The following is a 121,896-nucleotide window of genomic DNA, read 5'->3' as shown; positions in this document are numbered from 1 at the left end:
AATTTGTAACTTTTTAACATATATTTTATGAGGGGTGAAAATGACTCTTTTCCGCTGTTCTAGGGGTAGCACTAGGGAATGGGTAATGCCCAACTAACATTGCATGCTAATGTAGCAACATCATTCACTTGAGAAGTATTGATCCGTAGATGATAATTATTTCAACCTGCATAATGTGGTCCTGAGGATGTGGGTGAATTTTTAAAATTTTTACTGCTATTGCCTTTCCTTTTCATAGTCAGCACCCAACTTTTTTAAAAAAACATATGATGAACAATCAGTGTGTATAAACATGGCATATTTTATTAAAACCTAATTGATATATAAGAAAATCTATAATTCACATATAGATATAAAAATAAATATAATCTATAATCTTACTATTTTTCTATAGTATTGTAATGATACAATTATTTTAAAGTACAAAATATTGTGTTCCATGAAACAGTCTGTATTTAAAAAAAACATGAGATCATTAGTGAAGTCATGAATGTCATCAAATTATATTCCCTTAAGTTCAAATGCAATTCTAATAATAGTATTCACATTTTAAAAGTAAAATAAATCATACATTTACACATAAATATGTACTTACCTCCAAGTTGTTAACTTGAAACAAATAACCTGACAATACCCTATACAGTTATTGCCAGTAATTGCACACATACACCACACCACTGTACACCTAATATGCTAACTATCACCTAACACTTCGAGTCTTTGGTTTAAACCTTTCTTGTGCTTCCATTAAGTGCTTTATAACTTTTGGCATCTGCGACAGATGCTGCCGTATAACGGTAGGAAGGAGACCATCCTTCTTGTACGTTACAGCATCACCCATTGGGTCAACAAATCTTGCTTCCATCAATGTCGATTTCACTGTAAGACATGAGCCATCTTCATATTTCACTTGGACGTCTCCATTGGACAGCTGGAAAAGAGATTACAGTGAGCAAGGTGACTGCAGTGCAAAAGAAATTGCATATTTAGAATCTAGACATTTACTTTTTTAGAAAGTAGGGCATGGAGATTATCTATAAAAATTACAAAAAATGGCAGAATTTTGCACTAAATTATCAGATATTTTTCGATATATCGCATTGGTAAAATAATCGGTAATTTTACCAATACACCGATATGCCTATATCAGCCAATACCAATACAGTACCGATTAATCGGTCCAATCCCTAGAAAAAAGTCATGTCCTCACTCATTTTGGCAAAATAAATTCCCTCAGTTTTCCATGCAAATTTAGAATACATTTCTAGACCATTCTGTTGTGCTTCAAAATGCTAATTACTAGGGTCCAGATAGTTATGTATTTTGCATATGCAAATGAATCATGTATATAAATTTTTTGCATATTTTAGAGCCAAAAATCATTACTAAAATTGTATGTTACGCCTATGCGTTGGGCATAATGTCTTCTTAATAAAAGAAGTTCACATTTCCTTCCCTCACTGCTGTTTATTATCCCCTTTCTGTTACAAAACAAGGAAATAAGATTTCTTTCATTGTCCTCCTGGGAAAACTCAACAACTCTTCTCTGTGAGAGAGAAATGACAACAATGGACAGTCTATAAATGAGGGATTCAGAGCACAAGTGAAGTAACTCCACTTTTCATGGAAATGGAGTTATATGTATAACTTAGAACTGTGAACTATCAACATTTCTAAGATAGAAGCAAGCATATTTTCTAAGTTATTTCTAAGCTAGAAGCAAGCATATTTTCTAAGTTTCAAATTCTTGCTCACAGGCACCAGTATGTTTGTGCTCCCAACACCTAAACATAGTACTAAATGGGCTTTTTCTAAAAACTGTTTTAAATGTAGTTACACCATTTGTGCTCTGAACTCCCCAAATAATCTTGAACTTGATGTGTCAGATACCTTCAGTTGCCTTAAAATGTTGTTCCATTGTATTTTGTGAAGTACAGCTAGTTTTTTCACAGTACAAAAATATTCTTGCCGAAAACAAGAGTTTCAAATTTGAAATTTTGAGATATAATGTTGTAATCAAGTGCAATCCTAATCTGTAAGGAGTATAATTTTTCTTTCATTTATAAAACAGCAGTGTAAAGTAAACAAGAGCATGTGGAAGTAAAAATATTTTTATATGGAATATCTCCCATCTAGAAGTTACTGAATTATTGCAATGCTTCACAATAAATACACACATTGATATTGATTCAAGAGAAATATGCAATTTATGTTCCCTCCCAAAACCTGACAAAAAAGGAAAACAAAGAACACATTTGATTTTCCAGGATTTCCCCCCCCCCCTTTTCCTTTCCCCAAATACACAATATATTGAAGGAAGAACCTGTATTTATAAAATAATAGTTACAAAAAGAAACCTAACACTTCATACCTGCATTGCTATTCCGATTCCAGGAACTGACGCTATTCTCACTTGGCTATTCTCCCTTTTTGCTCTGTCGGCAGAAGAGGAGCGCACTGATCTACCAAAGTCAGAAGGGTGCTTGGCATTGTGGGTCTTCAAGGCAGTCCTTATGCTTCTGACGGACCCATCATATGCTTCCAACTGTTGAAAAAAGGTCAAATAATTAAACAATTTTTATTGCATCTGGGTAATGACAACGTACGCAAGGTTGAAGGGTGAGCATCAACAAAAGTTGCATGCATTTGAGAGCACTGAAACAAGATTCACTCGGCCACTCTTTTTATTAAAATTTTGAAGGAGGCACTGTATCAAAAATTCCTGCTCAAGTATGGACTAAAATGTAATACTGTTCAGCAAACAAAATCTCAGTCGCAAGTGCAAACTAGGTCTGCAACCAGGTGTTGGACCTGGGCTCATAATGATAATGCCTTTGTGACCAACAAACCAAGGCAACGTTTTGGGAAAATGTCCCAGTCCAACTGACACGTAAGCAAAAAGCAACACATGCAGTTTTCATGTTGCTTTGGTACAAAAGGCTGCATTTATTTTCTCAAGGTTTGTTTCCAAATGATGCTTGTCATTTCAACCTGAAAGTTGGCTTCATCATAAATGATGGAACAGATTTTGTTGTCTTTGAAATGTTGTGATACTGAGAGGTTCCATCAGGACTCCAATCTCTTGGCTCTGGCAAGACACACTGAGCATCTCCTGTGTATGTTAAATGCAACATACATAAATTAATCTACTTGACATACAGTGGTTCCAGCTTAGGAACGGACTTGGAAATTCTATTTTTGTCTTTTCTGCCAAAAGCCATGGAGAGTCACATGAACCGTTGAACCAATCGGCTTTGTTCAGTTGCCATGGTGAGGGGGAATTCTTGTGATATTCTGCATTGCCAATTTTTTTATTTTGGGTTGTTTTCGAAACAGGTGGCACCCTCATCAAAGCCAAGCACGGCGAAGCGTAATGGTTGCCACCGTGTAGCAAACGAATGGGTCTTCGATTTCCTGCCTCTCCCTGAAATGCAAGCGAAGGGGGGGGGGGGGGTGTTGACAGAAAGAGGTGTGTACGACTGGAAAAAATCAGGCGTGTAGTAACCGGTAGCAACACTGCTTTTCCCCCCTTGAACTGGAGGCAGAAAGTCTGGGTTTCCTCAAGTCCATTCTTTGGCCGAGCGGACTTTAGTTAAAATAAATAAATTAAAAATTAAAAACCAAACTTGCAGGGATAGTGCATAATATGTATTTCAAAGCATCTCATGAAACATTTGCTAATTGCTAACAATATTGGTATACAAGTTTTAACAATGCATATGTAAATCCATAATTGTTAAGAGACAGTTAAAATATTTGTATGCAAAAAGAAAGAAGTATAAATGCAACAGATGTTAATATATATTAAATCATTATGATAATTACACTGGCACAAAGCATAAGTTTGTTTGTTCACTTCCTGCACAAATAGGCTAATTGAGACTCAACCTATAGGTCAAAAGGTTTAACCTAGCACGGCTTCCACCAAAACCTTCTGTGTCGTCTGCGGGGCATTGTCGTCACGGATTTTGGTGCAAGTGAGCAAATGTGGCAACAGGCTGTGCTGCGAGCAGTCATTTGGGAGTGTAATAGAGGACTCAGATTCCCCACACGAAGGAAATGGCGATCCCTGGTAACCTTCTAGCCTACATAGCAAGACTCGAATTTCTTGAAATATGTACTGGGTATATAACCCTGGAGCCAGGGAAAGTGACAGGGGGAGAAAGCCATTCCCCTCAGCAAACAAGAAAAACTAGATAAATACTGGACTATTTACGCATGTATAACATGCACTTTTTTCAAATATTTGCTCCCAAAAACTATAGTGTATGTTATACACGGACAGCCATCATGAAACCATGCATCATTTCACTATGTCACCGTGTATAACACTTACATATCAACAGGCTCAAATTCTAATTAGCCGATTGAGATCCTTTATCAATAATTTTTAAAAATCAATACAAAAGTGAAATGACTGTTTTACATGATTTTTCACTTTGTATCGGAACATTTTGTGACACAGAGAAAAGCAGCGCCAATCTGGCAGAATTCAAGCGTGCACCTCCTGCAGAAAAGAATGGAAAATAATTTCCTCAAAAATATTTTTAAAAACTGTCACAAACCAATGCTACCGACGCTTGGTCACTCCATATAACACCTACATATCTACACGCATAAATACAAATTATGCCCAATGTTTGCAGGAAATCATCATAAACAATAAAATTTCGTTCAAAATTGCGGCAGCCCTGTTGCTGTTTTCCTGTACATACCTCAGAACTTACACATTGAAAACAGCAGTGTAACTCTCTCCGTTTCCCACACTGATTTCACATTGTTTTACTACAAAATAAACAAGGAAGTGAAAGCGTTGGGATACTAAAATAGTCTAAGGTGATGTTTTTGTTGATTTTCTTTTTCAGAAACCAGAGTGCATGTTAAACACATGAAAACACAATATTGTTCTTAAAGGCTCACATAACCACTTTTTATAGATGCAAAATGATCTAATACAGTTATTTTTAGTGGTTCTCATTCTATCTACGACGTTTCCAGAGCCACCTTAAATTTTCTTCACAAAAATGGAAGATTTCAACTTGCCAGACCAGTTAAAGGAGAAAGGAAAGGTCATTGCCACCAGAAGGAGGAGAAACAGCCAGCTATGACATCTGCAAAGTGGAAATACCAGTTTGCCTAGGAGAAAATAAGGACACAAGTTATTCATTCCTTAAAAGTGTGGAGTGACTAGCCATGTGAGATTGTGTGCTGTGTATATATCTTGGTGTAAGCTTGGAAAAAGTTCTAGGAAACCAGGACGAAACGTCACCAAAAATAACTGTGTTAGATTATTTTGCATATGTAAATACGATAAATGCTTTTATAGCCCAAACATTTAGATGTATAACCACAGACACTTTTTGGTTGTAGCAATCCCCTTGGAAGTCAATGGGGGTAATTACAACCCAAAAGTGTCCGACTGAGCACTAAATGTGAATCCCCAGTCACCCTCCATCTTCCAGTCATTTTTTTACTGGCAGCATTACTACTGAGCGTCGTTCTTACTAAACAATAGTGTTATGCTAATATGAAGGTCCCTACGTATCCTTTAAAGGGGTTGGCAACACCAGTGAGTCATGTACAGGGTGTATTAGAAGTCCCTTACCACCCCTTATAAAATCCGAAGTGATGTATTTTCATGGAATTTGATATGGGCGATACATAATAGACCTAGGGGGACACCTTTTGCAGTGCGTCACGTGGATGGCCGACATCTTGGTTCCGCCATATTGAATTCAACATTTTTATTAAAAATGATAGGTGGGTCATGTGAACATGACCATAGGCTAGAATTTTGCCAGGATGTCAAATCTGTAATCAGATTTCATTTGATTTGATTTAGTTTATTTTACTTCGCGTTTTGTGCCTCTTGGCTAATTTGCGAAGATGGGGATGAGTGATGAAATGATGAAATTGATGAATGGACATTCACAAACAACCAAGCCCGACCGGGATTCGAACCCGGGACCCTTGGCATCGCAGCGCGATGTGCTAACGACTCGGCCACAGGGTTGGGCTAATCAGATTTCATGTAACTTCATTTGGTGAAAAGTTATTGGCAACTGAAAGTGATGTTTACCTGTTTGTTGCAGGTGCTGGAACCATGCTGTTAACAACTGAGGAATGCATCCAGATCGTCAAACTGTGGGGTGGGAAAAGTGCCCGTGCAGTGGTTGCCGATTTCAACCTGCGTCATCCAGAACGTCACCCTGTGTCACATGTTGCAGTGGCACTGTTATTAACCGAATTCGAGGAGACGGGCACGGTCTTGGACAGACGGCTTAGTGGACGACCGTGGACAGTCACGGATGAAGCACAAGCTACGGCAGTGTTGGCCTCCGTCTCGACGTCACTGCAGGGAAGCACATATATAGTGTACCGAGTGGTACAGAGGTACAAGTAGCATCCGTATAAGGTCCAAATGCAGTAACACCTCTCCGAGGACGATCCAGATCGCCACATGCAGTTTTGCGAGTGGGCTATCGGCTAAATCCAAACGTCGCTATGCAGATACTCCATTCCAATGAAGTGAACGGCTACGTAAATGGGGAGGTGAATAGGCAAAACATGTGCTATTGGTCGCCTGACAACCCCGCATGGACAGATCCCTCCAAAATGACTGGTGCAGGGAAGATTATGGTATGGGCAGGCATATGGGGAACATGGATAATCGTTCCTTTTTTCATTCAAGGAAATTTAAATTCGGAATGCTACAGGAACAGATACTGCCAGCTCTGATGTTGGAAGATGGTACATTTCCCAGGTTTTTTCAACATTATGGCATCCAGGTGCGTCAGTACCTGGGTGAACAATTTCCTGGGGCATGGATTGGTCGACGTGGGCCCGTTGAATGGCCTGCCCGATTTCCAGACCTAACGCCAATGGACTTCTACCTTCGGGGACACGTTAAGGCTATGGTGTATGGTGTGAAAATTCGTGATCTTCGTCATCTGGAACAACATATCATGGCTGCCTTTGAGCAAATTTCACCAGATACCTTGCTCGGTGTCCACAGACATTGGGAGAAGCATCTGCACACGTGCATTGCCCAACACGGACAACATGTGAACATGAAGAGCACATTCTGTAACAGGTAAACATCACTTTCAGTTGGCAATAACATTTCACCAAATTACGTTACATAAAATCTGATTTCAGATTTGTCCTGACAAAATTCTAGCCTATGGTCATGTGACCCACCTATCATTTTAAATAAAAATGTTGAATTCAAGATGGCCGTCCGCGTGACATACTCCAAAAGGTGTCCCCTTAGGCCTATTATGTATCGCCCATATCAAATTCCATGAAAATACATCACTGCAGATTTTACAAGGGTAGTAAGGGACTTCTGATACACCCTGTAGATTTCCTCAAGTTTCAACAAGATGATATTCAAGACTGTGTTCAACACCTAGTTGTAAGCACATACATTTGGTGACTTCGTGTGATAAGTTTTATATTATCCCTCGCAGTTTACTGAAAGCTTACCACTGGTGAACTTCCCATGGAAGATTTGTCTGCAGGCAAAATATTCTCCTTGTTCTGGAAGGGAGTCGGGACAATTTTTTCGCCAGAAGATGGTCTTCTTCCTACAATGATTGGAAAGCACGAACCACTTCTCTGCTCTGACATTTTGGACAGAACACTTTCCAACTGCAGGCAATGCTGATAGCACTGAAATTAAACAACAAAATTGCAGGTGTGATGATGGACAACTACAAAACAACAGATAAATACAATTACTGTGGTTTACACTTGTAGGGGTGAAAGTGCAAATTATATTCCAAACCATCATCAATTTCTCCTGGTACAAAATGTACAATCTTACAAATTAATATTAATATTAGCCTAAACTGAACTATGATGGGGCCTTAGTTCTACATTTTTGGATCTTATATTTTTTTTTTTATATTTGCATATTTATAGTTTACATTTTGTGCTTCCAATGAAACAAAATATTCAACAAAAGTTATAAAATTTCTCCTGCATTGTAAGTTATTTGACTAAAGCACACTCACTCCCTCCCTTCCATGCAGAAGATACCCTAATTATTGAAAGGTTACATGAAATTTTGGTTTTAACAGGAACAAACACACAGCTTTGGTATTACATATTAATATTCAAACAAACGTACTAACAAGCCAATCTGGGCTCACCACAATTTCCACAAATATCGCCCAAGTATACTTGCCTGCAGAAATTGGCCACTTTTATATCAATTTACTATAGAATTCTAATCCAAACTGGAATAGATTCTATTGAAAAGGTATGGAAATTGTAACTCAAGCAAGGATTAAATGTGACTGAAATTTTAAAATGTCATTTTTAACTACTCTTCTACAACTCCAGCACTCTACATCACACACATACACATGCAGTCTTTAAACTCACTCAATATCTGCACGAGCTGCAAAATATAGATTGGAATACCTGATGAAAGTGGTCCCACATTATCTGTGCACTGCTGTGTAGAAAATTCACTTTGTCCATAGATTGGAGGACATGAGAATTGCCTCCAGATTCTATTATCTTGATAGCATCTGTTGATTTTGTTATTTTTCCCCCTTAAAGAAAAGAAAAATAAATTACATTGGTCATATGAATTGTTCATATGGATATGCATATTTTGTTCTTGATGGAAATGTGAAGTACATGACCATCATAATGTTCATTTTAGGTAATTTCAAAAGGTGAGCGTGCATTTTTTCACAAAATGATGTGAAATAACTCAAACACAAAATGTGCAATTTATTTGCAGATACAATAGTTTCCTCATTTCATAATTCTGAGAGTTATGCAAAATCACACTGAATTTTTCTGTGGCAATACATGGGCCAAAATATTTACTTTCTTAAAAGCAGTGGGAATAAACTATCACACAGACAATGATCATGAATATGCCTATTAGCAAGAAAATTTTACATGATTTTATTCACCATAAAAGTATTCCGTTTGTTTTTGTAACAATATTTTACTTTTTTATTTATCTCACAAATGTGTGTCTCAACTTATTGAGCATCATGCAAAATGTATGCCAGACACAGTATAGTGTTATTAACCTTTAACGGATGAGTGGTAGCTGTGTTTACTATCTCCACGAGGCAGCAGTTACTGTGTCATTTCTTCAAACTACACATGATATTTCACTTTTGTCTATTTTGTTTATTTGTATACATTTCACAGGCTGGCTGAATGCTGTTTTATCAAATCTCCACTCGAAGATGAGTTGATGACTTTATCCTGTTCCTTACATGTTAATGCATCACGTTCCAGAGCAACATACCCGGATGTCGAGTGGTGTGAATTATCAACAATAATAAAAAGTTTGCCCAAATCTTATAGTAACCAGCTCTTCTGCAAAGTCATGGACATATGACAACTTAGCATTCAGCCAGCGATATGAAGTTATGACATATTTGAATCACAAAAAAATATATTTATCATTACTATTATTAACAAACACAGTTCGAAAATGTTGATTTTCCCCTAACAACATTGTAGGATAATATTTATAAATGGCCTATTACTCTTAAACCAACACTTTTTGTTGATATATTTTAATTTTACATGTAATAATGAAAACAAAAGAACTTGTTCACTCACAGCATGCGACAACTGGGAGTCCAGCAGCCAATGCTAAATTTTCAAAATTTCTAGAAAATTACAGTTCTCTAAAATTTTGCATAATTTTTTTTTCCGAAATTGGGAGATGGACATTACACTGCCAAGTGGCAACAGCTGACCGGTGGGGTCGAGTGATTCACGTCGGACACTTGCTGTACAGACTGTGAGCAGTGCACGATGTTTGTGTGCAATCCGTGTTTCGAAGTGGGTTGGTTGTAGGTACTCGTAAAGCTGCAGTATTTGTGTACTATGTTTGCTTTTTTCATTTTGTGAAATAAATCTGTTGTTCAGCATATGGGCTTTCTGCACAGTGTGGTGATACAGTGTCCATAGGGCTGATGGTGGAAGTGAAATTTTGGATTTTCTTCCTGTAAGTTGGCTTCTATATTGTTCTGTACTCTGGGTATCAACCATTTTCAATGAAACTTTGCATGGTTGTAGAAATGTACCACTGCTATGTACATTTTTTTATTCACTTTTGCCTAGTAATGCATGCCAAATATTTTTTTTTTTAAAAAAAGAATCAATTTTCTTCTTCTTCCATTAACTTCCATTATTGGGAGATACAATGTATAAATTTCAACTCCTCCAAAAGCTATGCCATAAAAAAATTCATCTCTCTACCACAACTAGTTTTCGAGCTATGAATCATTTTGTACTTTGTGCCAAATTTGAAAAGTGCGTGTCTGAAAGTGCTCATTAGGAGAGGTTATCCATGTACGAGATGCTCTCGTCCACCAAATGTTACTCTTACCAAGGGATAACACACAATAAATTAAATAAGTAGTGTAAATTAGTGTAAATATTGTGCATATAGATGTTCACTTTAGATTTTATTTTCTTACTTTCTATGTACAGTATACGTATTATGTTCAACATAATTGGGAAATGTATCCTGTACTGAACCAATAAATAATAATAAAATAATAATGCCAATGCCAATACTCTTACAGATTCCCATGGACATCAATATTTCAACATTGTAACAATTCAAAACAGTTCCAAATATTTATTACTATTAAGATAAAACTTTTTCATTTGAAGTGCAGCATATCAATCTACCAGAGCTTTCCTTTGAAATGTTCATATTTTTGCATGAGGTACTCAGTTAAACCACAAAATCAATGGTTTACAAAATGTGATTGCAAAAATAATGAAGCACTCTGACAGTGTCGTGTGGATTTTTGCAGACTCTGCAAGACACCTGACACTGGCAGTTTAATTTCAACTGATACTTTCCAATACTGATACAGTGAAATTGCAATTACATGTTTTGCGATAGTATGCTTTTCTTGTTAGAACATTTTTTTCTGGCGGTTCCTGCCAATTTCCGTAAGGCTACGTACTATCATATTTCAGTTATATGATTTTCAGATATATGATTTTTCCAGTTATACGTTCAGCTATTTTAGTCCCAACAAGGAGAAGACTTCAGTTATATATTTTTAGCTGTGCTTGCTCGAAAGAATGTTGCTCTTGGAGTTGAAGATTTCCATGATGATAACATATGCCATACAGGTTTTCTTATCAGCTGCAACCATGGGACCAGGCTCTTGACTTGGACTTCTATTTTTGTCGCTTGCATCGGAGGGCAAACGATGGACAATGCACCCCTGAACCAGATTGGCCTATGCTAAACAATCTTGCTTTCATTCTTTGCATAGTGTTGGCCAAGTCCTATCTGTCTGATGCAGATCGGAAATTGAAATCTATCAAGCTATCAGACAAGTCACTGGCGCCAACTTGCCAGCCTGCTGTAAACGTTACAAGCTGAAGAAAGGGAGGGGGAGTCAACAGTGGCTTGCAGGTGGGGAAAAGTTGCTCTTCCTTCGTTATTACCATAATATTTAAAGATAATACGATTGTCGAAGACAGAGAAGTTACAGTACCTTTTCTTTTTTTTATGGAAACAAAATCGCAGATATATGAATTACTGAACATTGACCTTATTTTTAGCATGTGAATGATTCTGAAAAAAGCAGCGATCATACCAAACATTGTGTGCATTTTCTTTCTGCAAGTGCACTGCTCAACCACTGCATCAACCACTGAAATATTTAAATGGAAAATGTAAGAATTAGCAAAAAGCAACATTTTAAGTAACATTCGACAATTTAGGTTTCAGAAGGGAAGCAGGGGCAAAGGTCCAAAGTTCGAAATTTTCCGAAATTACTAAAAATTTCCAAACACCGTAATTTCAGTTCCCCCCCCCCCCCCAAAGTTGCAGCATGAACAATACATATCTTCATAGAGTGATCTTTCGTTGTGCTTCACTCCAAATTTGGACCATCCAGCGCCCATAGAGCCGAGGCTAGAAGCAAAATTACGGATATCACGAAGCTGGCAACACTGCCACTTTATATAATGTTGATATTTTTTCACTCCAGAAGTATCAATCTCATTTCACCAAAACTTTGCATGGTTGTAGGAATGTACCATCACTACATACTATTTTTTTTCCATTCACTTGGTTGTATTGTTCCATCTTCCTTAACACTAATTACACTGGTCAACAATGAAAATGCTTCGGAGATAAAAGTAACCAATTCTTACTAATTTGAGGGTGCTGATAACGAATATGATATTAGTTTTTGAAGATTGGTTCGAGTTTCGAAGAAATACAATTTCGCCGGATGTGCTTCGGCGCGCAAAATAAGGGTTTGTGACAAGAGCGGCTGTCTCCTTATTTCAATAAATATACATTGTTTGACGGTTAGCTTTATCACTATCCTTATCTGTAGCACGTGATCGCTGATCGAGAATCATCAACCACATCACGCTTCAGTTTGTATTGAAGATTTTGCCAGGGGAAACATGTTGTTATGTGTTCCTACGTAGTTACAATTTGAACTCCCAGACATGGTCGTGGCGAAATTTTGTGTATGTTTGTGGTGTATTTTTTTATCATTTTATGACTGTACTGACCAGAAACTTGTCGTGTAAGTGTGTTGTTGTGGTGAGATATTGGATGAGTGTGTGGTGTTATTTCTTTTTATCGTTATATGACTCTACTGACCAGGAACATGTCGCGTAAATGTGTTAACAGTGCAGACAATTTTTGTTATGTTTGCAGTGAAATAACATTTGTCGATCAAAAAATAAATTTCACGCCAATCATAAAGAAAGCCTACCACTTGTACTTTGGTTGTAAAGTGGGAGATATGGACAAGAGGTCCCACATTTGTTGTAATACGTGTTCGACAAACTTGCGTAACTGGCTACATGGAAAAAGACCATGCATCCCGTTTGCAGTTCCAATGATATGGAGAGAACCCACAGATCATACTTCAAACTGGTATTTTTGCATGGTTCCTCCAATTAAAGGGCTATCCAAAAAAAAATGGGGACTATCACTTATCCCAATATTCCTTCAGCTATTTGTCCTGTGCCACATTCGGAAGAACAACTTGTTCCACAACCTCCTGCATCGTACTCCAGTGATTCATCCGACAAAGACCAAGAGGCAGCCAAACTCGATGCAGGAATGCCAAATCCTGTTGCAGATTCCTCGTCATCCATCGATCCTGACTTCACAGAATACATATCATCATCTAATCGCCATCTGATCACTCAACATGAATTAAATGACCTTGTGAGGGACCTGGGGTTGTCAAAAAGTGGCGCAGAACTACTGGCATCCAGACTCAAGCAGTGGGGAGCTCTTGCTGAAGATGTTAAAGTATCCGTGTTTTGGACACGTCAGAAACCCCTGGAAGAGTATTTTTCAGTGGAAGGTGACATAGTATGTTGTAAAAATGTGACTGGTCTTACGAGTAAACTTAACATAGAACATAATCCCGATGAATGGCGGCTGTTCATAGATGCATCAAAACTAAGTCTGAAAGCTGTGTTAGTGAACAATGGAAATGTGTTGCCATCAATCCCAATCGGTTATGCAGCGCACTTGAAGGAGACATATGCCAACATGGAAAAACTGCTGAAAGCCATAAATTGTAATGAATACAATTGGAATATTTGTGGCGACTTCAAAGTTCTAGCCATACTTCTTGGCCTGCAGCTCGGCTTCACAAAATACTGCTGCTTTTTATGTGAGTGGGATAGCCGTGATAAGGCTTCCCACTACTTAAGGAAAGACTGGCCACTCCGTAAATCTTTGGAGCCATAAACAAAGAACGTTCAACATGTTCTTTTGATAGCTCCCAGCAGGGTTTAACTTCCTCCTTTACATATTAAACAAGGTTTAATCAAGATCTTCATTAAAGGTATGAACCAAACCAGTGATGCATTCAAGTATATACTGCGTAAATTTCCACGAATTAGTGAAACTAAAATCAGCCACGGAATATTTATTGGCCCTCAGACTCGAGAACTCCTCAATGATCCTGAATTTCATGCACTATTAGAAGATAAGGAGAAGATTGCATGGGACTCTTTCCGAAACGTGGTGACAATTTTTTTGGGAACTCAGAATTATAAGGAACTAGTGGAGCACCTAATATCTTCTACCAAGCAATGGGGTGTCATATGTCACTAAAAATACATATGTTACACTCCCACATAAACTTCTTCCCATTTCCTGGGAAGGGTAGCGATGAACATGGAGAACATTTCCACCAAGTTATATCGTCAATGGAGAAACAATATCAGGGCCACTGGAGCAAGTCTATGCTTGCTGATTATTGTTGGACAATCGCCAGAGATATTCCAGAACCACAATACAAGCGACAGGCAAAGAGGCACTATTTGCAATATCCATGTAAATAATGTTTTTATAACTTCCACTTTGTACACGTGTTAATTTCCTATTAACACCACATAACACATATTTATTTCGATTACACTTAAACTCGAACCAATTCATCATTTTTATTATTATTTTCGTATTCAGCACCCTCAATTCCATAAGGAAATGTAATTTTCATTTCCGAAGCATGAAAAAAGTTAAAATTTGTTGTCCAGTGTTATTAGGAGGCACCATGTATAAATTTTACCTCTGCTAAAAGCCCTGTCTTTACGAAAGAAAACAAAACCAATTTAATCAGTCTATGACAATGGATGATATTCAAATTGACGTGACAATGGATGATATTCAATGTGACGTCAGCGCTGCATAGCATGATGGGAAATCTGGCCAAATCCACACGTGGTTCGGCATCAGTCCGGCAAACTATAGCAAGCGTGAAGCATATGCTGCGTGAATGAAAATGACCCGGTATTTAACATTTTTAATTGTATTATTGTAGATTTTTGGTGTTGTGTGTATGCCATTGTTTATGCATTAATTGTGGAAGAACATCATACCTTCCGATAGTTTCGTCGGTGGTTAAGATAGCGTGACTTTTCCAATCCGGGGTGAACGTATTTTAAAGGCAAGTACTGTGTTTATGGCTAGCGTTATATTAATTTTATGATACTCTTTACATGCTTTGCAATGCATGTGGTTGCTGTACGATCTCTAATCAATGCTTATCAATCAGCGGATGCGTTAGCAGTATGCATATATTTGTATATACTTTTCAGCATATCTTCTTGGCTGTTTCAATATACGAGGGGGTGCTGAAAAGTTCGTAGCCCAACCCAGAAGGAGTGCACGTGGAATGATGAAACTTTACAGTTTTAAAGAACATATCTTGTTATGTACACATGCAAATTTTCATATTAATAACGAAATTGTTATTGTGCTTTTCAGGCCCCTGAAGTGATCGTGTGTGCCCAGCCAGCGAATTTCACAAACATCGAGATCAGAGCTGTCATCAAATTTTTGTTCCACCAAGGAAAGTCGCCGAAGCAAATTCATGAGGAAATCAGTGGAACACTACGGGACTCTCCTCCATCATATGCAGTGGTGAAGAAGTGGGTGGCACAGTTTAAACGTGACGATTTTTCAACAGATGATGCTCCACGTGCAGGAAGATCAAAAACAGTGACTGTCCCCAAAATCGTGGATGAAATTCATGACCTCATTCTTGAAAATCGCAGAATCTCAGCAAAACGTGTGGCAGAGATTATGGGCATTTCTCGGGAACGCGTTGGTACCATAATTCATAATGACTTGAACATGCGCAAGCTCTCGGCAAAATGTGTTCCCAAAAATCTGTCAGCAGATCAAAAGCGTGAAAGAGTGAGGACATCAAGGGAAGTCATTGCTAATTTTGAACGCAATGCCGACCAATTTCTGTCATGAATATTAACCATGGATGAAACATGGTTGTACCACTACGATCCTGAAACGAAACAACAGTCAATGGAGTGGCTGCACTCAGGTTCCCCTCGCCCCAAGAAGTTCAAGAGGCAGAAGTCGGCTGGGAAAGTGTTTGCAACATTCTTCTGGGATAAGGATGGAGTCGTACTCATATTCTACCTGCCCAAGGGTCAGACATTTAATGCAGAGTATTACTTTGCATTACTCACAAAATTGAAAGACAAATTGAAAGTGCAACGCCGCGGAAAAATGAAAAAAGGAATTCTGTTCCTGCAGGACAATGCCCCTGTCCATCGAGCACTGCAAACACAACTGACATTGCATGATCTAGGGTTTCAATGTCTAGATCAATACCCCTTATTCCCCAGATCTAGCTCCGTCAGACTATTTCCTATTCCCCAATCTCAAACAACACTTGAAAGGATGCCATTTTGGATCTGATAAGGAGGTGATTAGTGCTACGGAACAGTGGTGTGTGGAACAGCCTTCAGGATTTTTTTTCACTTGTCTGCAAAAATTGGAGCACTGTGCAAGGAAGTGTATTGAACTTCAGGGGGGAGAATGTAGAATAACTGTAAAATTTCATCATTCCACGTGCACTCCTTCAGGGTTGGGCTATGAACTTTTCAGCAGCCCCTCGTACATAAGAAAAGTGACAATGATACATTACGGTCTTAAAAAATATAGTATACTATTTTGTATTTCAGACCATTTCTATAAATTATCATTTTCACGAGACAAAGTTTGTTAATAATTCAATTTTTTTAAAAATATGTGTTTTTTTTTTGTTTTTGTTTTTTTAATTTCCCTCCACCGGGAATCTAATTTTGGATCCCTCGATTACAAAGGGGAAAGAATTATCCACTGCACTATCGGATAGGTCCGATTGATTCCATGAGAAACATGCTTCATAGTCCTGTATTTCTTTCGTATGTTACGTATCTTCATACAATGTTGTCTTGTGGCAAATTGCATCTTCTTAGATACTCTGGCCATTGTTACGAGTCTTAGCAAGACTAAATTTGACATATAATCGTTATATTTCTACCTTGAATCAATCCTACAAAAGCTGAGATCGCAATACTTATCAAATGGGTTTCCAACATGCCCCAAAACATTTGCCGGAATCATGGCAGCTGTCGTGCTTTCGCACAATGAATTGTGGGGGAAGTTGTTCGCTGAATATCATCCATTAGTTCTAGAGATATGATTTTTTTGTACTTCTCGGCATGTTTGAAAAGTGCACACTTGAAAAGGAGCCAACTTCAACGGGAATACAGGCGCACGAGGCTCCTTCTGCTAAAGGTTTTAAGTTCACTTTATGCATAGAAGGATAATTGGAACTGGACCTACAGTTTAAAGTGAGATCCGAACCACTAAGTGCTTCCACCGGGTATCTAACCCTCGACCTCTTGATTACAAGGCGATGACGTTACTGCTATGCCATTAGGAGGCAAAAAAATTTACACATATGCCCACCCCCCTCGCAAATCTTGGGTACACCACTCTGGCTCTGGTGTTGAAAAGGAAAAGGATTATTCTTGTGTTATCTGCATGATGAGAGTTACGGTTTTGTTTATCAGAAGGCAGGACAAGAAGGAAAAGCTGCATCCTTTATGTTGGAGTTGGACGAGTTATTGCTGTCGGAAGCAATATCACAAAGCACAGCTTTGGAACAGCCAGACATAACACTGGCACCATTAGCAGCCTCCCTCCAGACAGACTGGCACCAACGAACAGGTGACGGAATAGAAGGTCCTGTGCGTTTTAAAGATAAACGCACTTGTTGAGGAAGATAAGCTGGAACACAGCATTCCATTTTTTAATCAGCAGCGTGCTTATTTCCGAACCAAGTTGCAGAAGAAAGGGGGAAGGATTATTATATTGTAACAAATACACGAACAATATTTCATAAGCAGAGAGCTGCATAAAAAAAAAGAATATAAAAGATTGCTTCATGAAATTACTGCATAGCCATGCACAGTAGTTGCAGATTAATGAGTTCTTTTGAAGAGAGATTGCTGATTTTTTTGTCACTGGTTCCTAAACCAATATCGGATAACCGGGGTTGCAAATTCTTCTTACTTTATTCCCGGCAAACAAGAAGAAAGGAAAGTTTTCAAAGCAAGTTTCACACTCCTGCCCCTCTCTCCCCTATGCTAGGAAGAATTATGTAAAAGTGTCAGTAAAGAAGTTTGAATAGTGATTGAGTCATGTTCTCAATTGTGCATGTTTTTTGTGGAGGCAGGGAGAACCAGTGGTCGGAAGTAGCATGCTACTTGTAGTGTCGCTATTGTAGCTAGCTACAAAATTTGTAGTGGTAGCTGTAGCGGCGCTACATTTTGAAAATTGTAGCTGTATTTGTAGTGAAGCTACAAAATTCCTGTACGAGCTATAGGTCTTCTCAGAGTCCTGAGGAAAATTATGAATGTGACCAGAGCGTCAAATAAAAATTCGAAAATAATGCTTACTTTTGCAAGAGGTTCATAAAGACAAAGTCTATTATATGGAAATACGTATAATCTAGATTATAAATATCTTGATATTGCAGATTATAGATATCTACATAATTTATTTCATTATTATAGAATAAATCTAATATCCAGGTAACTAAACTGAATTGGCATATATGAATATATTCTGGCTAACAGCTACGTTTATAGAGCAGCATCGCTATTTTAGGGAGAAACATGCCTCGTTTGCTTCATCCCTGGAAAATAAAGCCTTGTTTGCGAACAAATCCTGTGGATATCCATGGTGTAAGAGACAAATAAATGCCATGAATTACTGTGTAAAACACATCCTGTAGTGAGTGCAAAAACGAGCAATCAATGGATGGATAATGACAAAGCAATAGTGCCAGCATTCAATGGCTCAGTATACGTTAACAACATTGATCATTGTTATACGGCGCACGCTTTTAGAAGGAACATGATTTCGGCCAATACCCAGCCAGTGCTACTGCGCTGTTGCCAAACTAACTGCTAGCGCAAGGGAAGGACAGAAAATCCGCGATGTGTCCATTATTTTGATAATGCATGCACAGTATATATGAGTACGGTGAAATAATACAGTGAATATTTCTACACATGATTATAATATCGTATCACTGTAGCATAGCCTATATGAGAAACCCATACCTGAAAGAAGCTTGAAGGTATTTATTTATTCATCACCGCTCTCGTCGTCTTCCTCGGTCTCCGTGTCACTGATTTCACTCATTTCCGAGTCACTCTCCTGGAGGTTAATGATTAGATTTTGCACCCTTGGAGCCTGTACTACTGGTGCTAGGTTTTGAGAGTGACATTATTTAAAATAAAAAGAACACACGGAACACCACTATTGCTGTATTTAATCATTTCACAAACTGTTCTTTGTGGCGCACGAGTGAACGATAAGTGAATAATGTTACACCGGCCTTGCTATGAAAAAACGATGAACTCAAACTGACACAGACTTTCAATGTTCGAGAACGCCCAGAACAATGAAGGGTCATTGTTTATATCGAGGCAAATTTAACACCCACAGTTTTCCCTAGACACAACAACTCAGCTGCGTCAACACGGTGGCAACGAAAAAAAACAGGCGGAAGGAAATGATAGGTGTAGTTTCCATTGTTTCTTCAAGGAACGATAACTCCGGTTGTAGGCGATGGAAATTCATGGGACTTGGACAGTCAGGTTCAAAATGTATTTCCCCATCTTATGATGAACCTTAACGTGGCGAATTTTATGAAAATTTCTTGTGCGCAAGAAAAAAAAAGAAGATGGCTTTTAACTTCCCCACCGCAGTCTCCTAACTGTACAACGTTGCACTCCTGCCATTGGCTGATCGCCACGCACACCCTCTATGTGGCCCCGCCCGATATCGCTTCTAAAAGCGTGCGTCGTATAGTACATTGGTACTCACTAGCAAGAAATTATTGTTACAAGAATGATACACACACACACATTCTGGAATTACAATTATTTTCATCGTAATATTTGTTCACAAATTTTAAAATTGCAATATGTTTAGAACACTCGAGTTTACACATCAGTTTCCTCAATATATTCTATGATATTGTAAAAAGTATGTACGAGTTATTGACTTTTCTGCAGAAATGATAATTTTCTTTAGTTAATATACAGTTTCCAAATGTATGAATTTCTTCTACTTTTACGTCGCTTTTTTGTAACTTTTGCTAATCATGACAATGTGGATGTGTATTTTGTTAATATGTTATCTAGAGTCGCTTTCTGCCACTTTTGGCAAATTGTGAGAAAAGGAACAATGATGAATAATGATGATGATGAGCATTGTGGAGAATGGAAGAGAAGGGGGTTCCATCTTCCCAACTAGGTATCTTTCCTAGAGTTTGTATTGATTCAACTATATGAACAGATAAGCTAATCGAGACTGGATTTGAATGACTAGTGCCTCTGCCAGATTCGAACCTGGGGCCCTTTGATTACAAGGTGACAAAATTTCCACCATGTCTTCAGGGAAGCATTCCTAACTTACGTAAAGCATCGCTCCATCTGTTGCTCATTTAGATATACCACAGAAGCATGTTAGAGCAAACATTAACGAATTACAGGAATTATGATAATAAATAACGATCTATTTTCCAGTATGTACAACTCTCATACTAGGAGCTTCATTTGAATATCCATGTGGTTGTTTCAAGTTTTTCAATTTTTTTATTTAATACAAAAGTAGCGCGAAAGTAGCGAAGTAGTGAATAGCACACATGAGTAGCATAGCGAGATATTTTTTGGTAGCGAAGCTACTTTTAAAATTTAGCATTCTGATCACTGGGGAGAACAGAGACACCTCAGTCACACTTTTACGTTGGCAATATATCATCCAGATGATGCATCACGATATTGAAAAAATATCAACCAGGCTCCATTGTCACGATATTTTGGCAAATTATTGTCATAATATTTTGGCAATGTATCGTCACTATATTTGGCGATATATATTATGTTGGTGATATATCGTAACAATATTTTGGCAATATATCATCACGATATTCAGCGATATATCATCATGATATTTAGCGATATATATCATGTCAGCGATATATCATCATGATATTTGGCGATATATATCATGTCAGCGATATATCATCACGATATTGGCGATACACATTGTGGAGATGATATATCAATGATATCACAATATGGAAAAAATATCGTATCGTCTGTGACAATATTTTGCGATATCAAATTTCCGATATAGTCCATCCCTAGTTAAAACCCTAGAGGAAGCGGCTTTTAGTTTGACAATAGCGAGCTTGTTCCCCAATCGTAAGGCAAAAGTTCAAGGTCACACAGTGAATGATTGAGACTGCTGCAATAGCAAGGGAAAGGGGTAGGGAGGGGAGAGGTCACCTTGGTCATCCACCTGTCTTGGAAAATGTATAAAGCGGGAAACGAGAGTTACGGTAAACGTAAGATAGAGATCAATGTAGTAATGTTCGACATGGTTTTTGAACGGATTAAGCGGGTAAACTTGCTTGCATGCTCTCTACTCCCTAGCACCTTCATTGTCTATTTTTTGTGATTTTGTGAAATTACAATACCGATTTAGAACAGATAAGTGCAATATAGCAAACTTTGGTGAATATGTTGTAGTGCCACCCTAAATTTATTACCTTTTTTTATTTTTTATTTTATAATTTTGGCTTTTCGTTTTTCTTTTATCAGTTAGTTTACCAGTTTTTTTTCTTAAAGTCGTACCCAGTCCCTTGCTTGGCATGGCGAAAGGGAGAACCGGGCTCTTCAGGCAAGTTACACTGGCTAGGGTGTCCTTTTTTCTTTTCTTAGTTTTTTCTTCCTTTTGGGTATTTGTGTGTTTGTGTGTGTGTGTTAGAGCCACTGTACAAGGCTAAAACCGGCAACATTGGAAGAACACAGGGGAAGTTTGGGCGTCTTTGGGGAAAGACGGGTCACAAGGATATAGAGGTGAGAGGAGTGAGGAGGTGTATTTTGGAAGTGTGGCTAAACTGGGCGTATGTGCATACAGCGATGCAAGGAGACACGTTACCAAAGTCGGTGAAGTGTGATTGTTGAGCAGCTGACAGCACCGTGCAGCTGGAGGAGCAGTGTTTTGTTCCCGTGTAATTTGAACTACTTCCGCGTGTTAATCACAACATGTCGCCGGAGCATCAGCCACCAAAGTAGGTGAAGTGCGATTTGTGACAGCTGACAGTACAGTGCAACAAGGAGAGCTGTGTTTTTAATTTTGTGTAAATGGAACTACTTCCGTGTGGTTACTGAACAATACATGAAACAGATCACACCATGTGACCGGAACGTCAGCCAACCTGACCTGAAGCCGTGAACAATCCTCTTTTACCCCCCTTCAACAACGAACCACAGCCATCCCCTTCAATCTAAAGTAGGAGCAGTGTGTGTGAGGAAGTGCATCGCATAAGTGACAATAAAAGGTAAGGGATCCCAACAAACATTTACTTATGGCCATAAAATACTTCTTCTTCTCTTCCATTCCCTTATGCCGTTAAGCGTCGGGTACCTCGTTCTGTCCATCTCATCCACTCCGTCCGGTCTCGACTCATTCTTCTCATTTCGTTCTTAGTTTTTCCATATTTTAATCCTATCTTTTCTATTCTATCTTCCCATGTATTTCTTGGCCTGCCTCTTCCTACTCTACCCTCAACCCTCATCTCCATCACTGCGTTGGGCCAATCCCCCACGCAAGGGTATTAACGGATTCAGAGAAAAAACAGGAGCCTCGGAATGGACAGATCAACACAGCAACGACCGGACTGGAAAAGGAAAACGAGAATGGGAACATGGAACATTAAAACTATATTAGGAAAAGAAGTTGAATTAGTACAGGAAATGAAGATACGTAAGATAGACGTAATGGGAATTAGTGAAGTAAGAAAGAAAGGAAATGGCATACAAAGGCTTGAGGAGGGATATACCTTGAGATATTCAGGTGTTGGACAGGGAAGAAGAGCAAAAGAAGGGGTAGGAATTGTAACAAGTCAGGAATATGAAACAAAGGTCAGTGGCTGGGAACCAGTTAACTCAAGAATAATTGTAGTTAAATTTGATATAGAATATAAAATATCATATATCCAAGTATATGCACCAACAGAAGATGCCTCTGTGCTTGATAAGGAAGAATTTTATGTACAACTCCAGAGGACAGTAGATAAAGAAGTAATGGAGGGACGGTATGTAATGATAGTGGGAGACTTAAATGCAAGAACAGGTAAAGATAAGAAGGTAGCCCATGGTAGTATGGGAAGCTACGGGGGAGAAAAGACATTGAATGAGAATGGCAAAAGATTACTGGAGTTTTGTGTAGAAAATCAGTTGCTTCTTGGAAACTCCTTCTTCCCACATAAGGAAGTACATAAAATAACCTTCCAGGCTGAAGGAAGAAATGCTAAAAGCATAATAGACTACATAATATATACCAGTAGTATTAGGAGAAACATAATGGATGTTAAAGTTATAAGAGGTGCTGAACTGGGTACAGACCATAGATTATTAATAGTGGACACACGCTTCACGAGACCACCAAAGCTCAGAATGAAAAAATACCAAACAATTAAGATAAATGAGTTACAGAAAAAAGAGAAGAAGGAAGAGTATAAAGAACAGGTAACAGCCAGACTGACAGAAGGACCAGATGTAGAACAACTAGAGATAGAAGAAATATGGAAGAGAATTAAAAAGGCACTCATAAAATCTGCAGAAGAAGTATGCGGAAAGAAAATAGTAGATACAAGAAAAAAGAAAACATCTTGGTGGAATGAAGAAGTGAAACAAAAAGTAAAAAACAAAAAGGAAGCATGGAAAAAATATATTATGTCTCAGACAGAAGAACATAGAAGGAAATACATTGAAAAAAGAAATGAAGTCAAGGAAATAGTGAAGGAAGCTAAAATAACATCCTGGGAAAAATTTGGAAATATGGTTGAAGAAAAAGCTAGAGAAAAGAATACAAGGCATAAAATACATGAAGGTTATTTATTACTTGTGTTTGTATTTGTATGAGCTATGCCGGATTAATCTACATATTTTCTTAAGATCAATAATAATCTTCAGAACAAATTTCATGTTATTTACATATTGCCCCCCACAATGTAGTATACCTTTTCTTTCTTTATAAACTTAATTTTACCATTTTAAATATCTTTCAAACACGTTTTTCTCACTTATGAAATTTAGAAGATTTCGCACTTCCGCATTGCACAATTTAATGGTTCAATCCTATTAATTTCGAGATCCGCTGTCTTCATTCACAAAGGGTTACGGTGTTTGAAGCGGAGATGGTACCGCGTCACTGCATTGTTTGTTCCCGGGCAGCGGTAGTTGTGCAACTAAGGCTAATTGGGACTGGACCTACAGTTTAAAGTGGGATCCGAACCACTTGTGCCTCCACCGGGTATCGAACCTGGGACTCCTCTGTGCAGAACTGTGTGTTATGTGCATCCATCATACTTGTGTGTGTAGGAGAGGGCCAGAGTGAAGCAGGCTTCCTTATGACCCCGAGTTGAACAAATGGAAAAGAAGATGTGTGAAGGCTTCTGGCCGAATCCTTGTGTGCACTCTATAACATAATCCTGACAATGTAATTTACAAAATAACAAAAACAAGTATTAACAGTGATCATGTAATAGAACAAAGTATTATTTATACATCCCTAATTTTTCAGATTAGACACAAAACTCATATAAAAGCAATTAAATCATAAACATGTGCAAGAAAACATTTACAATTACTAATTACAGGTTACTGATTAATCAATTTTGGCAAATTCTGATTCATGCATTACCTTGATAGAAAGATGCTTCAAAATCTGGATCTGGCATATTCTCCATGAGTAAGCACTTGCACTTCTCACTGTAGTATGTTACCTTCGGAGTCTTCGCCTTCACCAGGTCCACAAACCTAAAACAGTGCAAATGTTTCAAATTACTGAACATAATGTTTTGATACCCTATTTGATTCACAGCCATAGAAATCAGAGAACCAAGTATTTTCTTATATACAGGGTGACCTGTAATTAGATGTATTCCCTGAAAGGGGTTAAAGTAGAGGCAATTTGCAATAAATTTTACCATATGATACCCTATCTGAAAATTAGTAGTTTTCGAGATAATCGAACTTCTATTGGTTTTTTTTAAATGACAATTTTCCACATAAAAATACGAATTGAGAAAAAACAGCTCATTGTATGGCACATATTTCAGCATTTTCTGATAACTAACAAATAAGTGGTTTGTTGGAAAAAGTTTGTCCCAAATAACAATCACATGTAAGTAACGAGTGGGTCTAAACTTACAAGTGATGATAAAAAATGCACTCTTAGTTTATTTGGCAACGTATTAATAACAAAAATGATATGACAGGAAGCGTACAAATTACTTTAATTACTTCCTTGTGTCATCTGCTATACAACAAGGTACAAATGTTGCTAAAATTCACAAATGTGTACAAGAAATAATACTTTATTCATCTTCATGTGAATGGAATCAATGAACAATACAATTAAAGAACATTACACACGTCTTGCTCAAAGTGGGCACCTCAGTTATGAATGCAGGCACGCAGGTTTTTACAGACATTTGTTATCTTAACTTGTGATGTGATGGTGTCCTTGATGTGTTGACCAGCTATTAAGATCCTCTCCCTGAGCTCTTCTTGCGAGTTTACCGGTGTCTTGTAAACTAAGTATTTCATGTGACTCCAAATGGAAAAGTTGCAAGGCATCAAATCGATCGGGGGATCGAGCTGGGCAGCCATCATGCTGGTAAATCATGTCACGTCTTATAGCTAGAGGCACATCCTTCAACAACATTGCCATCCTGTTTCTCAAAAAAAGTTCATAAGTGATGCCATTTAAGATTTGGGGCAGGAAAAATGGCTTGATCAAATGATTGTTGATGACGCCCATCCATACTTCTGCCTGGGCATGCGACAGTGGCTGGATGAAAATTACCCAAAGAAATGGATTGACCGAGGTGGCCTAATTCCCTGGCTGGCTCGATCCCCCGATTTGATGCCTTGCAATTTGAACCCAGGTGCTTAGGTGGTAAGACCATGATTGGGCTAAGCTGGCACTTACAGTTCTAAGTTTCAAGCAGATTGTAGTAGGTTGTACTACATTCCTGAGAATCTTAATGAATTTTTGTAGGCAATGAATCTCATGCATTTATAAACCTGGTTGATCTACTATTTCTTCCAATTAAGATAAACAGTGCTACAAATTCACAGAAATCATCTTACCTTGCAGCATACAAATATTTCTTCCAATGCTTGGTGGGGAGACTTTCATAGCTAAATATGGCATCTGCTCCTTCTTTGGGTAGGTCAGGTGGTGAATTTCCAACAGGGCAACCTCGACCATAATTGGGCAGATATAGTATCACCTGAAAGCCATTAATATAAGAGTTACATAACACTGGTGTTAACGAGAAGCAAATAAAATGTGGATACACAGTGACCAATGTTAACTGAGAAAATTAATATCTGAAGTATTCCATGTTCTCATTAACTCATTAAAAATCCACAAATGTACGTAACTTTTTTAACCTCAATATTTTCAGTACTAACTAGTGTTTATCTTGCCTGTACAGAACACTTAATAATAAAACTAAAAATTCTGTCATTTTGCCAGCATTGTCAAGGATAAAAATGGGATTAAAACAGGTAAGACAATACGAAGAGCAGGCTTATTGGTGGCAACTCCCTTCCAGTGTGCCAAATTTCAAATTAATCAAGAAATGTAATGTTGAGGACCTTGTTGATTTTACATGGAATCCCTTGCCTGCAATGAGTTTGGTTGCAGCTGGAATTAAAATGCAAGAGAAAGTGACCCATCTTGCTGATGGCTTTTAATAAAAGGTTGGATAGAGAAAGGATCGGTGTAGTTGACAGGGACAATGGAAGAGCCTCAGAGATGCTGTAATTTGGGGACTATGTCCGCAATGGAGAAGGGCAGCTATCTTCAGGTTGGGGAGATAACATTCTACTAATCACCATATTCCCCATGAATGGCTCAAGAGATTAATTCATGTCAAGATTGATTTTATGTTCATCCTCAGGTTTGTTACGATTAAGGTTAAGGTTTGTTCTCAGGTTAAGAACCACTTTGCCACAAAAGTCAACCCCAGGCATTTTGCTATCGTATATTGACACCAAAATGACATATCACTAGAGACCTTGAATTTTCACAAACGCGATAACACCGAAAAAAGTGTTTCTATACAATGACATGTATTAAACACATGTTCCTTCCTGGATGTTACGTAAGTAATAAAAATCAGGTTGTACAGTAGAACAAAGGCTCTTTTGACAATCTCTTTTCTTAAATATGATTTCTGTATTAAAAGCAGTTGGCATAGTCCATATCAATTCAGGCAGGGGTGTTACCTTCATAGTCTCAAATATTATTGAATTAAACATATGTTAAAATTCAGGACAAAGTATGAAACCCGTATTCTTTACTTACGTGAAATTTAGAAAATTTCGCACTTTCGCCTTGCACAATTTAATGGTTAAATCCTATAAATTTCGAAGATCCACTGTCTTCATTCACAAAAGGGTATGGCATTTGAAGCGGAGATGGTACCGCGTCACTGCATTGTTTGTTCCTGGGCAGCAGTTTTGTTTTGTCCAAAAAATTCCTGGTCTGAGATACAGGTTGCCAAAGATGGTGCCTCGGGCGTCATTTCTCACGTGCAATTTTCGGCAAAATATTAAAATGCTATATCTCTGGAACGGTTCAAGATATTTTGTTGCTGTTTTATTTACTTGAAAGAGAATGATTTTCTGATTAACATGATAACCTCCATTTGGAAGTATGTGTCCAAGTTCTCTTGCTGTAGCCTTCTGATTTTATTCTGAAAAATCAAAAATATTTCCTTTTTTTCAAAAATGTCCATTCCAAAAATTTTGATTCTTTTACTGTTGATCAGTACCATACAGTACTACGTTCCCTGAAAAGAAGAACTTCCACTTTTCAGTTTAACAGGTTTCATAAACAATTGAAAATTTTGCCATACATTAAACCAGTTTCCATTACCACATTCTCACATATTGGTCTCATGAAATCAAAATTTTATGTACTACGTCCTAAGTGGTTGGTTCCACACCCACCTAGAGATGTCTGTTTGTGTGTGTATTGTACAATTTTGAACTTTGCATGGTAACTTTGAAGAACTTACTTCAAGGCTAGACATATGACACCTTGGTTGGACGTGTGAAGTCGTTAGTAGTCTGTGATGCAGAGTGAGAGACCTGCTTGTTTCAGGAATGTGGTGACTGTCCTGGAAAGGGAGGACTTGCCTTACAGACACTTGGTCTGGAAAACATAGCAGATGACTCTTCGGAAGTTACATATGCAACATGGGAGGAAAATAAACTCATTAAGAAAACTGTTGTCATTGATACCTTCATTGACGAACTTGGGAAATGGACAGTGAAAGCAGTAACACACCAACATCTGAAGAAATTTCAACAACAACTCATTGCAGAAGTGAAGGGACGTGTAAAGGTTGAACAACTATGTTTAGTGCTTCACTGTGATTTTGCTGAGAATTGGTCTGTGATTCTGCTACAAGAAGTACAAGAGTATCACTGAAGTAATGACCAAGTTTCAATTTTTACAGGAGTCACATATTTTCAAAAGAAGACCACAAGTGTTGCAGTTATAGGTGATGACAGAGGACATGACTCAGCACATGCATTGTTGGCAATACACAAAATTCAACAACAGCTGCAATCACAGGCAGAAAAGATAATCATTATTTCTGATGGTGTCACTTCAAAATTCATTACCAACTGTTTGAATTGAGTAAGTCGTTTGTGCCAATGGAGTGGGTATACATGTTACTGGTCATGGGAAGGGGCCTTGCGATGGTGTAGGAGGGCTGCTGAAGCACCATGCTACAAAACATAATCTTTCCAGCCCAAGTACAGCTGCAATTCAGAATGCTGAGGATTTTACAAGAGTGGTGAAGTCATACACATCAAGAGCCCTCATCCTGTTGCCCAAAGAGGAAGTTGAAGAATTCCGCCAGCAGAAAATAGAAGAATGGTCCAACCAAACTACCCCTGTGAAAGGAATTCTGAAGACACATGTCTGGACTCACAGTGATGGGCGAACCTACATTGCACGAACTTTAAGGAGCAAGAAAGAAGAAATTTCATTTGTCCAACCAAGATCTCGGAAACAACAGGAGAATATTCAGATTCACAACCTACAAAGAGGGATGTTTGTGGCCTGTGTGTATGACTGTGACTGGTGGATTGCAGAGATTATAGATATCAGTTGTGAATTAAATGAAATTGTCGTGAACTTTATGCTACCACATGGACCGGCTGCTGGATATAGATTTCCAGCTGCAAGACAGCAACACCACCACCAGTGCTCGCATTCCAGTTCGCGATGTTTTAAAGATTGTGGGTGCCCCAGTTCCTATTGGTTCAACAGGAAGGCATCACTCAATATCAAAGGAAGATACTGATGCAGTTGAACAAATTTTTAGTTCATTGAATTGCTAATTTCAGTTCTAAGCAGAGTGCACAGAAGTGGTATGCTTTGAAACCTGTAATATGGAACTTGAACATATATTTTGGAAGCTTTAATATGGTTTGAAAGCTGTCAGTTACTATCTTTATGAAGAATTAAAATGCCATGTGAAATAAGACTAGATTTTGATTTCATTAGACCAATAAGTGAGAATGTGGTAATGGAAACTGTTTTAATGTATGGCAAAATTTTAAATTGTTTATAAAACCTGTTAAACTGAAAAGTGGAAGTTCTCCTTTTTAGGGAATGTAGTACTGTATGGTACTGATCAACAGTAAAAAAACAAAATTTTTGGGATTAGCATTTTTGTAAAAAGAAAATAATAATAATAATAATAATATATTTTTGATTTATTTTCCTGTAGTTTACGGTTATTACAAGCATAAGAAAACAGTTTTTTCTTTGTGACGTTTCAGGAGAACACACGCTCCTTTCATCAGACATTTATTTTCATTTTGACTAAAGATACAGTTATAACAATGTAATAACCGTAAACTACAGGAAAATAATTCTATCATGCAAGCAATGCGTACATACAAGAAAAACTATTATTTTTGATTTTCCAAAAAAAAATTCAGAAGGCTACAGCAAGAGACCTTGGACACACATTTCCAAACTGAGGTTATCATGTTAATCAGAAAATTATTCTCTTTCAAATACAAAAAACAGCAAAAAAATATCTTGAACCGTTCCAGAGATCGAGCATTTTTTTATTTTATCGAAAATCGCACGTGAGAAATGACGCCCGAGGCACCATCTTTGGCAGCCTGTATCTTGGGCCAGGAATATTTTTGGACAAAACAAAAAAATACGGGTTTCTTACTTTGTCCTGAATTTTAGCATACGTTTAATTCAATAACATCTGAGACTATGAAGGTAAGATTCTTTCTTTGCCTGCCTGAATTGATATGGACTATGCCAGTTCATATTCTATTTATTTCGGCTAAGAATAAGCATTAATAACGTTACATTAGTCATTTTAATTCCATGTGCAGCTTGACTGTTGAAAATGTGAATTTTGAAGAAATAACACGAAAAGTTAAAAAAGTAATACAGATATTTGCATCAATTAAATGCAAAAAATCAAGGTCCGCCCATATCACCAAGTGAAAACACATTAAAATATGCACAAATTTCAAATCACACAGCATTATTTCTATCAACTTACCCTCATTCCATCTCCTGATATCCTACATACATCTACCACTTTCTCTTCTTTCCCATGCTTCTTAAGGAATTCAACACACACTTCCCCTGAATCCAGAATGTTTAATACAGCATTCTTAGTCCTGTGTCGGGTAGGCTGCAACCGTGAAGTGTTTAAGGGTGGAGTTTTCTTTGCCGAACTCTTTCGGCCATCTTCGTTTGTCGAAGATGCTCTAGTACCTTTGGACTGTTCTGTATATTCACACGTTGCACTGTTACCCACGAACCTATCGTCTCTTGTTTGTTCCTGTTGTTGAACATGTTGTACAGGATTGTTTGCAGAACAGATTGACGTACCATGTCCAAGACTGAGAAATGACCCATGCTTACTAGAACAGATGGATTTGGAAGGCTCGCAGGTCTCGTCTTTTCTGTGCAAACTCTCTCTTTGCATGTGATGTTCTTGGCAACAACTCCGATTTACATGAGAACAATTAACGCAGTTCCCTAAATGAGCACAAGATCTATGATCAGCGTGATGTAATGTCTGGTGAGAGAGGCACACACTATGTTCTGATTCGCACTGTGAGGGAGAAGTGTGACTGTGTCTATTACAAGACTGATCACCGACATAATGCGGGGACAAATTATGAGGTTGTCTCAATCCAGAACTATCACCGTGCGGAATCCTTCTTCTATTTTCACAGTTGCATGTTCTTGAGCACTTGCTACAATTATTGTCGTCTTCGTTGCATACACTGCCACAACTATTAGAGGAACAATTGTAACTGTTTCTACTGGTTGGAGAATTCGTGATACACTGTTTATCTCCTAAGACACTGAACTCATCCCCGAACACTCTATTATCCAACTCAGGGCTATCATCAATATATTTGCTGCTTGGAATATTTCTGTGAGAAGCCGTTGCAGTAATTCCACCCACGTAACTTCCACAGTTCGTGCTATCGCTGTGACTTGTTGTCAACACATCATTGTGAGGTGAGCGCTTCCTTTCCACGGATGACTCTCTCTCGTGCGACATACCAGAGTGCTTTGGAAAACTTGGTAGTAACACTGCCTCAGAGTCGGGGCAAGCAGTTGCACCATACAAAAACTTCGAGCGAAGAGATCCTTTTCCTGGAAGCTTCCTACTGGCTGTATCCGTTCTGAAATAATGGAATAAAAAGATATAAGATACAGTGGTCAGTTGCATGCCAACATAATTACGAAAGCAGTCACACACACTCTTAGCATATACCTCTTACTATTACCACATTATGTGTCTCGACTGGACCTTTGGCAGCCGAAAGGGCGATTTTTTTCAAATTTTCCTCTGCATTTGAAGAACCGCTGTGATATTCCAAAATATGAAATATTAAATACGCTTAGAATTCCTTTTGGAGCACCGACGTGAATTTTCGTGTAGTTTGATTTCACTGTTATCTAGATATTTTCAATAGTTTCGAAATTACGTAAGTCTATTAAACTATTGATAATATCTGGATAACAGTGAAAGCAAACTACACAAAAATTCACGTCAATGCTCTAGAAGGAATTCTAAGTGTATGCAATTTTTCATATTTTGGAATATCACAGCAGTTTTTCGAATGGAGAGGACAATTTGAAAAAAATTCGGCCTTACAGTTGCCAAAGGTGCAGTCGAGCCTTAAAAGGTTGACAAGATTATTAACAGGTCTGAGCTGATACTAGGCCCATGTATCAGTAATATACCAGTTGTAATGTTCCTTGTTCTGGGTTCCTTCCCCATTTATCCTCTTTCTCAGAGCTTGTTAATTGATGGACGAAGGAGAGTCAAATGAAAACCTCCAATAAAAATTATGCGACAGACTGTATACAGATGAAATTTACATCAGGTATTAACTGTTATTTACAAGGGTTAAACACTGATCATGTGAGCTTCATATCTTTATATACTCGCACCAGTGAAGAGCAGTGGTTTCTTGCTCTCTGGAAGCTGAAAACTTATATAAATTCTCTGGCAAATGAAAATTCAATATCTCTATGCATGATAACGACGCTAGCAAGTTTGCAAATGGAGGAAGAAGTACAACAATGGCCTCAATTCGCTGGCAGATTGGTGGAAACACCATCGAAATGGGCCGTAAGTGACTGCACGTGCATCCCAAAGATTCTTCTTCCTGAGATATACAGGTACTAACTCAAGACTTGAAAATATCTGTACATCAACGATGGATATATACTTATGTGCAGAAATCTACCAGAGAAACAACGAAAACAAAGTAAGGTTTTCAGTTGACTGTATTTTGTACATTTACATCTTTTCCTTAATTTGCAACCCATAAAGAGCTCCAATTGACTCAACCCCTGTTGAGTGACCTCCTTGGTTGATCCTAAACCCATTTCTCCCTCACAGGATTAATTAATGTAGCCCAGTTGAGTCATTTGAACATAAACAAAATCTAAGGGTTGAAATTAAAAGAATATTCACCCCTGTACTATTAATTCTTAAAACCACTTTGTATATCGGGTGTTTCACTCCCTCCTGGCCCCTAATTTTCCCTTATAACTTTCACACTAATGGGTGTAATTAACTGTTGTCAATTACTGTCATTGTTTCCAGCAGTTTTTCAATGCAAATCCAGAAATGCTGGAATACACATGGTTCTTGGATGAATCGTAGTTCCACCTAATTGTATTTGGGCTAGTGAGAATCTTAACACATGCCTTCATGATGAAAAACTGGGGTGTTGTGTGCTGTTGCAGCACTGCATTCTTCCACAGTCAACATGGAAATCTTCCATGAGTTCGTGAATCAGAATCAGAACTTTGTACTGGCTATTTTTACTGTCACCTGACACACCTCCAATATTAGTATGGCTGAAATTGTAGATTGTGTCGTTTCTAAGAGATCTTTGCCATCAAGCAAATGTGTAACACTCTCTCAAGGAACAAAAAACCTGATGCTGTGACTCCCAATATGTTTGTGAATGCTTTCTGTCACATGGACAGGCACATCCAGACATGAGTCATTCCAGGTCAAATCAGCCAATGCTCTGAACCTTGACATCTCAGAAATTGATAATTTTTGGTACAGTGGTAGCACCAGTAAAGTTGACAAAAACTGCCAAATTTTAAATTTTTTTGGGGTCATAGCTTTTGAGTTATTGACTTTCAAAAAAGCAAAAATCACAAAATTTGAAGACATTTTGAAATCTTTAATCAGCTGTAGATCGAAAACTATTTGTCCTAGAGAGCTCGAATTCGTGTCATTCTCTACTGCTTTTAATAAGCTTTAATTTGAAATGCAACATGACTGTGTTACTTGAATTTTGTAATTTTTCATAACCTCGAAATCTAGTCCCAGGGTGTTCGAAAATGTCTTACAAGCAGTGAAAATTACACAGGTATTAAGTCTTTCCAGATTAAACATCCGCCTCACAGCCTAACTCCTATTTTATTTTGCAGTAGCCAGCTCGGTCGATCTCAACATCTAATTTCTAGGTTCGAGTCCCAGTCTCGTAATACTGTTATTTGTTAGCAATCTTTCATCAATTTTATCTAATCACTTGTCCTCATTGTAACAATTACCCAATAGTGAAAGAAAATTGGCACTAAATACAAAAATACAAAAATAGAATAACAATTATTTTCATTCAAATTTAGAAGTTACTTTAAAATACTTTGTTCATACCGTAACTTGATCCTTGCAGATGAGGATGAGTACTTAACGTCTGTCTCGTAAACCCTACAATCAGCCTCTTCTTCCAGAACTTCTGATATCCTCATGATGTCTTTCTCTCGAGATTTAGTGGGAGCGCACCATGGTGAGTACTTTTCCTTGCTTCGATCTGGTTGACTGGCTATATTATGGTCACTGCCTCCGCAAGAGTCCACTGTGGACATTGTGCACATCCCACTGTCTATGGTTCCCCAGCTCTGGAGTAAGGAAACAAAATTAAACAATAATAAAGTTCATGGTCAAACAGTTATAATTGATTTCTTATACAGGGTGGTCCAAAAGTTACTCTAGAAGTTTCTCATACAAATAACTCCTGTTACTTAACTTATATTTATTTATTCATTTTCCATATACTGGTAGACCAGAGTAGACACTGAGTGAAAGTGGTCCTACTAAATTATGAATATCACCATTCCATAGAGTGACTGTTTCAGCTCAGACCCATGGTAATGATTATTTTAATTCATTTGTTTTATTAAAATGTTAAAGTGTATTTTTTATTTTATTTTTTTAATCCTGTTAGGATGTAGTAGTTCATTATGGCTGGTGGTTCAAGTTTCACTTCTATTTGGTTGTCTTTTCTATTTTTGATGATAGTATGGAATGGTCTAGGTGTTTGACGGATCTGTAGCAGACCAAACACATTCACGAGAAGTGTTCCATCATGATGTCCACAGTCGTATCACCACGATTAACTTCTTTACTCTGGTCTAATGAACAAAATAATGAACTTTCAGTAACAAATGCTATTCACATGTAAAATCCTTGGGTGACTACTGAGCCAGCCTGTATAAATCAAGACCAAATATGTATGACTTATGAAGTATATTTTTCTTTCTACCATTTCGTCAACTCACGCTCACCATCTGGTATCAAGGTGGCCTATGAAAGAACCAAACAAGAAGGCAATCTACATAGCCTGGTGTAAGCCATAAGCTAGAATTTCACGTGAGTATTTATGGAAGTATCACTTTTTTAAGTATGCTAAGAACATGTTACTTAATATAACAAGCATTGATTGATTGATTTGGTGTTTTAAGTCCACTTTATGCACAGTAAGGCTAATCGGGACTGGACCCATAGTTTAAAGTGGGATCCGAATCACTACGTGCCTCCACCGGGTATCGAACCCGGAACCCCTTGATTACAAGGCAACAACACTACCACTGTGCTATCGGGGAGGCCCTAATACCGTATTTACTCAAATACCCCACACACTTTTTTTTCTCCTGACAAACGTGGCAGAAAATGGGGGTGCGCAGCTTACTCGAGTATAGGGCTTATCACCAAGCGTAAACAATTTATCCTGAGGAGGTATGCAACCTGTTATACATGCTTACGAGAGAATGAGTGGAGGTCAAGATGTTGTTATCTCTAGCCTGTTTTCTTGGAAAGAAAACAAAACACGTTTGCCATAATTTGTGTATCAAGTGGTAAAAATCATTCTAAATATGGTTTAATGAAATCACACTCTCTCCCTGCACTGCATTATGTGCATTGTTTCTTCACCTCCTCCTCCTCCTTTTAAAAATTGGGTCAACTTAATTCAAGAAAAGCTTGCAGACAGAAGGGAAAAGAATATTCTCCTTCGCCTTTCCCAAGGGAATCATTCTGCAGTCACACTGGCGCCAACAAAGAGATAAAGACAGCAACCAGCTGGATGTCTACGTCTGGCCAATCCAGCTGCATGGGTGTGAGTGGGGGAAATTGTAAGGCTTGTTTTGTGTTGCAGTGATTCATTTGAGTAGCTTCCTTCTTATCTTGTTTCACAAGATGACCACTAAAGGATGAAGATTGTGATTACGTGTCATTCAAGAAGCGGTAATCGTGCTGCTGCTCGTAAATATGATATAAGTGAGAGTTGTGTGAGAGATTGGAGAAAAAAAAAGGAAATACTGCTAAACACATGTGGCAATCGGAGAGCTTTTCGAGGAACAAAGGCTAAATTTCCGGAAATAGAAGGGAAGCTGCATGACTATGTAAAAAACGACAAATTTGGATTTGCAGTTTCTGCAGAAATGTGTCAATTCAAGGCTCTTTCACTGGCAAAAGAACTTGGAGTTCATGGTTTTAAAGCAAGTTGGGTTGGATTGCCAGGTTTTTAAGATGATACAATCTGAGTTTACGAAGAACAACAACTTTAGCCCAACAACTTCCTGATGCATTTGAAGATAAAATCCTACGTCATGTGATAAATTTAAGGAAAAAACATTCATATCTTCTGTTACAAATCGGTAATGCGGATCAAACCCCAGATTATTTTGAAATGCCATCTGACTCTACTGTTAATAAAAAGGGTATAAAAACTGTTCTTGTGCTAACTGGTGGATATGAGAACAACACAGTGATGTTGTGTGTTACAGCAGATGGAAGAAAACATCCCCATATATTGGCATATTTTTTTTTTTTTCATTTCTCTTCTCTGAAATCCAGGTGCGTGGCTTATTCGAGGGCGAGGGGTACTCGAGTAAATACAATATAACAAGCACAAAGCTCATGGACACAATGAAGAAAGGCTGAAGAATAACACTGCTATACACATTTTAATCAACTTTGTGCTTATTCATGTTTGGGGAATAAGAGACGTGGTTGATATAATTAGACATAAGCAAGTTGCTAACTTTTTCCGTGAAACTTACTTGTAGAGCAGTGAAGCAACAAGTTCTCAAGTGGAACCTCTACAAGTAATTCATGGTGGTTGCGGTAAACGCGGTTTAAAATTACTTACGTGAAATTTAGAAGATTTCGTAATTCCGCGTTGCACTATTTAATGGTTCAATCCTATTAATTTCGAAGATCCACTGTCTTCATTCACAAAAGGGTACGGCGTTTGAAGCTTCAAACCGCTTCAAACGCCGTACCCTTTTGTGAATGAAGACAGTGGATCTTCGAAATTAATAGGATTGAACCATTAAATAGTGCAACGCGGAATTACGAAATCTTCTAAATTTCACGTAAGTAACTCTACAAGTAAGTTTTGTGGAAAAAGTAACTAACTTACTCACGTCTAATTATTGTGTGCAAGTTGATTTTTCAGTGGTTTCTTCATAACTCTGGCCTGCTGATTCGAATATAAAAGCGTATTTGTTGTAGTGTCCACAAATCGGATGGTATATGCAATATATATTTTATTAAGATGGTAAATGTAGCCTATTTGAAGCATACAACACATTAATTTCAACCATGGTACATTCTTTCCGTTTAACTCACTCTACTGAATATGCCACAAGGACTGTGTATTTCATAATATAATAAAATTGTAATAAGAAAACTAATTACACGAGTTGCATCGACATACACAAACATAATGTGAAATGATACTATATGGTGACACACAAAAGTGATTTAACTGTCAGTAATTCAGTACTTTCATATGTTGTTTACAAAAAGAAGTAATTTCATTTGCAATACATGTACAAGATAACTAACTAACTAACTAACTCCCTAGCCTTCTTAAACCCGAAGGTTCATGGCTGCAGCAACACAGGCCTTCCATCTTTCCCTATCTTGAGCAAGTTCTATATACTCTTTTCCATCCCTACCGATTTCCCTTAGGTCCATCTCAACATTGTCCCTCCATCTTCATCTTGGCCTTCCTACAGGTCTCTTACCATCAGGTTTCCCAACAAGAATCCTGTAAACTCCTCTTTCCTCTCCCAGTCGTGCCACATGGACTGCCCACCTAAGTCTTCTTGATTTAATTATTCTAATAATATCTGGACATGAATACAAATTATGTAGTTCCAAATTATGTAACCTTCTCCACTCACCTGTCTCCTCATCCCTTTTAGGTCCAAAGATTTTCCTAAGGATCTTATTTTCAAATACTCTAAATTTATGTTCATCTTTCAATGTAAAGGATCAAGTTTCACATCCATATAATACTACAGGCAAAATTACTGTTTTGTATATTTTAACTTTTAGTTTCTTAGATATTAAACGAGAAGACAAAAGTTTATGAAGAGAGAAGTAACATGCATTTCCTGAATTAAGCCTACTTTTTTATTTCCTCTTTAATATAATTTTCATTTGTTAATATTACTCCTAAGTATTTGAATTTGGAAACTGGTTCAAACGAGTTGTTATCAATAATTAGATTTTGATTATTACCTAACACTTGGTTTCGGCCTGTAAGCATATATTTAGTTTTCTCTTTGTTAACTTCCAAACCTATCTCTTTAGCAGTTTTGAAAAATATTTTAGCATTATTCTTAATTGTATTCACATCATACCCCAGTAAGTCTACATCATCTGCATATGCTAACAACTGAGTCACACCATTTAATTTTAGTCCATCTTTAGTTTCTTTTACCTTCCTTACAGCATATTCTAAGGCAAAATTAAAGAGCAATGGAGATAATGCATCTCCTTGTTTTAACCCATCATGAATTGTAAATTTGTCAGACATATTAATACCCACACGAATTTTACTTTCTGTTTCACTGGTGCATATTTTTATCATAACATGTACAAGATATAAAAAATTAAAAGTAGAATGATGAAATATGGAATTAACTGCATAAAAAGTTACCTGTACAATTATTTTTTTTAAAAAATACAATGAAACAAAGTGTTCATGGATAGGAACAATTCACATTTAAAAGTGGTTTGTTTTTCATTTTGGGGGAAAGTCATCACAACACAAAGCTGCTGTAATTTACACTGACATACTACTGTTAAAGCAACACAAGTTGAAAGAAAATGAGCTTATACTCACAAATACACACAATTGATAATACAATTAGCCTACATCATGAGTGAGTAATTACTAGGGATGGACGATATAGGAAATTTCATATTGCGATATATCGTCACAGACAATACGATACGATATTTTTTCCGCATCGTGATTTTGGCGATATATCGTCTCCATGATATATACCGCCAAATATCATGACAATATATCGCTGACGATGATACATATAGCTAACATATCATGATGATATATCGTCAACACGATACATATCACTAAAATATCATCTCGTTGATATCGCCTGGACGATATTTTTTCAATATCGTGATCTATCATCTGGGCGATATATCGCCCAACACTAGTAATTACACACAAGAACTGAACTGCAATTTAGTATATTTCACATTACATACATAGCCATTAATCTGGCTAAACCAGTGTTTTCAGAAGCAAAAGGTTGCCAGATCTTCCAAAATATTGACACAACAAAAACAATGCCCGATTCATGTTCAGCAGGACAAAATCTCTAAGAATTCATCAAAGAAACAATGATAAATAAAAAAATCTTGTTCACAGTGCAATATGGCAGATCAATGAGTGCTGGCTTCCATGGCGGTATAGTGGCAACACTGTCACCTTGGATTCAAGGATTCCTGGGTTTGATACCCTGGTGGAAGCCCATACTGGTTCGGATCCCACTTTAAACTGTAGGACTAGTCTCAGTCAGCCTACCTGTGCACAAAGTGGACTTAAAACAACTACTGGACCAAGAAATGGCAAAATAAAATTCTCATTTGTAAAATGTAAAGTTCACTGCAATAAATACATGGAACACTAAACATATTTGTTTAAATTAATAACAGACTTCAAAGGCTATTTGTAACTGCCACATAAGTTTAGGTATACAAAATGTACAAAAAGCTTGATTTAGTATTCAAGTGCATTTCAAAAGAATTTAAGTAAATGTGTACCTTCTGTAAATCTCAAGTGTCTTCAACTGATGTTTGGTTTTGTGTCTGTTGGTACCTAGAAATTCTGTTCTTTATGGTGTATATGCATTTCAATACAAGTGACATATACATTAAATTTTTTATTCTATAACACATGTGTGAGTTCCACAGACATTCATTTCAATATGAACAATAGCCCTGTTTAAGCAAACCCATACACGTGCTGCTGTTAAGACCAAGTTGTGTGTATGAAGTTCTATACATACAGTGGTTATCATGTTAATATCAGTATTCCTATATTAAATTTACTTGATTCTATCATTACTTGCCTGTGATGAAGATCTGCTGTGCTTCTGGGATTTCTTCATGAAAGGATGATCCAAAATTGCTCTTAATTTTATTCGATCTGTTGGATTCTTCTTTAAAAGGCAATCAATCAAATCCCGAGCTTCGGCAGACAAGTGGGATGGCACCTGAAATATTACAGACAGGTTTACAATTTCTTCAATGCTTACTTGCAACTAACAGAATATCAACTACTCTGCCTGCTAATGATCACCCTCCCTTTCTTCTTTTATTCGGAATACAATTTAATATAACTAATAAGCATGAGATTATGCTCAAACTAGCACCATGAGACCCAAGGGTCCCAGGATCAAATTCCAGCCTGGGCATGGGTATTCTTTGTGAGTGTCCATTCATCAATTTCATAATATCATCAGTCATCCTCATCTCCACAATTAGCCAAATGTGGCAGAAAAGTGAAGAAAAATAAACTGAATCAATCAAACAAGTACCATATCTGATCTCATATCTCAAAAGCAAATGTTATGTTTCCTTGAAAGTAATTTATTTGAGTGAAAGTCAACAGCAATGCACAAAACTAAGGAAAAATGTGTATCTCTGTTTACTGAAGTTTTGTACTTTCAATCGAAACACAGCAAGAAGCGTAATTTTATTCAATGAATAATCTTATTTACTACTAGAAAAAAATATTTTGAATGAAGAAATACAGTGGAATCTCGATTTTACATTTTTCAGGGGACCAAGCTGAAAAAACTTTAAATGCAGTCAAGGAAACTTTTATGACATTTTCCTATGTTGGGATCATCAAGATTGAATGTATAATCTGGGAAAATATAAACTCTGGGAACAAAAATAGGGGTTTCACTCTAGCAGTATATTTTAATTTTTTTACATGCACTAAACATGCTGTTTGAGGAAAGACGTAATTTTCAAAAATTCATTTTCTCACTATAATTCTTAAATATGTAAATTAGGAATGGGACCGATTGATTGGTACTCTATCGGTGTCGACCAATATAGGCATTTCGGTGTATCGGTAAAGATACCGATTATTTTACTGATCCTATATATCGATAAATGTCGGATAATTTAGTGCAAAATTCTCCCATTTTGTTGAAATTTTTATGGCTATCTCCATGCCATAATTTCTAAAAAAGTAAATCTCTAAATATGCAATTTCTTTTTCACTGCAGTCACCTTGAAACACACATTTATTAAGAAGGTCAGTGAACCTTTCAAGTTCTTGAAGGACCATTTCAAATTTTATATCGGATCGGTAGAGTATCGGTTATCAGCATCAGAAATTTTATATCATTTCTTTATCGGTATCGGCCAAAATTTCATATCGGCCCATCCCTAATGTAAATAAAACAACTACAGAAGATTTATCATAATGTGGAAATAATTATTTTGGTAAATAGATAGGAATAAAGAAAGAATATACATGCCTTTTGCTATCAATTTTCCCTCAAATTCAACTCAAAATTACGCAAAACTGCATGTGATTAAAAATCATGTAAATCATTACTCTCGATACAACGACCTTTCACAGTTCCCGGGAAAAGAGTTGTTATTTCAAAGAGGTCGTTATTGGAATTTGCACCAATTTTCAGCTTAAACAGAGCTCAAACAGACACAAAGATTCCTAGGAGACAGTAACACCATTTATCCTGTGAAGTTATACAACCTGTTATATGCATAGGATGCGTGTTGTGAGAAGGACAATAGAACATAAAAACGTTTTTGTCAAAACAAGCATTTTAAATCATGTTATTTTCTTTTTATTGTGCATAGTCGTTTCTCTTTCCCGAAATTCTTACAATTCTAGTTCATGAGAAACCCATTTGCACCGAGACCTACAGAAAGGAAAACAATCTCTCATTTATTGCAAGGGAAACTCGAATAATCTTGACACCAGTCACAGGGTTCCCACGCAAACTCTAAATCCATTTTCCCTGAGATTTCCCTGAGTTTTCCAGAATCCTCATATTTTTTCCAGAGTATTGAATGCACAGTAAAAGACTACTATAATTTTACAATGGCCTCCTCCATTTCCCCTCATAGTCATACCATCCTCACCTTCTTTATTACTGTTGTTTTCTAATGCAAATAACAAAACTAGTTCAATAATAAAATAAAATTACACTTCTTTGCATGTAATTAAGAACAAAGGTGACCAGTTTTCTAGAACTTTAAACAACTCTGAAACAATTTCTGAAACATATCTGATATAGAACATTGAAATATTTTCACACTTTTCATAGTTGTTTATAAATAGATACAATATCAATTAATCTGTAATGCGTACAACAATAGTTAAGACAAACAAATTATTGGAATTTTTAAAACATATAAAAAAGTAAAAAAAGTGCTCCCCTGTGCTTAGCACCACGCCATGAAGGCGTATAGGGGGTGTGGGGGTAACGCCCCACACTTTCTTGATCCGGCCATGAGTGGGGGTGATGTGATCAGCATATAAAAATGAAGTGACAATTATTAGTACCGATGTAAAAAGGAATAGTAAGTTACTGAGACTGAAATATAAAACAAGACATGTACTTAATGTCTGATACAGCAAATTAAGAAACTTTACTTCTCAGAAGCTTCAAGGTTTTTTTAATTGTTCTGCAATAGCCTTTGCTTCTTCTTGCATCTTTTGTTGTTTGGCTTGTTAAGCCCAGATCTCACTTGCTTTACGTTTCATTTCTTTCCTTTTGTCTCCTTTGTGATCACATTTCTTGAACATCTTCTGCAATGCTTCTTCGTATCTAAAACGTGCACCTTTAACACTCTGGATCATATCTTTGCTTACTTCTACATTTGACACTCCTCCTACCACTTTCACTGTATCATAAACTTGCCGAATAGCCGCAACACACTCTTCTTTCAAGTTTTCTATTAAAACCTGCTTATTTACAGAAAACCCACTTTCCACATATGCATTGTCATGTGATAAAATCAAAATCAACTTAACAGTGCTCCATAACTCAGAGAAGTCATCCTTGCCCTTCATGACACCTGTAAAAAAAGAATCTAGTGCATCAGTTTTGATTTAAAAGTTACAAAACTTCTCTTTCAAATCCTTTTCACTACTGACATTGTGCAACAATGTCTTAAACTGGCAAATTACTTTATCACCAGTTACAGCCTTCATTCTCTTTCTCCTGAGAAGTTCCTGTATCAGGTCTTCCATGCGCTGAGCACATCGCACATATTTTACGTCATGTAAAAGATCGAAATCGGTTAATTATATTTTAAAAAGCGCAAAATTTATGAGGGTATACACTTGGTCACCAGCCCTGGAATCACATTTAAAAACAAGAAACAGACAAACAAATAGATATGAGTTCCTTGCTGAAAGAGAAATGCTACAACAGCTTGGATTATCCACAGACAGGAGCATATTATAATCCCTCAGTTTTGTTTCATTGGGAACCATTAATCAATTACAAGATTTTCCCTGAGATTTCCCTGTTTATTGTATTTTTTTCAAATTCCCTGAGATTTCCAGGTTTTTCAGGTGTGTAGAAACCCTGTAGTCACTCTTGCACCAGCAAAAATGGGGAGGTAATCGGGCAGAATGAATGTTGGATTTTATATGACTCTACTAGAGCATTGTCTGTTACAGGATTAACTGGTACGATAAGATCTCTCGGGAGACACAACGCAAGCTTTCTCGGGGGGGAAAAAAAAAAAAGCAGGGCTGTAAATTTTGTTCTGGTTTGGCAGTGTAAAATACATCGTAAAGAAAGTCACGTTTTCTTTGCTTCAGCCAACTTCATATTCATCCCCCTCCCCAGGAAGCAGTCCAAACTCTTCCTCAACATAAATTGTAATCCAGCCTGAAAAAGGAAATATGCAACTTGCGATCTGTTTGCACCGAATGTGTATTCTAGGACACAATCACAATAAACAGTGTCGCACTTAATCATTCAGGTTTGGAATTGGATTTCACTTTAACACTATAACGACGGCTACAATGACGATACGTTATTGTCGGATCGGGGCTATTCGACCTGGGGGAATATTATACTTTTTTTTCAGGCATTCAAATTTTCTAATTTATACGAGGTGCGGCAATTAAATAACGAGACTGCGCACCTCCAGTCGCGTAGAATAGTGGGGGGGAGGTAGCTATTGATGTGTTGTTGATATTGAACCTTCATGCGCACCCACTGTATGTTTCATGATTCTGAAAGCTTTTTTCTTTGCAGGCTTGCTTGAAGAGGACAGTGTTCTGTAGTAGTGCCGGGATAATGGTGGACAATAAAGTTGAGCAGCGCATTAACATCAAATTTCTGGTGAAATTAAAAAAAACACCGACGAAATGTTGTACAATGTTAAAAGAGGTGTATGGTGATAATGCTATGTCACGTGCGCGAGTGTTCGAATGGCACAAACGATTTTCAGAAGGGAGGGAGGAGGTTGAAGATGATGAACGTCCCGGCCACCCTGTGAGTTCAAGAAAGGACGACATGTTCAAAAAATTCATGAACTTGTGCGGAAAGACAGACATCTAAGCATTCGGATGCTCGCAGACATGATGAACATTAACAAAGAGACAGTAAGACAAATTTTGCATGAGAATTTAAACATGACAAAAGTGTGTGCAAAAATTGTTCTGAAAAACCTCTCTCAGGACCAAAAAGACAATCGAAAGACCGTTTGCTGTGACATCATGGAACGACTCAAAGCAGACCCAGAATTGCTAACACGTGTCATCTCATGTGATGAAACATGGATTTTCCAATATGATCCCGAGACCAAGCGTCAATCCATGCACTGGAAGACTCCCACATCGCCAAGAATGAAAAACGCATGAATCATCATGACTGAATGGGTGCCTCAGGGTCAAACGGTGAATCAGACCTACTACAAAGAAGTCCTAAGCAAACTGAGGGAAAGAATAAGGAAGAAGAGACCAGATTTGTGGAAGAACGATGCATGGACCCTCCACCAGGACAATGCACCTGCCCATAATGAATGAGCATAAAATGAACTCAAAACAAGCATTACGAAACTTGCGTATTTTCAGATTAATCGACAATTTATTGTAGGATTCAGGAGTATTCTGGAAGTCAAACACTCGCTCCGCCAAAACTAAAACTTTTCCTCTCGTATTCCTACATTGAGCATTGTTTTTTTTAACAGCAGCACCCTAATGGTTCTGAAGAAAAGCCTATTGTTTTTCTTTCTGGAGATCAAATTTCGTTAAGGTCAAATCAAAACAGCTTTGCGAGATTCAAAACAATGACACTCATTCCTTTCCACTGGATGAGTCATTGCCATTACTCTTATGGGCAAGCGAAAGCTTTCGGTAGACTAAACACTGGCGCCAGCTGCAGCCTAAGCACAATTAGACCGGCTGGAAGTTAGAGCAGCAGGTGGCAGAAGGGAAATCATCCACATTTCAAAGATAATGCAGTTGTCGAGGACCAAACTTTTATCAGCAGTGTGAAAAAGAAAAATGATCCTTGCATTACATTTTACCATGCAACAGACAATAATACGGGCATTACTTCCTATTTCCTATCCAGACGAGCTGCATTCAAACAAGAAAGAGGGACCTGAATTCTGCAATTATCATATTACCATGCACACCAGTGGCGGATAATGAGCTGTTGTAGGAGAAGTAAGGGCCGAAAGAATTAGCAACATACTCCTCCCCCTGTTTGCTGATAGAAAAAGGGGAGAAGTCACTCAGCCAACAGAACACTGTTTTGGCAAATTTTATGACCGGCACAGTTGGGAAACATACGAAGCGGGAAACTGGAGTTGCAACATACGTAAGATAAGATCGACGTCAACTTTTGCGGAAAACCTAGATGACAACACATTAAGCTGGTTGACGATCTTTAGTTGGCCTATGTGGCTTTGATTATCTGTAACAGTTTCCCTTTTTTTATGAAGTTCTACAGGGCACAAAGAACACACTTTTAATGAAAGTGGTTATCGAAAGTTGTCAGCTACCAGGCCAAAATTTGTTCGCTCATGGGAAACTGCTGAATCTCGAGCTCAGAGCTAGACAGATGGGTGAGACTTACAGGCGCCACGCATCTTGTATTTTTGAACATTCCTGCGATCTTATCTCGCATTTCTCATCTAGCACTGGTGAATATTTCCAAGGTGGCACATTCAGCGGGGAAAGAGCTTGACCTGCCATGCACATTGACAAAGAATGTCAATGTCCAGCGGGCAGTTCAGGCTGCTTCCCTCGAGTTGTCAGCAGCTCTTAGGACAAGGTCAAGTTAAAATAACGTCCAAGCTCTCTCCACATTCGATCTTATCTTGTCGACTTACGCAGGTGTCTACTTTGAATTAAGCGAAACTAGTTTTGCCGAAGGGTCTTGTAAACAACTTCGTATTAAAAATTATTCGTATTTCGATTTATTTGTACTGAAATACATTATAAATCCTATCTTATCGGCTGGGGAATGGGAAGAACTTCGGATTAAAGGGTACTTCGTATTAACCAATATTGCATTAACGAGGTTTTCCTGTATTTCTTTCTGGAGATTGAATTTCGTTATCTTCAGATCAAAACAGCTTTGCAAGATTCAAAACAATGACTTCCTTCTTCGCGCTGGATGAGTCATTGCTGTTATTGGCAAGGCAAGCGACAGCTTTGCAGACACTACGAAACACTGGCGCCAGCTGCAGCGTAAACACAAGGAGACCAGCTGGAAGTTCGAGCAACAGGTGGTCGAAGAGAAAATCGTCCGTCATTTTGAAGATTACACAACTGTTGAAGATGGAACTTTTATCAGCAGTGTGAAGAAGAAAGAAATGATCCTGCTTTACGTTTTACCATGCAGCAGATAATAATACGGGCAATATTTCGTATGTAGAAGGAGAAAAAAAAAGGACCCAAATTCTGAAATTATTGCATTGCCCTGCACACCAGTGGCGGAGAATAAGCTGGTCACTTTTTTTTTACTTGTCCTATGATTTTTGTTCGTTTTCAAGAATGTATCCAGAACTGGTTGCTCCATTTTAGATGTCAAAGGAAAGGAGGAGGGGTCCACTTCCACCCTTTCCTGTAATCAGCCTGTGTGCACACACGAGCAAGAAAATCGTGGCTGAAACAATCTGCATCGCCCACTTCCCCCTTACACATTTGCTGACAGCAAAAGAGGGAGAAGTCACTCAGCCAACGGAACACATTTTTGGCACATATTATGACATCGGCACAGTTAGGAAAACGTATGAAGTGAGATACGGGAGTTATGATGCACGTTAGATCGAAGTAAACTTTTGCGGAAACCTTGATGACAACGCATTAAGCGGGTTGACGATCTTTAGTTCGCCTCTGTGGCTTTGATCATCTCTAACAGTTTCGCTTCTTTATGAGTGTTACAGGGAACAAGGAACGTGCGTTGAATGAAAGCAGTTACCGGAAGTTTTCGGCTACAAGGCCAAGAGTCGCTCACTCACGGAAACCTGCTGAGCTCTAGGTCAGAGCTCGAAAGATGGTAGAGACTTCCAGATGCCATGCATCTTTTTTGTGGAACATTCCTACGATATTGCATTTCTCATCAGGCACTGGTGAATATTTCTAAGGGGGTTCATTTATCGATGAAAGAGCCAAACCTGCCAAGCACATTGACAAAGAATGCAAGTTCAACAGTCATTTAGGGCTGCTCCCCCTCCCCCTGCAAGTTGTCAGCACCTCTTGGGACAAGGAAACAAGTCATGGTCAATTTAAAATTACATCAAAGCACATTCGATCTTCTTTTCTCGCGTATCCAAGAGCAAGTGAAATCACAATGTCACAACAAGCCTGACACGTTGAATAGCAGCCGTTGGGTGCAGGGTAACATTGGCAAGCTTGGTGAAGGCGAGGGCAGAGGTCAAGTGCTATTGAATATCACTCAAGCTTGGTGTGGTGGTGTCTATTTTTAGATCAGACCCTTTGCGATCAGTAGAGTGCTCATGAAGGGAATGAATGTGAATAAAATGAGTGCATCAAACGTACTTTTCGGCCGATTTCCTTCAATTTTTCAACTTTTTTCAAAATTTTTCACGGTTCCCGGGAAAAGGGTTGTTATATCAGGGTTGTAGAATCGAGAGTCGAATGTATGTTTGTAGCCATCCTTCGACCCTCTTACTTTATAATTTTGAGCTTTTTACCTTTCACCATATATACAGGGTGTTTCCATGACATTGATTCAAACTTGCAGGGTGATTGGAGCCATTTTGAACAATTACTGTAACGTTCTTGTCGTAGAGTGCTACGATACACTGTATTGATGTCCATATTAAATCTACAAGCTGCATCTTTCAGTTGTCTTATTCCACTTATTTCCACTATTTTCACTTATGGTGCGTTTCCGGACCAGGGATCCTCATCTCGTATTGGTACTTGAGTCAGTCTCCATCCACCCTGCAAGTTTGAATCAAGGTCACTGAAACTCCCTGTATAATCTAATAGTAAACAGAGCTGAAACATTGTGTATCAACAACAAAACCACTTGTAAGTTCTTTTTAAATATTATTCTTATTACTAAACATTATTATGTCTCTTGAATTTCATAAATCACAACAAAATATATACTAACCTTATAATCTGCCATAACAACTTTGGTGAGTGTGCTCTTCACTGCATCTGTGTCGAAAGGAGGATATCCAACAAGGAGGGTGTACAACATGCACCCTATTCCCCACACATCTGCTTCCAGTCCATGTGAGCTGCGAGTAGCCACCTTAATAAAATATATTTTAAAAATTCCAATTACATGCCATTACTTGTATGATCAAACTGTCATATGTTGGTTTTTAACAAGACATGCATACATCTAACGAATCACAATATATTCATGAAAATTAGAGCTAAGCCGATGCCACTCTGAACGAATACCAATACTTTTAACAATTTTCACTCATAAGAATGATTGAAAATTGTAACACTTAAAAATTCCTATTCGAATATTGGAACTGATACATCAGCATTAGTATCTGCCGTATTGAAAATAAATTACAAACATTTTATATATAATGTTCCCAAAGAGGAAACCAGTTGGAAGGAAAAACTAAAATATATTTTTCTTGCAGTTAAACAAACACAATTTTTGCTGTTACGTTTCCGGACAGCACATTTCCTTCATCAGGCATTTATTTCTAGTTTGAATAATTGATTGTTTGATTGAGTTGGTGTTTTAACTCGACTTTGTGCACAGTAAGGCTAATCTGGACTGGACTTACAGTTTACAGGGTGGCTACAAACAAGCAGAAATGAAATTCCCTGACTTTTTCAGGTTTTCCAGGACAAAATTTACATTTTTCCCTGACAATTACAAACTAAACTAAATCGATGTTTTTGCAAATGGAAATAATAAACTCATACAGATCCACGTATGGTTTTGCTAAATACCAATATTATCTTCTATTAAATTGACTTAATTTCTCTATTCTCTATGATTTGAATTCAAACTGCAAAATAGTGAATATGGAAAATTATTACAATTCACAAGCTAAGGAAGGATTATGGAATTTTGTCATATGCAGTAAGTTTAAAATAAAATACTTAATTTTTTTAGTTACGACTAAATGAGATAAGAGTGAAGAGTGATTGATTAAGAAATACAATTTGTAATTTATCAGTCTCCTTATACATTCTCGGTATTATATGTTGATATTTCCACTGAGATTTGGAACCCTCTGCTTGCAAAAACTGAGTGCGGACTCATTTTTCAATGCATAAAGCTACTTCTCTCTTCTCCGTAAAGCAAACAACTTAACTCTTGCATATAAGTGAAACAATTGAATCGGAACAAAATAAAGTGTCATATTTCCTTACATTATCGATGGGATTTCTGCTTCAATACAGTATATCCAAGTGAAGTGCTGTGAAACTGACAACATGCAGTTATACCATTAATGCTGACGAAAAGGGTATGTAGGTTGCCTATTAGAAATTTAACGCAAGGAATTTATATAATAGCATTTTATAGGTACCTGATTTAGCTAACCACACATTAAAACAGGAACACTAATAATATAAGCTTCTGAAAGTTCATATACGAGGGGAGTGCTGTAAAAAGCTCCAATGGTGCCTATACGCAGCACTAGTGGTCGGAGAGCAACACACACACATGCAGGCAGGAAGAAGTGGCATGTAGCTGTAATCTGGTACAGTTGCAATGCAGCCGTTTTAGGACAGTTCTAGGTTAAAGATTGCAGCTCTCATACAGTCTCCCATCGACTGCGATGTAGCCTACATTGCACGCTTAGAATTTGGCACAGAGCCATCAGCAATTGTGTGAGTTGTGCAGACCGGACATCGTGAATGATAGTATGGTCAGACGATGGTGCAGACAATTCACAGAGGACCAATCGAATGTGTACAACCCCATACAGCTGAGTACACATGGGCCCTTTGCATCACTTCAGGTGAGAGATCTTACACCACTCCCTTTACAGCCCTGGCCTTGAATGTACCGACTTTCATCTCTTTGTTTAACTGAAGAGGTTTCTGGCAGAGCAAAGATTTGACAGCTACACTGTGGTAGAGATAGTTCCAGTCTTTGATGTCAGACACATATACCATGGGCATACAAAATTTAGTGCCATGCTACGACACATGCGAGAACAACGGTGGTTATTATGCCGAAAATTAGGTTAGAATTCACTATAACTAATGCAATAAATTAGAACTGATATTCTTGTTTTATTTATGCCTAATCGGTAGGGACCTTGATATTTTGTTATTTTTTCAAATTGGTGTATTTTCTTATTTTTTACTATATTTTCCCCAAAATTCACATTTTCATTTTAGCACATTTTCTGGCAAATATCTGAAATTATATATATATCTTCATGGTGTTTTTAAACTATTGTTTCAAATTGTAAGTCACATGGCTTATGCCTCTTCGCGAGAGTTTTATATCTTGAAAGTTATTTTGGGAAAGTTATTTTCCATACCCCTTTTTTAATTTTAAGGTAAGGATTTTAGATAATGGAATTTTCCCCGTATATACTGAAGGGTACATAATGACCATAAGTGGCGACGCACCCAAAAAATTAAAATCAATCAATCTCACGTGACAGATATCAATATATTATGGCACCAAAAATTGGCATTATCTTTTTTTGATTTGTTAGTGTTACGTTTCCCAAAATTCGCGTTTTTGTCTTAGAACATTATCTGCCAAATATACCGAAACTTAATACTCCATTGTGATTTTAAACTACAGGGAGGTTATTTCAGTCGTTCACCGCCAGCGTCACGGCCGTTCGGCGGACTCTTCATGCAACAGGTCCCGGCAAATTGCGTTCAGGAAGTCCGTAACAGAAACCGCTTGTTTTGTAATGTTTCCACTTTTCACAATTACAGTTACAATTACAATTGAAATAAGCACGTACCTTGTCGCAAGGATGCTGTGTGTGTGTGGAAAAGGTGTCCTCCCAAATACAAATATTTCTGGCATCTTATTTCTGACAGAAAATCTTAAATTAGACATCGTTACTTTATCGTCAGTTGTCGCGACAGCGCCGGCAGCTTATCGGGGGTTGGGTGAGTTGTCAGCCGCGAGAGGGCGATTCATACTGCACGTGTCGGCAGTGATGCCAACCGTAGGGACATGTCCCTAAGCATAGGGACTTTTCACTAAATTTCGCCCGCGTAGGAACGTAGGGACAGATTTTGCCAAATGAGGGAAAACGTAGGTACTTTTTTCAATCTTAGTAAATGACATTTTATGAATTAGTTTATCTGGATACTTTAGCGAAGAGGAGAAAAAAGAACTAACTAACAAATCTCCATCAGAATTTTGGAACATGTTATCGGTTACCAAAAACTTTCAAGGCAAGTTCCTTTTTGAAAACATTTCCACTCTCGCGAAAATAGTGCTAACATTGCCACATTCTAAAGCGGAAACGGAAAGAATATTTTCAATGTTAAGTGATACAAAAACAAAAAAGGGAAATAAAATGGGACCAGAATTGTTAAAGACTGCAGGAAATACAGCATCACCAACCAACATCTATCTCTGCACAGCAGCAGCATGTATGACTTCAAATAACATAATCAACAGTAAACGACTCAACGTTATTCATTAGGGGTGTGCGGGATCCTTTACTTTAAAAAGTCGTTAATTCTCGACGTTTTCTGCCTTGTAAGTTTCTGGAACTTATCGAAAATTGTAAGTTTTTATTCTAGAAATGCAAAAACAATCACTTAAAGTGAAAATGACTTGTAAAATTTGAGATTTCCAGTGCTTCGGGAAATTTCGAACATTTCCCGTCCCGAAAATTTTCCGACTTGGTCGGGAAATTGCAAATTTTTGAGTCCCGAATGTCGGGATTTAAAAAAATTACCATCCCGATCCCGTCCCGACCCAAAAAATTCTGTCCCGCACACCCCTATTATTCATTAAGGCAAGAATTTACAATACCGGACCCTTCTGTAATTTCTATGCTACGTCTTATACTCACGAAATAATTATTCGTGATGATTTATCTCAAGTTAACATGTTGGGGTGAGGGGGGAAAAATGTTAATTAACGTGTAGAAGTTGTAAAATAAGCATTTCAATTCTCGCAATGATTCTCCGTATACAAGTATGGTAGCCATATTTGTTGATATGAACAAATTACAATTAGTTACGCTGTCTACAGCGTTGCCACACTGTTTATTTCATACTTGGAGAGCATGGATTGTGTAAGAATAGCGGAAGAGAACAGTAAAAAAGTTGTTAATGTTATACAGATTGTTAGGTGGAGTGTGCAGGAGGGCTAATTAATAAACTTATTCATTTCTGTATATTGCCCAAAGAACGTGCTTACATGTGACAGCGACAATCACGATGTAGAAGAACTGATTTGATTACAGGTAAATTTGGCAACATTACATCAATCATAAAATTGCAGGATACTAAAATGGCGTCTTCGATGATGTTAAAGTGCTACGAAAAAAATATTTTTTATCGGTTCCTAATCACAATTACCGCAAAACCATTCAGGAATAGCCCCACTGAGCATTCTCGGTAAGGTTAGGTTAAGTTAGGTTAGGCAAGGCAAACATAGTTAAAATTTGGGCTCGAAAAACGGGTAGCCCAACAAACCATTGACGGATAGCCCCACGAACCATTCAGGTACAAAAAAGGTAAAGTGTTCCCCTGTGCATAGCACCACGCCATGAAGGCGTATAGGGGGTGTGAGGGTAACGCCCCACACTTTCTTGATCCGGTCGTGAGTGGGGGTGATGTGATCAGCATCACGCCCCTGACCGCCTTTACCCGCCAGGGTTTCCCCCAGGTACCCATGTTATTCAACGCTGGGTAGGCGCCGGGGCCGCTTCCAGGTACGGTTAGGTTAAGTTAGGATAGGCAAATGTAAATTCGCTCCTTCATTAATTGTGGAAGCACCGAGCAGAAAGATTTGGTAAGTAAATGTGTATATTTTATTTTCTGTTTTGCATGCTCATGAGGTGATAATTTTTTTAGTCGCTTTACTTGGCGTAGGGACATTTGGTCAGTTGTAGGGACATTTTGACTACGTCTGTAGGGACATTGCCGAAAAATGGTTAGCAACACTGTCGGCTACCAGACGTCAGTGTACGTTCATGTTCACTTCTGTTTGCGTTTATCAGTACACGTGTTGCTTATACTGTGTTATTGTAATGTGCTACTCATGGCCAGTGCTTTATTGTGTGTTAATTGTTATTCATTCATTAGTTATGTCGTTAAACAAATATAGTCTTGAACAGAGAGTTTTTATGTACGATAATTACGTGAAAACGAATTCTTGCAGAAAAGTGGTCAGGGAATTACGATAGACAGGATCTCTTGAACCTAAGAAACGTGTTGTATTGCTGTTAAAGGAGGTCATTTTCAACATCTCTTATAACACAGGAGGTTAGTGATCATCATTATTATTACTTTTAAATATCATTTTACGCTTTCGGTTTGCTTTATGCGCCGGGATGCTGTCTTCCCTTTCTGACAACTGACGATAAAGTAACGATGTCTAATCTAAGATTTTCTGTCAGAAATAAGATGCCAGAAATATTTGTATTTGGGAGGACACCTTTTCCACACACACACAGCATCCTTGCGACAAGGTACGTGCTTATTTCAATTGTAATTGTAACTGTAATTGTGAAAAGTGGAAACATTACAAAACAAGCGGTTTCTGTTACGGACTTCCTGAACGCAATTTGCCGGGACCTGTTGCATGAAGAGTCCGCCGAACGGCCGTGACGCTGGCGGTGAACGACTGAAATAACCTCCCTGTATTATTTTAAATTGTAGGTCACATGGTCTACGTATTTTCGTGACAGTTTGATATGTTGGAACAGATTTTTGAGGAAGTAAAAGTAAAGTGCTTCCCTGCACTTTTTCATGAAGGTGTACAGGGGTGTGGAGTTAGGGCCCCACATTTTCTTGATCACAGCTGAAGGTGGGGGTGATGTGATCAGCACCACACTCCTGGCTACCTTTATCCCTCAAAGTTTCCTCAAGGTACCAGCTTCATATGATGCTGGGTGGGCACCGGAGCAGTTTGAATAGGTGGAAAACATCCCGGTTCTCCCCCGCAAGGAATCGACCCTGGGTCTCTTGCATAGTAGTCAGAAGACCTAACGACTGAACTCCATTATTACTCGCTCGACAACTGCCGATGGTACGCACTTAGCTTGGTAATTTAAAACATATGTCGTGCGACAAATACGAAGATGTGGCTCGCGTCTGACGGTAGATATGCACTCGATCTCCTGTTAGAACCCTGCCACTTTGCTCTGTGATGCAAATGGTTTTAACAGAAGTTGAAAAAATCGTGGGAAATAAATGATTTAATGTGGCTGTCTGAATTATTCCATGTACGTATAACTCTATAGTTTACTCTTGAGTAAAATGTTGGAAAACTTGTTGTTTGTTCTATGTACACAAACATGGCCTAGAAGACAAGAATGTTGGATTTCATGGAATTTGTGACTGACCCAAAGATGTTCATTTATTTCATTTATTATGTTTTGTATAATTTTGTGTTTAATACACACAATGATATATCTATGTCATCAATTTCTGTTTTGTTATATTTTTGAAAATGTTGTTGCATTAATATGATATATAATTAACTATTATCACATTCTTTATAATGTGAAATTACGATGTATACATTTCTATATACATTTTTGACCATAGCAACGATAAAGAAACAAAACACAGCAGATCAAGAAGTAAAAAAATGTATGGACATTTTAAATAGTGACGTCCGTGTTTCATTGAAGTTATCAAAATCCTAATTGCTATTTCGTAAAGTGAATACTAGGATGCTTCGTTGAAGTTCAAGTACGAGGGTCACTATTTATATTTTGAGCCTTGGCAACACTGATTGAAGTTAGGTGCGATTTGACGTTTGCACGGAATCGTCTGGCATTATTGACCATAACGTACTTCAAATGTTTTGTCAATAGCTTGATTTGTGTTGTTTATGTTGCCTTGGAGATTGCACGACAACAATAAAATGGAATTAACTCGTGAACATTTTCGTGCAATGATTTTTTACGATTTTCGACGTGAATTATCAAGACAAGAGTGCATCGATCAACTTACTTCCACATTTGGCGATGAAACCCCATCCTTTGCCACTGTGAAACGCTGGTATAACAAATTTAATCGTGGCCGCCAGTCGCTCACCGACGAGATTCGCAAAGGTCATCCAAAATCAGTTGTTTTTCAAGAAAACATTGATGCTGTGCAAAACCTAATACTGCAAGATCGTCATGTGACATACTGTGAGATTGAGGCAACCATAGGCATTAGTTCCACCAGCATATATAAAATATTACATGATCATTTTGCTGTGCGAAAGGTATGTTCTCGTTGGATCCCACACAATTTGACAAAAACTCAAAAAGACACTCGCGTCAATTGGTGCAAACAAATGCTCGATAAATACAATCGTGGTGCTTCATAAGACGTATATAAGATTGTAACAGTTGACGAATCATGGATATATGCATATGAGCCGGAATGTAAACAGCAGTCGACTGTATGGGTGTTTCAAGATGAACCCAATCCAACAAAACTTGTTCGCGCTCGAAGCACATCGAAACAAATGGTCACCTGTTTTTTCGGGAAAACTGGTCATGTGGCAACTGTGCCTTTAGAGGAACGTAGAACGGTCAACTCTGAATGGTACACAACAATTTGTTTGCCAGAGGTCTTCGGTCAAATACGGAAAACAAGCAAACGCCGTCGGATCATTCTTCATCAAGACAATGCCAGCTGTCACACATCTCGTCTAACAACCGACTTTATGAACAGTCAAAAAATCGAATTGATGGGTCATCTGCCGTACAGTCCTGATTTGGCACCCAATGATTTCTTCATGTTCCCGAATGTCAAGAATAAATTGCGTGGACAACGATTTTCGTCGGCGGAAGATGCCGTTGATGCGTTCAAAAACCATATTATGGAGGTGTCTCAAGAAGATTGGAAAAACTGCTTTGACAAATGGTTCGAACGAATGCAAAAGTGTATTGACCATAAAGGATAATACTTCGAAAAACAAAGCAGTTTTCAATGCCAAATTCCTGTTTTTTCATTGTTAGGCTCAAAATATAAATAGTGACCCTCGTAAAAGGCTTGCTTCAATTTTTTTGTTTTTTTAGGACATTTCTATTAAAAAATGCTAAAAATGCCAACAATTTGCATTTTATGCTAAATTCGCATTATTTCGATATTTCGAACGGGCAAAAAATGTGTCCAGACATCACTGCACATTCATAAACATAATTTCGCAGCAATTACTATTTTTCACGGTTTTGGCGTTTGCGAAAAATTAATGTACCTACTATTTGGAAATTACTTTCAGGCAACCCCTTGTATAAATCAGTAGATGAACAGTGAAAATTTAGCAGGGCTGGCAGAGAAAAGTCAATTCTTGAAGAAAGTGATATGCTTTTATAATTGAATGATTCGAGTAAATATGATATTAAAATATTTACGTATTTATTATTAGTATTTTATTTCATATTGGACATTAACTTCACTCAGTGAGAGATTAATGACCATCTCTCACGAGTTTAAACAGACAGGACACAGAGTGGCATTAATTTCATTGCAATACTAGTGTTGCAGAAAATTTGAGGTTGGGAGCATGCACTTCCCAATTTTTATAGCGTTCACCAATGCAGATTTATGTTTCACTTTTTCGTGATAATATTCAATATATATCCCGTTTGGTTGGATTCTTCTTGATATCTAATAATATTGAAATGTCATTGTAAACGTATGTTAACTTGTGCGAAACCAGTAATACGTCAGGATGATGAAAGAAAACCTTTGTAAGCACTGCTACATTCAATAAGGTGAAGTGAGCCAGAAGAGTAATAAAATTCCAGCAGCATATTTGCAGTCTAAAGCTCTTCTTGTTTATGCATGCGATTTTTGTTGGATGTTGCAGTCCATGCAATTTCTGTCGCATGTTGTAGTGAGATACTTTGACGGGTGGCGATATTCGACAAAAATCGTATGTATCAATGGAACATATTTGTTTCCATGTTCCTTCAGTTTGACCAACAAAATGCCTTACTACGACGTCCGACAACTATCGGACGGCACCACCCACTCTTATCCCCTCCATCTGTTGACAAGTCCCCTTACTACTCCCATACGGACAAGAAAAAAATGATAATTTAATGCATTTTCCACGTAATATTTAGAGGCTTAACCTTTACTCCTCCGATGATACCATATGGTATCATCAGAGTAAGGTTGTACCGGACGCATGATACCATGTGGTATCATGGTGCTGATTACGAAATGAATGTGATTTTTGGACCTTCATACTCTTATGTTTGGGTAGAAACTCTGACACAGGACCAAGGTCTGGAGCAAGCCTGGGAAATTCATATCGATGACCAACCTCCCCCCTCTCCGCAACATATCCATGCCACATTTCCGAACAGAGTTTCTCATTTTGGCTCATTATTTAATTTGTATGGCACCCAGGAACATGAAACATGTTTCAATCTCTTTGGAAACGTCCATTATTTGAATAGAAGTTTAAGGTTTGCACCTTCTCCCCAAAATAGCGGGAGAAGAGGAGGTAAACTCCAGATTATTATGTTTTTTTTTCATTGAAATTCGGTGGTCACGCCCCCAAACCCCCCTTCCTCGGTTCGGTGTTCTAAATTGTACACGGTTGCATGCTATGATGTTTTAGCTGCAAAACAAAAGTTATCCGAAGAAGATTCCTCCCATAGTGCCAGAGTTATAACAATTTTCCTCCAAAAATGCAAATTACATATTTTTCGTAAAAAAAAAAAAATATCACATTTTGGCTTATTATTCAACTTGTATGGCACCCAAGAACATGAAACATGTTTCATTCTCTTGAGAAATGTCCATTCTTTGAAAAGAATACTAAAGTTTGCACCTTCTCCCCAAAATAGCGGGAGAAGAGGGGGCAAACTCCATAATTTTGTTTTTTCCCATTGAAATTCGGGGGTCGTGCCCCCCAAGCCCCCCTTCCTCGGTCCGGTGTTCTAAATTGTACACCGTTGCATGCGCTGATGTTTTAGCTGCAAAACAAAAGTTATCCGAAGTAGATTGCTCCCATAGTGCCAGAGTTATAACAATTTTCGTCAATAGTGTGTTCGAAGTCAATGAAGACTAAATTCCCTGAAATTTCCCTGACTTTTTTTGACACCTCAAATTCCCTGACTTTTCGAGGTTTTCCAGGTTTTCCAGGTCTGTCGCCACCCTGAGTTTAAAGTGGGATCTGAACCACTAGGTGCCTTCACCAGGAATCATAACTGGGATCCCTTGATTACAAGGCAATGACGCTGCGTTATTGGGGAGGCTCAATTTGAATAACATTACAGTTATAATAATAGAAAGAATTCAACAAAAGCATAAAGAAGCAGTTATACAATGAATATTGTGAATAATATTACATTGTTTGACCATAGCCCGCTACCATCCTTCCAGCCTTGGTACTTTCGCCCCCCACAAATACAATTTTCTGTGGTCGCTGAAACTCCACTTTTCTCCGCTAGAGGAGCTCTCACCCCTGATCATGCAGAGCCAACTTTGCATGTCCACCTGTGTGAATTTACGCTGCTATTGAACAGATGTTCAATGGTTACTTTGTGTATGTTCGAAGTTATACTTACTATTGCTACAAAGTGATAAGTTGAACCTCTCTTAATACAAGTTAAAACAAGAACAGCAGTAAACGGTAACCATAAAATGTAAGCTATTTGGCAATAGTAGGAAACACTACAAAGCACTTGGTATTATAATGCATGAATAGTCCTGTTACCCTGGGATTTGTTCCAAAAGAACTTCAAATTATTATATGCAACTTTGCTATTGGACGTTGGCTAGGCAACAATTGACTCGGTGTTTCCTTGGCATGCCGAAAAAATACATGCTCATATTCTACTACTACTGTGCATTCTTTTAAAAGTGAGAGAATTCTTTCACTTTACTGTGAATTTCCAATACATTAATTAAGGAAGAAGGGAACGTGGTGGTCCAATCGTTAGGGATTCAGCCAGCAATGTTGGGTATCCAGTTCGAGTGATTATCTCAGGAAAAATGTTCTATCAGTATTCCTGCACAAGAGGGTCTGCGTCTCACCCAGGTTCACATCATTGGATGAGTAAACGTGGTTGGATCGTGGTGCTGATCACATCACTTCCACTATGTCAGAGATCGAGAATGTGTAAAACATAACTGCATACCATAAGGTAATTTCATGCAAACGAAACCATTTTTTTCTCTCAGGCAGAGGGGAGAAACAATTATTTTTCAGCAGGACAAATAACACTTTTTTTTTATTGAGGGGGGCAAACAAAGCTTGCAAAGAGGGCAATGAATATATACTTCGATGTTTATTTTAATTTTCACATAAAAAATACAATGAACCAAATGGCTATTTTCACAACTCGTTTTCCAAGGGGAATGCCCCTCCCCCTGGATAGGCTAATGGGTCATGCTACTTTGTCCATAAATAAGTTATTTACATTTTGCAGAGCATAAATCAATGACTCTTTTACGTTATTATTATTAATGGCTTCCTTTTGAGCTCCTCGGCAGAAATCAGTACAGCTATTTACCCTTGCTTGTTGCTACATTTGTAAAGAAGAAAATTATAGAAATCATACCTTGCTCAAAATGAAATGCAGAAATATCTACACTATACAGTAGTTCAGCACTTATGGAGCTAATTTATAAAAGTGGCGTTTCGTGGACTAATCAGAAAATTTATCAAAAATGCTGTGCCTCTCATTGTGTGGGTTAAAGCATAACCTGCAAGAACATAGAGCCTACTACCGGCTTTGAGAAAGTGCAATGTGTTGCTGTGCTCCAAGAATAATGAACATTCTGAAGACGTAAGTTAATTTATCTGCAGATTCTTCATTCCAATTGTGTTGAAATGTATTGCTTCTTCAACGACAGAATTGTTTGAAAGACCTAAATACTTAAATAACAAGTATCTCAGTCGTAAAGTTCACCTGCTTTAGAAGCGTCTTTAATAGAGCAGATGGTCTGGCATTAGCGCCATTGGGTGGGTAGTAGCAGAAATTGTAAATTCTTGCAACAACATAGTGACTGGTCGAGTGCAGAGCCTGGAAGGATCGTAGCAGGCTATGTTTGAACACACCAATTGAACTATGAAACAAGCAATTTATTATTTATTTTATTATTAAAATGAAGTTGTCAAATTTTAATTATAGGTCCCAAATATTTTTGTAGAAAGGACGACTTTAAATTATCTGATAATATTTGGGATCCATAACGAAAATTCGTCAAAAACTTCATTTTAAAAATAATAATAATAATACATTTGTTGTTTCAAATGTAATATTATTCAAAGACTTGCCCGACCCTGTGGCCGAGTGGTTAGCACATCGCGCTGCGACGCCAAGGGTCCCGGGTTCGAATCCCGGTCGGGCTTGGTTGTTTGTGAATGTCCATTCATCAATTTCATCATTTCATCACTCATCCCCATCTTCGCAAATTAGCCAAGAGGCACAAAACGCGAAGTAAAATAAACTAAATCAAATCAAATCAAAGACTTATTGTATAATTGCTTGTTTGTGCTTTTGTTAAATTCTTTCCATTGTTAAAACTGTAATATTATTCAAACTAGAAATAAATGTCTGTGTTCTCCCAAAACTTTAACAGCAAAAATTGTGTTTGCAAGAAAAGTAATTCTACAATGCATGCAATGCGTACATACAAGAAAATAGTAAAATATAATTTTGGGTTATCCTGGCAAAGAAAGATGCATTTAATTTCCCAGACTTTTCCAGATCTTACCTCAGGAGAAATGTAATTTGGTGTCCCACACATTGTGAGGTGTTTCTCGTCAGGCCTTGTCAGTTGTGTTGCCAATCCAAAATCCCCAATTTTCTAGAAAGAAGGAAAACATGTTGAAATATGTGATTCACAGAATGACAAAAGCACACATCACAAAAGCCAATACCAAAATATTATACATATTTTTCTTTAAACTACATGTTGTTCTACTAAATTGTACCATACAATTACATTACTAACATGTACATTCAAGTATAGTCACTAGAGGCACATATTTTTCATAAATAAAAAAGCAAAATTTCGGTACAAAGACAGTCAATTTCGGGTTCAAAAGCAGTAAATAAAATAAAATGTTGTCGTTATAGTGGTGAAAAATTGGATCAAAAGCAGTATATGAAATGACATTTTGGTTTTAAAATTGTGAATATAATCCTAAATTTGATTTAAAAATTGCATTTACTACACAAAATAAACATATCCCTTCCAGTAGCACATTTATGTAGTTACCAGAATATTAACTTTATTCCTGTACAAAGGAGTCCACTTTTGTTTCTCAAATATTTACTTTTCATGAATTGCATCATTCATAATTCAAGATAATTCGAACTTCGGAAAGTGTCACGTCGGAAAATAAACTCTAAATTTCGTGTTTAAGAGTCTTATTTCGCATTTTGCATTTCACTTCACATCATCGCCTGACAAAATAGGGTAGGAAAATGCACTTCACATCTTACAGAAACTTGAAAAATTAACATTACTATATGTTATATAACATTTCGTATTTTCGTCAAAAACGAAATATGCAAGCCTCTAATAACACAGGCCTGCGAAGATTTCCCTGCACAAAAAGTATTTTATGTGATATAAGTCAAATCAAGTGCCCTGATGTCAGGTGTATATATTATTAGTTTTGGCATATCACGTACAGATTTCGTACAATTGCACCTTTTATTAATCATGATGACATAGCAGTAATAGTATTAGAGGCACTACTTATAACATTAGTAGAATGATATTTTCAATGCGTGAACATTGCAAAATGTTGTCTTATAATGTATTTATTTGTGTTTTCATAAAATGACACCTGCAATTGGGATATGTACTCCTGAAGCCTCTACCGGGGATCGAACTGGCAACCTTCAACCAAAATGCCAGTGTACGAACCACTCGACAAAGAGCTCTAGGCATAGTTTTTTCCTCTTTCATTATGAACAAAATAGTGGTTCTGTTATTGCTACAATGAGGTTTAGTTCGCTCCATGACCATGCTCACAGATCGTTATTCTTGTTTGTAATGTATTTGGGTCGAATACTAAAAACAAGAAAAACGTCAGTAGCGAAGCGTAGTCTTACGAAGGAGGCAAGCAATGTTTCAGTACAACAAAACATGTAGTACAACGACATGCCGAGGGGAAAGATTCAAGGTTTATAGCCTCATTTACCCAGTCGCTGGATTTGTCAAAATATCGTAATAAAGTGACTGTACTAAAAATAAACCATATGATCCACAAACGTCACATTTACTTTTTAAAAAAAATCCAGGTAACGTTATTCATATGATATTAAACGTTTTGCATATGCGAACTTTCCGCATACGACTAAAGGGAGACGGAATTTCTTACTTACTTATTAGTACCTTTATTTGTTCATTATTATTTAATATGGTCAAACGGTGACCAAACCGATTTAGATTTAAAAAAATGGGAATCATTTGTTTATTTTACGCTGCATGATGTAATTTAGTATTTTTGGGCACCCTAAAAACCGCATTGGAGTAACTTAAACACTAAATAAAAAGTTAAACACAAACAATAAAAAATTCATTTCAAAGCAAAGAAACACATGCATAGACGATGTACTCACCACAATAAATTTCAAACTCTTGGTGTTGGTCGACCCCCTTCCACGATTTTAATTTTAACACTTATCTCTCTCGAGCTAAACGAAGCAATTTTCAATTGCTCAATAATACACCCGCACTTCACATCAACCGTTCCTAAATACGCATTCATTCCGATAAATTCACAGCACAAAACACGAAGCAACAAACACTCACACTATCCCACGCGCTTTCCACAACTGCAAATGCAAGCATCCACACAAGATCACTTTGAAAATCTCTGAAACAACAGAAAGTGATACCAACCTATTTCCTTAATTTTATCCGTCACAAAGGAAAGATATATCAGTTTGGAGATAAAAATTACGCGGAGGAATCAGAATCATTTCAGCAGAACGAGTATGTACATTAATATTTAAGTAATAAAGTGTCATTCAATGGCGTGCCCGGGGCGAAGGGGGGGGGGGTGGATGGTAGACATAACCCCCTTTTGGCCCAGTATATCTAAGAAAAAACGTCAAAGGAAGGAAAAGATGACAAAATGGGGACCGTAAAAAGACCCTGGGAACACCACTTGCGTCATAATAATAGAACTTAAAACATATTCGGGCCTCCCCGATGGCGCAGTGGTAGTGTCGTCGCCTTGTAATCAAGGGGTTCCGGGTTCGATACCCGGTGGAGGCACAAGTGTTTCAGATCCCATTTTAAACTGTAGGTCCAGTCCCGATTAGCCTTACTGTGCATAAAGTGGACTTAAAACAACAAATCAATCAATCAATCATTAAAACATATTCTTGTGCTCATAATATGCAGAATGTATACGATTTACTTCTATGCCATGTACAAATATCAGTAGATAGTTCTTTCTCAGATAGCTTTATTTTCACCCCAAGTTTTATTCAAAAGCAGTCAATTTATTGATTGTAAAATTTGTGAAAGAGCTCACTTGAATTACTGCGTAAAAAATTTGGCAGTTGCAAACAATGGTAGCGGTCAACACTTCTGGCGTAATTTGAGCTGGACCGACCAGGAAGCAGGGTGCAGGACCAAGGTCCGTCCAATCTTCCCTCCCTCCCTGAGAAAACTCTTCACGGGGGTGCAGAAATTCCACTGCCCCAACTCCCAATGTCAACTTTTTTTACGCGTTTTACATTTCGCGAAATCTAAAATAATTTGTAATATAATATGATATATATGGAATTTAGAACAGTGATAATAACTTCTTTTAGTTATTTTATGACTAACAATTATTATTATATTTGCGATCTTGTTTACGTGTTCATGAAGAGAAATATTCGTTACTAGTTTTTGCTGGCAACGTACCCATAGATGAATCCTTCTGCTTTAGGTTGAACTCTGCTATTTTCGGGAATCACGCAAGCTCGGAAAGCACAGTTTTTTGTAGAAGCTTTGTGGACGGGTTCCACCAGAATTTCACGCTTCGCCATGTGACTCCTTCGGAGGCCTTATTTTCCCGCAGAACGGCTGCAAGCATTGAGGCTGGTGCTTGCTACAGAGCTGCTGGGGGAGTTTGCGGCCGCATTTTTTCGCGAAATCGAGTGCGATGGAAACTAAATACGGTTAGAACATTAAGTACATTAAATGATATTCGAATTATGCAAGCAGTGCTTGCATTGCTTGTACTATATCTTCGCCTCTGAAAAACGTTATCAATATGACCTGTCAAATTTCAACATCAACAACAACATTACTAGAGGGGGTCATTCCATGTCAAGTGAACCAATGAAAAACACTTGACCATCTCTAATTTTATTCATACTTAATTGTTATGAAGTACCACCTAAGGTAGGAAAAACTGCAAAATTTAAGATTTGTATCTGTTGTACTTTTCTAGTTAGAACCCTCTAAAGTATGAAAAATAGCACAATTTGCCGCACACATGCAATCACAAGAAAACTCCTAAATCAAGCTAGAATTGACGTAGAAGGTTGGGATAAGAAACAAATTGTTGCTTTTGCTATGAGCTTTAATTAGATCTATCACATGACTACTATTCAGACTTTTTTTGAAAATCAAATTTTTCAAAAACCTACATTTTGAAAATTTTAAAAAAATGCACATATACATATTTCAACATCAAGTCTTAGAAGTTTTGTTATGGGATCATAGTTTTTGACGTGTATGAACAAATACGATACACTAGGTAATACCATATGACACAGGAATATTACAGTTAAATCTAAAAGTTCATTACAATCTACAAGGAAAACATAATTATCGTACCTTCCCTTCTTTCATGGCAACATTAATTTACTGTGCGGTAATTTTCAAGAGCTGCTGAATCCATTTCTTCCTTTGAAAGGTAGTAACTACGGCCAGTGGGACATCTGGGTCCCACACGGGTGAGGATCTGAGACACAGGCACTTGTAGTTTATATTCATAGTTGCTTTTGAAATTAAATGATGGAGAAGGACCAGCAGGGTGCAGAAACTCAACTTCCACCGTATTTGCAGCCTCATTCTTGTCCAAGACTACAGCAAGCCACCAATGAATGTTGTTCTCGCATGTTACGTATTCCTTTCACTTCTGGCAGCTGCAGCCTCTGTTTCACGCCCGCTCCTAACATAGTAAAAGTGAATGACTGTTCACTTGTTGAAAATTCCTTTGTCACCAACACTGTATCAGACACCAGGATGAAACTGTGAAATTTATGTGTATCTCGTATCGGTTTTCCAGACAGAAATCTCTCTGCAAGTATTGTTTGTTCTTCATTGTGTAGTTCTTCATTAAAGAAGAAGAACTGTATGGAGTCGATGTTTTCCTCACACCATGTAAACAGCTGTGATGATGTAAATATTTGACCATCATAGGGCCGCTGCAGGCTTGCCATTCCTGGAAATATTTTCACAGTACCGCCCAGACCATCACACACTCCTTTCCATGAGCTGTAGCATAAAAATGCCACTCCGCCACTACTCCAAAATCATTAACATGTAATTGTAATAATCTGTCTGTTTCCTTGCAACAAAAAAAATGTCTCTTCAAAACTAACAACTGTGCACATAAAAATTCTACAAACTCATCTGCAGTTTTAGTGAACGTTGCTAAATTACATCTGTCAACAGATACCCATTGCTTGTATGTAATGTAGTCTACCAGTTCATTATCTAGCAGCAACTGTAATTCATCTTTAAAATTATCTACACTTGGACATGAAGGACATTCATTAAGGTGGCATGCTGTACCTGGTGCTATACACATTATCTGCGCTAAACACGATTTATAGTCACTTACAGCTGTGTCATCATTCAGTGTAATTTTCTTGAATTTCAGCACTTGTACCATTAGTTTTATATTTTGATGTGTTGTGCAAACGCAGACTGTGTGGGTACCACTTCCACCTGCCAAGACACAATGTTTAGGTTGTAAATCAGCTAATTTTGTAAACCCAATCCTATCAGTAGGATTTTAGTTTTTGAACAGCTCATACAATTCCTTCAAGTTGCCCAAATATGATGTTGAAATATGTATGTTTCTATGTGTATTTTTTAAAAATTTTCAAAATACTAAAGGTTTTTGAAAAATTCGATTTTCAAAAAAAGTTTGAATGACCTTGAAATGAAAAAAATTGAAAAGTAGTCATGCGATAAATCTAATTAAACCTCATAGCAAAAGCAACAATTTGGTTCTTATCCCAACCTTCTATGTCAATTCTAGCTTGATTTATGAGTTTTTTGTGATTGCATGTGTGCCGAAAACTGTGTTTTCCCCCCATATTTCAGAGGGTTATAACTGGAGAACTACAGCAGATACAAATCCGCAATTTTGCAGTTTTTCCTACCTTAGGTGGTACTTCATAACAACTAAGTATGAATAAAATCAGAGCTGGTCACGTTCAAAATTGAGGAAAATTTGGTTCACTTGACATGAAATGACCCAAGAGTGAAACTTCATCCATGTCAAATACTGAAGAAAAAGAATATCTAAGTTCATTGGCATAGCAAGGGGTGGGCGAAGTGGACAAATGAGATTCACAATTATCATCTAAATCCTAAAATTTAAAATTAACTGGTACAATTAACGTGCAACAAAATCAAATTAACTGTATCAATTAATTACATCAAAGATTTCACATTTATGGTGCAAATGACATTCGTTTTAAGATTTGTTGATGTTGAAACCAATCATGTCGAAGAAGTAGTAGGTATATATTTTGGGCCCCTAGACAGGATTGTGGTTTAGTGCATCCCCATCCCCCCATTCTATCAAGCACAGACATTGTATGTGCTACTTAAATGGTTTGTGACATTTACATCCTACAAATTTTGAAATGAGGAACCAAAGAACTACTCATTAAATAATTTAGGTTACATTTAGGGATATTTCAGTTGTATCTTAGTGCCTGAAGAACATCTTTAAAACTTATTATGACTACTACTTTGGTTAAAAAAATTCCAGCAGTGTGTTACTGTACCTCTGCCACGTGTAAATTTCTCTGTCGCATACTATTAAATATAATTTTCATCTGAAATTTATTATTATTAGGCTATTATTTAAATATGATAATTTGCTGACATTTCCTGGATGACTTTGTATCGATTCACATTGAGATTGCAAATATAAAGAACGGATGAGGGCTTCGCATTCTAATCTCGTCCAGGGCATTGCAAGATGTTGCTACGCCACTGTCTAAATTTTTCACCAGATTCAGATCTGGCCTGGAACTTGTGGAAGCAATACCCGAATGAACATACCCACAAAACGTTTAGTGATATTCGGAGACATTCAAAATATTTACTCAAAACAAGGTATACTGAATATGTAAATAACATAACAGCCGAGTGTGTTGCTGAACCGAAGAAGTTCTACTCGTTATTAAATTTGAGAAAACAGAATCCTCGTGTGCCTATGGAAATTGTAAATAATTCTGACACCGTTGTTGGAGACAAAACTTTTTTCATGAAAATTTCTCCTCAGAGACAGTTTCCGAACCTCTTCCTCATGTTAAGTCTGTTAGTTCCCACACTCTCTCCTCGGTTAAAACTTCCCCTCAAGAAGTCAAATCTCTCCTCCTCTCTTTGCCATTGCACCGGTCCTTAGGCCCCGATGAAATTCCAACAATTTTCCTTCACAACGCTGCTGACTCCCTGGCTCACCCTCTGTGTCTCTTACTAAACAAGTGTTTTTATGCAGGTGTGTTTCCTGAACTGTTCAAACGTGCAAATGTTGTACCGATCTATAAATCTGGAGACAAACATTCTGTAAAATCTTATCGACCAATCTCTCTTTTGTCACCTCTCCCTATCATCTGTGAGAAAATAATCAAAGACAGGTTACTGAAGTTCACATCTCCCCTTATAAATACTGCTCAGCATGGTTTCCTTCCAGGCAGCTCTTGCTTGACCAATCTATCGGTATTACTTTCACATGCTACTCAGTCTATCCCAAACAATTCCCAGCTTGACGTTATATATTTGGACATTTCAAAAGCTTTCGATAAAATTAACCATAATCTCCTTCTTCATCAATTACAATTGAGATTTCACATCCACGGTAAACTTCTATCTTTGCTAACAGACTATTTGCATGCACAAGAGCAGCATGTTATCCTCTCTGACTCCTCTTCCAGCTATCTACCCGTCCTGTCCGGTGTCCCCCAGGGGAGTGTCTTAGGCCCACTTTTGTTCCTTCTTTACATGGATGATCTGCCCAACAGACTGTCTTCTCTTCCCATAAATGTACTTCTCTTTGCCGATGACTGTAAACTCTTCAAAGAAATTTCATCGGAACGCGATTCACTAATCCTACAACAAGTTCTTACAGAACTACTTGTGTGGTGTCCCCAGTGGAAACTTGAATTGAATCCCCAGAAATGCTCCTGCCTCACCATTTCCTTAAAAAGGAACAAACTGATCTCTCCTTATACTCTTGAAAACTCTCCCATCAAAAATGTATCCTCTCAAAAAGATCTTGGTGTTATCATCGATGAAAAACTAAACTTCAATGATCACATTACATATACTAGCAGACATGAAATTTTTGCATAAAATCATGAATGGCAAAATTAAAACCGAATTCCTTGTCAACCAATTTTATCTACGAGTACCCGCACGGCCAACCCGCAACGTAAAGCTCTTTCACATTCCCTCTACAAGGCTCTCTCTCCTACAGCGGTCTCTTTACTATAGGCTCCCACACTTATATAATGACCTGCCTGTAAATACCGATATTTTCTTGTCAGAACACAGTTTCCAACAATCGCTGAGAACGTACGTGTAATAATTTTATTTTTTTTCGTCTGCCATCTTGTATTGTATTGTTTTGTTGTGTTATTTTTATTATTGTTTTTATTTTCTTCTTGTTGCTACAGTTTCAGTATAAAATGGTCTTTCAGTACTGTATCTAAAACTTTAATTAAATAAATAAATAAAATAAAATAATCCACAATATTTCTCTGTCATAATTGAATGATTATTAAGAAGATTTTTTTTAAAAAAATGTTTAGGAAGGTGTACTGCCATGATATCCCCAGTGATCAGCTACATTTTAAAAGTAGCTTCGCTACAGCTACTCTTCCAAAATGTAACTTCGCTACAGCTACATTTACCAAAAAGTAGCTCGCTACGCTACCCCTGTTCGCTACTCGCTACTTCGCTACTTTTTGCGCTACTTCTGCATAAAAAAAATAAAAACAACCATATGGGTATTAACCTTTTGAGTCCCAAGGCCATTTTCACAAGTAAGCCTCTCGGCCCCGAGCCGATTTTGAGCAAAATGCAGAGTTTCAATTAAATGAGTGTAGATCGGAGACTAATTGCCCTAGAGAGATGAGTGATATACCGTTGTACGCGGAATGAACCAGAGATTCAAACTATATGAAATTTATGCAAATTCGGTGTATATATGGAGGGGGAAAGGGGGGAAATCCCCTGAAAATATTTTTTTTTTTAAAAAATGGGGTTTCGCCCCCCCCGCCCCCCGAAAAAAGGATATGAAAAGTTCAAAATGCACATAGAAATTATCGCTGGCATGTAAGGAACACAAAAATATTTGCATTATTATCATATGACCAATGTAACTTGAGTTTTACATTCCAAAAAGGAATGGTCGGCACGCCACTGATTCAAGCTTCAAAATGCAGCGGTACCTTGAAATGACTTTAGCTCGGAGACTATTTGCCCTGGAGATATGAACTATATACCGTTGTACACAGAATGAATCACAGATTCAGACGATATATAATTGATGCACCTTCGGCGTATATATGGAGGGGGAAAGGGGGGAAATCCCCTGAAAATACTTTTTTTTAAAAAAATGGGGTTTCGCCCCCCGCCTGCCCGCCCCCCCCCCCCGAAAAAAGGATATGAAAAGTTCAAAATGCACATAGAAATTATCGCTGGCATGTAAGGAACACAAAAATATTTGCATCATTGTCTTATGACCAATGTAACTTGAGTTGTACCCCCAAAAGGAATGGTGGGCACGCCACTGATTCAAGCTTCAAAATGCAGCGGTACCTTGAAATTACTATTGTTCAGAAACTAAATGCCTTAGAGATATGAAAGATATACCGTTGTACGCAGAATGAATCACAGATTCAGACGATATATAATTTATGCACATTCGGCGTACATATGGAGGGGGAAAGGGGGGAAATCCCCTCAAAAATACTTTTCTTTAAAAAAAATGGCGTTTTTCCCCCGCCCCTTCCCCAAAAAAAATTCAAAATGCACGAAATGCAAAATTTATGCAAATTTGGCGTATATATGGAGGGGGAAGGAAGAAAACCCCCAAAAATTATTTTTAAAAATTGTTGAAATGTTTGAAATTTATATTTTCCCTTGAAAAGAGAAGTCCCTTTTCCCGCCTTTTCACCTCCATTTTCATGAAGAAAAAAAAAGGTGCAAGAAACATTTCTGTTAAATACATGTGTTAGGAACAATATAAAAGAAAAAAATCGAAATTCTAGCCAAAAATAGAAAAGTTATAACGTAAAAACTACGGCCTTGACACAGCGTCTCGATCGAGACGCTTGGGACCGTGAGGGTTACAGTTGGGTATCTCGTTCGAGACGCTTGGAATCCTAAAGGTTAAACAAATCCCCTACTACTGGTAAATAGATTCTGTTATTTGTTATCATGATTCCAGTCATTCAATAATTTTGATAGCAGTGTTACTTCAGTTACTTTTTTTTACTACAATTTTGAGAATACCATACCTATGCAAGTGGTATCAAATTTGGTAGGATTACGTATTTACGTATGTTCACATCAACATATTTTTCTTGAGAATAAATATTTAATTTTTTATACACTGATATGAATACAGAATTTTGAATGAAAAGTACCTGAAGTCCTTTGACTACAAAAGGGCCTCAGGTTCGATTCCCAGCGGAGGCTCATAGTGGTTCGGATCCAGTCTCGATCAGCTTATCTATGCATAAAATGGACTCAAAAGAAAAACTATGGTTCAAATCACAAACCCTGACACCTTCTGTAAACAAAACCACCTGTATGCAGAAAGCATTGCAAACTCATAGAAGTAAAATAATCCACACGAAAATCCAGCGTTGTTACAGGATTCATTACGTAAGGTAAAACAACAGCCAATTTGTAGTATGGGATACGCTGCCACAAATGACGTCTCACTTTAAACCCAATGCTCTTTCTTTATTTACTTATTGCTTCACCTTTATGGTTAACTCTTTGCACCAGTAATCATTTTCCATAAATTTGGCTTCTTTCTTGCATGTGAATTGAATATATTTTACTTGCATTTTTTTAGACAAAATGATATAACATGGTAATGTATATGGTAAGACTGCAGAATATGGGCTGCTTAAGAGGAACGCGGTTCATAATTTTTTGGTAACGTTTTGTAGTTAGTAATTGGGAAAAGTAAGTTTTAAGGTGCGGAAAAAAAAATTTCTTTAAAAGAACCAGAAAAACGTGTCCAGGTCGGGTGGTATTGAAATCGTAGCAACGAAGGAAAAGGTATATTCCTGCACAAATCTAGTGAAAGCAAAAAATGCCTATGTTGTTAGGTAGTTAGGTTTAGTTCACTTAGTATAAATAATAATTAGTCATTGTATTTATGCTAATGAAACCTAACCTAACAGGCCTAACCTAACCTTGTAGGCATTCCTCGAAGAAATAATGAAAGAAACTGTGCGTAAACAATATGGACATGAACGAATGGAGAAATGCATTGCTTTTAGTAGCAGGAAAAACATTTTCATTGTATTTATGCTATTGGAACCCAAACTGACAGGCCTAACCTAACCTTGTAAGCATTCCTCGTCTGAAATAATGAAAGAAACTGTGCGTCTGTGGGTGGAATCCAGGCGACAAATCAACTTGAATGCCGCGAAACGAAGGGTCTCACTTATCGCACAACACTTGAGCGCGTAAACAATATGGACGCGAACAAATGGAGAAATGCATTGCTTTCAGCAGCAGGAAAAACATTTTTTACGCGCAATAATATAATAGTAATCGTCAAAGAAACACCGGAAAATGGAAGTAGAAGGTACGTACTTTCAGGGGATATAAATTTTGTTAGTCTATTTAGAGGAAAAAAGCAGCCCATGTTCTGCAGTGAGACCATGTATATTTCTAAGGTTTGATAAAGATAGGAGTGTATTTGAAATTTGTTTGTAGATTTTATGTAAATTGTATCTTATGTAAATAAAATATATAATGGGCATAAACAGCCATATGCATTGCTGTAAGTCCAATAAATATATTCATGATGATGATCAAAACAAGACAAAATGTTCGTAAATTTATTGCGGTTGGAAACTTTGACAAGCATCCTAATAACGATTTTTGTTCCGCCAAATATAGTGCACTTCATAAAATAACTTGGTGACATGGCAAGGCAAGATACGTGTAAACATTTTGTAGTAATATAACTTTCAATGAGCTTAGAGATTTGTGTACATAATGATATTTTATAACATTGGTTATTTTCTAACAATAATCATGTGAACAGCAAGGAAGTAGTGCAACTTAGTAATATTGCCTGACTTATCGTTAGAAAAATAACATGCCGAGTTCTATGCGTGCGGGAAAGTCTCAGTGTTCTCCGAGCTTGTTTTCAAAACACCAGCAAGGACAGCCTTTGAAAAGGGGTGAGAAATAGATTCTACTCAATATTTATGTAACGTTCTGTCAGTGGTATCCTGAGAAACCAGTAAATGAAGTGGTTAAGTTCGTATCCCAGTGCAGTGGTGTGTCAGTGTCTGCAGTTTTAAGGGTTATGAAAGAGAGAATGACCGGGAGAGTAACATTGTATGCGGCTGCATGTTCGTCTGATGTTTTGAGAGCGGGTTCTCACATTCAGAGGCTCTTATATAAAATGAATAAGTGCGGCGAACTATGAGTGTAACAGCAGATGATTGCGGTCATGAATCAGCTGACGCGGAGTGATACATCGAATCGGTGAGACCGTTTGTTTACAGAAGGTCTCAGGGTTTTTGATTTACACCATAGGAAAGATGCCAAGTTGGGAGGATGGGATCCTCCTGCTCCTCCATTCACCCCACTGCTCATCATTCATCATTGTTCATTCATTCATAGATAAGAGAATAATTAAATAAACCATTCATCCTCATTGTCATGATTGAGAGAAGTGTAAGAATAGATGAGGAGGTAAACAGAAGAGGACAAATGGGTGGTGGGACTATATCAAAGTGTTTGAAGATTAATATGGAACAGGGATGTACCTATGAAATGCAAGAATGTAATATATAACACATACTATGTGCCAATAATTGCGTATGGAGCAGAGACTTGGACAATGACAGAGTGAGACAAAAAAAAAGATGCAAGCAGTGGAGGAGTCTTTTGAGGAAGACTAGAAGGGATAGAATAAGGAATGAGGAGATCCGACAGACAGTGGGTGTAGTGAAGCTTCAGGACAGAATAGATAAGGCACAGATGAGATAGTTCAGACACATGAAGAGGATGGATGCAGAAAGACTACCAGTAAGAGCTTACAATGCACGAGGAGTAGGAATAAGGCCAAGAGGGAGACCAAGATGTGGAAAGAGCATATAGCGGAGAGTGTTAGGAGAAGAGGACAAGATTGGAAGACCGTGAAAAGAGAGGGGGGTGGAAGACCAGGAAAAAATGGAGAGGCTTAACTTGTATGCTGACCCATCCAGAGGCAGGAAACGGCAAGGGATGATAATGATGATGTCATGATTAGCAAAAGTTACAGAAAAGTGACGCGAAAGTAGGAGAAATACATAAATTCGAAAACTATGTATACGTATTAACTAAAGAAAAATGTCGTTTCTGTAGGAAAGTCAATAACGCGTACATATTTTTTGCAATATGATAATATTGAGGAAACTGTCGTGTAAACCTGACTGTTCTAAACGTATTGTAATTTTAAAATTTGTGAACAAATACTATCACGAAAATAATTGTAATTCCAGAAACTCTATCTTTCTCGTAACAATAATTTCCTGCTGGTGAGATCCTATATACTGACGATGATCAATGCTGTTACCGTACTGAGCCATTTATTGCACTAATCCATTACTCGTTTTTGCACTGCAAGTTGTGTCTTACACAGCAATTAATGACATTTTGGTGTCTCTTACACTATGAATATCCACAGGATTGGTTACGGGTGTGACACAAACGAGGCACTTTTTTCCAGTGGTGCAGCAAACAAGGCATGTTTCTCTCCAAAATAGTGATGCAGCTAAAAAAACGTAGCTGTTAGCAGGAATATACGTGTATTCATATATGTCAGTTAGTTATCTGGATATCTGAATTATTCAGCTACTAATTAAATAAATTATGCAGATATCTATAATCTACAATCCAGATAATCTGTACCTCCAGACTGTCTTTTTGAACCTCCTGCAAAATTAAGGGTTATTGTCGATTTTTCTGACGCTGTTGCCACATTCAAAATTCACCTCAAAATGCTGAGAAAAAATGTAGCTGTAGCGATATTTTCGCTACTACAGGAATTTTGTAGCTTCGCTACCGCTACAACTACAATTTTCAAAATGTAGCTTCGCTACAGCTACCTCTACAAATTTTGTAGCTAGCTACAGTAGCGACGCTACAAGTAGCTCGCTACTTCTGACGACTGGATATCCCTGGCTTGATTGGCTGCCTAGAACTGAGTGACCTATTCATTTACTCTAGCAAAAGTAGCCTAAAGTGTGTTCTTCACAATGGCAATGAACTGGCATCAGTGCCAATTGCTCATTCAACATCACTTAAAGAAATCTATGAAGCTGTGATCTGAAGATGTGTGTATTTTATTGGGACAGCAAGGTTGTTACACTAAATTCCTATGCTTTTGTGGGAATGAGGCAGTAGAGGCAAAGACAAACACTGGACAGTTTTCAATTGAACCAAAAGTAAAGACTTAGTGCTGGATACAAAAAATGTAGTTAAGTTCCCATACATTGACCAACAGAACATTACATTAGGGATAATGAAGCAGTTTGTCAGTGTGTTGGGAAAAACTAGTCCTTCTTTCCAACACCTTGTTCAAAATTTCCATTGTTGTCCCAGGCAAAGATTAAAGAGGGCATTTTTTATGGTCCGCAGATTTGCCAGATTTGACTTGGAGCTTTGGGCAAGGGACTGATTTATTGACGTAATCAACAAGGTTTTGGACAATGTCAAAGATGTTCGTCACAAAGAGATTGTGAAATGCCTGCTTCAAAAGCTACAGAAGCTCGGCTGCAACATGAGTTTGAAGTTACATTTTCTGCACTGCACTGCACCTTGACTACATCCCCAAAAACTTAGGCCACTAAGTGAAGAACACAAAGAGAGATTCCATCAGGACAAAGAGGAGATGGAAATGCGATATCAGGGTTGATGGGATGTCTATTTCAAGCGATTTCCAGACCCCACAATTTATTTTCATGTTACATAATTGTTTTATTAAAACTTTGTAGTTTATTGCCAGTGTTTCACGGATTTGATAGTGTAGTTGAGTATTAACCTCTTCGTGCCCAAGCATTTCGATCAAGATACTTTCCAGTAACCGCCGGGTGCCCAAGTATCTCGATCGAGATAACTTGTTATGCTCGTAGTTTTTACTTTATAATGTCGTTATTTTTGACTGGAATTGCGATTTTCTTCTTTCATATTATTGTTAACACATATATTAAACAACAATGACTCTTGCACGTCTTAGTGTTGAACAAAAAAGGTGGGAAAATGGCGGATTTTTTTTTGTGCACCTTCCTCTCAAAGATTAAAGAATTCCGACAAACAAAGGCAGGATTTGTTGTTTTAAAGCAATGAGTTTCTTCCACCACTGGAAATTCGATGGGTGAAAAGTTTGGTTGTTGGTAGCTGAGGTCACAAGTAACTTTCCCCATGTCAGCACAAGGGCATGGGGAGGAAAGAAAGAGGGGTTGAGGAAAACTGCGTTGTAACAAAGCAAAGATTTAGGCATGCACGAAAACAAGTCTTTGTTGTCGAACACAAGTGTTTCTCAAGTGGCTGCAACGTGACCTGCATTGTCTAAAAATAGACTGGTGATGCACATGCAAGACATCATCTTTGTATTCCTGTTCCAATGATTTTTTGACCAAATGTGCGCTTTCGTAAATTTCTAAACAAGTCAGTGTCACGCAGACCACTTGTTTTAGGGGTACAAGTCGTGTTTTATTGTTCATATGATAATAGTGCAATTATTTTCTTGTTCCCAACACTCCAGTGATTATTTCCATGTGTATTTTGACAATGTCCTGAACTTTTTTGTCGGGTTGGGGGGGGGACGAAACCCCATTCTTTCCAAAAAAAAATTCTTGAATTTTCTGGTTCCTCCCCTCCCCTCCCTATATACGCCAAATTTGCATACATTTCATATAGTCCGAATCTAAGGTTCATTCCGCGTATAACGATATATCATTCATCTGTCTAGGGTAATTAGCCTCCGATCTACAGTTGTTTCAAGGTAACTACGCATTTCGTTGAAATTCGAGACTTGAATGAGTGGCGCACAGACATGTCGTTTTCAGGGTATAAGTCGTGTTCTATTGTTCATATGATAATAGTGCAATTATTTTCTTGTTCCTAACACTCGAGCGTTTATTTCCATGTGTATTTTGACAATGTCCTGTACTTTTTTATCGGGTTGAAGGGGAAAAACCCACATTTTTATCAAAAAAATTCTTGAATTTTCCAGTTCCTCCCCTCCCTCTATATATACGCCGAATGTGCATAAATATTATATAGGCCGAATCTAGGGTTCATTCTACGTATAACAATATATTATTCATCTGTCTACGGCAATTAGGCTCCGATCTACAGTCATTTTTATAAAACTCTGCATTTTGCTCAAATTGGCCTGGGCAGCGAAAGAGGATCAGGTACCAAAAGGTTAATGAAAAATCATTAAGTCAATCAATATTTCATGTTGTCATTGTAAAAATCCTTACAGATAAAGGAAAACGTTATGCAGATTTCAATTCAGCACACCAAAATTAGGTAACAAAACCTCCTTATGTCGCAAAACAAACATTTTATTTCACAGGCGTGGCATCCTTAACCTCATGGTGCTAATCTGGATTTATTAATAGTGTTTACTCCATATAGGAAATTAATGACTCTCTCAAATAAGTGTTCTTTTTTTTGTTTTGAGAATGCAATTCTTTTGGGGAAAAAAAATCATTGTATGGTTAGCACAGGCATGATGGTGGCAGTGGTCATGGGTTCAAATCCCGGCCTGAGCATGGATGTTCTTTGTGAGTGTCCCTTCATCAAGTTTATCATATCGTCACTCATCCTCATCTTTGCAATTAGCTAAAAGTGGCAGAAAAGCAAGTAAAATACACAAAATCAATCAATCAATCATTGCATGGTTGTAATTTGAAGTTTTGCAGCTGGTAGCATGTTAATCTGCAGTTGCAACCAATAAGGGCCATGTGATTTGATGGGTTTAGGAATGTAGATTTTATAGGTGAAAAAAAAAAGGTTCCCTATATTCTTTGTTGGCAACTGCAGCAATTTATAATTTTGTCTATACATACAAGGGATATGTTTCCCAGTAGTAACCATGCAATGCCATGGAAAAACATCATTTTCTTTTCAACAGTAATTTAGGTGCACATGGCAACAACACAAACATATGCCATTGGAATAAGGAATGTCTTGCATGATACAAGCAGATATGGAGAATACAGACCAACCTCGATAATTATATCCACCTTATAATCATCTCAGAAGTCCCATTTCACAGTTCAGGCATAGTTTTGAAAATTAACATACTAAAAGAATAACACCTCATCAAGTACCTAAGGAATAAATAAAATGCATACTTACCACGTGCATATCTTTGGTCAAGAGAAGATTTGATAAGGTCATATCTCTGTGAAGTATATTGTGGGAATGAAGATAGAGGAGTCCCTCAACCACTTGCTTTAAAATATGACATGCTGTAATGAAAACAGGAAACTTAGCCACTTAAATCCAACAAAGTAATTATTACATTTATTTCTTCAAGCTCAAAAACATTTGAGATATTCATGAAAATAAATACACGATGCTGTAAATAGCATTAAACTTATCTCTGTTTACAGTTTCATTGTCTCTGAAGCTCCTTATGGTCACAAAAAGCTTAGCCTGTCCTTACAAGATTCAACTGTCACTGAAACAAGAGTGTTCAAGTCCAAAGAAAACCAGTAATGTTCCTATTGGAAATTTTAAGACACAACTAAAGAAAAATTTATAATGATCTATTCTATGTGATCAAAAGTATCCGGACACACTGCGAAACATGCTTTTATCATAGAGGATGACACAGTACTGTCATCTACCATGTGGAACACATGGTCAGTGGTCTCAGTAGTCTGTAGACAGCACTATGGGACAGTCTGAGGAACTCATGGACTTTCAACGTAGTCACGTGGTTGGGTGCCACTTGTGTAAAAAGTCTGTGCACAAGATTTCCACCTTCGTAAACATCCCTAGGTCCACTGTTTCCAATGTTATAGTGAAGTGGAAACATGAAGGGATGTGCACAACCTAAAAGTGTGCAGCCTGTAATGAAAACATGTTGACCTCCAGACCGTCGAGTGTTGAAAAGAATCGTACAGCGTAATTGTCAATCATCCATCGCCAATATCACACAGGAATTTCGAACTGCATCAGGATCTACTCCAAGCACCATGACTGTTCGGCACGAGGTGCGGCAACTTTGTTTCCATGGCTGAGCAACTGCCCATAAGCCAAACCAAACATCACATAGGCAAATGCCAAATTCCACCTCGCATGGTGTAAGGAGTGTCAAAACTGGACCATAGAACAGTGGCAAACCGTTGTGTGGAGTGATGAATTTTACACACACACATGATGTGGCGATCCGATGGTAGAGTGTGGTGATTGCCAGGTGAAGGACATCTACCAGCCTGTACAGTGCCGACAGTGAAATTTGGGGGCGGCAGGGTTACAGTGTGGTCATGTTTCTCCTGGAGGGGGCTTGCCCCCTTGTTGCTTTACGTGGCAATGTCACAGCACAAGCTTACGTTGACATTTTAACTGCTTTCAAGCTGCCTACCGGCGAAGACCAGTTCGGGGATAACCATTGTCTCTGTTAACACGACCGAGCACCCATCCATACTGCAGGGCTTATGGGGGAGTGGTTTGACAACAACAACATCCCAATACTGGACTGGCCTGCGCCGAGTCCTGATTTGAATCCCGTAGAACATCTCTGGGAGGTATTAGAATGCCGACTTCGTGCTAGACCACACCTACACCTCTTCTTATTTTGGCGCTCCACGAGGAATGGACTGCCATTCCCCAGGAAACATTCTGCTACCTAATTGAAAGTATGCCTGCGAGAGTGAAGGCTGTTATCAAGGCTAAGGGTGGGCCAAAACCGTACTGACTGCCAGTGTTCCCGATGGAGGGCAGCTCAAACTTGTACTTCATTTTCAGGTGGGTATCTGGATACTTCTGATCACCTAGAGTAACACCTTACCAAATGAACACTTTAGCAAATGATGGCAGCACTTATTGGTAGAGGCACATATTTTTGGTAAATAAAAAAGCAAAATTTCGGTACAAAAACTGAGTCAATTTCGGGTTCAAAAGCGGTAAATAAAATAAAATATCGGTGTTATAGCGGTGAAAAATTGGATGAAAAGTGGTATATAAAAATACATTTTGGTTTTAAAAATGTGAATATAATCCTAAATTTGATTTAAAAACTACTTATTCCACAGAATTAACATTTCACTTCTAATAGCACAATTATGTAGTTATTAAGAGTATTAAGTTTATTTCTGTGTAAAGGAGTCCATTTTTTCTTTTCCAACATCAACAGCAGAATTAATCAATTTTCCGGGAACTCTCAGGATAATTCAGACCTCAGAAGGTGTCGCATTGGTGAATAAAACCTAAATTTCATGTTTAAGAGTTAATTTCGCTTTTTGCAGTTCATTTCGCATTATTTCGTGACAAAACATGGGCACAAAATACATCTCACACCTTTCAAAAACATGAAAAATTAACACTACAATGTGTTTTTTCAAATTTCGTTTTTTTGTCCAAAACGAAATATGCATGCCCCTACTTATTGGAAAAAAAAAGTCATAACAAAGATGATGATAGTAGTTCATGATTTTCATTTTATTTCTCTAAATACAATTTCAACATCAATGGTACGAAAATATTTTATTTAAAGATTTAATTTATTATCATATCACTGCTGTAGAAATGTGCATTTTTCTCTCACAGTCACAATTAAATAAATATGAACAAGAATGTTCCACTGCTCCAACTCCCCTCACAAAAACATGTTTACACTTCAGTATTGATTTCTCTTCACCACAGTGTAGAAATATAATATAATATATATATATTAGGGATGTGCCGATATGAAATTTTGGCCGATACCGATAACCGATATTCTACCGATCCGATATAAAATTAGAAATGTTCCTTGAAGACCCTGAAATTTTCATTGATCTCCGTAATAAATGTGTGTTTCGAGCTGAATGCAATGCAAAAGAAGTTGAATATTTAGACATTTACTTTTTCACAAAGTAGGGCATGGAGATTATCCATAAAAATTACAACAAAATGGCAGAATTTTGGACTAAATTATAAGATATTTATTGATATATCGGATCGGTAAAATAATCGGTAATTTTACCGATAAACCGATATGCCTATATCGGCCGATACCGATAGAGTACCGATTAATCGGTCCCATCCCTAATATATATTACATTAATACACTCACTGACAAAAAAAATGAAGCACCTGGAAGGAGTGGTGGAAATGAAATGAAAGTGATGACAGGTTATGTCACTGTATTGCAATGATTACAAAATCAGATCAAACAGACAACAGTGTGTACACTACGGGTGCACTGCTAACCTCATATCAGTAGGATGTTGGACCCCCTCAGAAGCACCGATTCAGTTTTGAACGGAGTCATAGAGCCATTCTATCCTCTTTTGAGGCAAGTTGGCCCACAGCTGTTGTAACTGGCCCTCGATATCCTGCAGATCATCACTGGGTAGGAGTTGACATCCGAGCTGATCCCACATATGTTCTATCGGGGACAGATCAGGGGATCTTATTGGCCACGGGAGTACCTCAACATGATGCAGGCAGTCCACCGACACATGTGCCGTGTGTTGACGAGTGTTGTCTTGTTGAAAGAGTGCGCCAAAATGTTGTCTCATGAGGGGTAACACATGAGGAAGCAGGATCTCTGTGATGTATCGCTGTGCTTTCAGAGTCACCCGAACTACCAACAGAAGTGATCTGAAGTCATGCCCTATGGCTCCCCACACCATGATGGCAGGGGTAATGCCAGTGTGTCTCTCCAGAACATTGGCAGGATATGTTCTCTCCTCTCGGTGCCATCATACTCACACACGGTCGCCAAACATGATGCAATGCAACTCGTCACTGTCGTCAGCAGTCCATGCCTCCCGGTTACGGCACCACTCCACATGCAGCCGCTTGTGTTCTGATGTTAACAGCAGCCTCCACATGGGATGGTGAACTCATAGTCTAGCTGCTGTCAGTCTACGACCAATGGAGCGGATGACACAGGGTTAGTAGAGAGTACTGAACATGTGTCCAGATAGCAGATGCAGATGTAATAGGATTGCATAATGTTTGGCACACACTACTGGGATCCTCCCTTGATGTGATCATTCTTGGTCGACCGGAACCTTCACTACATGTGTAGGTGCCCTCACATATCCATTGGTGACAACATCTGGCCAATGTGACAGCTGAATGCCTAAGATGCCTGGCAAGTGTACAATTCGACCTCATGCAGACTCCCAATGCCGCCCCTTTCGAACTCCGTCAAGTGGTGATAATGTTGTCTGATGCATCTACGAGGCATTCTCTGTGTTGATCACCTGCACTCAAGGTGTTGACTGACTGAGGCTCCACACACACCTCATGATCACCATCAGGCCTGATAACACTATCACGTGGTGGCCCAACTAATGCACTCTGATGGGCGTTCTAGATGTTACGTATCATTGCAACTCTGATCATTTACATACCCATCAATGATACACACGAGCACAAAATGGTGTCCATATTGGACCTTTCCTTTTGGGTGCTTAACCTTTTTTTGTTAATGAGTGTAATTGAGTTCAATATTACACACACTAACTTGTTGACAGTATGTTGAAACATTTTATTTATAACCATTCCTAGATAAGAATTCTTGAACATTAACATTGAATGCAAGGAGAAAATAGCATGTGCCCTGTCATTTCCTTCAAGCGTGGAATCAAAGTTGTTTGAGGTTGATTTGATGGTGTATGCGATTGAAAACTCATGGCGATGCTGTGTTTTGCTTCTTTTCCCAAAAGTACAAACTTTTGGGAAAATAATACCAAAAAAATGAGAAAAATAACAGGTTTCTTTGGGGGGGGGGGGTGAAATAACAGAGAAATTCAGGTTGCTGTGCTATATTTTGTAATATGATATAAACAACAAAATCAGTTGCCTGACCAACTGAAAAGCAAGATGTAAAATTAATTTCAAGTTATCTACCTAGTTGAGTGACGTAGGGTTCGCTGGTAGGAATTTGACTGCGATGGGGGTTAGAATATCTGCAGGTAAATATGTTAACATGTTCCCAATCAGAGAAATATTCCAAATCATGAATCTTATTGTATCTATCTAGTGAAATCATCAGGAGTATGAGCATCTGGAATAAGACATGTCTACTTGTTAGTGGGTGCTGGCTGGCTGTGTTGTTTAGAATGGTATGTGCACCTGCATGGGTAATGGATGCCATACAAAACCTACATTTAGAATTCTGGACTAAAGTATTGTGAGTACATAAATTTTAAAAAGTGCTGCACAAACAACTTACACTTATAACCTTATCAAATACGTTGCAGAAAAGAGAAATTAAGAAAAACTGAAGATGGAAGTGAACAGTGGTGGATCTCGTGATCTCTCAAAGAGAACAAAACTTTATCATGTTTTAAATTATATTGAAATAGCGCTAACTCCTGGTGCAGGACCTGCCTTTCTGACAGTGACCCTCTGTTGCCACGTTTACCTACGAAGAAACTTGAGGTCAAACAGAAAATTAGATCCACCGCTTGAGCAAGAATCGACAACATTATAATCTCTCCTCCCCAAAGCAACCAGCAGGAAAACAGGATTTTGTCAAAATAACTGTTCTGCGCTGTGATTACTAGGGAACGGAACTTTATGTGCTAAAAAACACAGAAATAATTACTTTTTATGGGTCATAAATGTTAAAAATATGTGATAAAAACAGGAAAATATGTGACAAAAATGAAAAACATTTGGTAACAAAAACAAAATATTACATGCATTTTAAACACCTGAAATCAGTTTCTAAATGCTTACCTCTTAGCGAGCTATTTTTTGGAAGAGTTGCAGTGGATCACCATAGTTTAGTTTTTTTTCCAAATTCTCCATTGTAAATCTGTGACGATTATCCCTAAAAAGCATCTTATATTTCAAGAAACAATTCTTTCATATTTGAAGCACGAAATGTCACAAACGCTGAAGTTTTCCAAAGGTTCCTCTTCCTCTACTTCACCTTTCAAAACACGTGCAATTTGGCACAAAGTTTTAAAACCTTGGTTTTTTCCCCAAAAATTCTGTACATTTAGACATTAGCACTTGTGCGTTAGATCCAGTGGTGGGGGTATTATTTTTCCCCAATAGGATCATAGGCGATGTCAGCCAGCGAGCGTGTTCAAAGACAAAACAAACCTAACACTCTCGATATGAAAGAGGTGGGGAGAATAAACATTTTTCCTTCGAGGATTTCGAGGTAGCTGAAGTCAATGAGCGATTTTATGTATTTCAAATAAAAATTCGCAAAATATGTATTTACATGCGGAAAACTGGAAAATATGTGTTTTTATGTAAAATAAAATTTGCTGTGTTGACATATAAGGCTATGATCAGAGTTTCGGCAAAAACGAGGGTCTCTATCTTATCGCGGAAAAAAATATGTATTTACCTAAAGTTCCGTTCCCTAGTGATTACACACTGGTTAGTATGCTGTCCCAACTGTGTGTATCTATGTTAATCAAAGATTAACCTTTTGAGACCCAAGGCCTTTTTCACATGTAAGCCTCTCTGTCCCGAGCCGATTTTGAGCAAAATGCAGAGTTTCAATTAAATGAGTGTAGATCGGAGACTAATTGCCCTAGAGAGATGAGTGATATACCGTTGTACGCGGAATGAACCAGAGATTCAGACTATATGAAATTTATGCAAATGCGGCGTATATGTGGTGGGGGGAAGGGGCTAACTCTCAAAATTCCAAAATTTCGGAAAAAAAAATAATTTGGTTCCCCCACCCTCCCCCCAAGAAAAAAGTACATGACAGTGTCAACATGCACATGGAAATGATCGCTGACATGTAAGGAATACAAAAATATTTGCATTATTATCATATGACCAATGTAACTTGAGTTGTACCCCCAAAAGTTATGGTCGGCACGCCACTGATTCAAGCTTCAAAATGCAGCGGTACCTTGAAATGACTATAGCTCAGAAACTAAATGCCCTAGAGATATGAAAGATATCCCGTTGTACGCAGAATGAATAACAGATTTAGACGATATATAATTTATGCACATTCGGCATATATATGGAGGGGGAAAGGGGGGAAATCCCCTGAAAATACTTTTTTTCTTAAAAAATGGGGTTTCGCCCCCCCCCCCCCCCCGAAAAAAAGGATATGAAAAGTTCAAAATGCACATAGAAATTATCGCTGGCATGTAAGAAACAGAAAAATATTTGCATCATTGTCGTATGTCCAATGTAACTTGAGTTGTACCCCCAAAAGGAATGGCCACTGATTCAAGCTTCAAAATGCAGCGGTACCTTGAAATGACTATAGCTCAGAAACTAAATGCCCTAGAGATATGAAAGATATACCATTGTACGCAGAATGAATCACAGATTCAGACGATATATAATTTATTCACATTCGGCGTACATATGGAGGGAGAAAAGGGGGAAATCCCCTCAAAAATACTTTTCTTAAAAAAATGGTGTTTCCCTCTGCCCCCCCCCCAAAATGTCAAAATGCACAAAATGCAAAATTTATGCAAATTTGGCGTATATATGGAGGGGGAAGCAAGAAAACCCCCAAAAATTATTTTAAAAAATTGTCACTTCACCCAAAAAATCTCCTTGCACTTGGGCACAAAACGACACCTACGCACAACATTCACGGACGAAAAGCTAGAACGCAGTGAAAAATGAGCACCGATTCTTGCAGCTGCTTGAAATTCTATTTTTAGACAATGCAGGGTAACCCCTGTCGCAACTCGTGGACACTTGTGGTAAAAAACAAAGGTTTCCTTCAGTGGGCTTCGAAATTCCATTCTCGCAACGCAGATTCAGCAACCAGTCTTCCCCCTCCCCCCACCCCCTCACGGAAAACTTTCATTTTGACATCGGATACTGATAAACAAGCTTCCTTCGAAAGCAGTTCACAGGCCGGAGTGAAAAGCATTGCTTTAGAACAACAAAGCCGGTGTTCCTTTGTCGGCAAAAATTTGACCTTGAAAAGAGATGCAAAAGAGAAGTCCCTTTTCCTTCCTTTCCCCCTCCATTTTCATGAAGACAAAAAAAATGCAAAAAACCATTTCTGTTAAATACATGTGTTAGGAACAATATTAAAAAAAAAATCGAAATTCTAGCCAAAAATAGAAAAGTTATAACGTAAAAATACGACCTTGACACAGCGTCTCGATTGAGACGCTTGGGATCCAAAAGGTTAAGAAGATGTCTAGTATTAACCATCTTTGATGGGCATGGAACATTAACATTATTTTTCAGAGAGATGGATTTGAAGAACTTCCTAAACCACAAAAACTCTGAATTAAAAAGCAGAAACACTTATTTGAATGTTCACATAAACACCATCAAGGCTGTGAAAATAGAAAAGGCATATTTTCTTCTTACATGTGGTTGTTGTCAAAAAATGCTCGACGTTTTGGCTTGGTTCTCAGAGGTTCATTTTTTTATCAATTCCTCTATAATTTTTTAGTGGACCGAGCCTCACACGCGTTTCTAGCAAGTGTGTGCTTATCAAACTTGTCACAAAGCACAAAAAAAAATCGTAGCCCATGAAATTTTGCCACAGAGATGAAATCTTATTACTATTTTTTTTAGATTGACAGGTCTTTTAACAGTGGTTAAATTTATTACATTATAAGTCCCAATAAAGAGTGTTAAAAGAGAAGAAGAAAATCGAAATTTTTTAAAAAAATTATTCGCCCGTGAGGCCACCACAATAGATCCAAAGTGAATGAAAAATGTAGTATGTAGCAGTGGTGCATTCCTACAACCATGCAAACTTTCAATGAAAACAGACTCATACTTCTTGTCTAAAAAATACAACCCATAGTAACAAAAGGTAAACAACAGACTTTTTCAAACGGCGCTTGTTAATAACAATGGATATATTGTTTTGTAATTCACATATTAGAGGTATACTGATGAACAAAAAAGACAAATGAAATCTTGTGTATAGTTCTTTAGAAATGGCACCTTAATTATTGCCACGTGGTACAAAATTGGGCATTCCCCTCGCATCCAAGCCCCCCCCCCCCCACCCGATCATCAATTGTCACACCTTGCTTTTTATTCACTATTACATGTACAATTCAATTTTTTCAAAAAATGCAGTGGTTTAGGAGTTATAGTGATTATTATAAGTCTGACCCATAATTTATGGTGAAAACATTGGACTCTTTCAACCTTCGCTTGTTGATAATAGTAAAAATAGATATATTGATTTGTAATTCAAGTATGTCACACCTTCATATGTATACTAATAAAAGAAAAACAGAAGTAAAGTATCGTGTGCACTTTTCAAGAAATGGTTCATTAATTGCTGCCCTGCAGTGCTGGTCAAAATATCAAACATCAGTTCTCATCAGAAATTCCGGCACGACCAAAATATCAACCATCTGCCGCATGAAGGTTAAAGGAGATAGCATTTTAACAATAGATGAGGAAAAATTAATGAGAATTAGCTTCTCTTTATTTCAGCTGTGAATGAAAACACCACATGATGCTGAATATGTCCCAGGGTATTTAATAAGATTCACACAGTTATACAGTGCAATTATTATACAAGATACTTCTAAAATTAACAATGAAAGGAAAGGAATTTTTTAAAAATGCTTACCTTCCTCTTCAGTCAATATTTTAGAATGATTCTTCAAGTATCTCTGAAGTTCCCCATTGTGGCACAGCTCTAGTACCAGATATACATAGTTCACATCTTCAAAGAAAGTGTAGAGCTCCAGAACAGATGGGTGCTTTAGCCGAGAATGAATTGCCACCTCTTGCCTCACTCTTCCAACCATACCCGCTGATTGCATCAGCTTTTTGTCTATCTGTTAATAACAATAAAATAAATTACAAGTATAAAATGCAGCATAATAAACATGTAAATACAGTGGTCTCTTTCTAATTTGAATTTGAATAATTTCAATTATTCAGTAACCTAAGATGCAGCATCCCACTCCACGAACGCTCCATCAGAGTCCCTAGACACAAAACACGAAGCAAGGAAACTTTCAACACTGCAACTCCCAGACTCTCACTCATTCAACGTTCACTATTTCATAGGCTAACAAATCAGTTCAATGTCATCTCAAACCAAATCAATATATTCAGTTCATATCCATCTTTTATCACCAACATAGAAAAAATTGTATATAAGTAATGCTTTTGTGAAACTCATCTGTTTACCTTGGTACTGTCCTAACTTGTTTATGTTTATATTTTGTTTATTTTATTTTATCTTGTTTCATGTGTTCATTTTAACACTAGTGTACTGTTTTACTGTTGTTTCTTTCTGGTTTAAAATGGCTTCTGCTGTACTGGAAATTTCAATAAATAAGTGAACCAAGAAGAACTGTTCAGGAGCCGTTTATAGGCTTCTGAAAATTGCTTGAAATTTACAAATTTAATTTGGGGGCAGATTTTAAGGATGGGTAACTCAGTAAATACAGGGGGTGCCAAAAAAATGTATACACACTTTAAGAGATGTTATCTATGTATTACTTTTCGAAGTTGAGTTGAATTATGGTAGCAATGTGTTATTTGATGTTCGCTCAACAGATGGCATTAATGAAATTAATGGAAGTGTCACCATGCGACAGGCAGGACAGTCAAAGAAAATGGCGGAAGCATGGTTGTCGTTCTAGGAGAGCAGTATTGTGAGTGGTTCGAAAACAGTTACGAGAAGATGGGGAGTTTGTAGGGAAAATTGTTTGGTCTGATGAAGCACAGTTTGACTTGAACGGAATCGTGAACTGACATAATTGTGTATACTGCACTCCAGAAAATCCATGGGAAAAGAAGACAATTTACCAGGCCTTAGAGTCTGGTGTAGACTAGTCTTCTTTCAGTGCATGTAATAATCTTGGGATGAAAACTTCCCATTACGCTGTTTCTAGGATTACCACATGCTTGTTCTGCTACTTTCTATCTCACGTGGACAATGGTTCATAGACTTCTGTGGCGAGCGAGTAAACTGTTCCAAGCAGGACATATTGCTGTGCGAAGCCTCCCGGGATTTCCCTTGTGCAGATGACACACAGTACCATGCGTCTCATACTTATCACGAATGCATGCAATTGTTAGGCCTGTTGGAGGTTCTGGTGCATACTCACCCCTCCATTGCTCTTGTACTTCCACAATGCTTCAAAATGGTATTGCATTCCATTAACCACGACCGTGCTTCCGCCATTTTCCTTGACTGTCCTTCCTGTTGCATGGTGACGCTAACATTCATTTAATAAATGCCATCTTTTGAGCGAACATCAAATAACACATTGCTACCATAATTCAATTCAACTTCAAAAAGTAATACATATATAACATCTCTCAAAGTGTGCATACATTTTTTTGGCACCCCCTGCATTTGAGCAAGGACCCCATTTCAATAACTTTACGACATGCCCATGGCCTGGAGAAATGCCAGCCTCCCCAAGCCATAATTTGTTCAGTAGTTACAGCTTGCTAAAGTTTGGGGCAAATACATCACAACATTGGGCCAGTTTCAGGCCAAGTGATAAACAATATATTGCTTTCTGAATTTTGATTACACAATGATGCTTTTGTGTACAAAAAGCTTAACCAGAACACAAAGTTGCAATGTGGTAGGTTCCTTGAGTCATGAGCAATAAGCATGACAAACTTCATGACTTATTTGTATTTGCATGGCATTAGGAAAGTGTCTTGCACAAAAGCAGCCCTGCTGCCAAACTTCCCTACTAAGTGCTACAATTTCTTCATGTTTGAAAACATTCATGCAGAATTTACATATAATTCTCAGTAGTTAAAGAATTTCCCGTCAGTACAGTTGCAATACTTACCATTTTTATTGCTACCTCCAATCCTGTTTTCAGACATCTTGCCTGGTACACGTTAGCAAAACCTCCTTTCCCAAGTAATCCCAATACTTCATAGTCCTAAAAAAAAAAGGGGTACAATTATATTACATGCCTTTTATATCTACAGTAGATAAGAGAATACAAGGGAGACATTAAAACCAACACAATTAATGCAAAACAAGCTGCATTTACAATCACCATTTCACAGTAACTCTTAACACTAGAACGGAGAAAGCTCTGATACCCCTAGAACAGTGGAAATGGGTAATTTCGACCTCTCATAAGAAGTGCATTTAAAAATTCCAAATTATTTTGGTATTTGAACATAATTTTATATTATTTTCTGTGTGTTACTGATTATAATGAAAGTGTTTTAGTGGTTTTTGATACATTTTGATTACAAATTAAAATTATAATCATCAACAACTGAACACACATTTCATCACGAGAAACTGCTACTTGAAGCAAAATGTTCAGATATGTAAAATAACTAGCTGAATGATGACATGCTTGTAAACTATTTTAAGTGGAAAAAATGCTCAAGACCGGATGATACAGGAACCGCAACCTAACACTGATATTGCAAAAAGTATAAATGAAACTTTACATGGGTCAAATTGTTCTAGGGGTATACGATGAAATTTCACAGAAAGATATTATATTTTGTTGATTTCAATATACCATCTTAAAGAGGACAAAGAATTATGAAAAGTCACAAAATTTCGAGGAAAAACACGATAGTTATTAAAGAAAGAGTGGAGGTGGGGCATTTGGACCTCTCCCCCCATTCTAGTGCTAATCAAATGTGTATATAATAACATGTTAAAAAAAAAGGTAAGGCAAAGTTCCCCGTACATAGAGCACCATGCCATGAATGCATATTTAGGGGATGTGGGGGGTAGGATGTAACATATTCTCGATCTCGGCCATTTTGGAGGTGACATGATCAGCACCTTTACCCTCCAGAGCTGGCCCCAGGTACCCATTGATTTGAGGCTGGGTAAGCCCCAGAGCTGCATTATGCAAACAAGGCCAGAAAAATTCCGACCTTAGGTCACACATCCCAAGAACTGAACCCAGATCTCTGCATGGCGGTCAGATGCTCTACTGACTAGACCACCATGGCTCAGGTACTTGAGTTACCAGCGAGGCTAATTAGGTGTTCACATCCAACATTTCAAATGCACACCTTTCTCTTATCAGGGAATAATGATTGGAGACAAAGTAAAAGGCTACATATGTGCATATGAAGTACACATATTGAACCTCAGCACATATTGTTGGTTCACTTCATATCCTGGTAAACAGACGGTGACAGATGATCACTGCACAATGTAAAAAGAATATTTTATTCTCATATACCTTGTATGTATGTGTTCACATGATTTTTTTTAACATAAAACATTGATATCCGGTGGGGGTTCTAGGGACAGAGCCATAGCACTACCCTCAGATGAAGTGCATGCTTCACCAAAACATAGTTAAATTAATAACTTTATAAAGATTTAAATCTCGCAATCGTTCAAGCTTACAACAGCCTCAACCTCCACATGGCATCCAAAACTGTTATGGCCCAATTGACGCATGCACCCAAGGCTTGAAAATATGCTAGCAGTAAATGGGTAGTAGGGGGTGGATATGCTAGCCATAAGACACCAGCACAGCCAATTTTCTTTTGGTCCGAAGCAATAGCTCTACCATTGTGTTGGCATAGTTGCCAACTTCGGAGAGAAATCGCTAATTGTGAACAATTTGAAATAACTGTTGGAGAAACAATTTGTAAGATAGGTACTATCTACTTCTCTTCCTATTTTGGAAGGAACAAATGTAATATCTTCCCATATTTATGTAACTATTTGGATAGATGCGTCTCAAAGGCCATTCAGACTTTAACTTACAGATATCTTCCTCAAGGAAAGATATATTCCTTCCTCTCACCCACTCCTTTCCCCATGCACAGACACATGTATTACAACTGAAAATCTAAAATATTTTTTCTAAAAAAAAAAAAATATCTAAATATTAAAGTGACCTTTCATCACCAGGGTATTTCTGACTTTTTAGAAAACAAAATTCTATTTAAATTACCTCTTTCTATGACACACGCTAGCGGAGGATATTTTTTTCACTTCTTGATTATGTTGGCACTACCCACCACTGCTGAAATCTGTCAATTCAGTAAAAAGAAAGAAAATCAGTTCCCAGCCCAAAGTAGAAGATTATGGCACCACTATATGCGAGTCAAGTATCATTTCGAAAAAATAAATATATTTTTGCTTGTCTAAACTCTTTTTGTTAATGAGATATTGAATAAACAAAATTGTTCTATTTGGATATGGTTCTATGATAGTGCTTCAGATGGGCATATTGGTGGGATATTTCGCATACTCAATAAGTTAGTGCTCCTAATCACGAATCTGCAGTTAATATTTGGCGGTCACGTGTAGAATTTCGAAAAAAGGGGGTCCGTGATTGCAACCGACAATGCAAGATTGCTCATTGTTTACCGGAAGATATTCTGTTTCCAATACTTAAAAAACGAAATATACATTCCTGATATTACTACGACCCCAAATTTTAACTATGTTTGCCTAACCTGACCTTACCATGAATGGTTTGTGGGGCACTGTAAAAAAAAATGTCAGATATATTTTAACTGTTTGCCTAACCTGACCTTACCGTGAATGGTTTGTTGGGCTATGCATGAATGGTTTATTGGGGCACCATAAACAAATGTCACTTTCGTAGCACTTCAGCGACAAATTTCCGGTAAATAATGAGCAATCGTGCATTGTCAGTTGCGATCACGGCCCCTTTTTTTGGAAATTCCACACGTGACTACCAAATATTCGTGATTAGGAGCCCTAAATTGTTGAATTATCCGGTATTGTAAAATCTTACCTGTTTTTTTTTTCAAAAATGATATATTCTTTTTAGGTTTGATGCTGTCAGTAATTTTACCCTTCGCTTAATGCATGTACAAAGAGAAACCACTGAATGTTGGCCAGAATTATTATTATTACTTAAGGGAGTAACTTGGGGTCAAATATTTCTGTTATTTGTAATTTCCGCGCCCTAAAACAAATGCTATGTCGTAAAAAACACGGATATCTATCGATAAAAAAGTCGACGCAATTCTCGAAGGAGTACAGTAATTCTCTAAGGAGTTGAGTCTGTCGTCAGTCAACCATGTTTTTATATTATGAATAATGTTTTAATATGCATTAGGTCACATTTAACGTACATTCAACAAATATTGAAGATAAAAAGACAACTTGTTTAACGCCTCCCGATAAATAAAAAAACACGTATAATTTTATTTAGTTCCCTAGGTTTTTCTTTCGATGAATTGGGAAACTTCAACTTGTTAAGCAAAGGAACATTTTCGAGAACATCATTTCCATTTTTTACACTTAATAGGTGAAATATGGGTATACCGAAATATGCAATTTGTTAAAATTATTATTCGATTCGGATTCATATAAAAGTGTGTGACACTATGAAATCTCTTTCGTAATAATGCTCGCAAAATGCTTTACTCAGCCGGCCCGACTGTAAAAAAGTGTGTCACAATGGAATACAACCAAGTGACCATTTGTATATAAATATCTTCATGTCAGCACTATTCATAAAATGTAACAAGCTTTTCTCTTTCTAATTTGGAATTTGTAAATCAAACGCTTACCTCTATACAATCACCAAAATTAACGGATCTTCCAGTCTTTGTACACATCATGAAGTTCCACTTTGTACACTAACTTCCAACAAACAATTTTCCTTCTTGCTTTAATTTTACGAACATTATTCTATGTTCTACAAGTTTTAAAGAAATCATAACACAAAACATAAATCGTAAACTACTTCATGACACCCCGCCTTCCGGTTTTCTTCCGGAAACCGAAAGCGTTCTTTCAAATGTGATGCAGTGGTACCAAGTAATGGAAAACAAAAATTTCAATTAGAAATATGTAAATCTCCCAATGTACATTGGACATTAACCAAACCACTACGACCAGTATTTGCTGGAAAGTAAAGTAAGAAGTTACAAGTAACCCAGTTGCAAGTAACAGTTTCCTTCTTTGTGTAACTTTTTCAATAGAAGTAACGTTTTCAACAATTACTTTTACAGTTACTGTACGACTGCCATATCAAACTCGCGGCATACCATACTGTGGTTGCTGTGGTATGGCCCTTGGCCTATGGCCTATCTATACATGTGCATTTAACATGCTTTTCCTTTTCTCGTGAAAGAAACCTGAACTCATCCAGTGTTCGAATTGAAGAAACTGCAGGGTGGGATTAAAATTCAGCAGGGGTGCCTACAGGGGGGTTCCATGACGCGCCTGCGTCATGGGAATTGTTTTGGGGGGCGTAGCAAAAGGGTGGGCGAAGTGGGCGACCGCGGCCTCGCGCCTGAAAGAGACTCGTGCTCCTTGGTTTATACGAAAAAAAATATATCATAATTAGAAGTGAGAAAAATATGTGAAAAAGTTATATTGTTTCCCCGGCAATAAAAGTAATACCATGGTAATACTGAATACGTTACATGTTTAGCATTTGAGAATCCACGTCTCTATAAACAAACTAAGAATAAAATAATTTTCCGTTATATCAATTCTCTGTCTATTATTCATTCGTTTTATGAGCTTGGAAGCAGTGTTGGAAACCTTTGAACATAAAACGGGCCGGTTTCTGTCTCTGACGGTATGCTTGGTTTTAAGCTTGACGAAAGAATTTGAAACACACACACACACACACATAGGGTTACTAAAAATTTTAATTCACGAAAGATTTTACGGCAGTGTGTTATACAGAAGGTTGTTCGCTTTATATCGGACCTTTTTTGACGGGTACTCACCTTAAGAGATAACGCGCCGCCACCACCGATCATGTTGTATTGGACCCTCAGCATTGTGGACTATCGCCCGGCATCGCAGTTTCCATTGCTGCAAGCTCCGGCGCAGGACAGGCATGAAAATTCTGTCCAACTCCTCCCTGCAAGCTTTCCATAGACCATCCAGGGTGCGCTGGCGGCAATCTTGAAGACGTCGTTTCAACAGTCCAAATGCGCAAAAATCCATTGGACTGGCATCTGGGATTTTCACAGGAATATCTTCAAACGGAATGACACGAATTCCCAATTCCTCTGCCATTTCCTGATAAAAACGTAGTGATGTTCTGACGGTACGACTCGAAGCCTTGTCCATATGGATCATCACCTGGTTCGCTTCCTTTCCATACAATTGTGGATGTCTCTCCGATAGATAGGTGTCAGAATGGAATCTTGGAAGTATCTGACATTCACCTTCACGTTTTTGTCCACCTTGCGTATCATCAACTTACCGTCATATCACAACATTAAAGCCACGAGGGAAACTTTCCCTGCACTGACGAAAAAAGTTTCTGCGACCCTTGCCGTCAATGTCACGGTATGTGATCGCCTAAATGTGACCACCAGCAGTGAGATGGACATATGATTCATCCATTGTGACAACTTTCTTCCATTTGGAACCCGCCAGGTCATACAGTTTCACAATGCGTACGTATGAAAACTTGGCATGGAAAAGGGCCATTACGTAACCCTCCCAATACGGTTGATTTTCGGCGCCATTTGATAACATTCACTACCAACACTCACGTACCTACAAGGTCAAACACAACACAGGTCTAGAAAGCAGACCCATAGTTCCAGCATGATATACCAGGTGGCAGCACCGAATCGAAAATGGTCGGATATAAAGCGAACAACCTCTGTATATTGATCTGAATTCTGATATCATGAAATTCAAAGAATTGTCTTACTTATTGTTACAAACTTGCAACCCACAGCAGTAGATGTCACAATGCATTGAAATCCAAACCTTACGCGGCACGGCGACAACAAAAGAGACGGAAAAGATCTAACAATTTTTCTTTGTTTTGGAGTTTTGTTAAACACAAGCGTTATTGCGATTGTTGTAACTGTAAGATCTTCACTGCTGACATGTTTTGAAGCCTTGAAGCCAGACACAGCAATGCACACAGAATGTTGTGCACGGTAACAAGCTGTTCTTAGCGTTGCTCGCTTTATTAACTCTCCACCGTGTTTAGTGTTCGCTAGTGATATTACAGTCAAGGTCTAATGTCGGGTAGAGATCGCGATGTGGGAAAAACATTCCCGTCCGGTGCGTCTAAGAGAAAAAAGAAAAGCTGAAATAATAAAACAGAATAAATACTCAAGGAGCTAATGTCTGAAAAAATGTTTCGCTCAACCGGCGCTGCATCTAAGGTTTGACACACAGTTTGGTAGAATGGGTTATATATGAACACCCTAGGTAGTATGTCATGTCAAATTGTGGTATCATTAATTTTATGGAGGCCATTTTGTGTTGTGATCACGTGACTTCGGTCACTTACGGGAGTCGTTGGCTTAAAATGTGGATAACTCCGGTTAGAATAGAGCGATTTAAATAATATTGACACCAAATGAAAGACAATGAAATACTCTACAGAAAAGGTTTTATTCACATTCTATGTAGGTGTGTTGGTTTTGTTGTAAATATAGATTTTAGCAACATATTCAATAATAAGTATTACAGTTATATGACTTTCTAACCTCAGGCTTTTGTTTTCAGCGTTCCTGAATTGTTGAGTGACAGCTATCCAAATCAAAATTGACACGTTACAAATAGATGAACCAACTGTAAGTCTTGTACCATCAAGCCCTGCAAAACGGAAGAAATATACAAATTTTGATCAGTGCATCATATGCCAGATGAATAGTGATGAACGTTTAAGAAAACCACGATACAGTTCTTTAAAAATTCTGAAGTCTGCTTTGGAATTACGTCACGATGAAGCTTATCAGCGCTTAAAACCACACCTACACCAACTCTCTGACCTTAACATTCAGTGGCATTTAACGTGTTATGAATCATGCACTAAGCAAACATAACCTAAGTTTGGTTACACGACTACAATCACCTGCTACATCACAGGTAGATGATCTTCCTATAAACAGCTGGGTGAGTTTCAGATAACAGATTCATGTCGGAGTAGTGCAGGTGCCGGGTTCAACGCCCGAAAGTGGGGCTCGGTGGGGCTCGCCTTAATGGTTTGCTCTTGTAAGGCATAAGCCCCATTTTCTCGCAGTGTTGCCAACACCTTACTCGAAAAAATCACCAAGGTTTTTTTTTGGTCTAACCTAACCTAAAGCAAGGAGCTGGCAACCTTGCTTGAGGCTTGCCTTACAGTGCATAAAGCAATTTTTGCCAACCTACTGGTATTTTTGCCATAGCCTTTTACAAAAAAGAGAGAGGAGAGAGAGAGAGGGGGGGAAGAGTTAAACAACCGACAGCTGCCAACACCTACCTACAGCTTTTTTTTCTTGGTCTAACCTAACCTAAAGCAAGGAGCTGGCAACCTTGCTTGAGGCTTGCCTTACAGTGCATAAAGCAATTTTTGCCAACCTACTGGTACTTTTGCCATAGCCTTTTACAAAAAAAGAGAGAGGAGAGAGAGAGGGGGAATTAAACAACCGACAGTGCTGCCAACACCTACCTACAGCTTTTTTTTTCTTCCTACTTAACAAAAACTACTATTTTTTTTTTAGTCTTAGCCAATTTATATACTGGCGTAACATACACACACTAAACAAGGAGAGCCGGCAACAAACACGCACTGTCGTAAAAAAGAGAGAGATGGGTGGATGGCAACACAGTATGTGTGTGCGTGTGTGTGTATAATATGTAGCATTATTAACTAGAGTGTGTTGGCAACCCACTTACAACTAAAAAAAATAGAGATGCCAACGTTACTGTAAGATGAAGAGAGAGAGAGATTTATAGCTGGCAACAGTGGTGAGCGAATGCACCTTATTGTAAATTTTTTCCAAGTCCCCAAAAAAAAAAAAAAAAAAAGAGAGAGGCCAATGTTTATATATATCGTGAGCTTTGTAAACCTCTCTCGGGGGAACGATGTGCCACACACGCGCACGCGCGTGCCTTTTATTATTTCCGTATTGTGACGCAAACAAACAAATAATAATTGTTGTTTTTTAGGATTCCTGGCCCCTATAACCTCGCCAGGGTGCGTGGTGCCCAACCAAAAAAAAAGTAAAAGGTTTTCTAACGGCTGCGGTTCTAGATAACCACACCTCTGTAGAGTTTCACGTGTTTTTTTTTTCTCAAACTTCCATGAAACTCTACAAAGGACCTCCGTAATGCATGCAACGTGTACTAACGACTCTAGTGTTATTTTGATGTTGTAATATTTTTGGATATAGAGTTTTATTGTGAGATATAGATAAAAATAATTATGTTTATTATAATATTTTCTTGATGAAGATAGAGAATGTATGTGTGTGTGTTACAAATAAGGTTGCATGCATTTTTTTTCTAGTGTGTGTGTATGTGTTTTTGATGTTTCGACAGCATCTGAAACGATAAAAAAAGAAAGAATTTTATTGTTAATTTTCTTGTGTAAAAACAACAATAAATTTTTTTGTGCAAATTTTCTGATTTGTCTTTCTTGCTATAGTGCAAAAAAAAGATATTGTAACTGATAACTGATGAAATTGATATTGTAACTGATCTGAACTAGTGAAATTCGTACTGTGCCATTGTAACTGATTGTGCTAGTACTAAAAATTTCTTATTGTGCAAGAAAAGATGTTAAACATGTTAAAACTGCTCTGTGACCCTCTCGTTCTTCACGTCGTAGGCGAAGGACTTCTCTGCAATCAGGATGACACTGCATAGGGTATCCTCGGGCAAGGCATCGTGGAACTCGCAGACGATCTTGATGTTGGTTCGATCGTTGACCACCACCTGCTTTCTCTTCGTCGTGTTGATGACGGTCATGGGTCTGTGGGTTTTGAATTCGCTGGGCGTGTAGTACATGTCCACGCTTCCCTCGGTCACGCGTTTGTAAGCCGAGAACGCTTCGTAAAGTTTGAGGTAATCGTTTTTGGTCATGTCGAGGTTGTAATTCTCGCGCGGGAACACTTCGTTCCTACCATTCTTGAGATAAACGTTCTTGATCTTGCAGTCGTCGAACTTGCTGGAATTTTTTTCCTGATTCTTGTCCCTCCCGGTCTGAAAAAGCACTACGACGAAATCTGGCATGTCGAACTGTATGTTGTTGAACTGCGTCGTCACGTCGAATTCCATGTGACTTCCCGACGCCAACTTTTGCACGCACTGGTAACCGTGAAAGTGAATCGGCACCTGCGGACTTTTCAAGATCTCCGCTTTGTACTTGAGGGCGTAGTTCGTTTCGTATTCCACGATTGGCATTCTCAATTCCATGCTCCGGATGACGCACTTGGCCGCTTCGGCTAAAGTGTTGGCTATCGGCGTGCCGTCGGCGTTCAAGTTGGTGTATCGCATCAGTGCGTCGTTGTCGTTGGCCGCTCTTCGAAACGTGACCCTCAGTCCTCCCTTCCACATGATCTCCTTGTAGTCGGAGAAGAAACCAGGCAGCAGACGCATGGGAAAGAGCGCCGTGTGACTTCTCGTCGATATTTTGGTCCCCGCTTCGAATCCCCCCGCTTGATAGTATGCTGCGTCCGTTTTGGATAATTTCAACGTTCCCACTGCCGTCGACGTGATGCCTGGATAATCTATTCTGTCGATGACGGTGTTGTGTTTCCTCACCTCCACCTGCGAGAACAGGTGAGGCACGAAGTTGTCCACGAGTATCAAGTTTGCTGCTGCGGGAAACGCGTCTCCGCTTTCCTTCTTCACCACGTCGAATTGAAGGTAGAGGTCCGCTCTGTGAGGATGAACAAACCCGTCGCCTACGTCCACGTCGTATTCGATCTCCCTGTTCGCCTCGTTGAGATTGGCGAACGTGCGACGGTTGGGAGGGAAAGATTGCAATTCGTAACTTTCGATTTGCTCCATTTTCACTATGCGTGTTATTTATTATACGCTGATCTCCACGATGGCCGTCGTCGTTGCACCTGCGAAATCCACCACCTCTTCTTTCTCGTTCGTCACCACCAACTCTATGTCGTCTATGCGGTTGCGACATACTGGAAAATAGATCGGCGAAGACGGCGTGTAGATGATTGGTTCCATGAACTCGGAACTTGGTTTGAAAGTGGCTATGATTCCCGTCTGCTTGTGACTTCCTAATCCGTCCGAAGATTTCGTGATCATGCCTTCGGCCACGTTGCAGTGCACGTTCAGAGTCTCGATGGCCAAGAATTTAGGAATGTTGGTTGCTACGTGCTTGATGCCAGCTTCGAGTTTTGGCTGGTCGTTCTCGAAACCTAAAAGTTCTCCCATGGTGCCCAGGTCCACGGTCTCCGTCGCCGACACGATTTCCACTCTGTGAGTGACCGAATTTTGAGAAAGGTACGTGCCTTTGGGTAACTGAGCTTGCAAAGTGGAAAGATTGTATTGGCCTGGCGTGACGACGATGTGTTCGCTTCCGACGCTAATTTTGTTGTTGTGCTGCGTGACGTTAGGTATGAGGTACATGCTGTAGAATGCACGCAGAGCCACGGATTTAGGATAGACGATGTCGTCGTGCAGCGTGAGTTTCAAGATCGAAGATTCGCTCGTGAGATGGAACACGCCCATCCTAGTGATGCTGTTTGAGGTTCCACAATGCTTTCTGGAAATCCTCGATCGTAGGGTTATTTATTTTAGAGAGAAACGCGAGCACGGAGAGGCAGAGATGACCGCAGTTCACGTCTCCGAAATTTTGAATGCGTTCGTCGTTGTAGTATATAGAGGTTTTGTTCGTTTTCAGATAATGAATTAAATTTGTAGGTGGAACACCTCCGAAAGAATCGAAAACGAATGCTTTATCATTATTTTTGTGGTAACATATCCAATGCGTGCCTGGATTTTCTTGACCGTCCAAGTTGACTACTCCGCATTCTCTTCTTTTAACGCTTGAAGGTAACGAGTCGGACATGAAAACTCCTCTGAAGTGTTTGATTTGTAACGGTTCGATCAGAGATTCAATGTCTCGGTTGGTGAGTGCTGTTGTTTCTTCTTTTTAAACTTTTTCATCACGCCCTTGCCCCCTTTCTTCTCCATGGCCAGGTTGTGACGTTTCTGTTCTTTCAATTCCGCCTTGTTCTTCTTCGAGTCGATGACGGTTTTCGCGATGGCGGCACTTCCGCCAGCCAAACTTCCAACGGCCCCCAATGCTGCCAGGATGGCCGGGATGCTGAATATGAAACCTCCGATCTTTTGCTGTTTCCGCGAACGCTGCAAGCGTCTCAATTGAGGTGTGCTGAGCAGCAATTTCATTCCGTGTCCTTTCGACAGGCAAGAACGTTTCTTCTCGCGTTGTTTCTTGGTGAGTAACCCATCGAGGGCACCTAGATTTTTTAGATTCGAATATGGTATCTGGTACACGACACCCTTGGGCTTCATGTTGATGCTCTATGTGTTATTTTTTCACGGTATGTTATTTATATATAAATGTTCTGAGATTTTTTTTCAATGGATGTTATTTTATATATACTCCGCGTAGCCCCGTTACACAAATTCTATTACATGCTTTGTTTTCTTACCAAGAAGTTCCTTTGTCCCCTTGTACACGATTCGAGTTTTGTTCTCGATTAAGATAGCTAGCTTCTCGTCGGATAACATGATAGCGTATCGATCTGGTAAAAATAGACTGTATTGTCCGTTGAGCAACAGACGCACCTTGGGACCATACTGGGTAGAAACGATTGAACCGGAAGTTATCGTGTAAGGTTTGTCGACTTCCAATTCCAGAATTTTTACATACTCGACTGATAAATTTAGCATTTGTTTTAATGCTTGGAGGTCACTCATTTTTTCACTCGTCATATCAAAGAAAAATTTTCAGGGTGTTAGAGAGAAATTTAATTTTTATTCACGATGTGTGTTATTTATATATATATTTTTTCACGAGATTTTTTTTTTGTATCGAATATTTTTTTAACAGAGGAAGAAAGTTCGTGCTTCCGAAAACGCGATGATGTGCGTGATGATTTCTTCCGTCTCCTGCTTAGATTTTCTCCAATCATCGGTGTCCCGTCTTCTCCCCTGCCTCGCCTCGTACAGTTCGTCCAACCTCTCGTTCAATTTCTCCCCCGCGGCCTACAGAAGAGTGTCGAGATCACCGCACCTCATTCCACTGATCTCCCGAAGACGGTCCTTGAGAACTATTTCGCATCCCATGTGAAATGCCGGCGTCGTTTTAGCTATGATCACAAGTTTATTAACATCTCCGTTAACTACCTTTTTGAATATTTTAGATAGTAGTTCGTGCGGCAAATCAGTTATGCAAGCCATGTTGTTTTTTTTACTGGATGTTATTTATATACCCCACCCCAATTTTTGTTTTGTGTTCATGGCGATGGTGGTACCCAGTGCGGCGACCCGTTCACCCAACGATGCGTCTCTGCTCACGAACCTTTCGAAAGCTGCATGTTCCAATTTTTTGTCTGCTTCGTGACGTGCGTGGTGTTGTAGGCGATGTCGTGATCTTTGCATGCCGCGTCCAACGGATTCACACCCTTGTCTCCTCTCTCCAATCTTTTCTCGAGTTTGGTACCCGGTCCGCAGTACTGGTAGCCAGGTAGATGCATCTCGAAAGGTAACTTGTTGATGATGTCGTTCACGAGTCCCTTTCCTTCGGCCACGTTCCAAAATTTCGGAGGCAGCGTGTTGATGATTTTGATCAGGTAACCTATGCCCTTGTCGTCGTTCACGATGAAGTTGGAAAGTTTCGTGCTGATCATGTCCACGATGCCAACCTTCTCGTTGTAGATATTACGATTGCCTGCATTCTCTTCGCCGGCTATCACCAACAATCGGTCCACGAGTTTCCTAACGTCGTCCACCCAAACGAATTCTTTGGGTAACGTGTTGTAGCGTTTGACGCCGCTGCCTGTTTTGACCTGGTTCCAAATCGGTTTGATGAGATTCCTGTACTTCTCGCCGCTGCTCGATTTCACCCTATTCTGCGAGGCGTCGTTGTTCTGGTACAAGGCATCCGTCATGATCAGAATTTCCTTGTAACTTTGGTAATCTTCGTTGGTGTAATCTTTCGGCTGCTTTTTGGCGACGAGTTCCCACAGTCCCACCGTACCCGGATACCTGTTCCAACTATCCTTGTCGCCTAAATTGACTTTAATGTCGTTGCCTTCGAAGGTCACCTTCGATTTCCCAATCTTCCACACCACACCGCCGCCTTCGTTGCTTTCCATGCTCGGATACAATCCGAACACTTCATCCTTGTCGAACTTCCCCGTGCTCAGGTAGTCTCGTGCCAAAGGTCCCAACTCGATCTTATCCGAAGACGTGCTGCCTATGGCTCGACGTCGTGTCGGTACGTCCTTCAGTTCGAACGGCGTCGAAGGAATGCTCGAAATGGGCGTGGGTACAGCGTAACTTTTAGCTGCGAGTGGTACGAGTTCGTTGATCAAATTTTTATTTTGTTCCGTGACACTTTTAATTTCTTTACCTAGACCGCTGATGGCATCGATCACGGGTTGATCCTGACGTTTCTTCTCTTCGTAGAATCCGCGATTCTCGGATTTCCAACCTTTGAAGCGTTTCGCGAGGTAATCGCGAAGCTTGAGATTTTCGTCTTCGATTTTTCGTTTCGTCATGACGTTATTTATACACGTCGTTTCTCACAACGTTGCAACGTTTAGAAAGTCGTTGATTTTGTTTCTGTATTTTCCGTCGATGGGTTTCCTCGTCATGTCGATCGTAGCGAATCCGAAATCGTCACTGTTCCAGCAAGAAGAGCAGCGTTCCGAAAATTGATTGTAGTTCATGTCTCCGCCTACGTAGTCATCGTACGCGTGCTTGAGGTTGGTGTGATCTTGACGAACCAAACATATGAAATTAGCGTTGTCGCGTACTAACTGTTTTGGAATTTTGGAAAACGTTTGAGCTAGGTAAAAGCAATCCATTTCTTTGTGACGACCTTGCGTGAAAAAGTTGCAAATTTCATTTTGATTTTCCAGGATGACGTCGTCGAACACAACAACTGAATTTTCACGACAATCGTCGAGTGGTTTTATTTCCGAAGCGAACGTTGCAATGTCCAGACCATCGTACACTTTCATCAGTTGCTGGTATTTGGATTGCTCCAAACTTTTCGAGAACACGTACAGGTGCCTGTTCTTCCAATCTAACCAATTCGGTGCGAGGAGAAAATTGTCCACGAGCAGTGTCGTTTTCCCACACCCCGAAGGACCTACGATCAGACAGCGGATGCTGTCGGGAAGCAACTCGCCGTTCTTTTTTTTTCTCGTTTGACTTTCCGGATCCGGTAGACGCTTCACCATGTTCCACGTACTCACAAGATCACTTCGTTCGGGTCGATCCAACTCTTTTCCGGAAGTCCCAGCCATTTGACAAACAGTTTGTCACCTTTCCTACGCAATACTTTCTCGATGAGGTACGTGTCGGGGTGTTTCGTTTTAGAGAGTTCCTCTTCGTAAAATCTTCCTTTCAAAATCTCGCCGCTACTATCTTTTATTATATACGTGTGTCGGTTTCCGGGTAAAACTCGAACCACCGTAAAGAGTTCCGTGCTCCAATTTTTTGTGAATCCCTTCTCGAAGGTGCGTTTGAATTTGCTGATCCTCACCCGGTCTCCAATTTTGTATTTAGCTTTTTTTGTCGTGGGTGTGTACTTTGGACAGTAAACTGTAGAAATTAAACGCTGCTCGTCAGATTTCGTAACGTCAGCTGGCTTCATGCCTATCGTTCTGTGTACCGTATCATTATAGGTGTCGACGAGTTCCGGCAGGATGTCGACCCATTTGTAATTTCCCCGAAGCGTGAATCGTTTCCACATGTGTGTTTTCAAGGTTCGATTGAATCTTTCCACGATGCCGGCTTTGATGTGACTGAAGGTCGAATAATGTTGAATCTTGTGTTTTTGAATAAACTTTTGGAATACGGCGTTGTAAAATTCCTTCCCCTTGTCCGTTTGCAGAAACCGTGGTTGTCTGCCACCGCTTTCGCGAAAAATTAATTTGAATGCTTCCGTGACGCATGTTACCGTTTTCGCCTTCAAAGGTAGAGCCCATGCGAATTTCGAAAATGTGTCTATGACGGTGAGGAGGTACTTGTTGCCCTTGTTCAATTTATGTACGTTTTTCAAATTGCCGCTACTCATCTCCACGAGGTCACTTTGCCAGAGGTCGTCGATGCCCTTGGTTACCACAGCCAAACGTTCGTAGTTGCGGCGTGCAGGTTTATGCAATTCTTCGACGATGGCTTGCCTAGACATTTTTTTTTTAGAGATTACGTTTGAAGAGAAGCACCAGCGTGATGGGATTCAAAGAGGGTGGCACTTCGCTCGTGTTTTGAATGATCAGCTTATCGCCGGCACTCACGTCGAAAACGGTAAGATCTTCGTCTTCGTGTATTTCATATATGTTGCGCGTTTCGTTCCAACGTGCCAGAGGAATGTTTCCTGCTTTCTGGACACCACGATTCGATATTAAGGTCATGGTGGGAACGCTAGCTTTTCTGCCGTGAGACCAGTACGAAAATTCGTTTATCTGAATTGTGCCATCGAGGAGAAACTTGTAGTACGGATGATAAGGATGTAACATGTACAGTTTGTTACCTTCGACGAACGTGGAGATTCTCTGTTGATTGGGTACGCTGTTGATTTCGATGGCTTGCAGAGAATGCAGTCTAGCGAATTTAGTGTCGACGCCGAGCAGATTACTGTGAACGTGTCCGAGTTTATTTTCGATGGGCAGCAAATGCTCGACTATGGTATCCGTTACGGCAGACAACGACGGTTTGATTTTTACTTCCACGTTCAACTGCTTGTAGTTTTCGTTGAGTTCTTGTAACTTGGCACCGAAAGAAGCTAGCGTCGATTCCTGCGTGGATTCCAGCACTCCGACTTGATCTCTGATGTTGACGACGATGTTCTGAAGGTTCTCGACTTGATTCAATTTCGAGCTCTTCTCGGTAAGATCGTTCACGATGCTTCGCATCTCTGTAAACTGCGTGTGAAGATCGGCGACGCTCTGCGAAGTGGGCAGCGTCGACACCAGCGAACTGATTTCGTCTCGAATCTGTTCCACGTTCGCCGTTTCCGTTTCCAGTCGTTTCAGCATACGTGATATGTTCCTTTTCAAAGCGTGCAATTCTTTGGAGGTGGGGAGATTGGCCACCCTACTCTCGAGATCGCTCAAAGAAATTTTGATGTCGCTCGATTCGGATAGTGCCGTCACCGCCGTTTTCAATTTTTCCAAATCTTCGCTCGAAGGTACGCTCGTCCGTAACGATTCCAAGTCACCCTGTATGTTGTCCAGTACGTGATGAAAATGAGCGAGATTGGATTCGACGTTCAAATTTTCTAAATATTCGATCTTCTGCTGAACCGTGCTCAACGTGTCTTGAATGCTCGTCAACGCTCTCGCTTCAGCGTGAATATTTTTAATTTCTCCGTTGATCAATTCCAAGGACGCCTGAAGCGTAGCGATGGTGGTTTGAATGTGTTCGAAATCTTGATAGGCCTCCAATTGAATTTTTATGTTCGCGACGCTTTTACCGATGACCTGCAGTTCGTCCGACGATGGTAGGTTCGTCATGGTATCTTCCAAAGTCTGTAACTTGGATTTAATTTCTTCCAACGTGCCGGTGAATTCTTCTTGTAATTTGGAAACGACGACGTGCAAGCGTTCTACATCAATATCGTTCACCACGGTTTGAAGTTCGGAGAAATTATTTTCTATTGCGGAAGTTCGTTCTTCGATTTCGAGTTTCAATTTTTCCAAATCTTCATTTTTCGATTGAAATTGCTGTAATTTGGCCAAATCATTTTGAAGCGAATCAACGCTCAACTGTATATTTTGAACGTTGTCGTAAGAAGGTACGTTGACATAATTTTTTATCAGCATTTTCAGTTCGGAATCGATTTTCAGAATGGGATCGAGACATTGCGTTTGGAGCGTAGCGATTTCCGACTCTAAACTTTTGTTTAAGGTCTCCTGCAAAGCGATCAAGTCGCTCCTCAACTTCTTAACTCGAACGTCCAGCATGAGAATCTCTTCTGCGTGGTCCACACGCTTGGTGTTGCCGAAAATGTCGTTAGGCATTTTTGGTTAACGGTTATTTATAATAGGATAGACGATTCGTAATTCTACGAAGAGAGGAATGAGTTTGTCGTAATCTCCGAGGAGTTCCATGTAAAGATAATCTCCTGCAGACACATCGTACGTAATGTTAGAAAGCATCTTGTCGTGCTTGATTCGAAAAATGTTCTTGCCGGTAGAAATTTTGATTTCGCCTACGTTTTCCGGATTCACGGTGATCCGAAGTTTCCCGTCGATCGGAATTTCGTAAAAATGTAAATTGTTGTTGAAGATGTAAAAAATTTTGCCGACGTCTTCATCCAATTTCGTCCAAATGCTGTTGAGGTGAATGATCAACAGACCGTTGAGTTTAGGTAACACGGAAGGTAAGACTTCATGATCTGGTATGGTTTCCATAATGATCTGTTTTTTGAAACCGAACAAATTCATAGGCATGCTGGTTATTTAAGAATACGGCCAAAGTTTTTTTTGCAATGACAGTCAAAGTGTTTTTTTTTTTTACTGAGTAACAAAATGTTTGTTTTTTTTTGAGTTAGTGAAAATTGTTGTGTGTGGTGGCGAGTGCTAATTATTTGCACTGTGCGCAATTCTTATTTATTTCTAAACGACGATGCCCCCAAGGCAATGTGTGAATACCACACTCGAGGACGCACCTCTTATCGTCATCGGGATCCAGCGCAATTTTTCTAACTTTGTTTGTGGTGATGATATGGTCGACGCTCTGAATGCGCTGTTCTGCTCTTAGAACCGACGGCCTGGTCTTGAGGCAATCGACAAAGTCCTCGAATGTAAGATGCTCCCGAACCACCTGTCTGCCGACACCCGTGGCCTTCTTGGTAACGCTGCCCTCGGCTTTGATGGCATAGGCCTAGGCGCGAAGACCTGCAAACTCGAGAATTACATCACCGTCCTTCTCGTCTTTGAGTTTGCCAGGCACCTTCTTGTTGCGGGCCAGGATACCGTACCTGTTTTGCTGGGGATAGCCCGAGGTGTCGAAGAGGTTAACCAAAGATGGAACTGTGGCTATATCCCCGTACGCGTCGTCCGTGCGAACGTGGTACAGTCATGGAAAGTAGTTCTTTGGCCACGAGACCTACAATATCGTAACATCTTAAAGCCTGTTGTTTATGCAACCCAAATAACAAAATTGTCGCTTGGGTTTGCCTGGCGGACCTGGATTCTCGGGAATCATTGAGTATTGACAGCAGCGTGAGTCATACCCCAGGCCCAGCCATAACAAACAACAACTGGGTGCCGTGAGACCACCAGAAAAAGTTTCAGGAATTGGTTTCTTAACAACAGCTATTCGTAAGAAAATGTTCTTTTTACTGATATTAGAGTCATTGTCAAGAAAGTTCACTGTAATGGTGGTTTTCGTCGAATCATCATTACACAACACACATGCTGTCAACCCAGAAGTCCTTGAAAAAGATTGGAGTTAAAAACAACTACTTGACAAATGATAAGACGAATCGATATTCATTAGTCCCAACTTATAATTTTGTGAAGACATGGATCATCATGTCCTATAATCCATTTCATAACTTCATTAATCATCCTCATCGCCTTTGTTGACGCCAAGTGCTAGAAAAGCAATATTAGAAATTAATAAATGATATTTTCAGCGATTTCATGCAGCGACTCAGTTGCATGTAGGCAAAGTTTCATTGATCGGGAACCAAGGGCCCCTCGTTGTGCTTCATTGTCATTTTCCCTCCACTTTGCCTGCCGCGATTAACCTGATGTTGATTAATGCACAATCCACAAAGTGCACCAAAGCGGCGCATATTATGAATAGGTAAACTATGTGATATTATGCTAATTTAGAATTTAGTAATAAAATGTGAATTTTTGGGGGTTCAGTTAAGTGGCTGCACATCCATTACGTAATCGCGATATCATCAAATTGTACGAAGCGTGTCTACACCTACGTAAAGTGTCAGTCCCCGTCATAGGCGTGCGCAGACCCTCTGATTAGGGGGGATAGCCTTGATGATAGTTCAGGCCGGAAAAGAATAACGTAATTTCATCTCACTTGTTTAAATTTTATTGCATTGATGGATGTGTTTATATATACATACCCCTCCCCCCGCCCCACACACACATATAAATACATACATACATATATACAACACACACATACAAAATCATATAAATTGTCTCTCAAATCTGCGCGTTCCTTTTCCTCCAAACAATTGTTCATGCACTTAAGAGAAAACCTTTTAGCAGCAGTACTTCTCTCCTCGGTAATTTAAAATGCATTACAGAAAACAAATTGCGAGCGAAGCGACCAACAAATTTTCAGATCCAAATTTTTGCAAAATGAAAACAATGTCGATTTAATATGGGGAAAAAATTCATGGAGCGCCATATTATTCTCTTTACAATTTTTTTCATTTAGCCTAGATCGTTTGGCGTCCAGGGTTAACTCTAGTCGACCCCTAGCTACGGCTCTGAACTTGACTAGACTGCAAGAAAAGCAAACATTGCGAGCGAAGCGAGCAAGAACATTTTACAAAAGGTATATATATTTGTATAAAATTTGAAATCAAGGGGGCAATTGCAGCTCTGTCCCTCCCCCCCCCCCCGCAGGTGCTCTTGGCAGTCTGGAAGAAATAATGAATGAAAGACATGAAAACAAAATCCATCTTGAGTATCCTTTTGTTCTGCTACTCTTAGATTCTGCTACTCTTGCTTTCCTTTACTTCCATGTTGAATTGATTTCCGTTTGATGGTTGTGGGGGATGTGGTTTCGCCAATGCACCACCCTTCCCCCGTAGTTGCTTTGAACTTTCATCGGCTTGAAAATACTTAATTTTCTTTAAGAGTATAATATAGTTTAATAACGGTGATAGGATTCATCTATCCTAAATTTCTAGGTGAAAATATAATAATATAGGGGCATAGATGTCTGGAAGGGGGCAAGGATTGCCACATCTTCCCCTTAGAAAACGAATGTCAACCAAAAAGTACGTTTTCACATGTATAATTTGATTTCAGTCATAATAATTTACATTAATTATTATAATGAGGATGCAGGAATGCGATAATGTAACACTATTATCGGGGTAATATGCCCCATGGAAAAATACCTTGCTTGTCTCAGACGTCCATGATTAGGGGGGCATTTGCCCTCCCCCTGGCCCCCTGGGCGCACGCCTATGATCCCCGTAATGGAATATGTAGCGCAAAGCCAGGGCTTTAAGATCAAATTTGTTTTGTTATTGTTTTTATTATTAGTAATTACCTCAGTTTTCTTCCTCTGAAGTTAAATTATTCATGGACGATTTATGATTACATTAAAGACATGAATGAACATACACAATGAACCCATTTTGGTCGGAACTCGAACTCGGAACCTTGTTAGGCAAGAAATAAAAATATCCATAAGGCATGAGTGTTTCATTGGAGATGTTCCTCTACTTCCGTCATTTTATCACTAATATATTTCTTTAATATACAATAATAAATCACAACTACCTAAAAATAAATATTATTTTGCATTTTCACATGCATATGTTTTTTTACGGTTAAAGTGTGAACTGGCACCTGTTTATTTAGATTGTTCTTTATGTTTCGTGTGTAGTTAAAGATAGGAAAAATGCTTGAGTTAGCACAGTTTGCTACGATGTCTGATGTCCTGGGTTCGAATCCCGTCGTGCGTATGGGTGTTCTTTGTGAGTGCCCCTTCATCAATTTAATCATATCACTCATCCTCGTCGTCGCGATTAGCAAGAGGTGAAAGAAAAACGACGCTAAATAAGAAAATCAAAAGACTTCTAAGAATCATTCTTATTTCCGGACGTGTCCTACATTTTATAGTTGTGTCTGGCCTCCGGAAGGAATTTGAAAGAAATCTCAAATGTCTTATACGTATTTTGGGCATCACGTAACTTCAAATTAGATGGAGAAACAGAAAAACTGAGGGGAGTCTAAGATAACGTGGTTCCTTGGAGAAGTATGCTTAAATCAAAGAGTGTGCATGGTTGCTACTGGATGTTTGGAAAATGAATTACAATCCCAGCTCAGAAATTACTTCACGATTTTCTAGATCCGGAAAAGTCCGGATATATGTATAAAAGTGCTTACTTTGTGAAGTTTTATCGATATAAGTGTCGGTAATTTGTTCGAAGTAAGAAGTAATTATTCTCATTATTGGAGAAATAAGGCACACAATTCTTTTTTTTCCCAGTGTATAGTGGTTTTTTACATATTAATAAACAAGAACTTCCAGACTTTGTTTACGAAATTGTGATTTTTTTCCTTCCCGAATTCATGGATTGTTTTCTCTTCCTGACCCCACATCGACGAAAAACGTTCTGTCTTACATACACAAGTTGAAATCACATACAGCCGTGCTATTAATTAGCAGTTGAGGAATTTTGAACTCAACCCTTCACTTCAACATTAATTTTTCAGCTGAAGATGTGTCATATTCTCGTTATATGCTAAGATGTCCTAGTAACCTATTATATTTACTGCAAATACTTTCGCGTCCAACATTTTGAGAGAATTTGTCCTACTTTCCGCTGAAGAGTGATCTGAGAGCCCTATGTGTGATGGAAACTGTTTTTACTCAATTTCTGATATAATTTATTCCAGCATTTCCTTCAACTTCTGTTACCTTGTTCTTACCTCCAATGCTTACACGACTTTTCCTTCGTGCTAGACCTTTGGGTTCAGAAATGTTTACAACAACCCCATCTCCCGCGTGTAAATAGCAGGCAACAACACTCTGGAAGTGTATACAACTTGTTTACTACATATTTTACGAAAATATTAGAATGTTAGCTTGATATAACCAGAGCGTATAGAAGAAATAGTGTGCGCACTCCCCGAGTTGCCGTGGTCCACCGTCTAGATGGCAGTGGTGACGTTTGAGACGGCGCGTTGCTTACATAACTAACTACATAAGAAACAAAAATGCATGTTACTTACGTTTGGAGAAGGGCTCAGCAGCTGGATAGTTTGGAGAATTTCCGAGATGATTTTGCTGTCTTCGAGGCACTTAATTCCTTTCTTATCTCTTTGGTGCGGAAGAAAAATAGACATTTCAGATAGTGAAATACGAGTTTAGATAGCGTACGCAGCACATGATCTTCACAGCATCCTAATTGCGTAGTTTTTACAGCAATTATATTTAAATTGTCCAAACACTCAAAAAATATATCACCCCATAAACTATTAGCACATGATAATTCTTTTTGCAACAACTTCTTCCACTCGTAGCAGAACATCATAAACACTTTTCGATACATAGGTAAGGTATTACAGCCGTCGTCCGAACCATAGGCTTGGATTAGCGTAAGTGGGGCAGGTACATTAGTTGGTTCCCCGTGCAGAAAAGTTGTACACAGTTTACAATCCGTCACTTTGGAAATATTCCGCACTATGTATCCTGCCAAATGATACGCCAAGTATTATTTACCAACACTTTGTTCATTTAAGTTCAGTATGTTGTTTTCTCAGTTCGGTATTTGAATTTCATCTTCAACAATGGAAATTTTTCCCTTATTTCATTTTCAGCTTGCTTCTTCACCGAAAGATTTTTATTTTCGGTTGCTCTTGCCAGAGTTCGCATTTGATTAACAAAAGACGTCAGAGGAGATTCAGTCCTGTATTCACAGTTTCCGCCCGAAAGTAAAGCAAGTTTTGCTGGTACGTAAATTGATTGCATAAGGACATATAAGACCCTTCACCAATTTTTCTAAGTGATCTTCAGAAGGCAAAGGTAGCAAATCGTGATGCAAACAGTGTCTATACCCCTTGGGGACTTAATTTTTAAAAGAAGAGACTCCAGTATAAACTCAGAACTGTGTCTCATTCTTGTCTTACTTTTCAGTTGGCATTTCTTTAAGATTGTATCAATTACAATTTTTTGATTTTTGCTAAGAGACGCGAACTGTTTCGACTGTGTGACCGTTGTCTTTAACGCCTTTTTCAAGCAAATTTATTTTAGCCTGTGCGACCTTTAGTTTACTCTGCGTTCTAATTAATTGCGTTTCTGATTCTTAAGTTTTTCTTTAGCAATGCTATTGTATTGCTAGCATCCGCAGTGTGAAGCAAATCATCCTCTACTGATAAGCTTAATGATACATTGCGACGAGTACTTACTTTATTATCATCTGTCCGCAAGGATTGCCTTTTCATGGGAGATTTTCGCTTCTTAACTGTCTTAGAGAGGTATTTGGGCAGATTAGGAAATATATGAGGAACAGCTTCTGGTTTTAATTTCCACCTTTGTCGTGGAATTTCTGCTGTATCGCCATCCACTATGAAACGAATGCACTTTCACTAAACGGTCAGAGGAAAAATGAATATCACACACATAGCAATTATGACTTAGTTTTTTTTATCTGTTCTAGGGATGGCACACTCCCATTTTGTCTTTAGTGGCCTAAAAAAAATGTCTACTACCTGAAGAACAGCGGTCATATCTAGATCTACAGCCGGGTACGAAACACGTAGGCATCTTGTAGTTTTCGCTCGCTGCTGTCTCAAACACAATAATAATGCGTTGAACACAACACAAACTAGTCACAACGGATCAATCACAAATCTAACGACACTAAAGTGAAAAACGTAATAACGTTGTCTTTAATAAAAGTACACAATGTTATTCTGATACAACAAAACACAACTCTCTACATAAAGCGCGGCCGCACTGCAAGCAGAAGACGCTCGCCGCAAGCGAAGGTGCTGCCAGTGTTTCGGTGGGGCACCGCTCTATTCACTTGGCTTACGGGAAGAAACCGAAGTGCACACACTTTCTCTTCTATACGCTCTGATATAACTGTGGATTGGAACGAACGAAATACCTGTTTTATATGCACACTGGAACGAGGGAAGGCCAGCTGTGAGTCACTCTGGCAGTGAAGGTCACTGATCGAAGCAGTTAGGCTTGCTTGCTAAAGTGCGCGTCAAATCTCCTGCATATGGCCTTGAACGGCTGAACAGCACCAGCGAATCACAGACGTGCGGCGTTGCCTTGTTCCGTGACAAGGCGTTTCGCTCAACCACGCTGTCTCTTTTCCGTGTGAGATTTCGACATGGCACCGCTGCAGTGCGCTGCTATTGGCTATCGCCATATGCAGGAGATTTGACGCGCACTCTACAAGCAGGCGCCTTATCTTTCCTCAAGGAAACACGGAAATCTTCGTTACGTTCTTTCGCCAGACTAATGGTGAACATTTACAGGAACGTAAGGAGTAGTATCGTATTCTATTGGAATTAGATTTCGTGGTGCTTAAAAGATATCATAACAATATGCAAATCTCTTTTGTGACCTACACTGAACTTATTTTAAAGTTTCATTGACACGTGAAAGCGGAAATTTGGAGATCCTTCTTCCTTACGATTTCTAAACAACCGAACAGTGTGGTGAACGTGAAACTACTTATTGTTCGCAACAACGATATGTATTATACAAATGGTCTCTAATCAAAAACCCTATTACGTCACAGGAAGTGATATTTAAAACAGTTCTACCACGTATCCAACGTTACCAATATTCAGATTGATTCCAAGTTTCTGTTTGGGTTATTTTGTGACGCAATTTTTACCTCTTGCGATAATCGCGACGATGAAGATGACGAATGCAATGCTACATCTAAGTCTCAACAGGTTTCAAAAATGGATCCTCTGGCTTTGTAGAGAGTTACGGTGATTTTTTTTTTATTTTCATTTGTTATTTTAAGTCCACTTTATGCACACAAAAGCTAATCGAGACTGCATCTACAGTTTAAAGTGGGATCCTAACCACTGTGTCTCCACCGGGTATCGAACCGGGGACTCCTTGATTACAAGGCGGCGACTCTACTACAGCGCCATCGGGAAGGATGAGAGAGAGAGAGCGAGAGAGAGAGAGAGAGAGAGAGAGAGAGAGAGAGAGTTACGGTGACTACGATAATGAAGAATTGAAAGTAGCAGAACGACTAAGCTATTCTTTTGTCAATATTGGGATTGTTAATGAATGCTATGAATGTCAGTTCAAATTGAAAAAATATAAACTAAAAAAATTCCAGAGTGCCGTTACAAATCGTTAATTTTTCTCTTTCCACACATTACTTTGCTACTATGTAGATATTTGCATGCTAAGATGTAGAAAGTGCTGCATTTTCAGTGTGTGGAATTGAGATTTATTTCTGAGAATGGAGTGAGTAGTGGGAAAAGTATCACCTCACATGTTTGGATTATACTCCCCCCCCCCTACACCCCTACACACACGCTGTTGTTCTTATAAGGAAATGTAACATGTATGAATTGTGTCAAGAAATATTGGAGCCTATTCACATCCCTACGGAACTTGGAAGAAAGCCCACGTAGAGATTGGGAAGTTTTGTTCCGACAAAATTGGGATGTAGTTATAGTAAATTAAAAAGCAAAGTCCTACCTTGTGCCTTGCACCAAGCCATGAAGGCGTATATGGGGTGTGGAGTTAGTGGAGTCAGGGCCCCACGCTTTCTTCATCAGGCCGAAGGTGGGAATGATGTGATCAGCACCACGACCCTGGCCGCCTTACCCCCCCCCTTCCCCAGAATTTCCTCCAGGTACCCACTTTATACGACGCTGGGTGGGCACCGAAGCAGTTTGGACAGGTGGACAAAATCCCGATTATCCCCCGTCGGCGATCGAACCCAGATCTCTCACATGGTAATAAAACGCCCTATCGACTGTGCTACTGCGGCACATACAGTAATTAAGGCAAGAATTGTTTTAGCGTTTCGTTCAACGTTTCTAGGGGAATCATTTTCGGAGATATAACGTGTAGCTCTTGTCGGTTCTGCGACCTGGCTTGAGAAAAGGCGATTTTCTGACGAACAACATTCCACCTGACAAGTCACGTGACTTTCCTACATTTCCTGTGCCTGTTGGCTTTTGCATGAAAGACGAGTTGCTCTTGAGACAGACAGAATCACCCGATCACCTAATGGTGCAATGTGTGTTGCCTACCCTTCCGGCATTATTTACTGCCATTAAAGTCTTATGGGGAAGAACTTTTTTCCACCACTGTACACCAAGCTGTCCGTGTCCGTGTAGAGTAGGCTGATATTGTCGTTATAGTGCTGGCGTAGTTTCCCATAATATATTTGAAACATGTGCAGCTTGCTCAGGTCTAATACTGAGGCGCCAACATAAATTGGCTTGTTGAGCATCACCTCGCTCTTCCTCATATGCACCAGAGCAAGCTGTTCATTATAAATGGTCCTCGATTTGAATAACGGGTTTGCTACGAGCCTGCGACATTGTGCTTTGTTTGATATTAGCCTCACATCTACACGATTCCGTACATTCTCCATGGTTTTCCCGAACACCGCATTGTTCATGAGCTTGAAGAAATCCTTATCAAGCTCGGACGTGGCTGCGGTGCGGTGTTTGGTGTTCACTTCAATATATGGACGCAGCCACGGAGAATGCTCGAACTTGAGGATGCGGTGAACTGCGTGGACCGTGACCCCTCGCTGCATCAACCACCGGAGATTCTGGTAGTGCAGGACGTAATTCTTCTTGGGTTCGAAATCCATGACGAGCTTCGTCTGGTTGGAATCGGGTGGACACTTGAACTCGGGTGCAGGGGGAAGATCGCAGAACAAATCCTGCAGCTTCTCGGAGAATTGCAGATCAACCTCGGCGAAGAACCCATGTTCTGAATCGTCGAAGCTTTCGATGTCGAAGTTGGAGGGGTCAGCCCACTCGAAGCCTCTAAAGGGGAGTGGCTGCATCATGGAGTGTCCGTAGAGGTTATTGACGTCCGTGTACATGATGTAGCTGGACGGTTGTGAGGGGTCGTAGCCGGTGGCCATGTGCTGATTGTTGGCGCGCGAGTGTCGCTGCGACACCTGAACCATGCCACCCCGGATAGCGCGTTCCACAAACAGCACCATGTCATAATCGGAAAGAAGCTCCAGCTCGATCTTCGTCACCAGAAACATGGCTGACCACGCCAGTCCGGGGAGACTATAGAAGTAGGCGGGGTCCAGCTGGTAGATCTTCATTGCGGTCGCACGGAACGTCTGGAACACGTCGGCGAGGAGCGTCACATCAAGTCTGAGGTAGGCGTCGTGGTAGTCCCCGAGAGTTCGACAGCCCAGCTCGCGCCACATGGACTGGGCATGGTGATATTCTTCGTCGGTGATGTTCGAGCCGCGTAGCTGACTGTAGAACTTCGCCTGGGGAGGTAGCGACGTCTCCGCGAACTTGGAAGGGTCTGTGATGTATTCGTAGGGATAGACCCCCTTACGCTTGAAGAGGCCGGCGTCCAAGTTCGGAAAGTTTCCGGAGGTAATGAGCATTTGCTCGTCGCTAAGCTTCCCTGCGAGAGCATCGAGGCTTGCTGGGAGGAACCTCAGGGAGTCGAGGAAGCGAAGCTCGACGGTAGAGCGTGATCCTGGGATTCGAACCCACTTGCTCAAGCTAATGTAACGCTCCTCGTTCTGCGCCAGGACGTTGATTCGCATGTCGTCGTACCCAAAGTGAGGCACCAGATGGTGGAAGTCGTATCCCGAGCCATTGTGAAAAAACACAGGGGTGAAGCGCGGGTCCCGGGCCATGAGGTTGCATCCGTTGCACCAAGGACCAACGTACCTACCGTTAAAGTGATCGTGGTGTTGGACTTTACGGTTGTTGGCGGTGTACTCCTTGACGCAGACAGGGCAAGCGATGGCCTCGTCGTGTCTACGTTGATCGTCGGGGGACAGTGGGAGCATAGACTTGGGGGCCAACAGTACCTTCCCTATCTCGATGGCCTCGACAACCATCCTCTCGAGGAAGTGTTTGGCTGCGTCGGGGCCACGGTACACGTAGGGCTCGGGGGCGATGTGCTGGTCACGTCGCACCACAACGTATGCGAAACTGGATGCCTCGTGGAGTTGGTAAGGGGTGGTGGAGGAAACTTCGGGATCTGGATCGCAAGTGGACAGGGGTTTGAGGAAGGCCTCGAAATCCGCGATGATGATAGCGGGATGCTCCACCATGGCACCGTGCATGTGGAAACGCTCCACGGTGCCAGGTTTGGGCAAGACTGCCACACCCGGCTCGTTGGCATTACAATAAAGTTTGTGGCGAGCGAGCTTCTCTGCAGCGATGTTGGGACCTCTGATGCGCTGGTAATCCTGCTGTTCTCGATTATGAAATGTAGACAAGCACCTGCGACACACCTCGACGTGGGTTTTGTCTTTGCTCCGTTGGCTCGAAACAAGCCGAGAGAGGGAACGGATAAGGGTGTAATGGTGATGGGTCTCGTCCTTGATGAGCAGAAGGTGAATTTCTCGAGCATCATCGCCGTCTACGTCGCTCACCCGGATAGGGTACACCACATTTTTGTCAGTGAGGCCGTAAACGTTGATGGCCAACCGAGGGTTGTGTGTACGGGCCTCGAACTTGCGAATGTCCGGGACCTCCACCGGGTAGTCGATCCCAGCCATGGCATCTTCCAGTTCTGGCTCGTAGGGTAGGTAGTGGTTAACCCGGTGTGGTTGGTTTTTCCGGTCGAAAGGGTGCAAAGCTGCAAGCACCGACCAGAGAAAGCACTTGGCGTCACTGTTCTGAATGTTCAGGACGGTCTTCTTTGCCGCAATGGTAGGTGGTAAGGGGACGTAGCTGGAGGCGGAGAGAGGCACGAACTTGCAAAGTTTGACGCACAGTTCGTGAGGCTCGCCACACAGCGAACCCCCCGAGCCCTTAGCTTGATGTTCTTCTTGTTTTGCCACCAGCTCCTCGGCAAACTGGTTGTAGATGACCTCGAGGTTATCGACATCCGCCAGATGCAACGTCTTCGCCTTGGTGTTGTGGCAGAAGCTGTAAATTTCATCAGACGGCTTCTTGTACTGGCAACGTAGCGATGCGTAGAATTTGGTGGAGTGCGTTGCAAGCGCATCACCGAGGATGGAAATAATTTTGGCTTGCACGTTCTCCAAAAAGCTACGCACGTCGCATGAGCCCTCCGAAGTGAGGACAAAGTCCTCTAACAAACGCTCGAAAGCAGACCGGTCTGTTTTCATCGCAGGCTTGACGCGTTTCGTGGGTGGTGCATTGATGGAGGCTGCTTCTGCCTTCCTCTTGGTGGAGGTCGAAGGCTGGGCCCCAGATGTACTTTTGCTTAGACAAGCAAGCTTATGCTTCTTGGCATACGCAATTGTGATGTGTTTATTACATCCGGAACATAGTTCAGTGGCAGCCAAATGCTTGCCTGGCACGCAGGTACGACAATGTCTTGCAAAATGTTTGCTTGATATAGTTCTCTTGCACACAGGACAACTTTTCATGGAGCGCATTTTTTTTGGGGGGTATGTTTATTTATATGTGATCTGTTGGTGGTAGAGTGTTTACAAAAAAATGCCTTATGAGAAAAATTTTGTAGGCTAATTCTAATTAGTGTTAGTTTGAGGGGTTTATTTATATATGGGTGGTGTTGTTTTCCTTAAATATGTGCTTTAATAAACCCTGTAAAAAAATTTAAAAAAATATATAAGAAAAATATGATTGTAGATAGAAAAAAGCACAATAAATATTGTATGCATGTGTAATTCTATTTAGCTTATTTTTGCTAGACACGAATCTTCTTCAGATTTTATTGCCCATTAGTATATTTTTCTACCAATCTAGTAGAGGTATGAAACTATGAAAATGTACTTGTTTATATATATTCTATTGTTTTGGCTGATATAATAGCAAATATATATATATAGCTATTTTGAAATTCTAAAACTTTCAGGTATACTTTTTTTTACATGCAAACATACATCATAAAAAATTACACAATCGTATTTTTTTTCCATACACACATTTTTTATTTTCAGAAAACAAAATTATTTTCGATTTTTTTTTTAAATCAAACAATAAACATTATTTGTGTTTATAGTATTTGTCGGGCAATAGCAGATAAAACAAGAATGGGTTTTCTACGACCCATAGTTTACGAGTTACAAAACAACTTAGAAATTACATCTTGAAATTTAAATTTAAAATAACTCGAAAACAGTAAGCACTAATCATTATGTTTCCAATAGGTTGTAGAGTACATTCAATTTTTTATCAAATGTCATTAAAATTTTCGAAATAGGGTAAAAACTAAGCCAGCAAATCAAGTTTCTCAAAAAATAAAAAAATTGTCTATATTTTCGAAACTTGAGGGGGTGGAATCAATTTTATTTGCTAGTCGTATAGTTTTCGTCAAATCCTATCCAACAAACCTAAAATCATCATCCTAGGTCAATTAGGAGACAAGAAAATCAATATCTTGGAAAACATCTTAAGACAAATATCTTAAGAAAATTTTCTTGACAGACCGGAAGTAACATCTTGACAGACCGGAAGTCGACTTTCTTAAAGATTAAGACAAATATCTTAAGATGTTTTTCCAAGACATTGATTTTCTTGGTTCCTATGGGGCCTAGAACCACGCAACTTTGGATTATGTATATACCGTTGTTTTTTCCTACATATTCACTAGGGCTCGAAAGTGCGGTGGTTGTGTTGTTGCCTTGTAATCAAGAGGTCCTAGGTTCGAACCCGATAAAAGTACATAGTGGTTCGGATCCTACTTTAAAAAAACTGTAGGCCTAGTCCCGATTAGCCTTACTGTGCATATGTGAATATAGGAAAGTACAATGCAAAGTCAGCAATGTGTGATGTGGTCAGCACCAAATATTTTAATTTTATATGTATATTTAAGTTTCATGCATAAACATGGCAGTCTTCCTATATGCTTTTATGGTATGGTTCTATGCACAGAGGAGCACTTTATTTAAGCATATTTAACTTCTCTTTCCATCTCTCAATCTATTCATATTTGACACAGTCATTGCAAGTCGGCCATTTTGTTTACGTAGCAATTAGGCTTAAAAAAACTTTGACACACTCATTACAAGTCGGCCATTTTGTTTACGTAGCAATTACGTTAAAAAACTTTAAACCACATTATTGCTATTTTTTATGAATGCTTGTTGTGATAAAAAAACATAATTAGATATATTTTATTTAATTTTATGTTTAATATCTTTTCTGTGTATAAAACTAAATAATAATAAAATTCGAAACACTATGTACCTCCACTAAATATCAAACGCACAAAAAAAACAGGCTAACACACGTAAAATTATACTCGTCTGCCAGACGCCAGAGCCTCGTTACTCTACAGTCCAGGGTGTACTACGTGGAAGTGAGGTTAACTGTTGGGCGCCTTACCAGAAAGTCGCCCTCTTACACCCCGCATATGCAAAATAGCAATATGCGGGGTGTATATAGTAATGTGTAATAAATATATATATATAAAAAAAGCAAGAAAAAAAAAGAGAGATACATGCAACACACTCAAAACTTGTATACTTTCTCTCTCTCTTTTTGCGTGCTTTGCGAGTATATATTCCTTCCACAATATGCTTAAGGATTGTTTGGCTTTTGTAGAGAGTTTTACCTTTTATCTACAATTCCTTTACATCTGTTTGGCTATTACAGAATCAACTCACAGAAGCAACACTACCTATTTATATAACACAAAGCCAACTCATGCAAGCTAACAAACAAATTTACTCACGCTAGTTAATTTCAATCACAATCACAATGTTCTCCTTGCAGCTCACAATAAAGATAGGACCTGATGCCCTCGAGCTTCTAGTTTTATTAGTCGAGGAGTAATATGTAGGTTAACAACGTGGACTAGTAGAAATCCGCTCTAGAAAATAGTTCTATACTTCAATTTTT

General features: G+C 38.8%; 1 protein-coding gene across 2 annotated transcripts; it reads right to left on the bottom strand.

Annotated features, from left to right (window-relative positions):
- Positions 1-428: 428 nt before the first annotated feature.
- Positions 429-94,025, bottom strand: SAK (polo like kinase SAK). 2 transcript variants are annotated; one of them, XM_083134009.1, is made up of 15 exons: positions 93,826-94,025; positions 90,123-90,218; positions 87,923-88,133; positions 78,556-78,668; positions 61,441-61,533; positions 48,725-48,868; positions 40,190-40,333; positions 34,170-34,414; positions 30,519-31,662; positions 26,044-26,186; positions 24,590-24,705; positions 8,431-8,564; positions 7,489-7,674; positions 2,372-2,545; positions 429-931 (listed from the first exon to the last, which is right to left on the bottom strand). In XM_083134009.1, the coding sequence occupies exons 1-15, from the start codon at positions 93,874-93,876 to the stop codon at positions 701-703; spliced, it is 3,225 nt and encodes a 1,074-aa protein (XP_082990135.1). In that variant the 5' UTR covers positions 93,877-94,025; the 3' UTR covers positions 429-700. The 2 variants fall into 2 exon arrangements, with proteins under 2 accessions (XP_082990135.1, XP_082990136.1); XM_083134010.1 differs by lacking the exon at positions 93,826-94,025 and adding an exon at positions 92,229-92,246.
- Between the last annotated feature and the right edge of the window lie 27,871 nt (positions 94,026-121,896).

This window comes from Lepisma saccharinum, chromosome 13, assembly GCF_977018435.1.
Source record: "Lepisma saccharinum chromosome 13, izLepSacc3.1, whole genome shotgun sequence".
Classification (NCBI taxonomy): Eukaryota; Metazoa; Arthropoda; class Insecta; order Zygentoma; family Lepismatidae; genus Lepisma; species Lepisma saccharinum.
This window is presented reverse-complemented; position numbering and strand designations above follow the sequence as displayed.

Excerpts from the sequence above, each read along its gene's own strand:
- SAK (XM_083134009.1), bottom strand. The coding sequence starts at position 93,876 with ATGATGTGTACAAAGACTGGAAGATCCGTTAATTTTGGTGATTGTATA. Across the intron at positions 40,334-48,724 it reads TTGTTATGGCAGATTATAAG|GTGCCATCCCACTTGTCTGC; the intron begins GTTAGTATATAT and ends GTAATATTTCAG. Across the intron at positions 24,706-26,043 it reads AAATATTTGTATGCTGCAAG|GTTTGTGGACCTGGTGAAGG; the intron begins GTAAGATGATTT and ends GCACTGTTTTAG.